Raw genomic sequence first — 143,369 nt, forward strand, 5'->3', positions numbered from 1 at the left:
ATGAGTGTGTGTGTGAGAGAGAGAGACCGAGTACGTGAGTTGGGGTGGCTGGTTCTTGCTTTTGGCATCTGTGTGATCTGAGATGGTGACCCTGACCCTTTATTTTGGAACAATGAATAGTTTTTGATAGGGCTGGGTATCGTCACTGATTTCTAGAATCGATTCGATTCCGATTCACAAGGTCCTGAATCGATTTGATCCACGATTCGATTCAATTCGATTTGAATCTGGGAAATTTTGCCTCAGACAGTCAGAAATATTATAATTCAGATCAGTACATTTACATATTTTTGTATCTATAAAAAGGAAGCTGACACTTTCCAGACTTTATCAAAGGTGTGAGCATCACAGCAGATGTCTTTGTGTCAAAGTAGCTGAAGATAAAACACAGAAAAGCATGAAGGTGGTTTTCCTGGCCTGGGATTTTATAAAAATATTCTGCAGCACATCAAAAACGAAAGAAAACCATTAATCAACTTATGAACGTTAACTCTGAAGTTACAGAGGTTTTATTAGAGACACAGCTAAGCGTTTTGCATTTTGTATAATTTTAAAAAGTTTAAATTTGTTCAGAAGCCTATTGAATGGCAGAAATTAGGTTTTCTTTTTGGAAGTGAGTAAAAGGAAAAAAAAACATCGGCCGACAGCGCTGTAAACACCATAGGCTTGTGCGTAACAAGCAAGCGAATAATGCAGAAAACAGATTTCGGGGATAGACAGGAAACTGTTCTTGAAGTACACTGAGAAAGAGAGAGAGAGAGAGAGAGCTGTGCATGAAGTGTGATTTTATTGTGGTGGAAGCAAAACAGCAAAAGTCAGAGGGAGTCCATGACGATGTTTATGTGAAGCTTAGTTTGGATCTTCTTTTGCTGCTGGTTCGGTCAATATTGTTTGGAGAGAGATAAAACTAACAGCTTTATAATCAGCGCAAAAAGGGCGTAAACACAAAGCGTGGACCCGCCGAAACATCAGAATCAGCGAGCTGTCGGCTTTCAGCCCCGACCGTGTCCGTGCCGTCGGGTGAGAAAGCCACATCTCACCGATTCTGATCCGCGGTCCGTGCTTTGTGTTTACGTCTTTGTGCAGAAGCCGTGTACCTGCTCTCATTTACTGTTTAAAATGTTTGGTGGTTCTCAAAATTTTGAGACGTTTCACCTGAGATTCTGGAATTTTGGGCAAAATACATTTATATAAAAAAATCGATTCAGGATTTTAATGAATCAATATCACGTTATCCAAGCCAGAATCGATTTTAATCGATGAATCGATTATTAAAACCCACCCCTAGTTTTTGATGTATGTCAGCTAAGAATGTGTTTAAAACAAATGTTACATACTCTGATTGTCTATGCTTAGGGTTATTCACAGATGAAAAAAAAAGAAATCAGAGGGTTAAAATATGACAAGAAGGGACCCTAACCAAGTGTCAGTATTTGAAAAGTGGTTAGTTGAGGACAGTGTTGGGAAAGTTACTTTTAAAATGTATTTCATTACAGAATACATGCCCCAAAATGTATTTTGTAACGTATTCCGTTGTGTTACTCAATGAGAGTAACGTATTCTGAACTCTTTGGATTACTTAATATATTATCATGCTTTTTACAACTACATGATTGTACTATTGCTGTGTGATTTATTACTATTACTGAAGGTCTGCGGCTCCTAACCGTAGTAAAGGGACCTCTGACTAATACGTCAGTTTTACTTTGTTGTCTGGGTCAACTTTGCTAGCGAGACACAGAGAGAGGTGTTGAAAGGCTGCTCCAACGTAAATTATTGTTTTGGAGGAAAACACGAACACAGTGTACAGTCGAGTCTTAATAGCTTACTTACAACTGGGCTCGTCAGGCACTCTTCTTGGCTGCAGTGGTTATTATTATATTTACATGCTTCCAGCTCCCATTTCTGCTCGATGACAGCTCGTACTTTTCCACTCTCCTTTTTCTCCCTCCTCACGCTCACAGACACATAACGGGTATGGCGGTCCGTTCTCCCTGCAGCACGGACTACACTGCCCATGAGGTTACATTCTTTAGGGCGATGCCTGTAACACTCTGCCTATTAGCTCAGCACAACAACAACAACAAAAAGGCGCTCTCTCACCCAGGAAGCACAGTCGCAGAGAGAGTGCGTCATCTTGTAACCATGGCAACTGTAACGCTGCCGCCTGGAACAACAGAACATAGCTGTCAAACAAAACCCAAACAGTCCTGACCCGTGACAATATGAAACAGGAAAATACCGCCGTGTAATCCATTTATTCCAACAAAGTAACTGTATTCTAAATACCACCTTTTTAAACGGTAACTGTAACAGAATACAGTTACTCATATTTTGTATTTTAAATACGTAACGGCGGTACATGTATTCCGTTACTCCCCAACACTGGTTGAGGATGTGTGGGTTGACACGTAAAATTTAGCTTTCGGGGATCTGCACGTCCATCTCTTCTTTTCAGTCTGCAAGGATTAGCCTGACCAGTCAAACTATAACACAAAGGCAACAACTGTAACTCTGATGGATCCACTGACTTCAGCATCTTTCATATAATTAGCCGCTAGTGGTGAAATGACCACAGCATTCATTCAGCAAATGGATGCAACATCGACGGCAACGGTCAGTGATGAAACTCGATTTATTCAGTTAAACAAACTGAGGTTTTCATTGGACTGAATTTTTGGTCTGGACTTAGGGTTGCCTGGCACAATCGCTGACAGAGCCAGGATCTCAGATCCTATTTGTCTGAATATGATGTTTGAGCAACACATACAAACAGGACACTATCATCTACAGGCACGTGCTGGGGGGGGGGGGGGCAGTAGGGGCTTGAGCACCAGCCCCAAGTTTCCTTTTCTGGGGTTTGATCAACATATTCCATAAAAAATGCTGGCACCATGATATGTATGGAATGCCAGGACTGCCATAATGAATTAATTAAATACACCATTAAATAATTAATTAAATGTGTCAATAATTTATTAAAATTGGAATTAATTAATTAAATAAATAGTTATGACACATGTAATTAATTAATTATTGACACATTTAATTAATTATTTATGTATTTCACATTTTAATTAATTATTGACACATTTAATTAATTAATTATTGACACATTTAATTAATTATTTATGTATTTCACATTTTAATTAATTATTGACACATTTAATTAATTATTTAATGATATATTTATTTATTTCATTTTGGCAGTCCTGGCGCCTGGCTCTCATCATGAAATAATTTTATCTGTCAGCCTCACCCATCAAACTCAGGGGGCGGGGTTAACGCTGCCCATGCAGCTTCTCTAACATTTGATTGGTTGCCGTGCAAAGTAAGTCAAAACAGGTCGATCCTAGATAATCGATTGCTTGTGTAGACTTGGGGCAGCCAGGTATCCCAGAATGCAGATCAAATCACAGGCAGCAATGGTGGTGGTGTAGTTTTAAAATACCCCGTTTTTCTGTCACCAGCTACACTTTTAACAGTGTTTTAGCTGCGAATGTCGCGACGTATGTCTGGTCAGGTTGTCAACATAGAACATGTTTGCAAAAGTGCTCAGATGTTTTCAGAGATTTCACTAGCTCTGCTAACAATTAGCATGCAGAGTGCGCCGAGGGGGTTACGTTAACCGGTTTGTTTACATATTCCACTCTCCGTGTTCCACATGTTGCATTCGCAGATTCTCATTTTCACCGAACGATCGTCTCTTTCCGCCTGGTCTTGTGTCTCTGTGCTTCTGTAACATAAAGAACGAGCTGACATTTTTCTCACGAAACCAGCGATCAGCTCAACAGACCCTCAGTTTACCTGCATGCATCCTCCTCCTCATCTGTCAGCTGTTTAACACCTGCTGCTAATTCAAGAAACACGCCTAGTTACCTGGTGATAGTCACAGTTTAACTGCACAAGATAAGTAAATATAGTATTTTCCCCGAGCGCAGAGCTGCTGGAGCTTGTTTCCTTACAGAGCACTTTATAGGCGAACCAGCTTCATCAGCGGCTGATGTCCAATCACCGGCACACAGCTTTCAAACCTCAGCTGAGTTTTAGCTCTCAGTGGTTAAACGCTGGACTTCATTCACTCAGGTTCTGTCTGTCGGGTCACGTTTACTTCGCTGTTTTATTCACAACTGAGCAAATCGGTTTGGCTGAGGTTAAAGTTACGTTTCATAACTGCATAGTTTCACAGACGTTTAATGGTTCACTGGCACATGTGTGAGACTGAACTATTCGCTTTTCTTTATCTGGTGTGTTTTGGATTTAACTGTGAATTTTGAGATTAAACTGACTTTTAAAATGTTTTTATACAAAGAGGAAAGAGAAGGCGCATTTCCACCGAGAGGAGCAGAGTTTGCAAAAGCATGTTCATCATGAAGTCTGCAACCTGGACAGAAATATTATATCATCTGTTTTTTAATAGTTATTCAACTGTATTCTAAGCACCAGCTGTCTGTTAGAATGTGATTTTTTTTTTCTCTCTGTTGGCAGAGGTATAAAAATGCGCAGGAAAATCTGACGTGCATGGTGAACTTCACCGACGATATTTAGGGAGGAATAAACACACATCAAACATAAATGAACCATTTTTTTGCTTTTTCGGTCATGTTATGTTTACCTGTCAAAGGCTTGTTACAAACTATGAAACACATCGTGCAGACTTCTGGATGTTAGAAGAAAAGTAATACTGCTCATGAAGGAGACTAAAGGCAGGAAGGTGTCCTTTAAAACTAAACATGTTAGTAGGACCTCCCTATTTATATCATAGTTTATGATATAGCACATGTATTTCAGTAATAGCCTGCTGATTTCAGTGTAGTGGTGAACAGTCGCAAAGCTCACGTGGGCGTTATCTGTGATACTCCTTAACTATAATTTATCCAAGTTAACTTCAGTTAACCATTCAGACAGTTCTTTTGCAATGAAAAACATAAACACCCATGCTGCCGGTAGGTTTTCTCAGTGCCAGCTGTTAACATTATAGCTGCTTATGCAGTAACCATGGTAACCACGGACTCTGAGCGGCTGGATCGACGGAGGTCAGACAACAATTTTACATGTATGATCTTAAAACAGGACACAGCCACTATACGTGCTGGCCTCATATCAAATGTGAAGGCAGACTGAGTCTATGTTTGACGTTTGTTCTTATCTAATCTTCCTTTTCAAACATTTAAACAGCAGCGAGTCTGCAGCTGAGGGAATACAAACTCAAATTGTCGGAACAGGTTTGCTCGTTTCTTGGATTCATTTGGTGATTTATTAAATGTATAACTGTTATTCTAATCTGCTGCTGAGTCTCTTACACTTTTCTTTATGCTGTATATTTTCATGTCTCTGGAATAGTTGGCAGTTAGATAGGATATGCTGACCTCGCTCCGTGGTGTACAGGGCCGTTTACCCTCATGATTAATATTCACAATGAGAATATTAGCCGAACATCATGAAGTCTGTATGTGTTTCATAGTGTCGAACAACCTTTGTACAGTTAAAGCCAGCAGTTACTACATGACGGAAACACCAACGTTATCTCTTTTATGTGTTTATACACAGGTCACGCTGATTACTGAACAAAAACCCAAAGATCAGATGTTAAACAGATTTATTTGCTCTCTCCTCCTTAAACATGTTTTTAATGTTAGTTAGAATTCAGAATTGGCGACTGAAACACGTAGGACACATAAGAACATCAGGAAATAAAACACCGATAAATATAACCTCAGTAAAAGAAGTCAGCGGGGGTTACTACAGCTGTGTACCGGGGCCTGCGCTTTGTCGGTGGGATTGCTTGCGAGGCGAGCGGGTCTATCCCACGCTTTGCCGTGAGACTGGGCAGACATCTCCGAAATCATCGAAGCACTTTTGCAAAGAGGCTGTATCTTGACAAACCGACCAGACACATGAAGATTAAACCACTACATTCTCGGCTAAAAAAAATATATTAAAACGGTATTTGGTAACACACAAACAGGGTTTTTCAAAGTTCAGTTCTGTTAGTTTCCACATGCCGGTTGTTGTGTGCTAGAAACAATGGCCACCAGGCCAAAGCAATGGTTTTGACTCGATCAGCGTTAACCCCGCCCCCTGAGTTTGATGGGTGAGGCTGACAGATAAAATTATTTCAAGATGAGAGCCAGGCGCCATGACTGCCAAAATGAAATAAATAAATATATCATTAAATAATTAATTAAATGTGTCAATAATTAATTAAAATGTGAAATACATAAATAATTAATTAAATGTGTCAATAATTAATTAATTAAATGTGTCAATAATTAATTAATTAAATGTGTCAATAATTAATTAAAATGTGAAATACATAAATAATTAATTAAATGTGTCAATAATTAATTAATTACATGTGTCATAACTATTTATTTAATTAATTAATTCCAATTTTAATAAATTATTGCCACATTTAATTAATTCAATTTCAATTTCTTTATTTAGAATAGAATAGAATTCAACTTTATTGTCATTGCACATGCACAGGTACAGGGCAACGAAATGCAGTTTGCATCCATCCAGAAGTGCTTAGTGATATAGATATATTACAATATATATTAGCAATAATATAGATATGTAAGTATATTACAGAAATGGGTCTATTTCTGTCTATTTGTCTATTTATTTGTCACATGTAGTTATAGCTAGTACAACATACAGTGAAATGTTTTTTTCTGGCTAAAAAATACTCCCCCCGACTGTGAGAAACATACTAGAAAAACTTTTACCTAAACTAAGAGAAAAAAAAAAAAACAGGAGTAAGAATCATATATAAAAATGTAAAAGTGTATAATATTCTGTATAATATATATAAAAAAGTGTAACAGGTGTAACAGCCATGTGTTTGTGCTTATAAGTATATCCATAATCGTGCAAAGTATTGCACTGTAATGATTTGAAAAACTATAAAAATATACATATTTACATAAGTACAAATGTATATAATATGATAAGATAAGATAAGGTTCAGGAAAGAAGAAAGTAAAGTGCGAATTATGTACTATGTGTGAGATTGTTCAGCCTATGTGCCCCTTCAAACATCTCTGCACGGCCCTGATCATCGACAAAATGTCCCCATCTTTCTCTGCAGCAGATGGAATCATTACAACTGTTTCTCCTTTTAAGGAAACACATTGAAATTAATAATGTTAAACTCAGTTAAAATCTCTACTTTCACTGTTTATTATTTCAAAGATTGAAGAGAGATTTTGATAATTTTCTGTTTTTGTGGTCATTTTAAGGAGCTGATAGATGAATTTAAAATCACTGGTTGAATGTTTAAGGCTACTTTAGGCTTATTGAATCAAACATGATGTTTGTTTGAGGAAAATGTGGTCTCATGTGTTGCAAAAACAAACGGAAAATCGTTCCACAACTCTGGAATCTATCTCAACTTGACCAATATGCTTTGTTTGTCCAGCTGTATTTTTTAAGAATAAATCCACCATTGCTTGCTTTTCCACTTTCACCTAACCGTTCCCTTGTGGGTATTTGGGTGCTCTTATCTAGTTAGACCTTTTTTTAAATACACTTTTCAGAGCTTTGGGATCCTTCTCAGCTGGATCGATATGCTTTGTTTGTCAAGCTCTATTTTTTAACCATATACCCACCATTGCTTGCTTTTCTACTTTGATGCAACCCTTCCCTTATGCTGTCCTTTGGGGACCTCTTATCTGAGCCTGGAAATCAACACCATTTGCAACTAAGCATTTTTGGCTATAAAAAGGGAAGCAGCAGCAGTTGTGGACACATTCGGACAAGGAAAAATACCATCATGAGGAGTCTGTTGGTTTTGCTCTTCTTGGCTGTGGCCAACGCCAAAATCTTCGAGCGCTGTGAATGGGCCCGCACGCTCAAGGCTAATGGCATGGACGGCTACTATGGAATCAGCCTTGCCGACTGTGAGTACCAGCATGTCAGCTTAGGAAAATGCAAGATCATTCTTAACTTGTACATTGTTACCAATGCCATGTTAAGGGTAAGGTCATGGTTACCCATATGTGGAATTTTCACCTACTTGCTTTTTAATAATATTGGTGCGCAGAGAGTCCAACTTACCGATCTATCTTCCAATTTGTGTAACCTTAGTTTTTAAAATCTGTCAAGAATGTGATTCTGACCAAGCATTAATATATGAAAAACAGGTCAATTTTAGTTTACCTGACACTTAGCTTTCAAGTTGTCTATACCTCCAGCTCTTTTTTTCTGTCTGCAGGGGTTTGCCTCACCCGATGGGAGTCAAACTATAACACCATGGCCAAAAACACCAACAATGACGGATCCACCGACTTTGGCATCTTTCAAATTAACAGCTACTGGTGGTGCAATGACTACATCATCAACTCGCATAACGGATGCAACATGAACTGCAGTGGTCAGTCATGAGCCTCAATAGGTTTTTAGCTCAGGTCCTCTTGCTGTCTGAGTGATGGCAATCTTTAACCTTGTGAGGTGTTAGTCATCATAGGTCCTAACACTTACCTTATACTTTAAAGAAAAGCTAAATAAATTATTTTGGGGGGAATCAGAATAGTTTCTGATGGGTGTTTCCTGACTGCCAAGGATTAGGAGAACTTGGGAAATTTAATAAAACAAATATTACATTTTCTGCTTGTCTGCATGAGTTAAAGTTGAAAGGGTTTAGGGTTGGGGACCCCATCAATGATGACTTAGACCTAGGGCTGGTCATCACTGATTTCTATAACTGATTAAATTCCAATTCGCAAGGTCCTGATTCGATTCAATCCCCAATTCGATTCAGTTTTGACTCAGTCAGAAATATTATAATTATGATCATTTATCAGTACATATCCATATTGTATATCTATGTATAAAAACAAAGCTGACACTTGTTAGACTTCATTAGAGGTGTAAGCATCACACCAGATGATATCTGAGCATAAAACACAGAAAAACATGAAGAAGATTTTCCTGGCCTGGCTTCTTATAGCAGATAAACCTTAAAAATATTCTGCAACTGATCAAAAACTAAAGAAAACCATGAATAAACATATGAACATTACCTGATGATGCTGAAATGAAGCAGAACAAAGTTACAGAGGTTTTATTAGAGACACAGCTAAGCATTTTGCAATTTGACATAGTTTGTAAAAGTTTAAATTTATTCTATATTGAACATCATACCGGTTTGTAATAAGCGACTCATGCAGAAAGTAGAGCTTTTTGATGGTAAATGGTTTCTGAGTACACTGAGAGAGAGAGATTTTTATCATGGTGGAAGCAAAACAGCCAAAGTAAGAGGGGATTAATGACAATGTTTTTCAAACATGAAGCGTAGTTTTGATCTTCTTTTGCTGTTGGTTCAGTGAATTTTGGTCAGAGAGTGACGAAACCTGAAGCTGCAGAATCTGTGAGATGTCAGCTTTCAGCACCCAATGGGGTGTCTGCGTACGTGCCATCGGGTGAACGATCCACACTTTGTGCTTACATCTTTGTGCGCAATCATTTTACCTGTTCTCATTGCCTGTTTTAGCCGTTTGGCAGCTGTTGAAACAGTTTGCTGAGCTTCAACCTAAGATTCTGACATTTCTGGAAAAATACATTTATATTTAAAAATCGATTCAGGATTTAATGAATCAATATTGCATTATTCGAACTAAAATAAACCCACCCCTACATAGACCTCAGTTTATAAGTTGCGTATCTGGTAGTTTTGTGATGCTTTAAAGATCAGGAGGCAGTCAAGACCCAAACAGAACCAAAACTCCAATGGGATGCTCTGTGTATGCTGGCTACAGAAGTAGACACTTTTGTATACCCTCTATCCCTCCAAAAAAACGCTCTTACTTCTCAAATACTTACCTCTGTGCATGGGAAATTACTCTTAGTAAAAAGCAGCATGTTAAGTGCAACATTGGTACTGTCCATGATTGGTCCTTTCTGTCACTTGTATCTGCCTCTATCCTTATAGCAGCAGATACAGGTGGTTATAAACTGCTGCACAGGAGATAAAAAATGTTTACGTTAATACTCTATTGGTCTGCGAATACTGGTCTTAAGACCACTTTTGCTTTGTGTTAATTTTTATTTTAGATTTGAAGTTTACTACTGCTGTTGGAACAGCTGAGGGCTACAGGCTTTTGCCCTGATTTCTTCAACATTGCTTTTACAAGAACAATAACATCGCAATTAAATTAAAATGAGAAGAGTGTACACTTTTCAGAACAGTTTTGCATTCAAGCTAGTTCAACATTGGTTAATTCTTAAATTCTTGACACAGATTATTAGTTATTTAGGTTGAGAATGTAAATGAAACTGTACATGGACATTTCTAAGTTTGGGGTACTCTCCTTAATGGCAGACCAGTGCAGCATTCACAATACTGCAAGAAACTGCTTCAAACCACCTAAAATCCTGTCTCATTATGTCCTAAGTTGACTAAATTTTAATATTGTCATTTGACTCACTTTTTTCTCAGTTTCAGCAATGCCAGCTACAATTTTGATGTTTTACACTTTTGATTTTTACGTTGCTGTCCTTTTTTCCCCATTTTTGGTCACAGCGTTTTTGAGCGATAATGTCAATGCAGCAATCACCTGTGCCAAACGTGTCGTGCGGGATCCTCAAGGCATCAGTGCCTGGTAAGAACGAATCACATAACTGGCAAAAAGTTTCTGACTGACTGACCTCTTACTTGGTTAATCATACTTTTGTCTGGTTTCAGGTATGGCTGGCAATATAACTGTGAGGGTCGTGACCTCAGCTCCTATGTGAGTGGATGTGGTGTTTAGTCAGCCCACGGCAACAGGAGGGTCTCGTTCACATAATAAGATGTCCCCGTCTTCTTCTGTTTCAGTAATTTTTCAAATTAATAAACTGAATTAAAATCACAGCTTTCATTCTTTTCATCTACCTTTTTTAGGATTTAACCCTGAAAGTTATCATCAGTCATGACCCCAACCCTAAAGCATTCAATTGAAATATATAATAATCACGGCGGGATACGCCGGTGTGTTTTGCTGAATGGACCGAAGAGCAGACACTGAGAGAGAAGTTGCAGGTGAAACAAAAAGCAAGCCTTTATTCGGCTGGTGGCAGTTGATTAAGCATGAAAACTATGACACACTATCAAAACACTATGACAGACTATGGTGGGGATAACAGACGACCTGACAATGACATACAGAAAACAGAGGACATAAATCCACACAGGAGGTGATCAGGGGAAGTGGGAACACATGGGGAAACAGCTGGCTGACATGAACCTAATGACAGGACAGGGGAAGTGAAACTAAATACAATGAACAAAGAACACAAGATTCCTTCAAAATAAAACAGGAAACATGGAGAAAAATACAATCATCAATAAAATAAAACTAAAATACACACAACACTGGGCCGCAGACCCAGTACCATGACAATAATATTGTATTAGATTGTTCTTCCAAGTCCGAAAATCAGAGAAAAAGAAAATAACATAATTAGTATTATTATTATTATTATTACTGGAATAAATAAAAATGATTTAGATATTACAATTCTGCTTTCTCAGGTGGGTAGGATTATCACCAGTGATGACTCAATGATTTCTGTCCATGTTTTAGCTACAACTGGAGACCTGTTCATGACACTAACAAGTGAAGAGGTTTGATGGGTGTCTGTTACTTTCTTTGTTCTCTGACTTCCAGGCATGGGAGAGCTTGACAAATGTAATAATATTCTAATATTTAACCTCCTAGGACCTGGCGTCCACATATGTGGACATCACATTTTGGGTTATTTAGACCAAAATACTCAATTTTGCTCTACAAGGGCCTGATATCCTTTTACGAGGACATTATACTACTACAGTTCTATTGAAATTTTAAACGAATATCCTCACATGTGGCTCTTATTTTTCTTAAAAACAAAAATAAGGTAAAAAAAGATCTGGTAATTCTTTGTTTTTACATTCATATGCCCCAATATGCCCAAATATCAAAGAGAAATTAAAAATGTATGCCGTGGAAGAGTTCGGGTCTTAGGAAGTTAAAGCACACAGTAGTGTTGGTGTCGATACCAATGACGACTAAGATCTCAAAGGGCTAAAGCTGTTATACTCTATGATTCTCTATTCAGAGCAACTTCTTATATACTGGTAGTTTTGACCCTTTTCTCCCTAACTGTGATGCTCTCAGCAGGTTTTGGAGACCCAAACAGAATGTAACCTATGTACAAGAGAATTTACTTTTAATTTATAATTGTATGTTTTAGTACAACATCTGCCACTTTTACCTGCAGTATGCTGCTTATATATGGATAAATATGGTGACATACTTGTGAGTGACAGCAGGATGGATAATTGCATTAATGATGCTGGGCACTGATTGGTGGGTAATTCCTGTGAATAGGGGTGTCAAAACTATGGTCTGACAGCCACAGCCTGATAGATGGTCTAACCTGGCAATCTAAAGGAGCTGGCAAGCTCATTTACACATACAGCCAAGCTAGACTTGGCTGCATGTGTAAATTGCAAAGAAGGATTTCAGGCTTCTAGACCTTGTTGATAGAACAATTGGAGATTATGTATCGGAATTTCAGGAGCAGGACCACGTGTCACGGGTTGCCAGGGCAAGCCGTGTGTGAATTATTTAGGACCCAAGAAGCGGCAGCTCTGGTGCAAGTGAGTTTATTAAACAAATGTAGATACAAACAGAAATGACGAGGGTGAACATGAAACTAAGAAAACCTAAACTGGGAAAAACTAACCAGAAACAGAGATGCAGGGAGGCGCAGGGAACTACACAGGATGAAGATGCAGACAAACCAGCAACGAGGACAAGGGAACACACACTATAAATACACACACGAGCAATCAGGGGATGGGAAACAGGAGGGAAACACACCTGGGAGACATCACAGCTGACGAGGCAGGGGAAACGTAAACAGAACGCACTGACATCAGACACAGACCTTCAAAGTAAAACAGGAAACGCATGCACATAATGACACAGACTCAGAGACGCAGACTAAACACAGAGACCTTACTACACTAAAGGGGATACACAAGCAGGGATGACACCAAACAGAGGGAACACAACTAAACCCTGGGAAACCCAAAACAACAGTCATAATACATAAAACTATTAAAAGTAAAAGTACACAACCAAAAACACTGGGTCACAGACCCAGGACCATGACACCACGCCTCCAAACATGCTCCTTCCGGTTGTCATCTATATAGGTTCCCCCACTTCTGCAAGCTGTTCATTCTCTTTACGTGCCCCGCCCTCCCTCCCTCCTTGTTCTCAATTCTTTAACTTCTTCACTCCTATTTAGTACACGGGGATCTGCCAGGGAGCTGTTGCCAGTCCCCTTCGAGGCCTTCCCCAAACCACAGCTCAATTCATTCACCTTTACCTACTAAAACGCTGTCAAACCTAAAATGAGGACGAGGTGAAATTTTTCATCCTGAAAGTTTTGCCGATGACCTGGTTAAGACAGGATTGTGTCATTAACAGAGGTTGTTAAAATTTCACCCAAAAATAAAGCCTGAAGTGTAATCAGTATTAAAAGCATTTTTACTGATAGGTCTTAACTTATACTGATCCAATCCACTGGGGAATACAATAGGATTTATAAGATAAGATAAGATAAGATAAGATAAGATAACCTTTATTAGTCCCACACGTGGGAAATTTGTTTTGTCACAGCAGGAAGTGGACAGTGCAAAAGTTATGACGCAAAAATTAGAATACAATAAGAATAAATACAGTACACAACTGTACAGAATAGAATAAAATAATATAATATAATATATACAGTAGAATAAAATAGAATAAAAATATACAATAAGATAAAAATAGAATACGAATGCTATATTATATTATCTGGCCGATGAAGTAAAATTAATTTCATTTTTCTGCCATACAGAGTGTCTTAGCCGTCTAATCTTGGCTAGTTGAGTCAAAGTCAAAGTCAAAGTCAACTTTATTTGTCGATTCTGCCATATGTACAGGACATACAGAGAATAGAAATTGCGTTACTCTCAATCCCTAGATAAATAGCAAATGAACATTTAAATATATTTAAATATAAAAGTGATTAAAAATGCAAGTAAAATAATTAAAAAGTAAAAATTTAAATAAATACAATTTTACATATAACAAGAAAGCTATACAATATACAATATAATGGGTAAGTGACATTGAGTGTAAACCAGGCAGAGTAGTGCAAATAGGCAAATAGTGCAAATGGAGATTTAGTAATGTACGGTAAGAGAAAGTGTAACAACAAAGTCTTATGAGGTAATGGCAGTCCAATGCTCCACAAAGTGACTGGTAACTGGTGCAGGCCAGTGAGTGAGTCAGAGAGTGTGTGTGTTTGTGTGTGTGTGACAGAGTTCAGTGAGACCGTGGAGGAGAGAGGGGAGAGGGGGCAGAATCGGGAGGGAGTTAAGCTTCCTGACAGCCTGATGGATGAAGCTGTCCTTCAGCCTGCTGGTCCTGGCCTGGAGACTCCGCAGTCTCCTCCCCGACGGCAGCAGCTTGAAGAAGCTTTGCATTGGGTGCGTGGGATCAGCCGCTATGCAAAGGGCTTTTTTAGTGAGACGGGTGCTGTAAATGTCCTGGAGGGAGGGGAGAGAGACACCAATGATCCTCTCTGCAGCTCTCACTATGTGTTGGAGGGTTCTATGACAGGACGCATTGCAGGCTCCAAACCACACAGTGATGCAGCTCGACAGGATGCTCTCGATGGTGCCTCTGTAGAAAGTGTGCATGATGGGGGCTGGTGCTCCTGCTCTTCTTAGTTTGCGGAGAAAGAAGAGACGCTGCTGTGATTTCTTGGCCAGTGCTGTGGTGTTGTACGTCCAGGAGAGATCCTCTGTGATGTGCACACCCAAGAACTTGGTGCTGCTCACTCTCTCCACAGACGCTCCGTCAATGGTCAGAGGAGCATGTTGGGTGTGCATTCTCCTGAAGTCCACAACAATCTCCTTCGTCTTCTCCACATTCAGAGAGAGATTGTTGTCAGCACACCACGTGGCCAGGCGTCTCACCTCACTTCTGTAGTCGGTCTCATCCCTGTTGCTAATGAGACCCACCACCGTTGTGTCGTCCGCAAACTTGATGAAGAGGTTGGAGCTGTATGATGGAGTGCAGTCATGGGTCAGCAGAGTGAAGAGGAGGGGGCTCAGCACACATCCCTGCGGGGCCCCCGTGTTTAAAATGATGGTGCTGGATGTATTACTGCCGACCCGTACTGCTTGAGGTCTTCCGGTGAGGAAATCCAACAGCCAGTTGCACAGTGAGGTGTTGAGCCCCAGCTGGACCAGTTTTTGAGTGAGCTGTTGGGGGATTATAGTGTTGAATGCTGAACTGAAATCTATGAACAGCATTCGAACATATGAGTCTTTTTTGTCCAGGTGTGTGAGTGCCGAGTGGAGTGCAGTGGAGATGGCATCATCGGTTGAGCGGTTGGGCCGATACGCAAACTGGAAGGGATCCAGGGAGGGGGGCAGGACAGTCTTGATGTGTTGCATGACTAGTCGTTCGAAGCACTTCATCAGGATGTGAGTAAGTGCAACAGGACGGTAGTCATTAAAGCAGGAGGGAGATGACTTTTTTGGAACCGGAATGATTGTGGTGGCTTTAAAACATGTGGGGACGACAGCCTGGATGAGTGATATGTTGAAGATGTCTGTGAAGACATCAGTGAGTTCCACTGCACAGTCTCTCAGTACACGACCAGGAATGTTGTCAGGACCCGGAGCTTTACGTGCATTGATCCTGCTGAGGGATCTCCTCACGCTGTCCGGTGACAGAGAGCAGTGTTAACCCTGTGAACTCTGTGAAGCCATCACTGGTAATGACACCAATTCTATCTATCCATTCATTCATTCACTTCTGCTTATCCTTTTCAGGTTCGCGGGGGGTGCTGGAGCCTATACCAGCTGTCATAGGGCGAGAGGCGGGGTACACCCTGGACAGGTCGCCAGTCTGTCGTAGGGCTAACACACAGAGACAGACAACCATTCGCGCTCACATTCACTCCCGCATTCACACCTATGGGCAATTTGGATTAATCGATTAACCTATCCCCACAAACTGCATGTCTTTGGACAGTGGGAGGAAGCCGGAGTACCCGGAGGGAACCCACACAGAAAGACCCCGGCCTGGAAATTGAACTCAGGACCTTCTTGCTGTGCGGCAACAGTGATGACACCATTTCTAACCCTATGTTTTTGGAGAAATATGTAACTGGAGTTAGAGTTGGGATTTTTTGATAATAAAAAATGCAGGTCATGTGATCATTATTAGTTTCCCTCTGATTGCCAAGACTTCTCATAACAGAGAGAACAGAGGGTTATCACCACAGTTAACTGAGCTCATGTTTCCTGTTGTACTAGCTTAAGCTATGCAACTTCATTCTAATTATTAATTACTGAATGACTACTGTTTACCAAAACTTCATGTCCTGTACTGGGGGCATAAATATGTGTGTTAGTGTTCTTGATTCATTTTATCTTATCTCAAATATCTTGGTTTCTGCATAAAAATGCAGATGTTGACCTCTGTTATTTCCCCAGTGTCCAGGTAAGGGTAAGAATATAGCTCAACCTGTAAATGGACAGTTATCAAATTAAGTTCAGCTCACCATTAGCAGTTTATATGGATTCATTTACAGCAGGGCTGCCCAATCCCGGTCCTCGAGAGCTACTATCCTGCAGCTTTTAGATGCATCCCTACTCCAACACAGCTGAATCAAATGGTTTGATCTCTTCAGCATGCCATCATGTTTGGCAAAGGCCTGATAACAAGCCATTCATTTGATTCAGGTGTGTGGGAACAAGGATGCATCTAAAAGCTGCAGGACGGTAGCTCTCGAGGACCGGGATTGGGCACCCCTGATTTACAGCATCTTCCCTTATTTTTATACTTGTTGTTCTCTCATCTGTACTTTTGAAATTCCTGTCACACTTAACTCTTCCCCAAAGCATCGACCACACATGATGTTCGATTTGGGCAGCAGCCCTTTTATTTGCCCCACACAAACACACTGAGGTTTTGCTTGTTCAGCCTGGGACACAGACACTACCCTGGTGGCTCGTTGCTCCCTTCTGTGTCTCTGCTCCTCACTGTCAACATCAAACACAACTCAACGCACTGCGTCACCCTTCCTCTGCAGCAGGCCACAGACCATGCCCCCGCCATAATTCCCTTCATTTTTTTCTTTGTTTGGACAAAGTGCTTTTGAGAGATGTCAACATGGCAATAAACTGTGCCAAGCAAGTTGTTAGGGATCCTCTAGGCATCAGAGCCTGGTAAGAATGGATCATATGATCATCTGATGTGATGTGATGGTGCTGCTTCACCAGACTGATGATCCTTGTGTCTGGTTCCAGGTTGGATGACGTGATAACTTTGAGGGTCATGATCTCACAAAGTATTTGGCTGGATGTGGTCTTTAACCAGCACATAGAAACAGGAGGGTGTCATCAACATAATAAAATGCCCCTGTCTTCCTCTGAAGCATTTGGGCTGTTTCTGTGTTTTTGAGCTAACTGGAGTGAAACACACTGAGATACTCAAACTAATAAACTGAATTAAAATCTTGATTTTCAGTTTGTGTTATTTATCGTTTCTAAAATATAACCCTCGATGTCATCATTAATTCATCATCAATTAAAATATGTCATTTTTCATCCCTCCATCTTTGACATTTATCCAGTTCAGGGTGACAGTGGGGCTGGGGTCTATCCCACCTCCCAAAGGGCAGAGTACACCTTGGACAGTTCTCCAATCTGTTGCAGTGCCAATACAGAGAGACCATTCACCTCTGTGGGTAAGAGAGAAGCCACACAGACACAGAGAGAGTATGCAAACTGCACAAAGAATAGCCACAGAGTGGATCTGAACCTAGAACCGCCTCGGTCATGGGTCGGTGACCTAGTGTTTTGAGTTTTGTACTTTTACATTTGATTTTATCATGGTTTATGACTGTTTGTGTTTTGGTTTCTGTCCTAGTATTTCTAGCTCCCTAGTTCTGTAGTACTTCCTGAGTTCTAGTTCTTAGGTTTTGTTATTTGGTTTCTCGGTGTTAACTCTGTGTCTTTCTGTCCCACATTTCAGGTCTCTATATTCTGTCTCCCGAGTCTCTGTTAAGTTTACATGTCTAGAGTTCAGTCTGTGTTTCCTGTTTTACTTTGAAGGTCTGTGTCTCATGTCAGTGTTTCTAGTTTGCTTCCTTTGTCTCATCCTGCCTAATTACTCCCAGCTGTGCTCTCCTTTTGTGTCTCATTGCCCTTGTTATCCCTCAGTGTATTTAAGCCCTGTGTTTCTCTTTGTCAGTGTTGTGTTCTCCCTCATGCTGTGTGTTCCCTTGTGTGCTGCTCTGTGATGTTTAATTTATATTTTCCCAGTCTAGTTTAGTTTTGTATAATTTCCTTGAGTCAGTAAATAAAGCTGTATTTTGAGTTTATTCCCGTGTGTTGTGAGTCCTGCATTTTAGGTCCAATCTCCTGCCTGCCACACAGCAATCCTTGACAAGAACCTTCTTGTTATGAGGTGACAGTGCTAACCACCCTGTGTATGTAATTTTTGTTGTATTAAATTATCCAAGTCTTTAGAGTCAGAGTTCCAAGAAAATAATCCTTCAACTGAATTTTTTTTCAAAAAGTTAATTTTCCTTTTCTCCAAACACTTTGGGTTATCACCAGTATGAAAGCCTGTTTCCACCACTTAAAAAAAAAAAAAAAGAATTTTGAAATTTCGAGTTAGCGCTGCCAATCAGTAATCTACGTGAATGACGACGTCATTTCCTTGTTACCCCGGAGCTGAAGCCCTCAGCTACAAATGCTACAGCTAAGCTACCGGTATTACAGCCAGTCATGAACGCACAAATTGCTGAATAATTTCAACATGGCTTCACCAATGCTGAAATCCTTGTGTTATTAGCTGAATCACATGGTGTTACTATCAGCAAACGTACTCTCGAAATCTCCAATTTGTTGCGATGCAGTTTACAGTGAGTGTTCCTCTGCGCCATATCCTTCCTAACAAGAAAATGATGTCATTCACATAGATTACTGATTGGCAGAGCTAACTCGAAATTTCGAGTTACTTTTCTCAAAATTTCGAGTTAATAAGTTGAAATTTTGAGTTATGGATACTTTTTTTCTAGTGGCTTAAACGGGCCTCCATACACCAATGATGACTTAATGATTTCTTTTTTAATTCTTTACATTATTTTTCACTGTTTGAGCTATAACTGGGTAACTACATAAATGCTTGTTATTTTTTGAGAAATATCTGGAAATTAGAATAAAATTTGACTTACATTTGGACTGAAATGTGGCAACTTCAAGTTGTATCCATTATTGTGTTCAATTTTAAAAGCATTTTATATTTTAGTCTTTTTTTAGTGCAATATTATATTCATGGTATGATTCATATGGTCCTGTGGTGTAAAATCAATAACAAAGCTTTGTATGCTTTGTTTCTGCCATTAATTAGAACTGCTTTAAAAAAAAAAAAACTTCCTCAAACATCAGTTTGTCTCACTCTGATTGATCTGCTTTGTTTGTCTGTCTGGAATTTGTAACCATGAACCCACCATTGCTTGCTATTTGCTTTTGCGTGACTCATGCTCAGGTCCTCTTATCTGAACCTAGACAGTTACAACTCAGAAAACTCAGCAACAGCTCTGGACAAATTCAGACCAGCAGAGACACCATGATGAAAAGTCTATTCTTTTTGCTCTTGGTGGCTGTAGCGAACGCTAAACGCTTCCAGCGCTGTGAATGGGCCCACAAGTTGAAGGATAGTGGAATGGACGGCTACCGCGATGTCAGTCTGGCTGACTGTGAGTATGACCTGTCAGACTGCCTGGTCTCACACACAAGAGCTAAATGACTTCACATGTGAATCCCATGCTAGGCACTTTACGATCAGCTTGTTATGATACACACACTATGTGTGTGTGAATGGGTGGATGACTGGATGTGTAAAGCGCTTTGGGGTCCTTAGGGACTAGTAAAGGGCTATACAAATACAGGCCATTTTTACCATACTTGTTACAGCTTGTTACTTTACGTTACGTTCAGTCTGTTGCAAAAACACATCATTTGTTCCCATTTCTTTGGTCGAATTTACAAAAATGCCAGAAATGACCCAATTAGACAGGCATAAAGAAGTGAAAACAAGTCTTATGGATCAGTGTTAATGTAGCTGACCATTAATTTCCATCACAGTTTTCCTCAACAAACTTTTTTCCTAAAAAAATAAATAAAACAATAACTAAATATAAACAAACGAAGGAGGACAAAAACTGTGATGAAATGTACTGACACTTTTGTCAATGAATGAAAATGAGATTAAAAAAAATCTTGGAGATGTTAAATCTTGGAGATATTAAGCAGAACTAATTAAGTTGCATAGAAGTGTGGGACAAGCTTGGAAGTGATCCAATCAGAAGCTATTTCCTTGTGCAGCAAGGTTAGACCAGTGACAGTTTAAAAGTATATTCGTTGGGTTAGACGTGAACAATTGAACTGCCCCTGGAAATGGAGCGGGTTTGGAACGGGCATCCGTAAAACATGGTAGAGGCTTTGTCATGTTTGATGGTACTTTTCTGCATTCATGATTCCATCCATGTTGACAAACTCTCCAACACCACTGAGTTTAATCTGCCATTAAATACCATCTGGAAGAACTCTGATTGGTAAGGCTTCAGTTTTCAGCATGATAATAATCCCAAAAAAACTGCCATTGCACTGAAAGTGTACCTAGTTAGAAAAAAACACAGTGGAACACTATTAGTTTGGTCTTCAAATATGATAAAAATGTGATTCTGATGAGAAAAGTGGATAAATGAGAAAGTGTTGGTTTTAATACCTGACGTTTAGATTTCAGGAGTCCATGTCTCCTGTTTTGTCTGCAGGGGTTTGCCTGACCAAATGGGAGTCAGACTACGACACCATGAAGACGCACCACAACAACGATGGATCCACTGATTTTGGCATCTTTCAGATTAATAATCGCTGGTGGTGCAATGACAAAATCATGTCTTTCAGAAATGGATGCCAAATCAATTGCAAGGGTCAGTGATGAGCCAGGTCTTGTTGTGATCTGAATGATACCAAGGTTTAGGATTGGTTCATGGCATGAGGGGTTGTTAGAACTTCATCCAAGCAAAGAACCTAAAGATCTGCATAAAAAGCATTATTACTGAGAAAATCACATCTTCTATCAGTTATTATGCAAAGGTTATACTGGTCCAGCCCACTAGAGATAAAATTTAAGTTTTTCTTTGTACGTCACTGTTTTCCAAGCTTATACAATAAAACGTGTGTCAAAGTGGATGGATTAATACCTTTTCTCCTGTGTTGTACTTGTTTTACCTCAATCACCACATCTTAATTGCCATCATGTATTTACTTTTTTTAATCACAGACCTTTTAAGTGATGATGTCACCGTGGCAATCAACTGCGCCAAACGTGTTGTTACAGACCCCCAAGGCATCGCAGCCTGGTAAGAATGAATGATGTGATTCTAAAAACTGATGGTCCTGCTTTTTCTGGATAGACAGTCATTTGTGAAAGGATTAACTGCATGTCTGGTTTCAGGTATGGATGGCGTAATCACTGTCAAGGTCGTGATCTCACACCCTATTTGGATGGATGCGGTCTTTAATCAACACATAGAAACAGGAGGGTGTCATCGGCATAATAAAATGTCCCCATTATCTTCTAAAACATTCAAACTGTTTCCATATTTGATTTTAAAGAAGTAAAATCTACTTAGTTACTAAAACCAATAAATTCAGTTTAAATCTTGACTTTCAGTTTGTGTGGCTTACCATTAGAAGATTGGAACTATGTTTTGTTTTGTTTTTTACATTTCATTGTTCTCCTAACTCTTTACAATTAGGTTGTCTTATTCTAGGCTAGTAACACAGACTGGAAAATTAGCCTTATGAAAACTTAAGTACAGTAGCTTCAGTAGCTTGAATCATTAATCATTCTCTATCTGAGTCTCAGTCTCTCGCATTGTTGTGGAGAAATTTTGGCCCTCTCTTCTTCACAACAGTGCTTCAGTTTATTTAGTTTGTGGGTATTCGTTTATGCACTTAAGGTCCCGCCTTTGAATCAGGTTGGACTTTATCCTGGGCAGTGTAACATGTCAATTCTTTTCTTTTTCAGTCATTCTGTTATAGACTGGGTCAGAGGAGTTCCTGGTTAATTCCATGACTGTAAGTTGTCCTTGTACTGTGGCTGCAAAACAACCCCAAATCGTTACTCTTGTATCACCTTAATTCACGCTTTGTATTAAGTGTTTGCGCCGATGTGCTGTGTTTGGTTTTCATCAAATGTGGTATTATGCAGTATGGCCAAACATCTCCACATCTAATCTGTCAAAAGAGCATTGTTCCAAAAGTCTCATAGATGGTTCACATGCAGCTTGGCAAGCCTAAGTAGTGCTGCCATGTTCTTTTTAGAGAGAATGGGCTTTTTGCACTGTCTGACCATGGGATGAATTTAGTGGGGTGTCTAGTACTGGGGATGCTACAGACCAGCAATGTGCAAAAACCTTTGCTTTGACAGAGGTGCTCACAAGAGTCTTGTTTAAGGCCACAAAGCATGTTGGGAAATTCTGTGAAATTTGTGTCCAGAAACACAAATCGTTAGATTAACTGTTGAGACTATTTCACACACTGTTGGGTGAGAAGCAGTTGCACCCTGGATGGGTTGGTGGACTGTAGCAGAGCATGTGCTTAAGCAGCACCTATCAGCTAAAATCTTTAATAAACAACAACAGTTTTTTAAAGATGTTTCCCATGGAAAAGATATATATAAATCTTGTAAAGTTTGTATCTGTCTTGTGTGAAACTTGTATGAAAAGCATACAAGAGTGAAAACAGATATAAGATCCCTAGAAAAATCATATAAATGAAACTTGTATGTTTTGGATACTTACTAAAACAATGTATGAAAGTGGGCACTTTCATGAGTAAATCATATAAGCCTTATATGATTCACTATATGAAGTAGGCCACATCTGATGCATCTGATAAGTTTTTTATATTTCTTTTCCATATGGGAAACAATTAGTGGATTTGATTATTTGGACCTTGCTCAATATGATGGTTCAAAATCAGATTTCACAAACCTATAGTGGAATACTTTCTTCTTTTCCGTCTACAGTCTGCAGATGCAGTCAGTAGCGATTTTTGATACGGGCGACACAGGCGGTTGCCCGGGGCAGCATCGTGGTGGGGGCGGCATCACGGGCATCGGCAGAAAAAAAAATTGCTCGTACTCATGCTGCCCCGACGTCATGCCAGCGCATACTAGGGATGGCATAGGCACCGATCAGTTTTCTATCGCTCATTTGCTGGGAGTAAGGGCGCCCTAGTTTGCGAGGTGCGCCTGCTGCTTGCGGCACAGAGAGGAGAGGGCGGGGCGGCGGGGGATTCTCTGGCTGGCTGGAGCAGCGTCTAATAACCAACTCGCAAAATAAAACAAAATAAAAACAAAACAACAAACACGAAAACACCAGACATTATGATACAGACTTATAATTTGTACCAATGTTTTTCCGAAATTTTATACGTGAAAAGTGAGCACGAGAGCCCTCGGTGCGCCTGCTTGCTGGTGAAGTCAAAGTAAACTTTATTCTCATCTATGCTACATACAGTCCAGTATAGGGCTTTGGAGCGTGATGTCACGGGAGGGAGGCCACGCCCCCTCTCGCCATGACAGTAGGCCAGACAAAACACACGGAAGCATCAGCTATGGTTCGTACACACTGTGTTGTCGGTTGCAACGGTAGATCACACGATAGGGAAGGCAAGAAGCTGGAAAATGGGCTCTCTTTTCATTGTTTCCCCTCCTGGAGGCAACGGGAGGGATCTCATGTATCCGATAATACTAAACGAAGACGTCAGGCTTGGATTGCAGCGGTCAGACGAGCGGATATCAAGTTCTCTGCCATCCCCAAACGAGAGCAATTGCCCACCTGAGAATTCATGTTGAGCGAGTAATAGGTAGTTTGCGTAACAAATTCAAAATGCTACACACTACAATGCCAATCCGATTACTCACATCATGTGAGAGTGAAGACAGCACTGATTGATAAGATTGTTAAGGTGTGCTGTGTTTTGGTGAATATGTGCCCCAGTGTGGTTGTCAAACCAGGGCCAAATGAAACTTGCTCTTGTTGAATATTCATAAAACTGCTGTGTTGCATGTACAGTTCATTGTAAAGAATTGTACTTTCTATAAAGTGGTTTCAATGAAACAGAAAGAAAAGTATGTTTATTTTTTTTAAATTCAAGATCTATTCACATGTACTTAGCAAGTACATACACATGAAATGCAAACTATTTACATGGCAACACACAGCTGGCATCAATCATGAATCGTTCATCTAGAGCAAATTTTGGGGCAGCTGCTGAGGAGAAGTCAATGTTATGTGCAACCTCTGGCTGTATCTTGGTCATATGGTGAACGTACTCACAACGTGGAGGCTTAAAAACGGCCAAATCTTGTACCCAACAGTTTGTGAATCAGATGTGCGCCTCCAGGGATTTATAATTACGAAAATGATTTCCCCTATGCGCTGACTCCACAGACAAGGTACGCGAAGATATCGGGATAGGACAACGGTGGTAGGCTGTCTGGGTTTCTACTCCACTGCCTTATTTCATACGGGTCCACATTACCGATGCACGCTATTTTTTCCACGTACCGTCTCTTGGCGTCTGGGCGCAATCGGTCACGATACAGCCCTTTGTCTTTTGCGCTGACTTTAAGCATGGTTTTGGCAGTACAGCTTCCAACACTGTGTTTGTTTTGATTTGTTGCCTTCTGACATGGCACATCCCATCCCACAATGCACTACGGCATGACGTCAACTCCAAAGCCCTATATAGAGAGACGAGACGACGAGGCTCCAGTTACAGCAGTGCAAGTAAACAAACAATAAATATAAGAAGAGTAAGAAAATAAATATACACTTTAGGACCAGGGGTAAAGGGATCAGAGGGACTGTTCACCCAGGGCGCCAAACAGGCTAGGAAACCGCCACTGGATGCAGTCTTGCCATTTCAACCAATCTGCTTTTCAAAAGTTTTTTTAAAGTTGCAGTAAAAGTCATTGAAAAGATGAATCCCTAACAAGAAAATAGCAGTTTCACAGTGCTGAAGACTAAACCCAGAGTATTTTAAACATGTGACAGCCAGTTAGCATGTATTGAAAACACATTGGCTTCACTCATTTCAGAAATGCTTGGCTAACAAATACACATGACACTGAATTTATCATGTTGTTTATGTCAAAGCTCTGTAGCGGAAGGAGATTTAGGCACCTTGAGAAGACTAGTGTTGTGATTGGGCACTATGCAAACAAAACTGAATTGAACTGAATTGGAATGGATGGATAATTGAAAACCATAATAGGCCAAAAGACTTTTGAAATTGTTTTAATGCACTCTGCTGCTGCTCATTTGCTTTCCCATAAAGTACACTTAGGCTGTGTGTGTTGTGATGGAAACAATCAGATGTGACATCCAGAAATAACCAGAACAAACGCCGACTGCACAAACACGCACACACAAGCTTGTGTTTGTATTGATATAATGGATTCTCTAACCCCTAACCCTATATCCTTAAAGCCGCTCTCATGAATATTCATACATTAAAAACACAAACAATTAATTTGTGTATGTGAAAGGGGTCGCTCGTGGTGACAAATACCCTGATAATTATGCTCTGCAGCTCTCCTCGGCACTGGAGCCTTTTTCTTCTGCTTGTTATTAATTTTATCTTTTTGTTGCTTTAATTCCAGAGGAAACAGCTGGTTAAAGACTGAAAATGCTGATGAACCCACTGCACGCTCATAGATTCAGTTTTATGTTCAGATTCATGAAATATGCAACATGAAAGCTGCAACTTCTCTCCTGTTTATCTTACACTTCTGACTGTTAACATGCAAGAGGAGGAGGGTGACATTTTAAAAACAGGACACAATCGAGTACTTTTATCCGCAAACTGTGCAGAATGCTTTTTTTTCCATACATCCATCCATGTATTTTCTTCCACTTATCCGGGGCTGGGTCGCGGGAGCAGCAGCCTAACCAGGGAAGCCCAGACCTCTCTCTCCCCAGCAACTTCCTCCAGCTTGTCTGGGAGAACAACAAGGCGTTCCCAGGCCGGCCGAGAGATATAATCTCTCCAGCATGTCCTGGATCTGCTCCGGGGTCTCCTCCCACCGGGACATGCCTGGAACACCTCACCCAGAGGCATCGTTATCAGATGTCTGAACCACCTCAACTGGCTCCTTTCGGTGTGGAGGAGCAGCAGCTCTTTTCTGGCCAAACTCCTCGTCCTTTGAAGGAAGCCCATTTCCGCCACTTGTATCCACAATCTCGTTCTTTCAGTCACTACCCACAGCTCATGACCACAGGTGAGGGTAGGGATGCAGAATGACCAATAAATTGAGAGCTTTGCTTATACACTCAGCTCTCTCTTCAACGCGATGGACCGGTATAGCGTCCGCATCACTGCAGCCGCAGCATCAATCTGTCGATTTCCCGCTCCCTTCTCCCATCACTCATAAACAAGACCCCGAGATAGTTGAAGTTCTCCACTTAGGGCAGGAATTCGTTCCTGACCTGGAGTGTGCACTCCACCCTTTTTCCGGCTGAGGACCATGGCCTCAGATTTGGAAGTGCTAATTCTCATTCCTATCGCTTCACACTCGGCTGTAAACTGCTCCAGTGCAAGCTGGAGGCCATTACCTGATGAAGCCAACAGAACCACAACTTCCACAAAAAGATGAGATGAGATTCTGAGACAAGAAAGTGACAGCCTTCTGCCACCTGGCTACGCCTAGAAATTCTGTCCATAAAAATTACCAACAGAATCGATGACAAAGGTAACTCCAAACTCCTCCCACACCAGGGTTTTTCCGTCAGCCACTGCCTGAGCCGCGTTCCGCTTGGTCTGTCAGTACCTATCAGCTGCCTCCGAAGTCCCACAGGCTAACCAAGCCCGATAGGGCTCCTTCTTCAACCTGGTAGCTCCCTTCAACTTTGGTGTCCACCATTTGGTTCAGGGGTTATCACCACAACAGGCACCAACCACCTTGCGGCTGCAGCTCAGTGCAACGGCTTTGGCAATGGAGGTGCTGAACATGGTTCATTCAGACTCAATGGCCCCAGTCTCCCTCGGAATGGTGTTAAAGCTCTGCCGAGGGTCTGCATTGAAGATCTCGTGAACCAGGGCCTCTGCCAGGCGTTCCCAGTGCACAGTCACTTTCCAAGTCTGTCCTGCATCTTCCCCCGCTACCTGATCCTGACAGCTCAGTCGCTCTCTTTACACAAGTGTCCAGAAGATATGGCCGCAGGTCTGGCGATACGATTAGAAAATTGATCACTGACCTGCGGCCAGGAATGTCCTAGTGCCACGTGCACTTATGGACTCTCTTATGTTCAAACATGGTATTTGTTATGGACAAACTGTGGTTTGCACAGAAGTCCAACAACAAAACACTGTGGACTTCAGATCCTGGAGGACGTTCCTCCCAATCACGCCCCTCCAGGTCTCACTGTCGTTGCCCACATAAGCATAGAAGTCTCCCAGTAGGATAACAGAGTGTCCAGGTGGAGCACTCTCAAGCACTCCACCCAGGGACTCCAAGAAGACTGGGTACTCTGACCCACCACTTGATGCATAAGCGCAGACGACAGTCAGGACCCGTTCCCCAACCCAAAGGCGCAGGGAACAAAACTCTCGTCCACCAGGAAAAACCCCAACAGGCAGCAAGCCGAGGGAATACTAGGATACCCACTCCCGCCACCTCTCACCAAGGGCAAAGAGTTCATCATTAAGTATTTGCTCTACATTGATTCCATGTATTCAAAGTGAAGATTTTCCACTTTTAAAGAGTAAAAATTTCATATTTGTTATCTGGAAAGGTCAGTGATGGTTTGAATCATTTTGAGGCTCTCACCAGAGACCAGAGTACCTTTATGGAACAGATATTTATACTACTAGGATGTGCTGTAGGTATGAACATGAGACCGGACATTTACAGCACACAGCATTTCCCTCTCAAACATAAAAAAAGCTTAACACATCCTCTTTGGATGTGTTAAGCTTTTTCTATTTATGATATGAAGTTTTCATGCTCTCATATTCTTCAAGAGCCCCCTCAAAGACAGAGACTTTTCACAACCTCTCACTGTGCTGTAAGCATCTCTGACTGAAGTGTTCTTGTGCCTGAATAGAAGCAAAGGTCTGCAGCTAGCTTCCTACACATGTAGGAAGCTTTCACAGCAGCAGCACAGTAATGCTCATGGTTTTAAAGTGGCATGCTCACGGTTGTAAAGTTTGAGCATAAATCCAGATTTATCACCTGAAATCATCATTACTGGTGCTGCTTCCTGCCTCCAGTCAAACCTCAGCTGCTGTTTTCTCATGCGGAGCACGGACGGAGCTGCTGTTACAGGATGGAAGCAGGAATCCCTGAACGAGGCAGAGGGAGAGAGGAGCATCTGGCACAGAAGCAGGATTTTAAATGTGTGGTTGCAGTGATCAGAAACCGGCATCATGGAGCCATTAGCAGATGCAAATGAGGCCAGAACTGGCAGGCTGGTTTGTCTCACTCTGTCTTTAACACACAAACACCACGAACACCAATACAATCACACACAGACTCCAACATCTGGACTGGGAGCAGTTTGTGCCAAATGTCTGACAGAACAAACTACCCGCTGATTACTTAACTTTTCTTTGAGCTCCAACAATGACTTCTCATCCCAGGTTTTTCCTCATAATTTATTTGCAGGAGCCTCCTGGCGGCTGTACCTTGATTTATCTGCCACAGCAATAAGCACCAAGAGATAAAGGCCCCAGATCTGCTAACTCCTTACTGTGAAATTAGAGGGATGGCACTAAAATCTACTTGTATAGGTTTACGCCGTCGGTATACACTGAAAACCGCATACAGCTAAAGTGAAATAAAATTTTTTTAAAAATCAGATTCCACATTGTTAATTCAGTAGTTGATATAAATCCCTTTGGCAGCAATTACAGCTTTCAGTCTTCTTGGGAACGTCTCTGCTGGCTTTGCACAGCGGGATTTACAGAGGTTTATCCCATCCTTCTTTGCAGATCCTTTCAGAGAAGGAGATTTTCATGTGAGACCAGGTGTGTGACCATTCAGGCAAAACAAATGTTTAGATGCTAGGCGAAAATACCACTACATATCAAGAAGGGGGAGGTCTGCACAGTGTTATTAACTATAAACCTTCTTCAGCTCCCTTCAATTCCCGATATCTGACCTATTTAGCCTCATTTTGGGGAAACAGCCTCCATGCTCAGAGAAAAACAAAAAGACAAACATAACTCTGAATATAATTATTTATTCCAGTCCAGTCCAGAAAATGTACACATATGTTCTCAGAAGGTATAAAATTTATCTTTAAATAAGTAATTGTTCTATTTCATATAATTGTAAATTCTCATTATTTCATTAAAACCCCTGAAGCTGACATATGACACCACAAAGGAACCAAAATCATAAAAGAGCAAAAAATGAAAGTTAGTAGAGTTAGCAAAAGCCATCCAGCAGTTTGCAACCTGACTTTGGGTCTTTATGAAGGACTTGCTCTTAAGTACATTCTGTTTTTTTTATTTATTTTTTTATCTACTTTATATTAAAAAGAAAAACTGCAATAAAAGAAATGCTTGTTGTAAAGTTTGCACAGAGAGAGGATTAAAGGCTTTGGTTGCTTCAAGCTGGTTCAGGCTCCACTTATTGCTACTGTAGCCTCCGATGTCAGAGGCATTGTTGCTGGTATTGTGTCATTATTGCTGTGGTTGTTGCTCCCACTGTTGCTACTGTGACTCTGGAAAAAAAAATGTTTCCAGATGTTTAGAAATGTCAAGTGCAAAAAAGGCTCCACAACAGGAAGGTTGAAGCGATCATCCACGGAAACAATGGATCAGAACGGGTGACGTTTGGGCTGTGGGAGGTCTGGTTTTTGGTTTGTTGTCTGGATTAAGATGAAGGCGGTGATAACCCTGAGGCTGGTAAACAGAGGAACTCTAGAGAGACACAAAGAAAGAAGAGGAGTTACTATGACAGTTCACATCTGAGTTTGAAAGATCTTTAAAAGATGGGCTGTTCTGTAAAACAACCTTCAAGTTCAGTTCCTATTTGCTTAAATTAAACTGTAAAAACAAAAAAAAATTAGCACTTCATAAATTCAAGAAGCATTTGGGTTCAAATTAACTCTACCCCAGCCCTACAGCATGCTTGACCTTAAGTGGGCCAGGCCCTTTCTGTTAGGTGCTTTTCTGCCTGAAATAGAGATGATTAGATCATTAGTCTATATGTCATGTTATATGTCTAATATCTTTCTTTTAAATCACACATTTTATAACCTGTAGTGAGCAATGCTCAATCAGTGAACTGACCGATGTGCCTCATTAAATGTTTATGTGAGAGTGACCAGAGACCAGAAGCCTGGATTACATGAAAAAAAGTTACCACTATTGTACTAGCCTGTTTCTGTGACTGGGGCTTTAATGTTTGTTCAGCTAACACAAAGAAAACCCAGCTTTGTTGAACGTGTTGATCAGCACACTCACTGATCCTGAGATTAAAACCTTTGGATCGTGTGTTTCTTAACCTACATTTTTACTTGTGGTTACATGAGATAAGCCTATTTTAGTTTCTATGATAATCAGGCCTCCTTTGTCCATCTTTTTGCATGACAAGACAATGCTCTTGGGAAAAGTGAAGATATTTTAAATCTTGGAATTAATGTTTGAGTTTGGTAGGGATTATTTAGAAAAACTGTCCTAAAAAATATTTACCGGTAAAAAGCTGCCACTTGTGTGTAGGCATTAATGAAGTGCAAGCAAGCACTGATATCTTCCCAACAAATAGATTATGAGGCTCTGTGGAGACCTCTGAATAAAACTCTGCCTCCCACTTCCTTCTCTATAAACCCCAAATTGACTCATTAAGTTCATCTTAATAAAATCCCCCAAACTAACTGCCGTGTGTCTCCCTCCTCCTGCAGAATAATAAACATTCGCCTCTGTACACATTGAAATATCCAATTAATGCACTGAGCTTCCATGTTAATCATTAACTCCTCCATCATTAACCCCACCCCACCTTCTCCTCCTCCTCCTTGGTACAATAACGAGGAGGGTGGAGCTACAATTAGGACAACTAGGACCCTTTTGCTTGTACAGAAAACATTTTAATAATATATCAAACATCAGAGTGAAGCGTTCGCTCAGCAGGAGAGAAGAGGTGATATCACACACATCATATGTTCTACTCCTGCTCCTCCTCCTCAGCCTCCCCGTCTTCCTCAGCCTAACAAAGACGTTTGACCACACTGCTGACCACTAAGTTTCCAATTTTCCCAATGTGCCATTGTGAATCCCCATTTTTTTAATACAGAACAAAATCCATTTTTATTCTCATCCTTGAGCTTTCAAATGTCTAATTAAGCCATTGTTAATCCATCATTGTGGCATTTTCAAATCCTTCCTCCTTCATTTCATTTCCATTTTCCATCATAAATCTCTTTTGAATCAATCATCCTGCCGCTTTGAACCCCTATTGATGCTTTCACTTTGCCACTTTGAGCTCTAACTTTAGTCATCCCTGTTAATTACCATCCTGAATTATTTATTTGCCATTGTAGTCGCCCTCTGTACCTTCTGTTTTAAATATTTAATTGTGCCATTTGATTCCCTCCTTCACGCAATTTGTCATTCATTGAGGCTTGTTTGAGTCCTCCCTTGTTTATATACGGAATCACCCCGTTCTTTCAGTTCTCAGCCCTATACTGGTCTCACTATTCCATTTACCGTATTTTCACGACCATAAGGCGCACTTAAAAGTCTTAGATTTTCTTCAAAAAGTACGGCGCGCCCTATAGCGCAGTGCGCCCTGTGTGTTGTAAGGAGGACGTAGTAGAGAACACCATGAGAACGCTAAAGGGTGAAGTGTGGGCGCAACCCTGAAAATGGCAACGAGACACGCTTATGAAGCACAGTTTAAACTGAAGGCCATCAGCTACGCGGAGGAACATGGAAATCGAGCAGCGGCGAGAGAATTTAAGATTAACGAATCGATGGTTCGCAAATGGAGGAAGCTGGAAAACAAGCTCCGGCAGGTCAAGAAAATGCAGCTGAGTTTCCGCGGACATAAGGCGAGGTGGCCCGAGTTGGAGGAAAGACTCGAGCGGTGGATCATCGAGCAAAGAGCGAGTGGGAGAAGCGTTTCGACGGTCACCATTCGGCTAAAAGCAGTTTCACTAGCTGAAGAGATGAACATTGAACATTTCCAAGGAGGTCGGTCTTGGTGCTTTCGTTTTATGAAACGGTGCCATTTTTCCATCCGGACCAGGACTACGGTAGCGCAGCAACTTCCAGCGGATTATAAGGAAAAGCTGGCCATCTTCCGCTCCTACTGCAGCAAACACATCGGCGACAAAAACATCCAGCCCAGCCACATCACAAACATGGACGAGGTCCCGCTCACTTTTGACATCCCGGTGAGTCACACTGTGGAGAAGAAGGGGACCAGCACGGTAGCGATACGCACAACGGGGCACGAAAAGTCTTCTTTTACTGTTGTGCTTGACTGCCATGCTAATGGACAGAAGCTGCCGCCTATGGTGATTTTTAAGAGAAAGACTTTGCCTAAAGAGAAGTTTCCAGCAGGAATCATCATTAAGGCAAATGAAAAGGGCTGGATGGATGAGGAAATGATGAAAGACTGGCTGAGGGAGGTGTATGTAAGGAGACCAGGTGGTTTTTTCCACGCATCACCATCGCTGTTGATCTGTGACTCTATGCGTGCCCATCTCACAGCCGATGTGAAAAAACTAATGAAACAAATGAACTGTGAGCTTGCTGTCATTCCGGGAGGCCTGACAAAGGAACTCCAACCGCTGGACATCGGTGTGAACCGCCCGTTCAAAGTAAGGCTGCGAGCGGCCTGGGAGCGATGGATGACGGATGGAGACCACAGTTTCACTAAGAGTGGAAGGCAGCGCCGGGCGATTTACGCCACAATTTGCGAATGGATTGTAGATGCTTGGGCTAACATGTCTGCTGGCACTGTTGTTCGAGCTTTCGCAAAAGCCGGCATCGTTTCCGAGGAGCCGCACGGCACGGAAAGTGACTCTGACAGTGAAGAAAGTGAACCTGGCATGTTTGATGGAGATTTAGCGCAGCTGTTCAATTCAGACACAGAGGATGAGGACTTTGATGGGTTTGATTGATGATAAAAATGTGAGTACCAAACTTTGTTTTGCTCCTGCTTTATTGTTAAATACGCACACTTGTATGCTTGTGTGTTGTTGATGATGACGATTACCGGCAATAGAAATGTGAGTAAGGTACCGAACTCAGGTTTGCTCCCGCTTTATTTTTAAATACGCATACGGTACTTGTATGCGCCCTATGGTCCAGTGTGCCTTATGTGTGTGTTAAATACAGTAAGGGCACACATAACTGAGACTGCGCCTTTTAGCACAGTGCGCCTTATGGTCGTGAAAATACGGTAAGCTTACTTTTCCATTTAATTTAATTATTAATTTGATTACAGATGATTACATTTTTCTCTATTTGAACTCGTAATATGCCATTTGGAATCCCACCTTCTTCCCATTTTAGATGTTTCTATTGTATTGAATCCAATTTCTTTCTCCAGTTGGTATTTTCTTTTCACTGTGCAATTTACAATCTTTGGTTTTTAACGATTTTGAATCAGCTGTTTTATGACGAGCCTACTTAAAAAGGTTAATTGTGCCATTCAGAATCATTCCTTCATCTCACTTTGAGTCAATCCATCTGAAGTACTCAACCTCTGTATTTGTATTTTTATTGTGCTGTTTTGAATCCCTACTTTGTATTTCTTTTCAACACTAGTTTATATGTTGACGAATCCTTCATTAGCTTACTTTGAATGTCTCGTCATGACATTTATAATCCCCTCACCTCTTTTTTGATAGGTGTAGTACTGAATTTGCAAACTGTACTCTCTTGCTGCACTCGTTTTAACTCCTCAGTTTGACTCCTGTAACTGTAACTGAGTCTGTAGCCTGTAGTCTCTTACTGCATCTAATCTCCTCCTTTAAATGGTTTTAAATTTTAAACAATCCCATCTCTAATTTTATGTTTTTAATTTTTTGATTACACCATTTTTTTTATTCTTAACTATCCTTTTTTATCCTTCGTTAGCCTAATTTAAATTCAAACTGTACTATTAACCTATGCAGTCCAGTAGGCATTTTTATTTCTATTCATTTACTGAACCATACTGAATCCCAACATCTTTAAATTTTTAATAATTTTGTTATTTCACCTTCCCCTTTCTTCCATTTTTAAATCTTTCTTTCTGAATCACTAGCATCTAAATGGTTTTTGAATCGATGGGTATTCCAAGATGAAATTGGCTTGCTTTAAATCTGTCTTTATACCATTTAGAATCCCTCCTTGAAACTGTTATCCATGTTGCTGTAGTACTGAATATACAAAATCTCATCTGCATTAAAGCTGCATTATTTTGTTGTTGTTTTTTTATTGTCATTTATCTTTTTAGTCTTTTTTTCATCCCCAGTTTCTACTTTTGAATCATTGATTACATGATGACAAATCCATTGAATCACCTAGCAACTCATTCAGACTGCCTCCTTAATTCTGATTTTGGTTCACTTTACCTGTAACTGAACCTACAACCCCACAGTTAAACATTTATTTTTAGACCCTTCCTGTGCCATTGTGCATCCTTCAGATTTGCTAGTGTTTGCCAAATCCAGACTTAATGATGAACTCTTTGTTGTGCTGTGTTAGTGTTTCTTTGTTTTACTGTTTCAGTATTAATGCATGTGAATGTTTTCTTCCTTCACTGTTTCCATGTTTCGGTCTGATAATCCTCAGCTCACTCTTAATTACTCCCTAATAATTAGAAAATCCTGATAATCTGCTGCTTAATCGAGGCAATTCAGCTAACTGACAGCACACGGGCACACACACTCAGCAGTTATCAGCCTCATGAATGACTTTGAAGCAGATAATTCTCTGTGTCTCAACATGCACTAATTACCAGCAGCTGAAAAATGCTGCAGGAGTCTGAATCAGCTCCTCTGGAAATTACAAGATACACAGCCAATATTCACACACACACACACACACACACACACACACACACACACACACACACACACACACACACACACACACACACACACACACACACACACACAGAGAGAGAGAGAGAGAGAGAGAGAGATGCTGGTGTGTGTTTGTATCAGTCACAGTCTTTCCTCAGTCAGCAGTGTGAATCTTTAGTCTCGATCAGATAAAAACGGCAGTCTGCTCATTTTAAAGGAACAGTTCAATGTTTAGAGAAATCCTCTTCCTTCGTGTCTTCCCCACAGTCACACGAGGAGATGGATATCAGCTTTATGTCTGTGGAAGACCTCTGAGTGGAGAAAGGTGGTGCTGAAAAGGAAGCTCTTTTTGGCTCATATTTGCTCAGAAATGGGATTGAAAGGTCGAAATGAGGATGATAATCGCACATTAATAACACAATTTGACAAATTACACTTCAGCTTAAAAGACATTTTTAAAAAATTTAATATAAATATACCAGCTGATGAACATGCATGGTTCTGCAGTTATGTAAAACTTTGATTACAGTCCTACATCAAAACTCAAAATCAAGGCAGTTGACAGACTGCATCATTGGTAGGTGTTTCAGCCACTGTTTACTTTTTTTAAACACCCAAATGAAAAAGTTTTTAACAGAAAAAAACTGTAAAGCCAAAACAAATCTATGACATTTTAAAGGTAACATTTTCTAATGCCTAAAAATGTGCCAGCATGAAGCTAAAATGGACACAGGCCTAATTCAAACCCCAACAAGTGCAGAAATGCCAATGAGAAATGTTTCACCTCACACAGAAACTCTTACACTCTTAAAAGCAGTACACAAAAAGCCCACAAGGCATGAAAAACCAGCGCCGCTTTTCAGTCTTTTCAGGCTATGGACAATAGCTCCTAATGCAATGAGACTGACCTGTTAATATTTGGCCAAATTTGGCTAACAGCTGATCATTGAGCTTAAACATAGAAGCAAGAAGCTATGACCACTGACCAAAGGTTTATTAGCTTTAAAAGGATTGTAGAATAAAGAGTGAGTTAAACCTAAACCCATCTGTTTGCAAAAAAACTGCTTCTTTATTTTGTCACCATCTTTAAATTTCCTGCAGACTAACAGCAGACACCCTCTTTCTCTCTTCGTAGCAGAGATGCCAGAATGCAGGAGAGGGTCTAAAGTGGGCCTCTTCCCACCTGTATTTACTATAATTACTTTTTAAGGCTTTTTAAGGTTTTTTTGTCAATTTCAATTATTCATATAAAATATACATCTCCACCTAAATCATTCACATTACAATAGATTAAACCACACAGTAATGTTTTTCCTGCACATAAATGATTTTGTGTGGTACCAGTACTAACATAACTCACATCAACACTTCTGGTAATGAAAACTGATGCATTCAAAGAAAAGAATACAGCACCGTTAGATGTGTTTGCCCCCATCGTTCATGGCAGCAGTATTGTAATGTGTTATTGCCACCTAGTGTAGCATGTTTCTGAGTAAGCGCAGAATATAAAGGGTCGCATAAAAGATAGAGAATGGCAGAAGCCAACTCAGCCAGAAAACCAACATAAATAAATTAGCAGGATGCTACAAATAAGAGTCAGAGCAGCAGGAAGCAAAGCAAACAATGTGAGAATTCGACAAAGATTTAAAAGGGTTGTTTCAACAGCTCCGAAGCAGAAACACACACATACACACAAAGAGAGAGAGAGAAGCTGCCCACTGCCCCCTCTCTCTGGTCCAGCTATAAAAACCCATTAGTAATCACTCCTCGACTCTCAGTGGCTCTTTTCGCCCAAACGACTTCCATCCAGCCAATCTGCATAAATCTGCATTAATGGACAATTTTCCCTCCACAGAAAACAAATGTGCTTTAAAAAAAGCCTCCTTATCTGTCAGCTTTTAGAGGAAGCATCAGCACACACACTCACACAAAGACACACACACATATACGTAACTGCAGCCTCTATTAACAACAGATAAAACCCAACAGACATATCATGACACGCTTACAAAAGCAATATAACACGAGTGCCGGACAGAAGAGTGCCATGATGCTGATGCTTCAGCTGCTGAATCCTCCCACAGACCGTACGGGAAACATGCATACGGCCACGGGAACTCCACTCCAGCTTTACGCCCTTCGCCATGTTGGTTTGTTTTCTGGAGCCAGAGGAGCCGTTAGAAGGTCAAGTGCTACATTAATGGAAGATGCTAGGAACCTTTGGTTAGTAAGGTGACATTTACAGTTTAGACACATGGACTGCAGTACTGGACTTTTCTAGAGGTGCAGGTGAAAACATGGTGTCAGGTTGGACTTTAGCCGGTCTTTAACCTGCAGCTCCCTCGCAGAAACGTGTGATGTTGGACTGCACCAGTGCAATAATAATCCAGTTAAGAACAGTCTGCAGGGATCGTGGATGGTTTAAAACATGAATGTAGATGCCCTGTCATCACCCACTGGCCTCTGAAGTATGGCTCTGAAGCCACGAGTTGAGCGTTTTCACTGTCACCACATTTGTGCTTTAAAACTAATATAAACGAATATAACGGATGAGTTGTAAAAAAAAAAAAAAGGTAAATGGCCTGTATTTATATAGCGCTTTACTAGTCCCTAAGGACCCCAAAGCGCTTTACATATCCAGTCATCCACACATTCACACACTGGTTGTGGTCATATCCTCCTCATGTGTTTATGACCCAGAACGACTGAGTCCATAAACTCACCAGGAAAGTGTTTAGAGGTCAAATGCGAGATCAGATATACTCAAAGCATAATCTTGAGATAAACAGCATAAAGCAAGACTGTCTGTATTTTGAATATGTTTTACAAGGCCAGCAGGCACCAACAGTTCAAACATGTTCATTAGTCCAAACTAACTGAGGTGACACCTGCCTCCAACACCAGCAACCAACAGTCAATCAAAGCGGAAACATCCCAAACTTTAAGTAGTGGTTCAGGTGGGAGAGAAGGCCATCGACCAATCGGAAGGTTGATGGAATGATTCCCGCTCATGCAGTCCTTGTGTTGAAGCATCCTTGGTATCAGTAAGATACTGATGCCGAGGGCTCAAACTGAGTAGAAAGGCACTGTATAAGTACCGGTCCATTTGATGTACAGAGCAGAAATATGACACAGAGACTCAAACAGGCTGTAACCATTGACACCTCACATCTGTAGCCAGCCTCAAGTGGACATGAAGGAACTGCAGGTTAATTTTTATGCTCCAGAGGTTGCACCCCACATGATCAACTCGTTTAACTCATTTGCTCTTTAGCACCACCCTCAGGACAAACTGCACTTGAGTTTTACCGACTGACTCAAGAAATCACACCAACGTTTAACCAGCCAGGTCTGTTCTCCTCGAGTTTTCTTTGTGGGTAAAACCCCTTCGAGGTCTGAAACTCTGCAGCAAAAACCTTTTCATTCTGAAAACAGCCTCTGGTCTGCTGCGCCGTCCCGTTGCCACGGCGACCTTGACCTGGATAAGCAGCCGGAAAATGGGCGAGATGATGGATGGCTGTGTGAACTTCTGAAAGTAAATGTTTTTTAATCTGGATTTGTTTACGGGCTCCGCAGAGTGAAACATAGGCAATAACCAAACAAACTGTAATACAACACACACATTAGCCACCGAAACACACACACACGCACACAACCCCACAGCCCATCAATCACACACACAGACACACTGCTGCGCTGCTACATAGCTGAGTTTCAATCAGACGCTGAGAATCTCATCAGCATTCACAACAAGTCTCACCAAACACACACACACACACACACGTACACACACACACACACACACGTACACACACACACACACACACACACACACACACACACACACACACACACACACACACATACATAAGGTTCTGCATCATTCAAGACATTTAAAGGTTATATATTATTCTATTTATTCCTTGTTCCTGTTTGATTCATGTTGTTTGCTTTGTTTGCTTTTTGATCCTAGGGGTTTGTTTGCCAGGCAGATCATGTGACTTTTATTTGCCTATCTTGCATCACAGAGTGAGATAACTTTAAAAAGTCTCTAACACTTCTTCACGTGGCCACCAGAGGTTATTAAAACTTAACTACACACTGTAACAAGCTGCTCACAGCAGTGACCTGTGACACTGCTTAAAAATCACTCCACAGAAACTTTATTTCCTGTCTTTCACAGATATTTCACCTCCGGCTCTCCTATTCTGGAAAGCACGTTGAGTTACCATGACTACCGGTTAACGTCATCTGTCCAGTCCTATCGGCAGCTCATGTGCACATTGGAGACGACGTCTTTAACCCGTTCATACTCATTTCCCCCACATCTCACCTGTCTTGTCTTCAGGCCTTCTTCCCCTCGAGCAGCTCTCGGGTGTTTTCGGCGGCCCGCGCCAAACTGTCAGCCATCAGTGCCTTCTCCAGACTCCTCCTGGCCTGGTACACTTTCATTTCCTGCTCCCTGCACGCACGCACGCGCGCACACACACACACACACACACACACACACACACACACACACACACACACACACACACACGTCTTTTTCTATTAAGATGTCTTTACTATTACTCGTAGTCCACAGTCTGCTGGTTTCTCCTGACAGTTTTAATTTCATATAAAGACCATTTTTATAAAATACAAACCTTAAGCAACTTTATTAATCAGAGCAAATGTATCAAAGCCTGCAGACTAATCCTGCACCTCAAGCACTAAATCTTAATACAACGATGATGAACAGAAAACATAAATCATAGAAAGTGACACCTACATTAAAAATGAATAAAATTAGAGTACACAGTTCTGATTTTGTGTGTCCAGTCCTACTGGCTGATTGGATGCATGTATCAGCCTACAAGAATTGGTCGCGTCCATCACAGTGTTTTTGTTTTTGTTTTGTTTTTTCATTTTTTTTGCTATTTCAATAGTTTCATCTTAACCTTGTATTTTGTGTCATGACTGGATATTACAGATGCACATAGCTTTTGGGTATGGAAACTCGAATTATTTTGCCTCAAATATGCATCCTTTTTATCAGCCAGCAGGGGGCGACTCACAGAGCTGCAGCTGTGTAGAAAATGGCTACAGGTTCACTTGATTTATGAGTACTGCAAGCACTTTCCTGCTGAGTTTATGGCCTCAGTCGCTAGGTCAAGTCTTACTGGACATGACACCAAGTTCATTTTGTAAATTGTGGTCCCTGGTGTGGTGTGCTCACATTAAACACGAAGCAGTTACACTCAAAGTCTATGCAGAAAACTGTAGGACTTCTAGTGAAAAACTGAAAGTAAGTCTGTTCCAGTTGTCGGATATTTAAAAGATGCAACGTGCTTCTAAGTTTATGTGCTTGGTTATGCATTATTCATACTGAATAAAATGCTTTATCCACTTTCTACATTTTGATCACTCTGGTTCAAAAACAAGAATTATCCAGGACACTTATCCAGAATACTCACTGGTTGTTGTGTTATTATCCAATGATCTTCACTGAAGAAGACAAACTGAGGACATATTTATCACTTTTATATAAAAATACTGTTGTAATTAAATGTATTTGTGCATGTAAACACCAGACTGTAAAACCCATTCTGATGTAATCAAAATGAAGACATTATGTCGCACATGGTCACGGTGATGAATTTCTGGCTGTCCACATACTTTTGCAGATGAATTCTACTCTTGATTGAGCCATTAATCAGACTGAGTTTAAAATTCAAAGTTACTTTAAAGCAAACGTGTAAGCTTTTCTCTCTGTGCTGAACCATCCTTTACAGAACACAGACTCAGCCTCATGTGTACATCTGAGACTGAATCTGGATCAAGAAAGAAAACACAGTCAAGTCAATCGAAAGATGCTTTTCATGGGATAAATAAGACTCTTAATTAAAAACGGAGATAAAAAAAAAATAGAAATTGTGTCAAACAGCGGGAGAAAGATATGAATAAGCTACCCAAAATGAAAACGTGAGATTTCAAAAACAGAGCTGTGTTGGCCTGATGTGCCACAGGAGGAAGAGGTGGTGGAAAGATGAGGAAGAGGAGGGAGAGGAAAGGAATGAGAGCAATTTAAGATGACAAGCACATTCAACTGGAGAGAGAGAGAGAGAGAGAGAGAGAGAGAGGGAGAAGGAAAGAGAGAAAGAGGAGGTAAGAGGGAGAGAATGGGAAATTAATGGAGGGGAGAGATAAGGAAAGGAATACGAGGAGGAGGGATGGAGGAAAACAGAGGAGGAGGAGGGGTGGAAATGGGATGAAAGATGAAGGTGGGAAAACAAAGGAAGAGGGGGATGAAACATGGGAAGGATGACGCCGATAAAGTAAGAAAGAATGAAACAGTAAAGAAAGGAGAAGTGGATGGAAGAAAAACATCAAGAAATATAAGAAAGGATTACAAGGGGAAAAGGAAAGGAGCACAGAAAAAATAAATGAAAACAAAATAAGATTAGGAAGGAATGAATGGAAAAGAACGAAGGGAAAGGGAGTAAAAGAGGTGAGAAGAAAATAGGAAGAAAAAGGGGGAGGAGAGAAGATGGGAGGGAAGGATCTCGTGAGGTATTCGAGTGATTCTGCTGTAATGGCTTTGGCCAGCTGTTCTCCCCAGTGTTTTCCACTGGACACACACACACACACACACACACACACACACACATATATATATATATATATATATATATATATATATATGTGTGTGTGTCCAGTGTTTTCCACTGGACACACACACACACACACACACACACACACACACATATATATATATATATATATATATATATATATATATGTGTGTGTGTCCAGTGTTTTCCACTGGACACACACACACACACACACACACACACACACACACATATATATATATATATATATGTGTGTGTGTCCAGTGTTTTCCACTGGACACACACACACACACACACACACACACACACACACACATATATATATATATATATACATATACAGCCAGATGTGTGTCCCCACAGTGCCTCCTGCTGTCAGCATGTATTAATTGCATTCGTGCTTTATAGGGACCCTGGTCTGGCAACACAGACAGCAGGAGCAACAGGATGATACTGGAGAATCAGCTGCTTCGCTTTTCAGATAAATTAGACTATATCAAGCCCACAGGCATTCAAAGCAAATAGGAAGTAGGAGCCCTGATGTCCTTATAAATCAAGAAATCCTGGTGTCCTATCTATGGTTTTGTGTAGGATAAATATGTACTGAGCACTCAGTTAGCATTAGCCAAGAAGCTAACTAGAAAGAAAACACATCCAGAAGAGTGTTTTATATAAACAAAAACACTTTTTTCTCCCATATTACAAAGCTGTGACATCACAACTACATGACTGGTCAGTTGTTGTTGTTGATCTTGGACCAACATTATTATGATGATGAGCAACAAACCCAGCACAGGGATATGGGGCGATCGTGGCTCAAGAGTTGGGAGTTCGCCTTGTAATCGGAAGGTTGCCGGTTCGAGCCCTGGCTTGGACAGTCTCGGTCGTTGTGTCCTTGGGCAAGACACTTCACCCGTTGCCTACTGGTGGTGGTCAGAGGGCCCGGTGGCGCCAGTGTCCGGCAGCCTCGCCTCTGTCAGTGCGCCCCAGGGTGGCTGTGGCTACAATGTAGCTGCCATCACCTGTGTGTGAATGTGTGTGTGAATGGGTGGATGACTGGATATGTAAAGCGCTTTGGGGTCCTTAGGGACTAGTAAGGCGCTATATAAATACAGGCCATTTACCATATCACACCGTTCAGAAATCCAGCTCAGCGCCTCAAAATAGCTGAGTTGACAGACACCCAGCAAACAGCTAGCTGACAGCTACAGCCGCCTGTGTTGCTAACTTATCCAGACTAATGAATTTCTAAACACCACCATGTATATAGTTGTGGGAGTACAAACAAAGCTGTAGAGATCAAACCACTTTTCGTATCAGGCTGTAAGCTTCTACCTACATCTTTGGAGTCAACCTGAAGTGGCCATTAAACAGGCTGTAGCTTTTGGCACGTAGAGGAAGAACCACATACTTCCTGGGAATCATAGTAATAATGGAGGTAATCATGACCTGTAGCTAAAATGCCAATGTCTTCAACCTCCCATATGCAGGTCATTCAGAGCAGATAAGAACAGGCTTTGAACATTTTTGGCTCAAAACTTATTTAGCAGTTTGATATTAAATTGAATCACATGTTTCATGTTAATTTCCCAATGTGGCCTCCCCCCCCCACCCCACCCCCCTTCGACTCCCTTCATGCTTCATTTCTCCTCATCTCTCCTTGTCTGTCTCCTATCTCATCACCTTCTCATCCTCCCCTCTCACTACAACTGATTACTCCCCCTACCCAGCATGCATCAGTCATCAACCCTCATCTGTCTCATCCTGGAAAGCGAGAATTTACATTTTTCCATGTCTAACACACAAAACGCAGCTATGCTCATCAAACGCCATAACCGTCTAACAGAGAAAACGCATCACATAATTGTATTCAATCTCACTGGTTAGCTCATACAGTATTAGCCTACTCACCAAGCATTACTGTACTGATACAGTGGATCCAGAAAATATTCTAGAAAAATGATATGCTTTTCAAGCAATCTACAATTAATGAGACATTAAGTGGAAACAGCTGCTTTTCACTTTAATAACTCTTCAGATGTGTCCATAACTGACTGAACACCTGGAGAATCTGCCAAAAACATTGATCAGGCCTATACTGTAGAGAGAGCACACCTGTATCTTCTCAAAGAGCATTAAAAGTAAACTGGGATAAACATCCACTTCACGTTCCAGATAAACAATGTCAAGCCCACGAGCATTTAAAATCATTAAAAAACAATAGAGACTAAATAAATAAATCGGAATCTTTGTTGTCCTGGCTTAAATAAAATTATAAGTACACTAATATTAATACACTGGAGCTTAAACCTGCTTAAACTGGTTTGTGGACATCTCCACCACATGTGCTGAAAGTTGGGATATTTGGACAGGAGATTAGCTGTTAGCTAACACTAGCAGACACAAAGTCACAGACATCTGTTTATTTGTTCAGTATTAGTAATAGACTCGTACAATACTAGAATTTCACTCACCAAAACTGGAGCACAAACTTCTTAGATAGTCTGAAACACGTACTTATAAGACCCACTAATTCCCTTAAAAATGCTTCAAAACATAACAGCACAAACACAGTCGACAGGTCCAGGAAAACAGTCAAAACAGCACATGAACAACTGAAGAACAAGTCTGGTGACCTTGGGAGGCTCGGACAAACCTCAGAACTACCGGAGTGAGATCTGAGGTTGCTCCAGTTCCACTGGAGCTTGAATAGTTATGTCAGGACGAATTGGAAAAAACTGACAAATTCAGGCTTCCAAAGCTTGCCTGAAGAGACACAAAGCTGTAACTACAAAAAAATCCCGTTTTCTCTTTGTTACGCTATCCCTTAAAGTGTGCAAAAAGTAAAGAGGAGTTTCTAAATCTACAAAACCCGCAGAACGTCAACGCCTTATGTCCATCAAAGGACGATGCTTACAAGCTGAATGGACGCAATCTGTTTAAAACTGGTGATGACAACATCTCTTAAGACGAATTTAGCTGCAGATGCAGGAAAGCCCACTTTGAGGCTCCAGTGAGAAAAAGTGACAATCCATTAGGGGTAAAACCAAGAATTAACGAGGTTTAAGTAAGGCTAGCATGAGTCCATGACTGTTGCACATAGACTCTTAGGTTGGAACTCACATGGCGTTAACGTTAGAAGCTTATAGTCTGCATCTTTATCCTACAATAAGGATCTGTAGCTACTGTCATATTTTGAAATATTTTATTCTGAGTGTATTCTGAGCTTTCTGCTGAGCTGTGTGTGATTTGTCACTTCTGTGTGTGATTCAACTGAGGGCACAATTAGCATTTGAAATACTGATAAATGATAAAAGACGGTCTAAAGAGTCATAAATGTCAGTTATGCAGCCACAATAAGCTGCTGGTCATGCTGAGCCGAATGAGAGCGAAGCAGAAAAATCTGACTGCACTAAATAGAGAAAAGAAGAAAAAAACCTTTTTTTAAATTACAGCTTTTCCATTTGTAAGAGGGGAAACATAGTAATAAAAAGAGTGAATCACATAAATCAGCACAAAAGTTACTAGAGAATTTTTAAGAGCACTTGCAGCAATTAAAATTTCTGCAAATATTCACACAAGTACAAAGGTTCAAGGATAACATTTTTTTTTTCAAGTTTTAGTAAATAGAAGTGCAGAATAAATCGCCACTAAAAACAGCTTCATCATTCAGGAGGAAAACCTGCTCAAACACACTGAAGGTGAAGATGAATACAACTTCTCTGAGTCACTGAGTGACAAAAACAAGAAAAGCAGGACTCCTGATTCTTAAACGCAATAATAAAGATCACTTATTTTGGACCAGATGAACAGAACAAGGTCACCAATGTCTTCTTGGATGTTAACCGGCTAAAGAAACATCACCTTTACATATAAATGCAGTGAAAGAGTTAAAGGTGAAAGTCTTTCTTTTGAGTCTATTACGAAGACCTTTACTCGGCTCAGCCATTCTCCAATTCATGTTTACCCACTCAGCTATTTTCTGTTGATCTGAGGTCTGAACCGTACACAGCCATCCAATCTAAAATCGTGTTAGACGCGGTGTCCCAGTTACACCTCAGCGCTGCGTTAAATATGCAAACACGTCTCTTTGCCTTGCTTTCACACATCTGACATTTTATTTGGTTGTGAAACCGTCTGATCACTCAAGCGCACAGACTACCCTATCAGCTGACAACTTTTTAAATATGTTTTTAAAAAAAACATGTTTATATCATTTATGTTACTGGGTCATGGTGCACCGACTTGCACAAGCCTCAGGATAGTCAGTGCTTAATGTTTACACCAGCTTTTGTGTCAATGGCCTTTTTGTACTGATGACCACGAGACGATGAATAAAAACTAATTCACGAGGACAAAAACTATGATGTATGAAATAATAACAACGTGAAAATATTCTGGACAGATGACGAGATCCACTCAGAACTAATTAAGTTGTGCAGAAAAGCAGCACGAGTTTGGAAGCGATCCAATCAGAAGTAATCTGCTTGTGCAGAAATGTGAGACGCACCCATTTGATCCACCCGCTGACAAGTTAAGCTAACTGCCAGGATCCCTGTTTCACCCTGAATGTGATAAAAAGGAGACATTTTGCATTTGATGTCAATTAAAGAGATGCTTTGTGAACCATGTGGAGGAACTCGTTGGTACAGCAGTAAAAGAAGGTCTGGATTTAAATCTGCTGGTTGTCTGAGAAGTTCACCAAGCTGCTCAGATGTCCTTTTGCTTTTAAACCAACTTTATACGTAAATGGATGATTTGATTTAACCCCCTCAGATCTAAGTCATCATGGAAAGCATTTATGCTTATACATTGAGGATATGATTTTTATTGTCTCACTGATGAATCCATAAAGTGCAGCAAAAAAATAGGCAGAAATACACAGGAGCAATTGCTGGTACCGAACAGGTTAATCACCGCAGTTGTTCTACTGAAGTGTACGTCAGGTTAGACCGTGGGTTAGGTCACAGGGCTTCAGAGGACTTTGTGGTTACAATGTAGCTGTGGCACAGAATTTCCACTGAAGCATAAATCCTCTGTTTCTCTAACATGTATGTCTTTTTTCTATTGTTCTCCCAACTCACACCAACCAGGAAAGATCATGATTCTCCCTGACACACATCAAAAACTCCTCACTTTTTCCCAAAAAGGTCAGTTTTCCCAACAAAATCTAAGGTTGAGTTCAGATTTGGATGTGAGGATTTACACTTCAGAGGGTTAAAAGCAAATGACTGGCAGGTCAGATTATGCCCAGAAAACAGGGTCCATGGATATTTGCTGCTTCGAGGTTAGTTTATCTGTTGAATTAACTGCGAATTCAGCTTTTCTCCTTTCAATTTTAAACAAATCTCAGCATTGTTTAGTTGTCTGGATGCAATGTCTTTAAGATCTTTTCAACAGGTTGCTCAAGAGATATGCGAAAGGAGCTTGAACATTCGGAGTAGAGACACTGCTCCTAGGTGTTGAAAGGAGCCAACACAGATGGTTCAGGCAGCTGATCACAATGCCTCCTAGATATCTGCCTTTGGAGGTTTTCTGGGCATACCCAGATGAGTGTAGAGCCCCCCCCAGGGACAGAACCTGAACTTGCTGGAAAGGGTTTAAATATCTAATCTGGCCGGGGAGCACCTCATCTCCCCAAATGGGAACTGAAAAGCTCTGCTGGAGAAGCATGTCTGGAATATTCTTCTGAAAGCCGACATAAGAAAAGTGGAGGAAAATAAACGGACGATACAAGAAGCATGCCAAATTTACTATTTGTTAAAAGGTCTGGCTTACAGTATTTCCACCGAAGCACAGACAGCTACCACTGCATTACTTTGATACTGAAGAAAACTTTTAAACAAGCCCCGGAGCTCTTAGCATGTTTGTGTATGTTTGTTTGCAGTGGACTTCAAAGATAATGATCTCCTTGGAAAGTGTAAGTCACACTGTGTATCATGTCTTTGTACTCTGATTAGTTGTGACTCACAAGAAGCACTAATTACAACTAAAAATGCAGCAACAGGACACTCAAAGCTTTAAAGTACCATAATTGCCTTCTTAAGCTGTGTGTATCTGTGTGTGTGTGTTGATTGTATCTTTCACCTCTCAATATGAAAATCCCTGTTCCAAATTAATCTTTAGAGCTGGGTTCACAGAGAGCTGGCACAAACATTAGCATTTTAGCACGGCTTCAAGTGCTCATGTCAGAGGGAGAAGCATGCACTTCTCCCTCTTTGGTTACAATCAGCCGAATGCCTTGTAGTGACTGAGAGCTGAGGGGGGACAAAGACTGTTTGAGGACTGTGGGTCTTACCGGATGTGCTCGTCGGTGACGGTGAAGGCCTTGCAGAGCGGCTGGGACGTGTTGAGCCAGATTGCCGGATTCTTCTCAGCCGCTACAGACGTCTGTCCCGTAATCGGAGCTGAGCTCATGTGCAGAGCGCTGGCGATGGCCGACAGCAGGGTGTCGTCACTCGCATCTGGACCGACACCTGTCCAATGAGAGAATGAGATCAAGAGATGTGTCAGAGGTCAAGACAGGCTGAAGGACTGGATTCAAGCTGTTGTTGGAGACCTACTCTGCAATCCTTTGGGCAGGTCCATGGTACGCAGGACCTGCTCTGTGACGTCTGATGACCGCAGACCTTTCAACCTCTTCTCCCAAAACAGCTGCAGACAGACAGACAGACAGCTGTTTATCTGATCATCTCACTGGTTTTTGATTAGTTTTGCTTGTTCATTTTCAAGACATTTTCAAATATAATACTTTAAACTCTTAATGTCCATCAGGCCTCATGAAATTGTTCAGGGTAAGGGTTAGAATCAGAAATTCCTGTTTGAAATGCTCAAATGGAAATCTTAGATGAACTACAAAGCAAAGGTAAATCTTTAAAAGATCTTCTAGATTCTCTATATTTGACTCAGCATGCAGCTGAAATCCAACCTAACCCTAAAGGCCATCGCACGCTGGGCGGGTTGTGAAAAAGTGGCGCTGAGTTCATTCAATTATCAAGAGAATTTCCTGGTTTGATCCAGGAGTCGAAGCTGCATGACAGCATATTTTTGGATGTCAGTGGGATCGTTTGAGCTGTTGTTGGCAGAGTTGGGATCATATCTGATGAGGCAGAGAAATCGGTTCAGTAAGCTGACTGACCCAGAGCAGAATCTAACTGTGTGGCAGAGGTAAAATAGTATTATTTACTATTTACATATCACTGTATATTCAGTGCTGCTGCATATTTTGAGCTACAAGCACAAATGCAAAGATCTGAGTGGCCAGATCAGTTTATTCAAATAACAAATTTAAGAAAATCTGCACACCTGAGTCAATGACAAGTGCATAGAAGGAAAGAAATCTGAGAAATATAGCCTAAACTCCACAGACCATCCTGCTTACCAGATCTGTTTATTCACATCTAAAAACTCAAGCCAGCCCAAAAGCATTAATGCTGCACATTCATTCAGAGACTAAGTATATTGAGCTTGGAAAGAAAAGCGTCTGGACTTCTTTAAGTTACTTGAAGACGTTTCACCTCTCATCCGAGAAGCTTCTTTAGTTCTAAGGTCAAATTGTGGAAAGTCCCCGATTTAAGCCGTATGGGAGTGTCCCCCTAGAGGGTCATGAACCCCCTGTTGATCCTCTATCTAATCACATTTGTTAAGGTGTGAAAGCGGGTGTGGGTCACATTCAGCCGATGTTTCGGGTGAACTCACTGTGAAACCTGACCCCACCCTATCATGTGATTTCCTGAGGTCAGATGGCCCAGGATGTGAGTGGGCGTTAAGGCGCCTGGAAATGGATCTCAAAACTGGATTATAGATGGCAGACAGTTGGTGTCGTAAACCACCACCTCTGTTCAAAGATGGTCGTTCACAGTGGACATAGATGGCTTCTTTCACTCCTCTTTCAAACCATCACTCACACATTAATGTTAGCCTCATGGTTTAAGGTTTTAAACAGGGCTGGATGTAGATGGGTCAGCAGGGACCTGGAGGAGGTTAACAGGATAATGGAACCAGGTTCCTTTCCTGCTGCTCTGCTTTAACTGGACAGAGTTAAAAGACAACAGTACTGTTGTTAAAAACTTTTATAGTGAAGAGTTCCAACAAGGAAAAAATTCGATACTGAGGGGTAAGTTGGACTCTAGCTCTAAAGATGTTGCAGGCAGTCTGATGGATGCTAACCTCTTACTGTTCAGTGGCAGAAAAAGAGCTCATTTTCATCTAGTCTGTGAACCCAAATGAATGTCTTAGAATAGAAGAACTGTGGGGCTTAAATGCATATTTTATCACCTTTCATTAACAGTATCATTCTACCCAACATATTTCTCTCCCTCCAATCATCATTCAGTCCTCCGTGTGCTGCTTTTCCCATGATGCTTCAGCACCCTCTAGTGGTTCCAGCTGTCATTACACTCTTCTCCTCACAGCCGTCTCTTATGTAAGAGCCTGACCTCGCCCTCCTGAATTACCTGTATGTGTATTTGTGTGTGTGTGTTTCAGCGTCTCACCTGTTTGGGCTGCTCGATCGCTCGCTGCAGGTCTGTCTTCACCTTGTTTCCGGGGTGACTCGTAACCTTGGTAACGGGCTGTTTAAAGATGGAGGCCGTCTGTCTGATGGGCAGAGCTGTGTTCAGGTCTGGTTTCCCTCCCTGCATAAGACAGACACGAATCTGAATGTTGGTGTTTGGTTTCTTTTGCTCCCTGACTTCCCTCCCACCTTCTTGTCCTTCCTCCCTTTTATCCTTCTTTTACTTTAGCTTTCTCCTGTTCTTTTCTTCCTTACAGGTCACATTTACCTTCCTATACATGAGGCAGAAATATTAAACCTGTGGTTGTTTCTGTGAGTGTTTGATGTAAGCTTAAAGGGTTAACTCTAAGCTGAGACAACAACAGGAAGTGCGTGTTTGTGTGTCTCTGTGCCCATAAGTAATGAAGTGTGAAGAGCAGCAGTACAGGGTTGCGAACCGTGTCCATACAGCACACACACAAACACATACATGCTGAAATTAACACTGAGGATGTGTAGATTATCCGTTTAGCAAGTAAATCTTGCTATGGCTCGCCTCTCTCCGCAGGCGCTATTTTTTTCACCCTACTCCACCTCTGATTGGTCCACACTTTATCCACTTAAACAACCATACACAGTCTATGTTTGATTACAGTCAGTGATCACAGTAAATGTTGAATGGATTGATACTTATAAAGCACTTTTTACTCTAACTGAGCACAATGTGTTTTTGCCCAGACACATTTAAAATACATTTCACACCTTCAATCTACAGTCTCTACAGAGGCCGATCTGGAGGATTTATCTAGTCTGAAGCTGTTTCATACATGCACTGCAGCTCTGAACTCTTCTAGCCAAAACCAGACATTCACCGCCAGCGAGTAGGCGTCATCTCCCAGTCATTTCCAGCAGTAGTCATTTCCAGCAGTTAGAAAACTGACTATTTCCTGCTGTGCTTCATGTATGAAAGGACAACTGTGGGAAAAAATCCCACCCTAATTCTCCTTAACTTCTCCACAGTTTACATGTGAACTTACCAGGTCTGTAGTCAAGACCACCTAAGTGGTTCCCCTATTTGTGTGCCGCAGAGAAAAGGCAAAGAGAGCAGATCTAACACCAACAATTTAAAACGCAGATGACCATGGCACATTTTAGATCATAACACTGACAAGATCAACGAGACAAGAAATAAATGAGACAAACAACCGACACCAGTCAGAGCCAAAATGATGATGCAGATTGGTCTTGAAGAAGAGAAGTCATCCAGAGCAAAACAAATCAAAAGCAGCATGTCGATTCTGGGCGAAAACACCCTGAAGGTGGAGACAAGCTCGGGCCGGGCCCAGCGCAAACTACCATTCAGATTATCCTGAACTAGGACGAGTGTTAATTAAGACACCAGAGTGGAAGTAGACAAGTCGACTTTGAATACATATCTCCTTTTTGTGTTTTCAAAGTATTAGAAGAAAATCAACTTTAAAAAGATCCACTGAGGGAGTCCGATGTTTCCTCAAAGCTCTAGAATCCCTGTAGCCCATAAATTCATTAGGATTCATAATTTATGTGTTTGCTTGTAACGTTTGTCTGTTTATGGACTTTTGAAGAAGCCATTACTAGGTTTTGTGCTTTCATCTAAAGCCACCAACATGCTCCCAGTTGTCTTCATTGTTATCATTATGTTGTTATTTATGGGGCTAAAAACCAAGTTTTAACCTCTTATAACATCTAACAACTCCTTTTATTTGGAATTTTCACCCATTTGACATATCCAGATGGAAATCTGTGAGTCCAAACTGCATGTGAGACAGCTGATTGGTTGATTTATGATGTCATTTCACTCTGTTTGGGTTTCCCTCCTCTTGATTTTCTTCTTTTATTTTTACATCATGGTTTAAGAAGCGTCCGTTTAACTGTACCCCACTTACTTCATCCTTAACTACTGACTAACTATTTTAACTAATCATCCACTTCTCCCACTTTCACAATGCCCAAACAAATCTCAGGCAAGATAAGGAGAAGGCTCAAAGACAGTAATTTATGAATAAAGGGGTTATGACCAGCTTTTTCAGTGTGAACATTAGGCTTGTTCTACATTTCCAGAACTAAAAATCCTTACCTGACTTTAAATTTAGCCCTCCCAGGGTTAAGATCTGAGTCTAAATATCCATGAGATGGAGGTAAAAAAAGACTTAAAATACGCAAAAGGGAAAAATAAAGTGACAACAGTGAGCAAACCAAGGAAGCTCAAGGCTGTAAAACCGAGGAGGGCAAAATACATCCGGGTCAATATACCCAGGCTGTCCCTGATAACAGGACTGCTGGGATTACACTTCCATGTGGACGTGCACACAGTCAGCTTTTGAGTCGACATGGATAATTTGGAGCGTAAATGAAGCCTATGAGGTCTAAGACATCATCCAAGTACCCCACCGGTGTATATTTCAGAAAGGATGCAGGCCCTATTCTCCCCCAATACATAGAAATCATGTATTTGAGCATGTGGAGAAACAGGTCTGAGCTTAACCAGGAATCTGATGTTTGTTATGCACATGTGACCAGGTTACTTCCTCTGTTTGAGGAAGTAACCTGGTCACATGTGCATAAAATCACCCTGCTATCAAACAGAATATCATCTCAATCCGCTCTCACTCTCTCTGACTCTCCAATAACATGAGGTTCAGCTGCTGGGTTTTTATCTATGCAAATAAGTCTGTGTGACTCAGGTATATTCACACGATGGATAAACAAGCACAAAGTTCTTGTTACCCTGTGACCTTTCGACCTGTTGCCGGAAGAGTTTTGTTAATCTGATAATCTGTTAAAGCACAATACACACACAGTCACTCCCACACAGGTGTGATCCATCTGGGTTACCTTGGCCATGCTCAGCGGGTCATGTCGGAATCTCTGTTTGTTTTTCTGCAGTTTTCCGGGCATCATCTTGCCCGTGCGAAAGTCAAAGCATGCCAGATCCACTGTATTTCCAAGGTAACGGGACAGCTGGGGCTTACTCCGGAACTTCTTTCCTGAAGGACTGGAGGATAAAATGGAAAGGACGCTATCATTAAAAAGTCATACTTATAACATCATAAAGAGAACCTATACTACATTACCAATGATGAGTGCCTAACATGGCCTGGGGTCAGTGTGTGTACAGGTAATCCCTGTGAGCTGGAAGCTAAGACTTATTCCTTATTCCACTCTTCGCTCAGTATTATGTCAAATAGAAGGGATATACGTAATATAGTCATCTCAGAAAGTGAGTACAAACTCCCCTCCCACCTGCGGAGTATTTATTTATTGTTTGTTTGTTTGTTTGTTTGTAAGGTAGAGTCAATGAGAGGAAAGCTGAATTAAAGGGATAAAAAAAAATTCAGACAGAACATGAACTGAGAGGCTGTAAACATCTTGATGCATATCCAGGTAAGTAAATCTCCAAAAGGCTGATTCTGTTCATCTGGACGTAGCGTTTTCAGTGGGAGAAACATTTCATCACTCATCCAAGTGACTTCTTCAGTCATTATGCAAATGTACTGTTTATAAGATTGGGGAAACCTGCAGTCAGCTGAGACTGAAGAAGTCACTTGGATGAGTGGTTAAATGTTTCTCCCACTGAAAACGCTACGTCCAGATGAACAGAATCAACTTTTGGAGATGAGAGGCTGTACCATAAATATGGATTATTATGAGCTGTAAATCATGCAAAGCGATGTTTGTAGCTGAGTGAAAAACCCTGTTCCTTTGGTTATAATCCCATTTCCAAACAATCTGAAGTCCTTCATTCTACCGTGAGAAAGCTTATTCACAAGTGGAAAACATTCAAGACAGTCGCCAGTATTGAGTGGACATCCCAGCAAATTCACCTGAAAGTCAAACTGAAAGTGCAAAAAAAAACCCAAGAGCTACATCTCAGACTCCGCAGGCCTCAGTCAGCATGTTAAATGTTAAAGTTCATAACAGCACAATCAGAAAAAAAGAGAACGAGTAGGACTTGTTTGGGATGGGTTGCCAGGGGAGAAGGCTCTTCTCTCTAAAAGAACACAGCAGCACAGTTAAGCTTTGCAAAGCTGCATCTGAACAAACCACCAGACGAGACCAAAGGGGAGCTGGTTGGCCATAGCGCACAACACCATATTTGGAGAAAAGCAAACACAGCATATCAGTACAAACACCTCAGACCAACTGTCAGCACAGCGGCGGAGTGCTGAGGATTTGGGCACCTTACAGTCACTGAGTGGACCATGAACTCCTCTCTATACAAAGGGAATCTAGAGTCAAATGTGTCCATCTATGCGGCTACAGCTTGGCCCCAAACTGGGTCATGCAACAGGCAATGATCCCTAGAACAGCAGCTAATCTATAACTGAATCACTAAAAAGAAAGAAATAGAGGTGCTGCAATGGTCCAGGGAGAATCCTGAACTCAACCTGACTTACATGCTTTAATAGAGGACTTTAAGAGAGCCGTGCATCAATGAATGCCAGCAAACCTCATATACGCATGTGAGTGTGTCCTCAGGGTAATCAAAGGTGTAGAGGTCCAGTGTGTAACAGCACAGACACATTCATTTAGGTGTCACACAGTGGAAATTTGTATTTGTCTTTTATAATTAATTTATAATAATGTTTTGATTTTAGTGTTTATTTGTGAGTGTAGTTTTTATTTGCATGATTTTATTCTAATGTTTGTATTGCATGTTTTAGTGATTTTCTAATAACAACAATAATAATAATACATTTTATTTATAAAGACCCTGTCAAGACACCCAAGGGCACTTAACTATAGAATAGAACACATAATAGGACAATGACAAAATGAAGAACAATAAAAACAAAAGCACAGGATAAAATGAACAAACAGTGGGTTGGTATGAATATGCAGCTTTGAACTGATGGGTTTTGAGTTGAGATTTAAACTGGAGGAGAGAACCAATGTTTCTTATATCTGGGGGTAGAGTTCCATAGCCTGGGAGCAGAGCAGCTAAAAGCTCTGCTTCCCATGGTGCTGAGGCGGAAAGGAGGCACAGCAAGCTGGATAGAAAAAGAGGATCGAAGTGAGCAGCCAGAAGAGGTAGTGCTTAACAGATTAGAAATGTGAGGAGCAAGATTATGGCCTTGAAGGTGAGCAGAACAAGTTTGTTTTTATCTGGAATTTCACTGGGAGCCAGTGAAACATTGGGGAAACATTGTTTAATCCACTGTGGACTGGCTGGCCATGGGATAAAAGTGGTGGCATCGAGCGACAGACTCCAGTGCACAGTGTAAGCTGGGCTGGGACGTGACGAACACAGTGGAGGGAAGAGACAGGGACAGGAGGCGTCTCCTCGTCTGCCTAGGAATAAACCTTTTCTGATTATACCTGTACCATCTCGTACCCTGGGTTTCTGGTGCACCAGCTTTAGTGTCTACATAGGCAGCAGCAACAGAAGCAAGAGTTAGTTTTACTCTTCTTCCAGCATTTCACCGAGTGTCTCTAGTGTTAGTCAGGATAATATTATACGGTCTATAACTGAAAGACTCTGTGTTTCCTTATGGCCTGAAATTATTCCGTGTGGGTGTGGAGGGTAAAAAAAGGGTCCTGATAAACATGAGTTTGTGAAACCGGTAGAGGCCTCAGCAGGGCGTTGCTGCTCTTCCAGTAAACTGACCTGTTGTGACTGGTTTTCTTACTGGAAGTGATGAGTCACTTCAAACCAAACTGAAAGTGAGCCTTCAGGATGTGACGGAGCTCAGACGTCTCTGAGCTGCTACAGTGACAGGCCCAAGCTGTGCAGATCAACAGGAAGTAAAGAACAGCCACCGGCTCTGCGGCAAGGCTACGATGCCGCAGAGCTGCACCAGGAGCAACTTCCTCTGCGATCTGACGCAGAATGCTGAGCAAAAAGGAAAAACGTAACAAGCAGCGCTCCAAACTCAACTTTAATCTGCTCTGGAGAAGAGCTGAGGCAGGAGTATTTCTGAGGCAGAGAGACACAGACGCTGAGGTTTTCCTGCCTGAATGCACATTACTGGATAAGAGAAGCGCGGGGGGCAAGAAAAGTGCAGAAACAGTGAAATAGAAGTGACCCTGCATCTCACTCTCAACTGATTTTTTTTTTCATAATTTACTACAACACAGAGATGTTGTGATTAGGGTGCATGGACATGTCCTCCTTCATATGTCAATCACATGCATTTGCAAAATGATGCCTGATTTGTGTGTTTTGTGACCATATGATTCCAGCTAACATGACCTTTAGCTGTGTTCAAAATCATTCTAAAGATCCAAAAATTCTCAAAGGATATCACTAGAATTTAAAGAAACTGCCACCAAATATTCATAACATCAATACATATGCTGGTATTGATATTGGATCAATATTAGCCCAATACGGTCGATACTTGCTTTCTATCCTCTATGTTCTGTATGCAGCAAATAAAGTATTTTATTTAGGAAATGAATATGTAGTATGAAAAATGTCTGACCTTTTCTTATCGACTGTTACATCTTTATTATTTATAGCCTACAGCACATTAAAACAACTGAAGGTGACCCAAAGTGCTTTAGAGACAGACACTTTTATATCCCAGATGTCCAAAAAACATAGTTTGAAAACAAACGAAAAGCTAAAAAGTGTGTTCTGTTTTGTTTTAGTAACTGATTCCGGTGGAAAGTCAGAATAACAGTGATTTAGTGATCAGATACCTTTTATAGCTTAAAAGTAACACTATCAGTATTGGTATTGGCAAGAACAGCCCTGTGTTTACTTGACAATACAGTAAATACAGCGACAGTAAAATTTGCAGTGTCATAGAGCACTGCTAGTAGTAGTAGCAGTAGTAAAAAGCATGATAGAAATACTTTATGCAACACATTTTTGGTAACTCTTTTATGTCCCACTCATTTATGTGTTGTGCTAAAAGAGATATAAACTCAAGCTGAACTGTGGCTGAACTGTACTTTGATGCAATACAAACTTGTACCACAACATGGTGCAATGAGTCATCCATCTATTCTCTTCTGCTTGGTCAATTTGGGATTGCGGGAGGAGCTGGAGCCTATCTCAGTGGGCCTAAGGCGAGAGGCAGGTCACACCCCGGACAGGTCGCCAGTCTGTCGCACGGCACAAGGATTCGTTTTAACTTCTAATTAACCAGGTAAAAGAGTGCACTCTTGCGTCATGGGAAAAAAGCCAGGCCTCTTGAGGTCTGGCCCCTGGTGGTGAAATATTTACATTTGAATAATTACAGAAAATACCTTTAATGTACGCCCTCTTCAAAATAAATCTACACTAATCAGAGCGAACGAAAAACTAACAACGAAACGAAAACAAAATGTAATATACTGAAATTACAAATTAGGAAAAAAAACTGAAGCCTAAGTGACAGGGGAAATGCAGAGATTTGTGCTCTGTAAGATAACACAGAGCCATTGCCTTTAAATGTATGTGATCCTACTCACCCCTAAAGACCCATTTTGAGCCAGGAAAACCCGAGATCACCTACTGATTTCTTCTAAAGCCCCACTTCACCAGCCTCATTCATTTACATTCAAGTCCTCTGATTTTTCAGATCCACTGGTAAAGATCGCTTACATGTCCCAAGGTCACACCTCAAACAAAACGGTGACAGAGCTTTGGCAGGCACTGCTCCATGTTTGTGGAATCAGTTATTACCTGCTGTAAAAGGTGACCTCCATCTCTGCTTTGAAGTCAGGTCAGAATCCACCTTTACTCCCAGACCTCCCCAGCTCACTGCTGGGTGCTGGTGCTTGATAATTCTGTATTCTGTGTCCATTTTTACTTTTTCATGTAATGACATGAGTGTGTATATGAATGTGCATACTTCATACAACACTATGGTCCATGAAAGCTGTGTTTAAATGTGCTTTACACAAAACACAGAAAGTAAAATTCATCTTGCAGTCTATTATTTGAACAGGACACAGTTCCGTCACAGCTGCTGTGCTTGTCTTCAAGGCTATTTAAAAAGCTATTATAGAAAGTTGAAGTGAAACTTCCACAGTCTCTTCCAGCTAACTCAGGCAACAGCAGCACAAATGGCACACCCAGCTTTACGTTTCCCAGCTTTATGAAGCAGACGGTTGGCTGTCTGGGCACAGGGACAGGATCCTCAGTGTTATGGACATTTCCAACAGTAGTTTGCCTCTGACAACATCAGGAGAGAGGCCTAACCCAGCTAGAATGAGTGGTTATCTTACTGTACAGCATTTGGAGATAATAGCTTTACACGATGCCCGCTGGTATCAGTGCAACATGCTGTTCTTTACCCAGCATATGTCAATAAGGGAGTCATGTGGCTGTCAGGAGACGTTAAATAGATGTACAAGTGGCACTGAAGCGAGACACCATGATACATTTTCAGATTCAGACTCTCCTTAAGGTTGATAAAGAAACAGTTACAAAAACAATTTATACATCGACTGTATATCAAAGGTGACCACTATAGCCCCTTTTCCATTAGTTTCTACTCAAATAGACCTGCTCGGCCGGGGTTCCAAGGCGAACCAAGTAGGTACTGAAATGTGATGTCGTCAAACTGCAGGCCAACGATTGGCTAGTCTGTGCCGACACTCAATGAGTTAGGAGAGTGTCTCATTCACTGAAATCAAAAAGGAAATTTGTAATATAAAAAAAGCCCCAGAAAACACAGCAACAATGGAAATGGCTACAAAATGCAACGCCGTGGTCCCAGAGTCCGACAGAAAGTCAACTACTGAGCACCAGGCATATCGTCCACCTTTGTTGTAACATTCATGATGCATACTAATTCCATCAATCTAAATGTAAATGTTTGACAGAAAGCACTTATATAAAAAACAGCATAGATGTATGGGTGTGAATGGGCAAATGAGGGTCCTCAAGTAGAGTAGAAATGTGCTATATAAGAACAGGTCCATTTACCATTTTGGATGACATATTTTGCAGATTCAGTGTTAGAATTTTGTCCACCGCCATTCGGGTTTTTTGGAGCTAGACATGTCAAGGAGTGGAGTGCTAACTTACCAGCTAATGTTAACTTGGTTACACTGTTTGAACCAAACATTTTCAGTGGGAGAAACTTGTTCTTCCAAGTGACTCCAGGCTCAGCATTCTGCAGGTTTCCCCCAGTTTAAAAACGGTACAACTGCATAACGATCTAAACCAGCACCATTGCATAACAATGAGCAGATCAGATCAGTTTCATGCTCATTCATATGCAAATTGTCACAGCAGTTAATCAATGACCACGAGTACTACTCACTGAGAGTTGGAGAATGGCTGCAATCACAGCACTAAACAATACTGAAAGATGTCCTCTTAGATTCCCTCTTTGGCTCAAAGATTGTCATTCCCCTTTTTTTACTTAAGGAGGTCAAGAAGGCAGCTTATGTGAAAAGGTAACGGCCACCTCTGTGAATAGTACTCAGGGCCATTAACGGTCATGACAATTCATTGTTAAGCAATGGTGGTTATGCAAGTGTATTGTTAATAAAGTCAGACTAAATTAATCAACATTCTGGGATTTAGATAGCAGATGCTTACTATTTCTATTTAACTGACTAAAAGCTACAACGTCACTTGTCAAAACTAGAGTTTGTGTGTATGTGTGTGTGGATGGTCTGTCACTACAATTAACCACACAAAAAGACATTTTATTTGTCATTTACTGGCATTAATGGGATCAAAAGAATAAATAGAGAGGTTCAATTTAAAGAGTCAAATGAGCTGACAAACGTGAGGCCTTGAAACCTATATTTAAGCCCTGATAAAACCCAAATGAGTAAGTTCTAAAAACGAAAACTGTGAACACGTTCAAGTCAGACATTTTAATATTGGAGTCTATGGAAATTGACTTACTCTGAAAGTCTGCCTCAGGTGGACTTTAGAGAAACTGCAGGGTTTCTTTTAGTTTTCGTTATTGGTTTCATTTTTGCTCTTATTGCACATTTATGGAGGTATGAGGTGTGTCCACTGTAATCTCAATATCTGGATGAACTTCCCACCAATGTTCAAGCACTTTGGTTTGGCTTGCTTCGGTCATCCAGCTGTTCTTGGCCCCCTGCTGCCACAACTCTGGTCATACAGACATTGTTACATTGTTGTAATGCTGTTATTAAGAATGAATTCTGATTGGCTACTTTGCTACTGTGCACTACATTGTAACTTCTCAGACTGAAGCCGAGCCTCTGGTTGGTCCACTGAGTGTGAACAGAGGTGAGCTCACAAACAGTCCAGAGTCAGCATTGGTACCACAGCCGAACTGCTGACTGATTATCGGTTTGCTGTGTAACCACTGATCGATTAGTGTGATGGGCTACCTGTAGTAGTAGACGTCGCTCTTTCCGGCGCTCAGCCCGGACTTCCTGATCACTTCTTCTTTCTTCCAACCGGGCGGCAGAGCGGGACAGTCCGTCCTCTTTCTCTCCATCATAGCGCGTGTACCGATCCCACGGTTCAGGCTCCTGTCGGATTAATCGATCACTTGGTAAATCCCGGCGTGGACCCCCCAGACGCGCGGCGTGCTGGTGAAAAACCAGCGGAGCGACGTCACGGACGTTACGTTAACGGTGGCTCTCACACTCCCTCCGCCCTGCTTGTTTATGCTGCTTATTTTGGGTCGAACAGAAACAAACACAGTGTTCCGGTTCGGGCTGTTCCGGGTTAAACCGCCTCCAGGTCCGGGTTTACTTCAGTTTACCTCCTGAGAGAAGCAACGGCTTATCCGGGGATCCGATCTGATCTAAAGTGAACTGAACTGAACTGAACTGAACTGGACCAACGGCAGGCTGTGACGTCTGAGATATCACACACACACACACACACACACACACCGCGATTAAACTCAGACGCGCACGCTCACACGCACAGACACACTCCCCCAGAGATCGTCTTGAGATCAGAACACTCACTCGGTGTTAGTTTAGGTGAAACAGACTCTATCAATCTATAGTCTGAGGTATGAATAAACCTGTAAACGTTTGCATAATAATAATAATAATAATAATAATAATAATAATAATAATAATAATAATAATAATAATAAATTATTGTTTTCAAAATAAAATTGAATATTATTTGAAAGTCATAATTTTTTTTGCAAAAATAGATAAATAAATAAACAACCATGAACTGAATTCGTCATGGAAACATATAACCCAATATTTGCAAGGTCTGATCAACTTAATCGACCATGGCACTATGGGAGTACAATAGACTGCATATTAAAGATGGAGGTAGCCACTGATTTTTGATTCCACATTTTAGACTATAGACATTCACTCCCCAAAAATGAATCACGGACATCTGGAACTGTTTCATGGTCGAGCAGAGAGAGGGGCAGGCTGTCCTCTGGTTGGTCCACTAAGAGGCAAAAAAGTTGGTTATCTACCCTATCCACGTCTTTTGACACCAACCCCGATTGGTGCCAGAACACAATAATCAGATGATTTCTGATGAGTGGTATTTGGCAACAATTAGGGAGGAAGAACTCCTTTTAAGAGGAAAATACCTCTGCTTACACTTGTTTTTTGTCGTGTTGTTTTTTTGTTTGTTTTTTAATTTCCCAGATGGCCTTATATTTTCGTCTATGCGATAAGTTTGTGTCGACATGTTATGCTGGTGCTTTCTGGTGCCTGCAGTTTCAGGGGGAGTGATCCCTCTTTCTGTGTTATTCAACATCCCCACACCTCCTGGCTCACTGACGTCACAAACTCTGGGTTAAAGGGGCCTGCAGCAGAGACAGGAACCCCGGAAAAATACTTGGTCGTCCCAACATGGCTAACCTACAGTTCTCTCTGAGAAAGAAGTGAAAGCGGATTTTTTTGTAAAAACGGTTTTTTACAATGTAACTAAACCAGTAGTGATGAAAAGGAAGACGTGCCCTTCTGCTTATGAAGTTATCACAGGACAGAACAAACAGGGTGTTAAATATGCAGCCTTTTAGTATAAATTAATGGTGCCCCCCGAAATAAATACACAAATAAATAAATAAATAAATTGGTGAATTTCAACAAAATGGTTTTTTTAAACAAAAAATGAGCATGATGTTTTTAAAATGGTTATATGCTAGATGTACTTTAATTAGTCCAGTAAATTAACAACACATTAATAAGTTATCTGAAGGAATTAAGTCCTGCTACCAGTGATATTCGAAAGCTTTATTAGTTTATTATTATTTTTATTACTCTTGTTGTGTCGTGTTAATATTGTCTTTTCAGCTCTTGTGTGTGTGTGTGTGTGGGTGGGTGGTGGTGGGTAGATTATCACAATTATCTCAATTTAATAATTTAATCCCAACATTAAACTGTATATAATCCCCCCCCCCCCCCCCCCCCCCACACACACACACACACACACACACACACACATTTCAACTCTGTGTGGGAGTCTTGACCGCTGTTTTTCCAGTCTCAACAGTGTCTCCTCTCCTTTCCCTGCTCTCACTAACACCTCCTCAGACACCGTGGCGCACTCAGAGACGGAAGAAGGGGAATAATAATAATTCCGGTGACACCAAATCATTATACTGTCGTCAGTGCAATAATTTCTTACAATTGAATTTTAGAAATAAAACAAGACAATTTTTCTCTCTTTTTTGGGGGCATTCACGTGGACTTGTTTTCATAACTCAACGGAGTTCATCTTTAAATTCGGCATATCTTACACACACAAACGATTATGCGTTCTAATATAATGTAAACTTTATTTGCTCTTTCACTCATGTATACCATGTTTCTGCATCACGATAAGCCACTGATGGCGGTAGTTAAACATATTAATCTGTCTGTAACAGACACCGAAACTTTCTTAAGATCATAACACACCTTAACTGTGTAAACCGTACTTATATATGAAGCATGTGTTTACCGATACTATGATTATTATTAATGACCAGATTCTTTTAACAGAGTTTGGTGGCAGCGTCTGCCGGGTACCGGAAGTGGCTTCGGCTAACTGTGAGCTAGCTTTACCCGGGATCCTTTGAATTTGCAAGCGTCAGTGTACGCAAAAGGGTTGGGCACGGAGTACAGTGAAAAGGAGGCATTTCGGAGTAGAAGTATGAGTGTTTTATATTTGTTTTATTTGATAAAGATTCAGGAAGTTTGAGGAAGTGCCTGGTTAAGATTTCCGTTAACACCCTAGCAGCGCTGCTAAGTTGAACTTTAACATCAGTGAGAAAACTTTTGCGACATTTGTGAGTACGTTGAGCCAGAAACATTTGTGTAGCACGTTATAAACTCTGTATAAACACTAAACTGTTGCTGTACGTATGGGGTTTAAATCTGCCATGTAACGGTCTGTTTAGTTTATTTTTTGTTCGATGTTTTTGGGGTTTTTTGCTGCATAGCTCAGAGCTCGGCTAAAGGCAAGCTAGCAAACAAACGCAGTCTAAAGAAAGCCCTTTACTGTCCCGTTTAAAGCGAAAACCGACAAAGCTATCACTGACAACAACCTGACACATACTCCGCAAGGTGGTTAGCTTTCTAACGTCTCAAACAGCTGCTTTTGCACAGGTAGCTCCACGCCTACTTGTGGAAGGTTTAAATCACAGCTGGCATGGCTCTGATTGGGCATGTCAGCTGTGAATAAACAAATGCTGATAACAGTTTTAACACCTCTGTAAACATTTTAACCATTATTCCCTCGACGTTTAGCGATTTAAAATGTACTCTTCTTGTTTTTTGACAGCATGGAGTACAGCGGTCCATTGGGCCACTCTCTGTCACCAGAGTCCACGGTGACCTCCCTACTATCCAGTTCAGGTTACCTGAGGAGCAGCCTGCTGCCTCCTCAACACGACACCAGCTTCAGATACAAAGACAGAGTGGGTGGGATTACTTTCCACAGCAGGAATGGACAGAATGAAGAAATCTCCCTTTGTTATTTTATCTGTTTCTGGGTTCTGTTCTGGGTGTTATCAGGAGAGCTTCTCTCCTGACAAATGATGATGTTCTCTTTTTGATTGTGACAGAGTTTAAAATTGTTTCATTTTCCAGTAAAACATTGAGGAAAAACTGGTAAATTCAGAAAAAAATATGTGAATTTGTTTTAAAAGAAAAGAGTAAATTCATGTGAAGTTCATGAGGAAGTGTGTGAGAGGTGTATGAGAGATAACTCAAACATTTATGTGAGAGGGAAAACATTTTTAAAAAGTCTGAAATTTGTTGTTCTTTTCTTATCAAAAACTTTAGTGATGAGGATTTTAAAACAGGAAGCCTACACTACTGTCTGATTGCAGGAGTATGACTCGGCTTCGGCGGCTCTGGACGCTTACATCAAAGACTTTGAGAGGAGTCGTCAGAACCGCGACTCGTCGTTGACTGGAAAGCTGGTTCTGCCACAGAACCTACCCTCCACTCCGTGCAGGCACAGAGTGGGCACGCTCAGAAACAAAGATGGTAGGTCCTGCTGAGGGTCAGGTATCTTATAACGTTGATATATCTTGGTGCTTTTTATGTCTTCTGTGGTTTTATGTTATCTGAGTGATTCATCTACATTGCATTTTTCTCTTTTTGTTTCAGTTCTTAGGGAGCGTTTGACCGAGAGAGAGCTAGACTTCCTGAACCTCCCCGTGAGCCCCCTCCATCACCGCGTTAACTGGGACAGACACTCCATGACAACAGATGAACTGCTGTCCGTCCCTTTCGACGGCTCGATGCCCATCACCCACACCACCGCCTTCATCCAAGGTTTTTACACATTTCATACTCAACCTTTAAACTCTTAAACACGTGTTTGTACATTTTTTAGTTTTCTTTGATCTGTATGATGTCATTAAGAGTAGGGATCTGTGATTTCGTAGAGTCCAAGACTGAAAATGTGGAGCTGGAAGTAAATGCATCCCTCACCATTTTTCTCAGTCTGAAGTTTTTAAATGTGACAATCAAGAATCTGCTCTTATACCAGTTCATTAAAAACATCTACAATGTAGTCTTCATTCATGTCATTAAATCCACCACTTTTACCTAAAAACATCCTGGCATCTGCCTTTAAACGCATAACTTCTGCAGCTCAGACTCTATAATCAACATTAAATAATCCATAGATGATTCAGTAATAACAGAAGTGATGACTTTTGCCTCACTCCTCTCCTCTGCTGGTCCAGACCTCCTGTCCTGGCCTGCAGCCTCCCAGACCTGCCCCTCATCTACCTGTAGACTCCTCCACCATCACTCTCTTCCACCGACGACGTCCAGGAGCTCCAGGTTTGAACTGCTTCCTTTCTCGTTCAGATCGACCAGGCATATTTCCTGGTCGATCTGAGTTATAGGTTATTACTTTCCCCTCCTCCCTAGGTGCAGAGACAGGCCGAGGGCCGCCACTTTTAAACCAGGTGCTCACATCAGCAGTTTTAAGGTGACCCTCACTGTCTTTTCTGGATTATTCTGAGACTGTAGCAGTGTCATAAACACAGTTGCTTCCCCTTTTCAGAGATCAGAGCAGGCCCCGGTATCCTCGTCGCTCCACCTCCCTCACTGGTTCACCAGTAACAAGGCTGACTTGGACTGTTCGGGAATCACCAGTGTGCCCGACCTGAAGTACCCAGCATGGCTCCAGGGGTGTGACCTCAGCGAGCCGCCTGCACAGTCAGATCTGTGGGACGACCACGGTAGCTTCCTCGACTACATATGCACAAACCTTCCAAGATGTCATAGTATTTCATCATCATTTAACAGATTGTGATTATTAATGTTAAAGATAAATCTATTAATAGGTTATTCTTTATTATTTTATATTAAGCAGCCCATCAGTGGGTAGAGTCATAAATATGAGCTTTTAAAACTGATCTAGTGAGGGGAAATGTTGAATTTGATATTGGACTGGGTGGGTGGAGTCTATCCCAGGGAAGTAATTTCACCATTAAACTATGACTATTTTCTGTTTATTTGAAAGGGTCATATTTGTTTTTTCCAGACGTTCTCCCACCTGGATCTCCCAGAACCAGAGCTCCATCCTGGGTAGCAGACCTGGAGAAAGATGAAGATCCTGACCAGACACCTGCAGAGGTGAGAGAAGCAGCTGCAGCGCAACTGTCAGTTGTATGGTCCTGCTGCTCTCGTTGTTCATGAAGACTGTAGAGCTTCTGTGGAACTGTGCTTTCCTCTGGACTCTTTGTGTGTTAAAGAACGCCTTATGATGTGGTCAAGTGCTCTAAATAAACCACATTCTGTCACATGTGTGTCCCAAAGGCAGAAAAAGAGCTTCATCGGTCAGTTGATGAAGTAATAGGTTTTCTCTGTGTGTGCTTAGGTTGGCAGCCAGCAGGCGCTCAGAGACCTGAGGCTTCAGTTTGCTGAACAGATTTCTTTGCTCACTACAGAGAGGAAGAGCTCAGACGTTGTGATGAACATGTACCAAGGTAAAAACACAAGTCTTTGAGTATGTAATGTTAAAAATTCGAGGTGTAAACAAAATAGGTCCGGAATTGTTCTCTGTAAATCACCACAAACATAACTTTCCGATCTCTATTCGTGTGACTTTCAGAAAATATAAATTAAAGTTAAAGTACAGTTAAAGGTTTACTGCTTTGACGCACAAAAGAGACCCAGTGACCATCACAGAGGCAAATCAGGGTTCCTGCAGGTCATTAAAAAGTTTAAAATCATGTAAAGCAAAGAGTTAAAATGACTGGGCTTCTTTGCTTGGGCTGATGGATAGATGGACTAATAACAGACAATACTCAGCTCTGAAAAACAAACTAATCCTAGAGTCGACGAAAAAAATACATTACATTGGATTATTGCACTGTTGAATATTGTTTAGTCATTCTTTACTCATTGATTGCATATCACGGAAGGCCATAATCACAATGACATCACTAACTGGGTTTGGATTCTGTATTCTGAAGGTGTTATTGCTTCAGATGCCAACATATTGTCTTTAGAGCCTGAAGTCACCACATTTCAGATATCAGTGTATGAGTGCATCACACACACTGACGGAGATGGCTGCTAATTAGTGCCAAGTAACACCCAAATTCAATTCTTCACTCACCTTCACTAGACCCCAGTGTTCTTAGACAATCTGTTCATACAATTAACTGCACAGCAGCCATATTAGATGCTCCAAAAGGCTCCAGCAGCACAAACAGGGTTCAGATGTTCAGGTCAGAGAACTGTTGGGGACTGACTCAATTCTGGAACTTGGGACTAAACAGAGATCTAAAACTAGCAGCTGTACAGAACGTGGTCAAGAGGTACAAGAGAAGATCCTCTTGAACATGAGACTGGCCAAATTCAATTCATATAGTCTTATTTTCTTATTTTTCCCCTTTCAACCACACCTCCTATGACAACCTTTCACTCTTTTAAACTTTTCTCTTTTTTGTTGTTGTTTTTGTTCTTTGCTAAACTTGTTTCTGATGTGTGTTCCCACCTGTCAGACAACAGGATCGAGTCTCTGATCCAGAAGGCGGACCAGGTGTTAAACTCTCTGTCTCGGAGTTCTGGACAAGCAGAGAGTCCTGCAGATCCAGGTAAAACCGGGATTCATTCAAAGGAGCAGGAAGTCTTTTACACTGAATAACACTTATACCAAAGTTTTTGTTGTTGTTGTTTTTTAAAGCACAGCTGTGTCTGGTTCTCGTTGTGACTGTTTAAGCAGACTTTAACTTATTACCAACAAGCTAGAAATGAAGCAGGTATCCGATCAGTTCTTTGTTTCTGTTGTTGTCAGTGAGTCCTGTGAAAACTGAGGAGCTGCTGCACCATTCTCCCTCACACTGTCCTCTGTGAGTAAGACTCATTTACACTTCTGGTGTGTTATGATCTGCTGCAACTCCACGCAGACTCATATATGTGGTGGCATTTTAACCCTGCAGAGACTCAGCAACAGGAGGCTGCACAGAGGAGCTGACTGACAGGGGAGCAGAGGTAGGTTTACTGTCATGTTCTACAATGTCAGCTAATTGTGTGATTTTCATTTATTCTCGTCTCCTGAGTGATGCCCAGATGTGAAACACATTAACCTTTCAGGTCAGTGGACAAGGCCTCCTACTGCAGTGAGCCTGTTTGACTCACTACAGTAGTTTTTCTTTGTATTCACATTAGACTGGTTGAATTTAAAGGCTTTTTAGGCAATATTAGTTTTTTCTTTTTAAACACAATAATTTACCTATTAAATATACGTTTAGCACTGGGGGTCTTATAAAGTAAATTCTGAATTTCTGTTTTGGATGGGTTGTAAATATTTTTCGTCACATAACTATGAGAACTTATTCATATTCCATCATTGGCACAATTTGTGTCTCTAAATATGTGATTTTTTTCTACCAAATGAAACTGTAATATTTCAAAAGTTGTGGCCCTTCTCATGTAAAAAGTAGTTGTGTTGATTGCTTCGGTTTTATTGTAATAACTTGAGCTAACTTGTGTAATTTTGTAATAAACAAGTATCACATAATCTGTATACAGTATTAGCTTGTGCTCATTGTGTCCCACTGTTATTCAGTTGATTCGCTGGTGTGATCATACATGTGTTGCAGAATGTTTGTGATAGCCTATTGGGTTTTTACAAACCAGATCAGCCCAGTTGTCAGGTTTTTTTTTCCTAAGGCTGAACAAATGAGTGCTAGTCAACTCAGTTGAAGGCCTTCTCTACATCTACTGGCAAAACAGTTGTTTCTGAAGCTAGTGTTGTTTGTAATATCCCCCTTTTGTTTGTGCTCTCCCAGGATTTGAGTCATGAAAACAGCATCTGGAAGCAGCCTGGTCCGGTGGAGGCTCTGAAACAGATGCTGTTCAGACTGCAGGCTGTGGAGGCGGAGCTTCAGCGACAACAGCAGCCACCAGCAGCTCTGACTCTCTCAGAGTGGCTGCTGACATCAGCAACACAGGTACAAGGAGCCAGGCTGGCTTGATACAGATCTTTAGAAAAAGTGGATAATAAAATGCTAATCTGTGTCTGAGTTTAACGTTTAAGGAAACAAGATTTAAATTATTAAGAGTCTGTTTGTGTTGCAGTGGTCTGTTGGTAACGCAGAGCTGCAGGAGCTGCAAGAGCTTCAGAGTTTTCCTGGTAGACCATCACTAGAGAGGTAACTGACTCCGATCAAGTTATTTATCCCTTTAGAAAGAATGTGGAGACTGGACTGATAACCTGTGCTTACAGTTTAAAGACAACTGCATCAAAGACACCACTTTTGCTTCAGGCAAAAATTAAAAGCATTATTTTACTCAAAACGTCACTAGAAACTATGTCAAGAAATCAAATGCCATCCTGTCTTGTAAGGCAAAGGGGGGTCCACACAGGAAACAACTAGCAATGATGTGGCAGCCAGCAACTAGAAACTCAGTGACATTTAGTAACTCATAGTGAGTATGGGCCGAATAACCACTGGTGATGCAAAGCAATACTACTACTACTGATGTTGATGATGATGATGATGATGATGATGATGATAATAATAATAAATTAAAATGTATTTTTGAAAACTCCAAGATAAGTCCTTTTGTTCTACTTTCAGATTTTAGATAAAAGACAGTCAGCTTCTGGGTGTGAATCCTGCGTTTTTCCGATGGCCAGCAGGGGGCAACATCTATGGCTGTTGAAACAAGTCAGAGTCTGTAGAAGTCTATGAGAAAGTGACCCAACATCTTACTTGACCTGTTACCTTAAGCTGGGCAAACACTGTGGGATTTTGCGTTATTCAGCTCCTGCTCAAACTGCACGACTGACTCGCAGGGGTTAGAAGTTCGTAGGTCACGTTGCAGGGTCTCTATGCTCTATGCTCTGATGCGACCTGAGTGCTTACACTGTGCGTCCATAATATGAAGGTTATAACAGAAAATCTGTCGCTCACTCTCCCTCTCTGTCTTTCACTCACTCACACAGACACGCACACCACCACCGTCAACTTTGCTAAATTGCTAATGAAAAACATTGATAAGGCAGCTGGGATTGATCAGCAATGTCCATCCAATTATTTTCACGGTTGTTGTGGTCGTGATAATTTTGTGAGGCCACATCGAAAAGGCTCGGATGAGCTTTCCAAAGTTCTACAAGTTGTGCCTCCATCGCTTGTGTCCAGATCACACGCTGCACTGCTGTGCTACTCTGTCTTTTCACTTTCATTTCTGTGTTTGTGCGTGCGCAGTGTGAGAGGCTGCGGTGACACCCTCACGACGGCCGACAGGATTTCAAACAGGTTTGATTTTCTTACGACCAAGCGATTGATTATTTGGGAGCTGGTCGTGAGGTGTTAATCGCTTCTGTTACCCCACGTATACTACGCGATGCACGACACACGATGAAGGCGAAACTCGGGCCGATCCCCAAAACGGTTGCACGACTGAAAAATCGGCTCAAAATGAGCCAAAAATCGCACCGTGTCTGCCCAGCATTAGTAAACACTTTCACGATGAGTTTATGGTCTCTGTTGCTAGTTTAAAGTCTTACTGAGTCAAATGTGATTATTAGGGCTGTGTGATATGACCAAAATCTCATATCCCGATATAAGACATCTATCATTCCGATAACGATATAAATCACAAAAATGTAACATTTTCTGTAAATTCTGTGAATCTCGGGCAGCTCGACTTGCATGAAGTGTTTTCAGCTGGGCGTCATGTACCTGGAGTTATGACTTTTAGCCGATGCATGAATTTATACATTTTTAGACATAAGTTGTAACGGCCGCGTTTTCTTTGTGAGTATTTATTACACGGCGTGCTGCGGGGAAAAGCCTGTTCTAACGTTTGAGTCTAAGGTTTATTTTTTAGCACCTGGCGGCTCTTTTTTGCTTCTCATCCGTAAACACTCCATACTCTTTCATGGGATTTAGTTTATTTTGAAAAGTCTCAACAGGATCTTGAGCTTTATTGTGGAAAGGTTAATATGCAAAACAAACAAGCGGATGGCGGAGCCACGCCATTGTTTTACCGTCGTGGTTGCTAACGACAACGTGTAAAAACAGTCGCTTGTCCGTCCGTAGTGTGGTTATATTAAATATAAGGGAAAGAGAGAACTTTAACAAATTAATATAACCACTACAATGACCATCAAAACGATGAAAAAATATTGCCGTAAACATTATATTTTTCCGCAATATGAAACGATAGACGTTTTTATATCGTCACCTGATATATATCGTTATATCGAACAGCCCTAGTGATTATTACATTTGAAGTAAAAGAAGGATCATAAAACAGGATGTAAGTTAGTGACTGACAAGTCATCCGGTGTCCTTCAGAGCCCTCAGTTCTCATGTTGGCATTCAGAAAGCTGAGGTGGTGGTGGCTCACAGTCCCGAGAAACAGAGTCCTCATCCATGGAGAACACACCTGCACTTTCATTCCCATAGGGTCTCCTCTTCCTCATCCTCACCCTCTTCTTCTAAGCCCAATAGTTCAAAAACAAGATTTCAAAAACTTGGGTGACATTAAACGCATCTTCATCCACCACCACAGTATGTACATCAGTTTGACTCCAGTTTAGGGTGAGTAAAGCATGCATGTTTTTCCTCCTCAGAGCTCTGCATCATCTGAACCGCCTGAAGATGCTGGTGGAAGAACCCAGACAGAAACACAGAGCGACAGAGGAAGAGAAGGACGACGACGAGGGGCGCTACTCGTCCTCATCTGTCGACAGACTGGTCTGTTCTCAGCAGGAACCCTCCAGAAACTGAACATTCAAAGGAAGCTCGCTGTGCCAAAAGCCTCAATAGTATCTGCACTGTGTTTGTGTATTTTTTTTATAAGAAAGTGCAATTTTTTAAACACTAATACAACTCAGTTTAAACTATACCCTAAACCTTTAGAGTCAGGAAGTTTCCTGGACTGTTCTCTTTCTCAGACTCTGAGGAAGAGTCAGAACACAGCGATAATTTAAAAGAAGAGAAGAAAACGTGAAGGACAGACTCCGAGACGAGAAAAACATGCCACATCTTTTATATTTTGAATGTGTCTCAGGGGTTTGTGAATGCAACAGTATGGATGGATGGGCTTGATGCTTGTTGGTGCACAGACCGTTTTGTATTGATGGGTTTCATTCTGTTTGTAGACAGACTGTTGGTGCCATAAAGATTTACACACACTCATTCCTGTTGAAAATGAAGAGGTTACCGGGCAGTGTTCAGCCAGAGGGAAGAAAGATCATCAGTGCTGTTGTCAGTGATAGCTTTTCAGTTCCTTGCAGGTAAAACTACAATAAATTGCTTTTGCTGTAGAAAAGATGTACACGTGGAAGCACAACGTGTACTACTGTGACAATCCAGTCCGATTTTCTGAAGACTCAAGACTCGTGGATTGAAAATTGAAGTATTGAGCCATGGGTTGGGGGGACCAGGGTGTTCAGATGTCTATCTTTATCTGGGACTGCACAGCATTTTTTATCAGGGAACGTTAAAAGTCACCAAAATTAACAACCTTTGCTGATTTTGTCGAATATCATAGAAACTAACAAAAAAAGAAGCAGAAAGATTTGAAGAAATGTTTTTTGTCTCTTTTGCTTGAGTTGTTGTTTTTTTGTTGGGTTTTTTTTGCAGAGGGAGGAAAAAGTTTGTGACACGGTAAATGTGTGTCGTAACTGAATAAAAATTACAATTGTCAGATATGGCTTTTTTTTTAAAAAGGATGCCAATTTGTAGCTCCACCCAAATGGAAACCCAAAAACTGTTAGCAGACAGAAGAAGAGCTGGGAAAAAAGCATAAATGAAGACTGTCACATGAGACCATGAGACTTACTCTCTCTATATATATATACATGCTAAATGATACTCTGATAACATTCAATTGATTGTATTTGTAAGTCAGATAAAGACCATTTCACTCAGAGTTGTTCTTCATACATCTTCAGGTTCAGGTTACCATAAGTAGATTTGTTCTGCAGCTGTGAGTCATCCGTCCTCACATGCACACTCAATACAGCCATAACAGACAAAAAATGTACATAATACAAAAAAAAAAAAAAAAAGATCAGCACATTTGAATCTGACAGTAAAACTAGGGGACGATCATTTAGAAAATTATCATTTTTCAACTAAAGGATGAAACCATCAGGAAAGACGCAAAGGTCAGAGCAGGAGTAATGCAATTTTCCCATGGACTAACAATCAGACTTTATTTATTGATCAGAGGAGTTGCCCCCTGCTAGGTCATTAGAAAGAATGCAGGTTCATAGTACTGCATCAGTTTCACTTTTCAAACATCAAAGACATGAAACCAGATGGTGTTTCCTCCATCCTCAGGATGACAGGACTCATACTGGCACAGAGGAACTTTAACCCTCTGATGCAGGAAGTATTTTTATTCACCTCGGGGTGAAGAAGACACTTGATGTTAAATGTTTAATGTGTGCTTCTAGCTGCTTGTCTTTGCACAGCTCTCATTAAACATGTTTTGGTTTACAACCTCCATGGTGTCACTTCTTTGATTAATACAACTAAAAGTTCACGTCAATCTCAGATATCGATCACTACTCAATCAGAAATCTTATGTTACGACCAGATGTTAACCCTCCCATCACTCCCTGCCGAGATCACAGTCTCCCCCTTGTGGTCAAAGGTCACACTCTGCACACTGTCCCTGTGGCCCTCCAAGCTGCTCACACTGCCAGAGTCTACCTCCACCAGTTTCACCAAACCGTCGCTGCTGGCAACCGCCAGCATCTTCCCTGAGTGGTTAAACGCCACTTGGTTGGCACTAAGCGGCCCGGTGTCTCCAGCGGCCATCGGCGATGTGGGTTTTCTTCATGTCCCACGTGTTGACGATGCCAGAAGAGTCACAGGAGGCCACCATGCTGGTCGCTGAGCTGAAGGCAGCATGGTTGCAGGGGTGATAATGTCCAAGAAAGGTGGTGGTGCAGACACCTAGCCTGGCATCCCACAGGGCGATGGTTTTGTCAGCGGAACAGGTGAGGAGGAGGTTGGAGGAAGGTAGGAAGCAGACGCTGTTGACGGAGGCGGTGTGTTGGCGCAGTGTGAGGCGACAGCGCTGGCTGTTCAGGTCCCACAGCTTGGCGGTTCTGTCAGCAGAGCAGGAGGCCAGGAAGTGACCACATGAGTGAAAGGAGCATGCCCAGGTGGGCTGGGCATGGCCAGAGAGCATCAGTACACAGCAGCCACGAGAGAAGTCCCAGAGCCGCACCTGCAGGAAGAAGTACACATCTGTAACCAATGAGGTGGGTTTATTCTGTGTTGTCATCAGGACCAACTTACTGTCATGTCTCCGCTGGTTGTCGCTAATTTTGATCCATCAGGGTGAAAGCTACAACCGGACAGCCAATCAGAGTGACCCTCACCAGTCAGCAGCATCTCACCCACCTGGCAACACAGTAGGTGACATCACACGTCAGTGCATCATCCAATCAGAGTGACCCTCACATGTCACCTCCCCACCTCCTCTTAGAGCTTTCACCTCCTCTCACCTTTTCTCTTTCTTCTGGGAGAACCCACAATCTCCAGGTGCTGTCATCACTGGCCGAGACAAGGATCAGTTTTCTTGGATGCAGGTCGATGCAGCTGATTGGCTGCTGATGCGCTCTTATAGAGCATGCGAGGCTGAAAGATGCGAAGCTTTTGTGAGAGTTCATTTGTTCCAGGTAGGCCCTTGGGAGCCCACTGCAGGGGGGGAACTCCGAGTCCTTCAGGCGTGCAGTGGTCTTTGCTGGTGGTTTCTCCTTCCTCCTCTCCTCCTTCACCTGCGCTGGTGTAGGGTCTGTGGTGCTTTGCAGTCTCTCTCTGTGGAAGCTGAGGAGCATCTTCTGCCTGACAGCTGTTTGGTATTTCTCCTCCAGCTGCCTGAGCACGGGGTCGTACGACTGCAGATGTTTCTTCAGTTGTTTGAAGTCCTCTGTGAGCCTCCTTTTGTCCTCGGAGACTCGCCGGTGCTGCAGCCGGTGAAAGTCCCGCTCCCTCTGTATCCTCACTAGGCTCGCTCCTGCACCCAGCACCTCCTCCCTGAGCAGCTCCGTCTCTGCGCGCACCGCCTCCAGCTCGCTCTGGAGGAGGCGTCGGTGTGTGAGAGCATCGGGGATGAAGTAGACCCCCGGGGCCGCCGTGGCTACGGTGTTCAGGGTGTCTGTGAGGCGCCTGAGCGCCGAGCCGTACCACTCCACCTCGAAGCGGCTCAGAGTCCGCGTCAGGCCGGCTCTGCGCAAGAAGTTCCTCAGGAAGTCGTCCACCGCCTCGGGGATGTTAGACAGAGTTTGCGCTTGTGGCGGTTCAGAATTTCTCTTGGGAGCTGCTGAGGAGGAGAGAGCCTCCTCAGACTTCTCCTCCTCTTCGTCCTCCTCAGCACTGCTCCTCTCCTCCACTTCCTCCGCTCCTCGTCTTGTGTCTGACATTTTCTCCCCTTCGCCTCAGAGCTTATTGTTTACGCGTTGCTATGGTATTAGCTCTGCGTTGCTTAGCGTGTTACCACGGTAACCGCGTGACCCCCTGCGTATGCGTTTGCTTAATAGGTTTTGTGGTTATTAAAATGCATACATATTTTACATTTTAAATGTTTTTAATTATTTGTTTTCATGCTTTCGTTTTTATTTCCTGTTTTTCCTTCAAGTGTTCTCCCTCTCTCTCGCATTCTCTCTCTCTCTCTCTCTCTCTCTCTCTCTCTCTCTCTCTCTATCTATCTATATATTTTTAAAATATATATATTTTTAAATATTGTAAAATATTGATTATACAAATATTACTTTCTCATCATAACGGTGTACATTTAAGAGGAAAAAAATGTAACTTACAGAGGTTATAAAGAAAAAGTCCTAAATTTTCACTTTAAAGTCATACGTTTGTAGTAATTTTCGGATATTAAAGACACATATATACAAGACGAAATAACTGTGATTTTATTTTTCAGTTGCTTTTAACACTTTTAACAGCTGTCTTTTTACTCCAGCACGTACACCACTTTTAACTACTAGAAGGGGTGAGATTTAGAGAGGAAAACACACACAAAAATGCTACATTCTTTGTAACATTTTTGCAGGTAACAGCTGGTATATCCGGCACAGGTGTATTGAGACGTGCTGACCGATAGAGGGCGCGCAGGATGCGCAGTGTGTGGCTGCGTTATACGTTAGCTCATCACATGACTGTCAGGAGGAAAAATAGAGCAGGAAGAGAGTTTTCTTTCTCTTTGTTGTTGTAAACATTTAGTTTTCACAATAAGACGGAAGAGCAGCTTTGTGCTCTGAAGATTCATGGATCTAAAAAAGTGCAATTCTGTTTCTGGGTGGTGACGGTTCACTTTCATGGTGCTGAAACCAAAGAAAAGACCAAGCCAAACTTCGCCTTAAATTTGCTTCATTTAAAATAATCTGGATTCTCCTCCGAGGTACGTAAATGTTAAGACGTGATTTTATGACTTATTATGTTATAGCATAATGAATGTTAATTCTGCCTGCATTTGGCCTGTTTAATGTGAGAGATTTTGTGTAATAGTGATTGTAACGTGTTCCAGTCGATTGTTCTGGTGGCACACTTGATGCTAAAATGAAGCTAACTGCAGTTCCTGTGTCTCTTCAGATTTACAATAATACATTTTCTGAAATCAGTCAATGTTGACATCGTTTGATGTTTGCTGGGATGGATTGTGAATCTGAGTTTAAACTTACATTTGCCGTGTGTACCAATTAAAGAGATGTTCAAATAGAGTCTGGCCGAAGTGTTTTTAGCAACAAAAAGCGGTGGAGGAAATCCAAATAAAACGGTTACATTTACAAAAATGATACTTTATATTTTGCTTCAGACTTTTAAGGATCTAAAGTACACTTTCTTTTTTCTTTTTTATAACTGTCGACGTCCCGCTGTGGATGCATAACGGTGATCTAATGTTGTTTTAAGTTAGCGGTCAGTGCATGAAGAGGAAGTGTTTTAGGTGAATTATTGCTAATGGAGTGAACGCTACTGAAGTTTAAAAAGAAATTGAGCAATATTACCTTTTACCTTCTTCATCCTTTAGTTGAGAAAAGTGACATTAAGTGGGTTAGATTGTCATGTTAATATTGTGATGTCAGTGTTTTGAAGTCTGTTAAATAATCGCTGACATACAGTAACTAAATACATTTACTCAAGTAGCTCTGCCTGTTTCACAGCTCAAAATAATCCTTTTTTAATTTTACTGTCTACTGTTTCATGTCACTTGTCTCAAACAACCTGCTTTAGCTCCTCCTACTTTAAGCCACCTTTCTTCTGATTGGCTGTCTTCTGTAAACAGAAATTCTGTGGCGAGATGACTAGAAATAAGGAAAATAGGTCCGCTTAATCTACTAAAATGTGTAGGAACTTTATACTGAGTAGCGGTGAAAAAGAGAACATTCTGTCTGCTTAAAATAATGTGCGGAAACTTTAAGGTGGTCTGAATCCTTTCTTCATCTACCTTATTTCTAAACATTTTCATGCAGTGATGTTTATAGACTTTTATTCTGAAGAAAATGTATCTGCACACTTAGTAACCTCAGTATTAGCAGAGGTTGTAAACTAATGTACCAAAAATAGCCCCCTTCAGGCACCCCCCCCCCCCCCCCCCCTGCAAAAAAAAAAAAAAGAAATCCCTGTGCACCTGTGCAGGTGCATGATCAGTTTCCTGGCTGGCTGACAGGCCACAAATGGTTCCTTCCTCTCACCCTCAGCACTGGAGCTCCATAAAATTATGTGCCGAGAGCAGGACTGTTCTCAAATAATAATGCATCTGCCCACTGGTATGAAATCAACCACCTTTCACCTGGTATAAGGAGAGCAACTTTGAGCTGAACTCAGGAAACCGAGGGGACCATGAAAAAACAGCAGAGTATTATTCTACCCTCTCAGTATAAATCAGGCCTAGGTAGAGAAAGTGGATAACTTCAAGTAACACCCTGCTGAAGAAATCCCATCAAGGCTTCTACAACCTCATGCGATTAAAGTACTTCAAACTCCTGCTCAGGGCGCTTAGGAATCTCTGCACTTCTGGGAAGGGTGCATCATTCCCTGGGCATGACCACTTATCCATCAGGAGGGTAGTTGATTCAGCTGAGAGAAGAGGATGTGTACTTCAGATGATGCAGATCTAGAGCCGAGAGGATCGCAGGAGATTCTTCCAGCCACCCTAACAGCTGACTGCCATTGGGGAGACACTACTGTGTGCTGTTTATATGCTGCCAGCACAGAAACAATATGGAGAAGCTTTGATCTTCATGCCATCAGACTGCTAAAGCCCACACCACCCACTACCTACACATTACTCAGCTACTCGGTGAGATCAATGGTTTGAATGTCTGTCAGCTAATATTAAAAGAAAAAGTTGATTGGAATTCTTGTGTTTATGTCTTCTTCTTTATTTGTGTACAGCCAGAGTGCTGGATATTATACTTGTATAAATGTGTATGTAAGAAATAATCTTAAAACCTGAAGTTAAATGTCTCTGTCTTTATACTTTCAAAGAACCAAATGACTACAGTAGACACAAACTGAATAATCATAATAAACGCTGACTTGTTCCCTGTAGGGTCAGAGGTCACCATGGGCTCTGCAGTGGAAAGGACAGATGAGCATGTGAGGGAGTATCTGATCTACCGTGGCTTCACCAACACTCTGAAACATCTGGACAACGACATAAAAGCTGACAAGGAGAAAGGCTTCAGGGTATGGCTGGCAGAAACGTTGTTTGATGTATTTCTGTTTCCTCACAGCCTCACAGTAAAATAGTCACATCATCTGGAAGTTGGAGAAAGGAGCTTGCAATGGTGTGAAGGGTTAACGAAAAAAGCTGCTATTTCAGGTTTTTGAAGACGTTTCTTCTTTCAGCAGAAAAAGGACACTGAATAACTTTTCATTATTTTTGTGCTGTGCAGGTGGATAAAATCATCGATCAGCTGCAGCAGTTTGTCCAGAGCTTTGACCTGGCTGGTCTGAAGGAATATTGGCTCTACCTGGATAAACGTCTGTTCAGCAGACTCGAGGATGTTTACAGATCCACCGTCAACAAGCTGAGGATCAGCCTGTACAGATACTACATCATCAACACCGTGCAGGTATCACCTCATGGAGAAATCAGACATCCTGCTGCGTGTTTCTGAAACAAAGATTTAAAAATCTATCTCGTCCTTCCAGAAAGGAAACCTGGAGAAGACTCAGGAGTTTTTCCAGAAGCAGGCGTCAGAGCTGCAGGGTCAGGCTGAGTGGCGTGATTGGTTCATCCTGCCATTTATCTCCTCCCCTGAGCAGAACTCCGCCTTCTGTCAGTACTTCTCCCGCCAGTGGTCTGACACCTTCCTGGTTTCACTGCATAACTTCCTGTCGGTGCTCTTCCAGTGTATGCATATCCTTGAGTTTGAAACACACAGCCAGCCTTAATATTCAACATGCTCTGACAATTTAGAGGCGGCCGCACTGATCTGCTGGAATTCAGTTTTCAGTCCTTAACTTGTTTCCCACCTCAGCCTGTCCTCCTCAGCTTCGATGCTGAAGTCCAGAAGATGACCTGCCTGATGGAGGAGAACGAACAGCTCCGTCAGCTGGTGAGAGAGTGCATTTCATTTTAAATTAAATCAATTTTGCATGAATAATGCAAATGTAGATTTGTTCAAAAAAGCTACAACTGATCCCGTCGTTTACTTTTAATCACCCGCCATGCAAATTAAGTCTCATTATTTAGCTTAAAAATTAATTTCAATGGGTTTCCAAAAGTTCTGTTTACTAATTAAAATCAAATCAAATCCTATTAATTCTCACTGTATTAATCCCATGATTTGGCCACCACTCCGTGCCACTTTATTAGGTACACCGTACTCCATTGAACCCCCTTTTGCCTTCAGAATCACTTAAATTCTTCATGGAATATTTGACAAATGTCCTCTGTTAGGTGGATATCAAGTGACTGTGGAGGCCATTTAGTATAGTGAACTCATTGTCCTGTTAAAGAAATCAGTTTGAGATGATTTGAACTTTGGAACATAGCAAATTGTCCCAAAACATCAATTGTAAAATGTTACATTGTGCTTGCGGAAATGGTTGACAGCAATGCTCAGGTAGGCTGTGACATTTAGTTGTTACTCATTGGGCCAAAAGTGTGCCTAGAAAATAATCTCCACACCTTCCTATCGGCTTGATGTAGCTGAGGCACTGACCTAAGCAAGACATTTCGATTGAGAAAAGCCACTCAGAGGATATTTTCTACTCTTCATCCCATTCTCTGTAAACCCTAGAGATAGAGGTTGCGTGGGAAAATCGCAGTAGATCAACCTGGCACCACCAACCACTCCACATTCAGAGTCAGTTAAATCCCATTTGTTCCTGATTCCGATGCTTTGTTTGAACTTCTGCCGGTCGTCTTGACCGTGTCCGTGTCTACGTGCTTAATTGCACTGAGTCGCTGCCATGTGATTGGTTTATTCCATTTTTGAACTAACAAAAAGTTGGACACTAGTACTTAAAAACATAGACTAAGTGTAAAAGTTTTTTCATGAAACAAAGTTTTAAAATGTGATGTGCTCCATGCTAAGCTGTAGTCAGGGTAGACGTCTGACCTGTCTGCTGTATCTTCGCCAGCTGTTCGCCCTGCAGACGGAGAGCCGGGATCAGAGGGATAGAGATGAGATGATCCACCACAAGCTGCCGACATACGTCCAGAACATGGACCGACTGGGAGACACTGAGCTGTGAGAGACTAACATCACTGTCTTTACTGATGACTAACCACAGCAAAGATGGCTGCCATTCTGTCCATTTTTAAACACTGCCAACATCATGATGCTTTTAACCATCAATAGTCAGCTCATTTCTAAAATTAATGCCATGCTTTAGTATTTTTATGGAAAAACTGGCGTATTGTGCTTGTATTTATCACTTTGAAACTCTTAATGTGTTTTGTGCTGTGAGTTGCAGATGGCAGCCATCTTAAACCTTAAAATATTAATCAAGATTTTTATCCATTGCAGCTTTGTGGTTTCGTTTGTTTTTATTTTGTTTTCTTAAGTTACATTTTAACACAAAGCACAGAATGAACATGGACTGATGTTAGCATGGTTCAGGCCTAAATGACAACTAAGGTTGTTGCACTTTTTGTGACAGTATTTATTTAATAAATGACGTAACCTCATATTTTCATATTCAGGCACTTTAAATCAAACAAAACTGAGTTATTTTATATTTATCCATATAAAAAAAACTATTTAAAACCATATTTTAGCTAACGTATTGTTGCCAAAAATGCCAAAATATTTATGCTGTTGCAGTATTTAAACTGTGTGCTGTAATGCGGTTGATGTTTCACAATAAACAATTCACCTGATGAATTGTTCCATTGAGCCATTTTTTTTTTTTTTTTTTTTTTTTTTTTGTTAAACTTCCAGGCGATCGATAGACCGGGCCAGCAAATACACTTCCCCAATAAACTTTAAAATACTCTAAAAAAATGTGATTGACAGAAGTATCTTTTAAGAAGTTAGTTAAAGCTCCTCATCTGGATCGTTGACGGGGCTTGAATCGATGTTGGACCCGATCTGAAATGGACCCAGAAAAAACCCAAACTCAACACACTTTTTATTTTAATGGATGCTAAGAGGTTAGTTGGCTGATGATGGCTGATGATAAGGCAACCTAACTTTTGCAGTAAGTGTTGTTAGACAATTACACATTCATTATTTCCTCTTCAAATGAATAATTCAATGCATGATGGTGATAAACCACACCCACCAAGTATTATACACAAAAATGGTCTTGACAACAAACACATGGTGACCCATTTGGTTCTGAAGTGGACTGAAGAAGACCTCTAACAAGAAGCCCTTGGATCCATTCATTTTCTTCTGCTTATCCAGTTCAAGGTCGTGGCTGTGCTAAAGCCTGTCCCAGCTGCCATAGTGCCACAGGGCAAGAGGTGGGGTTAACTCTGGAAAGGCAGCCAGACTGTCCCAGGACCAACACAGAGAGACGGACAACAATTCATACTCACATTCATACCTAAGGTTTTTGCATTACCAATTAACCTAATTCCATGCATGTTTTTGGACTCCAGGAGGAAGCCAGAATTCCTGGAGAAAACCCACGCAGATACTGGAAGAACATATAAACTGGAACTCCGCACAGAAAGCCTGCAACCAGATGGTGGATTTGAACCCAGGGCGTTCTTGCTGTGAGGCAGCAGTGCTAACCGGTGAAGCAAAATCCTCGTGGTTCTGAAGTGGATTTATGAAGACTTTTACCAGGGAGCACTGACTTGATTTTCTACTTTTTTGGAGTAACTAAAATACAGTAGACCCAAAAAGATCTTGACCAGAGATCACTGATAACAAAGCCACGATACCCCACTTGATTCTGAGTAACTGAGAAGCCTGGGGACCAATAAAGATCTCTACCAGGAAGCAAAGGAGCCCTGGCAACAAAGACTATGTCTCCCACCTATTCACAGGAAGAAGCAACACATCTTTGGCTGAGGATCTCAGACTGCACATAGGTTTTTGGGCCAACCCCCCCTTCCTCAAAAAAAGCTACTTTCGTCTGTGCCCTTGTCAGAAGAGGTCACCACAGCTCTGCATCTTTGATTTGGCAGTTTTATGTTGGATTCCCTTACTGAAACAAGGGGATTTGTGTCTCAATACACTAAAATCTCACGCACGGTTATGAAGAGAATTAGAAAAATTCTTCAAAATTGAAAAACCAACTGGTAAGCATAGTAGTAAGGGTAGAAAAAAAGAAGTTTTTTAGGCAGTCAAAAGTCTAACCTTATTTTTTACTTACTGAAAATATAAAAGTTTTAATGACCTAAGTATCTTTGATAGTGATTGGTCCATTTATAGAGGTCTCTTTTGGAAAGTCATAGCAAGACTGGACAGAAATGGCCTGTCACACCTTTGTTTTGATATGGTGCAAACAGTGTTGTTGCTTCATAGTGAGAACTGCTCTATAAGTCCAATGAACAGCAACCGGCGAACCAGCAGCACGGTCATTGAAACCCCACGAACTATTGATGCTCATGGGGTCGAAAGGCTTGCTGGCAAAGAGCTACAAATCATTGAAGACCTTGATGCTACTTTTTGTCAGAAAGTGTCAGAACACACATAGTGCAGCTCTACTTGTTGAAAATGGACGTGTATAGCTGTAGACCAGTCAGTTTACACATGTGGACACCTGTCCACCAGCGAATGTTCACCCAACTGGACAAGTGAGCAGTGCAAAAGGATAAATGCCAGATGCATGTTCATCATGTGCTTAAAAAGGAAGAGATGGCAATTATGTGATCAAGACAAGTCGGCATAGCCAGTATGATATCTTGGGTTCTGGTGTTTATTGTGCTCACTTTAACTATCCAAAAATTGTCGCAAAACTCATACCCTTTCATGGCAATGGCATTTGCTGATAGCTGTGGTCTCTTTGCTTGGATTCACTGTAGTAGTATGCTGTTTTAAAACTTCCTTTCTTTTATTCTCTTTGTAGGGACTTAGTGACGAGCCAGCGAGCTGTCAGCACTGCCACCACCCCTACCAGAAACTTCTTCTCAACATTCCTACCACAAGGCAGACGAGCCCCAGGGAAACCAATGCAAGCCATCTCTGGGTCCTCACCAAGCCAGGCAGCAATGGGCAGGAAGGACCCACTGAGTAATCAGGTGAGCACAAGGAATTGCCAAATTCACAGATTTAAAAAAAGACCTTGACTCACAGACTGGATGGTTGTTTTTTTAACAAAATTGGGTTTTTTGCAACTAGTGAGTCAGAGACAGGTCATCTTATGTTCAAAAGCTGATGATTGTATATGGAAAGTGAAAGACCCTTCACTTTAGAAATTTGGTACTTGGGACAGTATACCTTCTTCTGAGTTACCATCTCATCAGGAAGATGATAAAGACTAACAAACCCTAATAAAGAAATGTCTCCAACTAGTTGGACTTTGATGCTAGTTTCTAATGTTGGCCTAGCAGTCTACATAGTCAAATGTATGGGGTATCTGGTTGTTGTTATGGGCTATTTGGCAACATGTACAACTGTTGTAAGAGCTTGGATTGTATTGTCAGTAACAAGTCAGACTTGTTCCTGTTGGAACTTAGTTGGGGAGATTTGGACACCTCTTATGTGAGGTGTGTCAGGCACACACAGGAGACTCCCAACACAGATCCAGGACACACCAGAGAGGTCAAGTCTTTTAATTGGCTTGGGAAGATACAAAAAAAGCTGAAGTCAGGAGTAAGGGAGGCCTAGGCATCTTTGCTTATACTACCAATGTGATCTGGACCCAGATTAGTGATAGAAAATGGATAGGAAATGGCAAAGATTCATGATGTACAATGGGCGGTAACCAACCTGTCCAATAAGAGATGTCTGTTAAGGACTCTGCAGCAGACTAAACTTCACACTGATTCAGGATCGAGGCTTGATTGGGTTCATTGGGTGTGTCCATTAGTATAATAAATATTGGGTAATGAATTTGATATTTTAATTATTTTCTACCACAAAGTTTGAAAATCATTCCCTCAGAGAGTAATAGCAAGCTGCACTCGTGTTCCAGTTTTCTACATCTACGGTTGTAATCATTTCCATCTTTTTTAGCCTGTGAAATCTAAAGAAGCAGGCCAAGTTAAGGAGGTGAAGCCAGCATCTACCCAGTCATCAACCAGTGAACCAGTGAGCTCCCAGTCCCAGCTGTCTACAAACCAGTCAGGGAACCAGAATTCGAGACACAAAAGAATCCAAGATCATGAGAAGGAGAGGAAGGAGCTTTTCTCCAAACCACCACCACAGGTATAGTTGCATCCTTTAGATATGCAACAAATGCGATGCCCTTAGTCTTACCTTACCTGTGGAGGTAAAGGTCAGCTATGTTCAAACAGTTTTGCGAGTGGTCAACCTGCACTTTGAATTAGTATGCTGGAAGACAATAATTTTTTGGTCTGGTGAGCCCTTTCATGTGTTATCTTCAGACATCAGAGAAGAAAGGGGAGCTGGGGGAGGTGGAGCCTCCCATTGAGTCCTCAAGTGAACCTACCGATTCCTCAAACAGCAGAAGCTGCGGTGCAAGCCAAGAGGAACCTCCCTTCATTAAACTCAGCCAGGAGGAGTACGGAGAACACCACTCATCCATCATGCACTGCAGGTCTGTCTGTCACAATTCACCCACTTTAAGGATAAAAACAAAAACTCAGCCTTAATTAGTTTTTTTTTCTTTCTGTTGCCCTTCGCTTGTTTTCAAGGGTTGACTGTTCTGGTCGCCGTGTCGCTAGCTTGGATGTTGACGGAGTCATCAAGGTAAACCTGCATTTCATAGTCTTCAAGCTACGGTATTCTAACAGCATATACTGACAGGAAAACTCATGAAAGACTTCTTCCTCTGCCCCTCCTACTCCGTCAGGTGTGGTCGTTCAACCCCATCATGCAGACCAAAGCCACCATCATGTCCAAATCTCCTCTAATGTCTCTGGAGTGGGCCACCAAACCAGACCGACTGGTAGCAGTGTTTACTTTCAGATACATTGATTTTATAAATATTCTGATAAGGTAACATTTTACCATGCACTAGGTCACCAATGATCCACCTAACGTTACGGTTAGGATTTCGTTACTTGTTTTCAGACAGTTGTCTCTAGTGCAATGCATACAGAACAATTGCACTGCCAAAATTAATTTGCAAGACTTAATTTGAAAGGTAAAATCTCTTAGTTCCTTGATATTTGCCTATTTAGCACTAGTCAAAACAAAAACCCAACCCTAAGCCTAAACCCCAAGGTTGCTTGTGACCTAGTTGATACACCAAACACATCTGTCCAACAGTAAAATGTATGTTTGCATGTGTGTGTGATCAGTTGTTATTAGGCAGCGGCGTTGGCACAGTACGGTTGTATGATACGGAAGCCAAGAAGAATCTCTATGAGATGAACATCGACGAGGCTCATCCACGGTAAACCTGCACCCTGGAGCTCCTCACTAACATAATTAGGACCAATTTCTGCCTCTTTGTTGGCTTTGTATTGCATGAAAGTGCCTCCTTGCTGAGACAAAAAAAGTGTCTAAAAGCTGCAGCTCAGGAACTCAGAAGTTTTTATGGAGCGCTAAACTGAAAATCTGATCCAAACGTGGTTATGTTTCAGTATCAGTAATGTTGTTATGTGCCAAAATTAATGTTAACCCATCCGATAGTGATGGAGCTAAAATGGGCGGTGCTCTTTTATTTTATTACATTATAATTACATTACAAATTGAATGGAACTACGTCCATAAACTAGATTTACTGTGTCTTCAACAGTCGAGGTCATCTCCATATGAGAATGTATTTTTCTGCCTTTCAGTATCTTGTCTTTAGCCTGCAGCCCCAGCGGTTCATCATTCGTCTGTTCAGCTGCAGCTCACAGTCGATCTGGAAGTGGCGAGTCTGCTCCTCGACTTCCCATAACGGTGTCTGGTCAGCTGCTGCTATGGGACACCAAGACTGTCAAACAGCAGGTGGTTAACTGATCATTTAGCTAATATGTCTGCACATCAGTCCAAGACCAGGAACAGGAACCACTGGGTTTAAAGAATGTGTATTTAAAACCCCAGCTGTAGCAGAAAACTGGAGCAATATAAACTCCAACTGCACAGACTGAGTCAAGGCGTCCAGTTCAGGTAGCTGACGTGAAGCCTCAGGGAGCTAGCAGCTCAGAGGGCAACCATGTGTTAATCAAAGTGGCCACACCCTTAATTTTAAGCTGCAATGGGGGTCAAAATGGTTTATGTATAAACACATTCATACACAGTAGTGTTATGACCTTTAGAGGCAAAACTGCTTTTTAGCAGGCTGTAAATGTATTTATTTCTCCTGTAAAGCTGGACGTTTTACGCCAAAAAGGTTCTATGGCAGGGGTGGCAAACTCCAGGCCTCGAGAGCCGGTGTCCTGCAGGTTTTAGATGTGTCCTTGATCCATCACAGCTGATTTAAATCGCTAAATTACCTCCCCAACATGTCTTGAAGTTCTCCAGAAGCTCGGTAATTAACTAATCATTTGATTCAGGTGTGTTGACCCAGGGTGTTATCTAAAACCTGCAGGACATTGGCTCTCGAGGCCTGGAGTTTGCTACCCCTGGTCTATGGGACTGATTCACTGCTAGAGTGAGCCTCCAGTGGACATGATTAGAGCTGCAGTTTTTGGCACTTCAGCCCTATAGGTGCTGCTTAAACTGTGTTTGCACATTTTAAACAGGCTACCTGACTGCTCTGGCAAACCTGAAACCTGTTTCCAAGAAAGGTTTGGGTATTAACTCAACTTTTCCTCTGTTATGTGCCTGCCTATGAGCTCCAATTCAGTTTCCTTGACAGTTACAGTTAAACTAGTTAAACTGCTCTTTTTATTTCCTGCCTGTAGCATAATGTTCTGACTTTCTGTCTTTCAGCTCCAGTTCTCTTTGGAGCCAGAACCAGTAGCCATAAACTGCACAGCCTTCAATCACAATGGAAACCTGCTGGTGACTGGAGCCGCTGACGGAGTCATCAGACTGTTTGGTCTGCGTTCATACTCGATTCATCCAAAGATTATTTTCAAGGAGGATTAATCTGTGGCCTCTTTGCTGTCACTTACCAAAACCCAAGTAAGTTAAATACATTTCTGTCCTCTGTCTTCTGTAGATATGCAGCGGTATGAGAGCGCGATGAGCTGGAGAGCTCATGATGGGGAAGTTTACAGTGTGGAGTTCAGCTATGATGAAAATACCGTCTTCAGCATCGGAGAAGATGGCAAGGTGCGTGAAAGCCAGAACTAGTGTAGCTCCGTCTGTTCTCCTTATGTTACTCAGGAAAGTCAAGAAAGTGTGTGTGTGTGTGTGTGTGTGTGTGTGTGTGTGTGTGTGTGTGTGTGTGTGTGTGTGTGTGCGCATGCAGTTTATCCAGTGGAACATCCATCGCTGTGGGGTTAAGCAGTCGGAGCAGATTTTACCTCAGGACGCCACCGGGCCCTTCGTCCTGTCGGGGTACAGCGGCTACAAACAAGTAAGCAGACCTGCTGGTTAATTTTCAAGACAGCACTTCATTTGATTTCATGACCAAAGCTCGCTAGAAAACATTGAATTCTACAAAGCAAATTAAACTCTGTTCATAAGAAAAAAAATTTTATAGTTCAAAGAAGTAAAATCACCAAAGTAAACAATTTGGGGTGCTTTTTTCTAACTTGGTGATATAATTCTTGTTCAGGTTCAAGTCCCTCGAGGTCGACTCTTCACGTTTGACTCTGAAGGTCAACACGTCCTGACCTGTTCTAGCTCCGGTGGACTCATATACAGAGTGAGTACACCTTCATGTCTGTCTGTAAGTAAGTAAGCAAGCATTCTTTAATGCTTTAAATGTGTTTTGTATTTTAAAAAATTTCCTGGTCCCCTCTCTTCCAGCTGGCCAGTGGGGAGTCAGCTCTGGAGAGGGTGCTGTCACTGGGGGGGCATAAAGCACCAGTGGTGACCGTCGACTGGTGCTCAGCAGTGGACTGCGGCACCTGCCTGACAGCCTCCATGGACGGGAAAATCAAACTGAGCACGCTTCTAGCACAGAAGTCCTGACTGGGGACCTAACGGAGGTCCTCTGTTCTTGTGTATCTGTGCAGAGATGAAAGGAAGACTCGAGGAATGTTTCATGATACAAACAAACCTGTTTTTAAATCAAATTAGGATTAAAATCTCACTGAAGGTTCCACCGTAGAGCTCGTTTCTTTTGTTAAAGCTGTATTTGTTGGTGTTTTCAGGCCTTTGGGGAGAAGAAAAACTCCTCAGCAGTCTCACAGACACTCAGCAGCATTTGAAGTGTTTGAGTCAACAGCACCTCGACCTCTTTCAGGTACTTGAAGTCGTTTCATGGAGAATTGAATACACCTTTCTAAAATGTCTTCAAGAACCTAAACAAGAAGTCCAGTTGCTTTAATCTCAAGACCTTTAGACTGCAATGATCTGGATGAGTGAGAGACGCCACTTGGATTGATTGGAATAAGAAACGTCCAAGTTTTTCTTATACGAGCCAAAATGTTACAAGTAAATATTTGGAGGATCACTCTGGGTTTTTATTCCCTTAACCTAAACCAAATAAATAAAATAATAATAGAATAAAATAAAAAAGGTAATAAAGTAAAAGAAAAAGACCTATCACAAGAGAAACTGTACACTGAATTTGTTTTATCCTGTATTATGTTTGATTTCATTCTTACAGATGTGTAGTGTAAATAACAGAATCATAACAGTTTTGTACTTTTCTTTTCTTTTTGTTTCCAATCAGTAAATTTTCACTTTAGCTTTTTTATTTTGTTTGTTTTGGGCTTTTTTTTAGTTTCAGTGTTGTTTTTATAATGAGGGCAAAGGCATGTGAACTAGCTACATGTACCAAAAACACCACTTTAAAAAGGTGGTGTCTGAATGACTCACAGTGACATCCGAAACGCTCCCAGCCTTCCAAATGTTTGTGTTTACAAATGTGACCTATATGACTGAAGCCTAATTAATCTCTTATTCAGTTTAGATGTAATGAAATGTGACATTTACAGTTGTGGTCATAGGTTTCCACACAGTCATCATGGGAATGAAAGTCATGGTAATTTTGGGCTTTTAATTAATTCTTTTTCTAGGGTGGAATGATTATACAGCATATATCTTTAATGACTTTAAAAACTCATAGGTGTGAATGAGGGAGTGAAACAAATGGATGGATGGACTTTAAAAAACAAGAACTGGGTGCACACATTTGAACTTATCCCAACAGGGTCAAAAGTAAACATACAGACTCAAATATTTACATACACCCCTACTAATATTTGGTAAAATGTGCTTTAGACTAGAAGGTGGCTTACAACTAACGTGAGGAGTGTATTTAAACACCTGACCACACCTATAAATAAAATTAACATTGATGTTAGCCACAGTCACTTCCTGTAGATTTAGATTTTATTTATTTTCATAGATTCATATTATTATTTTATTAGTATACAATTTTCTTTCCCCAGACTATTTTTTTTTATTTAGTGGAAAGTGTTAGGAGTGCTAGGATAATTTCTGCTCAGTTTGCAGGTGTAGCGCCTGCTCTTCGCCGTAGGGGGCGGTGTGTACGAATGCGTGCTGTAGTTATTTTTAGAGAAGAAGCAGAAGCCACAACAATAACACACAGGCATTTTCAGGGACTGAAAATCCTTTAAATGTGACCTTTTCAGCGCGGATTTTCTCAGTGTAACGTTTGCAAACGGTCCGTTTATGTGAAAAGACTCCAAAATAATTCCGCACGAAGATGAATTCAGGCGCCATGTTGCGTGTTTCAGCGAATAAATAGCATGTCGTTAATGCGAGGCTAGCTGCGCCGTTAGCCTGCGTGCACCGAGCCCGGTTCTGCTGTCGCTTTTCCGTTTCATGTCACTACTGTCCGGTACCGCGTGCAGACATGGAGAGTTTGTACAAGCGGAAAATGTTCGCGTCCATGCGGAAAACCAAAGTAGCCGCATCGAAGAAGCGGCAGATCGGTCTGCCCGCCTCCATCCTGGACGACAGTGACGAAGGGTCCTTCTCGTCGTCCTCCTCCTCCGGATCACAGTCCGACTTCCAGAGCTCTCCTGAGGACGACAGCGAGCATGAGGACCGGGACCGGAGCGAGTCCGGGGGGACCTCCAGCGACGACAGCCGCTCTGTCACCCGCAGGAAGCGCTCCTTCCTGAGAGGCGACGACAGCTCTTCGTCGTCTAGCCGCGGCGACGAGGATGAAGAGGACGACGATGACGACGACGATGAGGAAGATGACGACGGAAGTCACACGAAGAGGATGGTCCAGCCGAGGAAGAGGAGCCGGCTGCAGCGGCAGGACGAGTCGGACTCGGACCGCGCGGAGGAGAAGCGGAAAGAGGACGCGGAGAAGGCGAAGAGGAGGCAGAGACACAACAAGCTGTTGGCGCTGTCCCGGAGGATGAAGGCCCGCATCCCGAGCCGGAGGAGGAGCCGCGTGAAGCAGGTACACCTGAGCGCCTGCGTCATACACAGGAGCGCAGGTACTTCTGTAGAAACACGGAAAGACGAGCAAAAAACAAACAGGGCTACCTCTGGGTAAAAGCGCAGGTATATGAGACAAAGTTGAAAGAATTCATGTAAGAGCGGTGTTGTGCCAAAACGTGACCGCCTGCCAAAAACTAATTTCCAATGTTTCCGTGTGTTTTTTATGTGCAACATCTTTACGTATGTTGGTAAATAGACTTCGGTGAACAAGGTTTACAAAGGGGTTATATATAAAATTTTAAAATTACATTTTTTTAAGTATCTTTATAAATCTTTGTTATTGTACTTACATTATAACCAATCCGGTCCTTTTTGTCCACTTAAAATATGTTTACAGATCTATTATTATATTTGTTGCAATATCTGGTCTCCTCTTGGACAGATTACTCTTACAAAAGACATTTTTAATGTCAACGAGATTTTTTTTTTTACTGGATAAATAAAGAATATATAAAAGTCACTGCCAAAAACTGATTGTAGCTTCTGCCTTGTTACAGGAATGTTGTTAGTGGCTCAGGATGACTTGATATCATTCATTGTGGGATTCATTTGACATATATTTAACATATTATAGACCAGCAAGTTACTTATACGAGCAATCACTTTTTTGGCAAATACCGGAAAAAAATTATTTTTTTTGCAGACGATCATTTTTTGGGACAAATGTATTCACATCAAAGAAAAATGTGCTTTCAAAACTTGAACAGGAAAAATCTGCGCGTTAATCTGCAAGACGGAATAAAAGTTTGCTAAAGCTGGCAAATTTACAGTAAACTACAAACATTTGCCAAAAAAAGAGAGAGAAAATATTTTTAAAAATGTGCAAATTTACAACACAACAAAAGGTAGATTTATGAAAAAAAAACCTTGGTTCATAAAAAAGCTAGAAAATGTATTTAAATTAAAGGACTGGCAAATTTAAGAGGAAAAAAATCACTTATGTGAAGTGTAAAAAAAATGTACAAGATAAAATTATTTATTGTTAATAATAATTAATAACAAATAAATGTTCATTATTAATTTTGTTAGATTTTAGAATAAAAGTTAAATGGCCAATTTATAAGAAAGAAATTACAGAATTTGTACAACAATTAGTAAATGTATTTACGTTAACAAAAACTGGCAAGTCTAATGAAAAAATTCACAAGAGAAAACAGATTTATGAGAAAAAAGGGGTCAAAGTTCCAGGAGAAAATTAGCAAATTTATAATAACCTTAGAATGAATAAAAGTTGAGAAAGAAAATGCAAACAACAAAAAGAAACATGCATTTTACTGAAAAGAAAACTGAGAAGGTTGCAAAGAACACTAATTTATACTAATGGATTGGCTCATTTCCAATAGATTTCCAAGTTTATAAGAATATATTGCACTTCATACCCAATAAACCTTTATACCTCTGTGTGATGAGTAAAATGGGTTTTATTTAAATTGTTTAAGGGCACAGGAGACAAGGAAGAGTCTAAAAAAGCAGAGGATGAGGCAGATGGTGATGGAGATGGAGGAGGTGAAGAAGAAGAGGACGGAAAGAAAGAAGTGTCACGGGGAGACAAAGGAGGAAAAGAGAAAGAGGAGGAGGAAGAAGAAGAGGAGGAGGAGGAGGAGGAGGAGAAGTAAGCCTGAGAGAAATAATAGCATTTAAAAATGATGCAAAAGTGTTTATCTGTACAGGACTCATGGTTATGTTGTTGCTGTGACAACGAACACTTGTAACAAGCAACAAAAAGAAGAAAAGAGGAGGTGGACAGCATCTCTGACCCCAGTGTGAGGTACTTTTTTGCTTTAGATTGAAAATATAAACATTTGCTGATCTGCTGAGCGCTCAGTTTTATTTACATGCTGCAGATGTTTCCATGTTAATCCGCCAACAGCTGGAGGCTCCAAGCACTGCTGACCTGTATGACGTCACAAGCAAAACCATATAATGGTTAAGTTGGATTCAACCAGGTGGCCTGCACTATCAGCGTGACTTACGATTAGAGCAACATCTTTATTATAATTTATTAGCTTTTTTTTGGTTCATTGTTGTAACACTAAAAGGTTTTATCTGGGAGTGGTAGTCACAGCCTTCCTGCAGCTGTCCATCTGAAACTCACAGCCCACCAGTGAAAGGAGCAAAAACAAGTCGCCAGCATTGAATTGTCTGTGGAAAAGTTTATTTTGGTTGTATTCGGGCCATTGAAAGAAAAAAAATGAAAGGGCCTAGTTACGTGATGTAAAATTCAGGAAAAAAACAAACAAATTTACAATAAAAACAGCAATAACACATAAGAAGTGTTAATAGAAAACCGCACTTATTTGCAATCAGACAACAAATTACAAGCTTATTTTCACTGAAATGAGTCCTGGAGTAATGCACAGGCCACTACATGCAGCTGGCTGTGAGGTGTGTGTAACACGTGATTAAAATAAAAACCAAAAACGTACATATTCAATATACACTTTGCTCGCATGAAATTAGCTTTCTTATAAGATGGGTTTTTTTTGTTTGTTTTTTCCTTTTGAACTAAAAAAAATATCAGCTTTTTTCTGGCCCACGTTTGGCCCTCTTGTCGCTCAGTTCTGGCATTTGGCAATCACCAGATGTGGCCCAGAAGTCATAAACACAGCTGGCAGCTGGCACAGGTGGACCTCGGCAGCCACTGAGTCACAGGCACACATCTGGGTTATATTTTGCATATTTGAACCAGCAGATGTTTTGCTACTTTAGCCTTAAAAAATACAGAAATGTGCTCATATCCTGTTGTTTTAGTCAGAGCTCTGCTTGCAAGTCCAACAAAAAGCCAGTAAGCGGTTCTCGAGTTCAGCTAGATGAAATTTGTGGCAGCAGATCAGCTGGTGAAGCTAAAACGAGAGCGAAAGCTTTCCTGGATGTCAAGCACAGAAGCTGCTTTCTTTCCTGCAAAAGGGAAGAGCTGCTTAGTGGGCGGGGCTTCCACATCACATCACTGAGTGTAATCGTTGCATTATGACTGCGTGTGATCTTTAAGACAGAAGCCGACTGAATCTCCCAGAAGGCACTGCTGTGAGTCTTTATTGAATTCTTGATGGCAGTGTTGTGAATATGCAAAAAAACTCTGATTTCACGACCCCGGAGGATTCTGAGTATTGCAGTATTTAGAGACATTCAGTAACCGACAGCACTCTGACTCGTTTCTGTTGCACTTTCCTTCTTTTTCTTTCATTTTTTTTTCCTGAAGTTGAGTTTGATTGTTTGCCAATCTTTTCTAAGTAAGTGTGAAGGCCTCGCAGACAGATTTATTTATTTATTTTTCTTGTACAGCAGCTTTTTAATCTGTTGCTTTATCTTTGAAAAAATATTTACATATTTTGATAGTTTTGTCCGTCTGCTATCTCCAGCCGTCTCTGTTTCTGTTATTACATTGTCAGCTAAATACCTTTGAATGTTGAACCACACAAGATTTTTGAAGACTTCCTGCAAGTTCACTTTGCTGACATAATAATATCGTTATACTTACTTCCTGGTACACTTGCAGTATAGTGGTTGCCCATAATAAATCACAGATAAAACCAAATTATTTGTCAGTAACTGCATTAAAAATGCCTGCATAGGTTCTCAGTTGTGCAGGTCATGGTAGTCTTGAGTGCTTAAAAATAAAGTAGTTGACAGTAGGGCTGCAGGATTTTGCATAAAATGAGAATCACGATTCTCTCACGATTCTCTTTTCCAGTATAAATATTTATTGCACTTATTAGCTGCACATCAACTTCGTAACAGTTGAGACTGAACATAAAAACAATAAATAAACATAAAAACAACAAATGTCTCAGGTTTTGTTGTTGCCGCAAAATGTTGTACTGCTTGAAATTCCGTCTCCACTGTTGCTCGACACTGCGTGTATAGAGCAGGTAGTGCAACAATAGAAAAACAGTTGTGGGACGGCACTGTGTAGCGTTTGTCTAGGGTGTTGATCATTTTCCTAAATCCCTCGTTTTGCACAGTGTTGATGGGAGCCATATCTTTGGTCAGGTGATAAGTGATAGCCTCCGTAATTTCTTTGTGCCTGCGGGAGTTCGACGTGTATAGGGAAGCGCTGTATAAGGTTCCCGTTATTGATGTTTGGGTGGTTGACCGGGACGGATTTTCTCCTGTCACTTTCTCGTCATCCCTGACGTGCTCTCCGTTGTTTTTTCCCTGCTAATTTTAGCATCACACGGCACAGCTTCTGTATCACGTGGTATAAGGCTCCGCCCTTGTCATTTGTTGAGCAGGAAGAGTGAGCGCTTGTTTTCATGCAGATTACGTCCCGGATCAAAATGCGGTACAATCGTCGCCGTCTTTTTTTTTTTTTTTTTTAAATCGTTGTCATTTGGAAATGAGATCGCACATAAGTATGAATCGAGATCGCGATTTTCTAACGATTAATCGTGCAGCCCTAGTTGACAGTACTTGTCTTAGACAGGTGCCACCTTTTGGACTCAGTGACGGTAATGACACATGCCATTTCTCATAATTTGAACTGGAAAAGCCTCCTGGATGAAAAATGAAATGGCTAAAGAAACCTAAAGAAGTCCTGTTGCCCTTTTTTAACCACTCAAATCTGCTTTAAAAAAAGCTCCAGTTAGCTAGGTGATGGTTGTGCATTTGTTATGAAGGTTGAAAAACTCGACAGATACTGAAACAGTTTTCTTGTATCAGACTCCAAAACATGTTTATTTCTACTGTAAAATTGGGCATTTAACATGAGAGATGGGGGAGATTAACTTGCTTTTGAAGCCTCAAGTGGACATTAGAGGAACTGCAATTTTGGCATTTGAGCACTCGCTTCCTGGAGTTACCAGGGGGTCATCACTTGGTATGTCATCATGAATGTTTAAGTTGGCACTCTGTTGTTGTTGTTGTTAGATTACCAGTGTTTAAAAGGCCCAAATATATGAGCTCGTTGTGATGTAAGAAGTCAATGAGGTTGTTCTTATGCTACTTTCTGGTACATCTGGAATTCTTTGATAAATCTCACATACATCTTCTGATGATCGATTGGGCTTATCATCATATTTGTGTGCTAAACTGCCAATTATCAGTTTGGCAGAACTTACTGCATTTAAATCAGAAGTATTATGCGATATTCAGTGGCAGCTGTTTAAACCCAAACAACTTTCAAATGACCAAGACTGGTTGTGATGACATGTTACCTGTACCTCTCAGTGGTCACTTGTTGCTGTGTATTTACTATTTTAAGACTGGTACACTCAACTTTATGGTAGCTTTTTGCCATACAATTCAACACTAAGTAATTAGTAACATGTGCTTAGTCATAGTCATCAAACAGGCTTTTGGCGTCACCTTATGATGGTAGGGGTGCATTATAAAAGTTGTGTAAAATACTTTTTTTTTTTCCTTCCTTTTCTTACAATTTCTCTTAGAGCTGACAGTTGAAAAGTCATGACCTTTAATTTTTAGTGTCCTTGTTTAAAATAGGCTTTTTTGGGCTTTTTGACAGATAGCACATGGTGCTCGTCCAGGATTTTAACCTGTAGTCCAACAGCTACTGGATCACTCCGGTGACCTGTTGATATGTTTGTGCAGTGTTTAAAGAAACATGACGACTGTGGCAGTGAATTTCATACAACTGACAGGAAGTATGGACAGAACTATCAAAATAAGATTCTAACTGTGTAAAATAAAGTAAAACTTCTTTGATTTTTGACTATGTTTGATCTGAAATTATGGACATTTCTCCATCACTAAATTTTGTTTGCAAAAATCAAATGATCCCACCTGGTTCATTTTTTTTGGTGGGGGGTTCCTGTACATAGAAATGTGGGTGAATTATCCCAAAACTATTTTGTATTTTTCTATTTATTTCTTCCTTTGTAAAGTCTTCTAAAGGCCACAGGCATGTGCTAAAACAAAAATGGACAAATGATGAGAAATTTCTCTTTCCATCCTTCTTCTTAAATCCTTGCTTCTCCTGTTTGTAAAGCTGCATTCATGTGCAATCGTAATAATAGGAAAAAACACATGATGTGTCTGAACCTCAGCAGCCTCCGTCAAAGTTGGTGAGAAACTCTGAATGTTTTTAAGTTGAGTTTCCAGCTGCTAAAGTTGAACCCACAGACTGTTTGAGAGCCTTGTGACTCTTGTTTCTTTTGAGATAAGGACTCAGTATGGTATACAGTGTAGTGATAATACACACACATTATAGGTACTTATCAGTGCTGTGTATTTACCTGTTTCCAGTGTATTCCTGGTCTTTTGTTGCTGTATAAAGCTCTTTAGACCAACTCACGGTGTTGAAAATACCTGTTTTTAATAATAAAGTTTCTTCTTTTTTGACCAAGAGATTATGTGTTGAAAGTCTTTATTTATCTAACACATAATGCATGAATCTACAGGTCTGTGCTATGAAATAAAACATTACGTCTTATGGTAATTTCTGCAATAATAAATAAAAGAGGACAAATGCACTATCCTATATTTGTGAAATTCTTTTGTTACAGCAGTTAAAATAATAATGAAAAATTATAATACAAAATTGATATTTAATTTGGTAAAATGTACTTAAATTGTGTTTTTTCTAATATTTTATAGTCCTTCACATTTATTCTATACTGAACAGAAAATAATTGAAATTAGCACTTTGTGTCAGCTTCTTTTATTTCAAAATGTGCTAGTGAAATAAAAAGACTTGATTTGATTTTAAATGTAATATTTAAATTAAGGCTCATAAAAAATAGATAGATAGATGTAAATATAATTTATCTACCTACCTACCTATCTATCTAGTTAATTTTTTAGGGTATGAGTCCTTTTCTGCCACTTTTCAGTTTGGGGGTCCCACAGGGCTCAGTTTTAGGGCCTTTGCTTTTTGCATTATACTTGCAGCCCTTGGGTACCATCCTTAGAAGGCATGGAATAGCCTTCCACTGCTATGCTGACGACTGCCAGATTTATTTGCCTCTGGAACAGAAAGATGCCTCCTCCATTCAACCACTTTTGACATGTCTAGATGATATTAAAACTTGGATGGCCCAAAATTTTCTAAGACTCAATTCAAGCAAAACTGAGGTGATTGTGTTTGGTCCTAGTGGACCTTGTTACCCCTCCACTATTGATTTGGGACCCCTGGCAGAGTATTTTAAACCTGTTGTCACTAACTTGGGTTTTAAGATGGATAGTGATTTTAAATTGAACACTCAAATTAGGGCTACTGTCAAGTCCACTTTTTATCACCTAAGGTGATTGGCAAAGCTAAGACCTATTTTATCTCGGCCACATTTTGAAACAGTAATCCATGCTTTTATTTCATCTCGTTTGGATTACTGTAATGCACTGTATTTTGGAGTTAGTCAGTGTCTTCTCTCTCAACTGCAGCTGGACCAAAATGCTGCTGCATGACTTTTAACCAGAACCCATAAGAGAGAGCATATAACTTCTATCCTGGCTTCACTCCACTGGCTGCCTGTTCATTGTAAAATTTTAATGTTTGTTTTTATATCTTTAAATGGTCTTGCCCCAACTTATCTCTGTGAGCTTCTTCGTGCTTATTCCCCTCCTAGGTCTCTCAGGTCAGCTGACAAGCTGCTCCTGGAGGTACCCAGGTTTAAGAGGAAGCTCAGAGGGAGCAGGGCCTTCTCTATTGTTGCTCCAAACCTCTGGAACAATTTGCCTCAGCACATAAGAGAGGCTCTATCATTGTCCACCTTTAAAGCCCATCTTAATACGTACTTTCACTCCCTGGCTTATGACACAGTCTGATGCGGACTTTTTGTATGTTTTAGTTTAATTAAATTTGCATTTATTTACTTTTTATTGTTTTTTATTTTTTATTTTCTTACATATATTATTTCACTATTGTAATTTATTATGTCATGTGTTTGTTTTCAGCTGAGAGTTGTTTTCAAAGTGCTATATAAATTGCTTGCTTGCTTGCATACATATATATATATATATATATATATATATATATGTATGTGTGTATATATGTGTGTGTGTATATATATATATATATGTGTGTGTGTATATATATATATATATGTGTGTGTGTATATATATATATATATGTGTGTGTGTATATATATATATATATGTGTGTGTGTATATATATATATGTGTGTGTGTGTGTGTATATATGTGTGTATATGTGTGTGTATATATATATATATATATTAGTATTTAAATTAAGGCTCATAAAAAAATAGGGTGCATATATATATATATAATTGATGTTCTTTATCAAATTTGTCTCCCCCTGGTGGACTTCTTGAGATATTATAGGAAAGTAACGACAGAAAGCTCCACCAATTAGAGGCGGGGATGCCGATCAGGTGACTAATTCTTCGCCGCCATCATTGTTAGTGGCAGTGAAGCTTGTGTGGAGGGTGACAAGAAGCACCAGCGGAGCTTCGTGGAGTTCTGGTCCGGCTGTGAGTGAGTGTTGTCTGGATATTCAGCCATGGTTCAGACGTGCTCAGCGTACGGCTGTAAGAACCGCTACCACAAAGACAAAGAGATTTCTTTCCACAAGTAAGTTAAGTGCCAATGTGTGTCTGTGTGTTTCAGCGAGCTGGGTAGCATTAGCAGTCCTGACATGGTGGTTGAGCAACGTCCACCAGCCTGCGTTCACTAATCTGCCTCATTAAAGATTAACTGCTCTTCCTCAACAGTACGAAACATGTGGAGTAGGACACGGAACATTTTACGTGTTTGCAGGTTTCATTGCTAAAATCCGGCTACATAAAAGTCAACAGATGCTATTTTTATTTGATGAAATCAAATGTTTTTATCAAGTCTAAAGTCACAAGTTTCTCTATAGTGGCTATACCGAGGCACAAAAATTTAGATATTACTAGAACTTTACGGCTATTTCGCTTTTTTGCAAGCCGAAGTTATCAGCACGGAACACATTTACTTATAAAGTCTTGCAGTTATATTCTTAAATATGTTTGACTTTCCGTAAATAAGGGGATAGTGAATTCCTCCAAATTTAACTGGAGTTTGGATTAATGTGTTTATGCTTACTGCCGGGAGTTAATGCGCATTTCTTTAGTCCCCAACTTTAGTCTCAAAACAAGTAACAGAAAGGGTTAACGCTTCAGTTTTGTTTTGTTTTTTTTTGTTCTGTTTTTTACCAAAGACATAAAGTGTACTTCATAAGCAACTTAAACTAATTATTACATTAAACTGATAACAGAAAATAATTCCCAAATCATACAGAAGCGTTTTGACGTTTCTGTGTATTATTATTATCACTTGTTTGCCAGGTTTCCTCTGGCCCGTCCAGATATCTGCTGTAAATGGGTGGCTGCGATGAGGAGAAACAACTTCAAGCCAACAAAGTACAGCAACATCTGCTCCCAGCACTTCACCGAAGACTCCTTCAAGAGGGAGTGCAACAACCGTGTGCTGAAGGAGAGCGCTGTGCCGTCGCTGTTCACCTTCAACCTCAGCATCAAGGTGACCTAACTAAAGCCGGCAGGGCTTTATTTTTCCAGGAGTCTCCCAAGAGTTTCCAGTCACATTTCTTTATTTCAAGATAAGAGCACAGATCTGAGAGACAGCTCAAATTAAGCAGATAGTTTAGGTAAGCTAGATAAGTAGATCAGGTTAACTTCAGTTAGGTAGCAATTAGTTAACTCGTGTTTTTCTCTCTAGCAGTCAGAGTCCCTGGAGGATCCCTTCCCATCTGAGAACCTCTTCCCGCTTTCTCTGCCTCTGACCTCTGAACCAGCGGAGGAGGAGGAGCCTGAGAGCAACCCGCTTGACACCTGCAGCGTCGCGATGACAACGACCTCAACGACGACGGCGGTCTCCTGCGACCACAACTACACGGTAGAGGACTCGGCGCAGCAGAAGAGGCGCATCGAGCTGCTGGAGGAGCAGGTGGAACATCTGAGGAAGAAGCTGAAGACGACGCAGCAGAAGTGTCGGCGGCAGGAGAGGCAGCTCAAGAGGCTGAAGACCGCCCGGGAGGCGGCACCCAGGATGGCCCGTCAGTCGGCGCCGGAGCCGGGCTTCAGTGAGGGATATGTGATTTTGCCGAAACACATCTACCACAGTTTGAAAGGCATGGAGTGAGGCGGAGTGGAGAAGTTTCATCTGCTGCTGAACTGAAGGACACAAATATTCACACATCTTTCTGTTTTTGTCTTTGTTTTCTAGAGCTCGGGCTGCACTTAAATGACTTTTTAAAGCTTTAGGTTTTGGTTTGGTTTCAAGAGCCAACAGCTCTTCATACTTGATGCACACAGACTGATGGTTCTTGTCACTCTGAGGAAAACAAAGCACAGTTATGCCCCCCCCCTCTCAGAAAAAAAAAAAGAAAACTGTTGAACTATTCCTTTAAAGAGTGCTTTTTATGTTCTGTCACATATACGAGGTGTTACCACGTAAGCTGAGGTGAGATCGTCATCTCTGGATTTTCTGGAATTTCTCTAGGAGGATCATCCCAGTGAGGAGAGCTGGGTCTGCAGCCACAACTGAGCAGTTTTCATCTGAAGTGCCCACGGTGTCGAAGCTCAAAGGTGAGAGCCGAGGCCGTTATGAACCATGATGTTCAGAGGCATCTGAGGTAGATCGTTAGGAGCATCGATCTGAGCCTTTAGGTTTTGAGTTTTGCAAATGAAAGAGGAAAAAAAGTTGGTAAACCAAATTCATCAGGAAAATAAACCCTTTTTTTGTACTCTTTGATCTGTATGATGTCATAGAGAGATGATATCCTGATATGGTCCTGTTGGGCACAGAAGCAATACCCAGCTAATCAGAAAGAAAGACGGCTCAAAGTCGGAGAGGCTAAAACGCCTCATTTCAGACAGAGGATGAACTGAAAACCCGGTATCAAAAAAAGAGATTATTTTGAACTGTGACTCATGCAAAGCTGCTCTGAGAGTTTATGAATTAAAAACACAATGCTGGAAATGTGCTGGATAGATCCCCATTAAACATTCTGCTGTTTAATATGGAAATACAATTTGACAGTATGAAATTAACTCACTTGAGCTTCTCTGCTTTTGTTTTCAGAGTTTTGTTTTTTACTTAAAGGCTGATTGAAGTACATTTGCTGCAAAAGCAGCTTTACATTTTTCAGTGTTTCTTGAGATGCAAAAACACTGCTTGTTACTGCTGATGTGCAATAAACTGAAGCCATACGAGCAGCTTCTTTGGCTCTTTGTGCTTCCTTCACTGAGGAGGTCATGTGACTGGTTTTGCATGAAATTAGCAGAAGTGAAGCTCGGCCGTTGTTGTGTCATCACCAATGAAATTAAAGTGAATAAAAGAAAAACCAGCAGAGATCGTCTTCATGTTCCCATGAAAATATCAGAAAATGAAACGGATCCAAATCTCCTCCTAGATCCAGGGACTCGGTTCATGTTTGGTGTGGAGGGATTTTCCACCTTTGTAGATGTTTGCAGTCATTCCCATGATGGAAGACTACAAGATCCAAACCCAGAATGTGGTGTTCCTGATGTTTGAAAGTCCTACTTTTTTTTTCCAACATGGAAGACTATCTTTACATTGTTACTGTGGGAGATTTTATTTTCTCCCCTGCCCCTGCTTAGCTCGGCGGGTCAGCCCAGCAGACAGCAGGATTGTCCCGACAGCCGTCTTAATGTCTTGCAGTACAAAAAAATCAAACATAGAAACTACAAAACAAACAAATTCAAGCATCCTTTTTAATAATTAGAAAGTGATTTTGACCCAGAATGGATCAGCCTGGTGGGTAAAATGGAAACCTTTCATATGCTCAAATTTGTTTTGAGCAGTCACCTGTTCCACACTGAGATACGAACCATCAAAGTTTAGCAAAGAGTGTTATTTTGAAGTTTTCTGCAGTGAATCAGATCTGCAAATGTGTACACTTGTAGCTGGAAGCTCACACACATGTCAAGGGTGTGAATATCATGGACTTTTAATGATTTCTTTAAATTGTTCATTTTTCAGGCTGGAATGATCATGCAGCATACATTGTTAATGATTTAAAAAAAACTTCAATAAATTGGAACCGCCAATTAAAATTTCAGCTAGATTGGATGAAATTTCTGTGTCCACTAGGTGGCAACACAAGTGTGACCTAATACTGCCACGTAGATTTCTCCAGACTGGACAATGTACAGCTGAGATACACAATATCCTGTCTTGTGGCGAATATTCGAAAGTTGGCATGCTGCCACGACCGCGCCCTTTAACATAAACTCAAAAGCGTTGCAATTTAACATCACCAAAGATCACACTCACTAAAGATCATGTTGCTCTGATGAAATCCCTGTAGAAAAATAAAACCTGACATTTTCTGTTGCCACTAGGTGGCGCTTTAACTATTGCTGACAATGGGCATACCAGGGTGAGACTCTCATCCTGCCTGTGAAGTTTGGGAGAGACTGAAAAACATGTCTTTGAGTTACATCAATTTGGTGCCTTGTGGGGAAACATTAAAATTCACTGCGGCTTTTGACAAAAACTGACAGTTTTCAAAGCACCCAAAGACCAACTCCTTAAGCCTGTCCTGGACAAATTTGAGGTTGCCTGAGTCAGCCACCTTGAAACTGTAGCCCAAAGTGAAGCCCAAAGGTTAAAACGTGACATTTCATCTGTTCCCACTAGGTGGTGCCGTCACTATTTTAAAATATTACAATTGAAATGTGTTCAGGGGCAGAGCTTTATCACATCTGAGAAGTTTGGTCCAGGTTTGGAGCTCAGGCCCTGACCTAAACTTTTAAACTCAATTATTCTTTCTGAATATTTGAGCCATTGTTTATGGACAGAGATGTTACACAATTTTTTAAAGTGTAACTTTCCAGGTTTGTGACCCCAAAGATTTATATTCATACTCAAAATTATATTGACTTAAAACTAAAACTCTTTCTGTAATTTGAGTGATGATGCATTCAAGCAAAAAATAAAATAAAATAAAGGTAACTTTTTTTGTTACAATTAAGTAATTAGCATAAAATTATTATGACTAAACTTAGACTTTCAAGACTGCTGAGTTTTAAATTCCTAAAATCATTGGTCAGTACCAATACAACATTCAACTTTTATTGTGTCCTATAATAATAATAATAATAATAATAATAAAAAAAAAACAACATAAAAAACTAGTATAAAACTAGTATACGTTTTTCAATGCACATATTAAACAAATATGTAAGACTGCTTTCTTCCATTTGCACAATATCTCTAAAATTAGAAATATCCTGTTTGAGAGTGATACTGAAAAACTAGTTCATGCATTTATTACTTCTAGGCTGGACTACTGTAATTCATTATTATCAGCATGTCCTAAAAACTCCCCGATTCCCATGATGCATTGAGTATTTCTTCTTCAGTCACCTTTCTCACTCACTACGTGTTAACAGACCTCTCTGCACTGAATCATATCTGTTATTAACCTCTGTCTCTCTTCCACAGCATGTCTTTATCATGTCTTCCTTCTCTCACCCCAACCGGTCGCAGCAGATGGCCCCGCCCCTCCCTGAGCCTGGTTCTGCCGGAGGTTTCTTCCTGTGAAAAGGGAGTTTTTCCTTCCCACTGTTGCCACAGTGCTTGCTCATAGGGGGTCATATGATTGTGGGGTTTTTTTTCTCTGTATGTATTATTGTGAGGTCTACCTTACAATATAAAGCTCCTTGAGGCGTCTGTCGTTGTGGTTTGGCGCTATATAAATAAAATTTAATTGAAAAAATTGAACTGGCACACACACACAGAGGGAGGTCTGGGCCTCTTTGCTTAGGCTGCTGCCCCCGCGACCCGGCCTCGGATAAAGCGGATGAAGATGGATGGATGGAAAATTGAACTGAATTTCGTTAATCAATGAAATTCCTCAATTCCTCAATCATGCAGATACTTCACAACCACAGTGTTTTTGTTATTTTTGTTTTTGTTGTTGTTTTGTTCTGTGTTTAATCCTCTCCCCTGCCTTTACCCTAATTATCTTGTATTTATTGTTACCATGAATAGAAATGATAAATAAAATTTTTAGAAAGCCCTAACAAACAATGGCATTCATGCCCACAGTGAGTTTATTTACCCATGTACTCGTCTCACACGTTAGAAAACAGATTTTAATGATTTATAGAGCATTTCCCACCATCAGAGATCCTTGATTTTTTCAAATACATCTTCCATATTCACTTGACTCCGGTTATATTTATGTCGTGTCAAATCACAATAAAAGTCACCTACATCCATTCTCACATAGAGACAAAAAGACCCACTTGCACTCACTCCTATGGCCAATTTTGAATCAACAGCTAACCTAACTCCTCCTTTAAGACCGATTATCTGTATGATCAACTCTGTCACCTATAACATCTCTAAGTTTCTGGCTTCGATCCTCAACCCGTTGGTCGGCAGCTCTGAACACCACATCCAGAACACCTTGAATTGTGTTGAGAATGTGAGATGTCATTATGGAGGCAGATAAAACCATGGTCTCATATGTTACCTCTCTCTTCACTTGCATCCCAGTCACAGAAGCGGTGGAGGTAGTTCGTAAGAGATTACAGGATGATGTTCGCTTTTGGAACGGTGTCTTAATTCCTCCTATTTCACATACAAGGGTCCGTACTACAGGCAGAAACATAGGCGTGCCATGGGTTCCCCAGTTTCACCCATTGTGGCCAACTTGTACTTCTTGGAAGAAGTGGAAAAGAGGGCTTTGCTATCCTACCCTGGAACACCACCAAGTCATTGGTTCAGGTATGTGGATGACACCTGGGTGAAAATCAAATCTCAGAACGTACCACAATTCACGAATCATATTAACTCGGTGGACCAACACATCAAATTCACCAGGGAGGATATGAAAAGTGGCAGGCTAGCCTAGACTGTGGGATTTCTATCAGTAATGGGGGACATCTAAAAGCTGATGTGTACCATAAACCTACACATACGGCTCAGTATTTAAGGTTTGACTCCCATCATCCACTGGAGCACAAACTGGGTGTCATCAGGATGCTATAACCCAGAGCGAACACCATCCCCACAGACACAGCGGCCAGGGAAGCAGAAGAATGGCACATCAAGAAGGCCCTGAGTAAATGTGGTTATCCCAGCTGGACATTTGTCAGCTGGGATAACCAGCTGCCTGGGAAGGCACCTAAAGAAAGCTCCAGCCGATCCAGGAGAGAAGGACAACCGCTGCCCAAGCAAAACAGTTGAGCTGCATTTTTTCTAAACACCGGGTCTCTGTGACTTTTAAACCCCAAAACACGCTGCGCCAAAAGTTGGTCCACCCCAAGAATCGGGTCCCCGACACAAACAGAGTAACACAGTGTACGCTGTGAAGTGCCAGGAGGATTGCCAGGATTTATACATCGGGGAAACCAAACAACCTCTGGCGAAGTGGATGACACAACACAGAAGAGCCACCTCATCAGGCCAGGACACTGCAGTCTATTCACACCTACAGGCCAGTGGACACTCTTTCAGTGATGAGGATGTGCACATCCTGGACAGGGGAAAGACCATCTCTTAATCGAGGAGGGGGCCTAAGAGTACATCTTTCGCCATCTTATAATGCTGTGTTTGCAGCCATTCTCCAACTCTCTCTGAATGTTACTCATGGCCATTGATCAGTGGGCTTTGATAAGTGGTTGCTGATCAATGGTTATGAGAATTTGCATATTAATGATCAAGGAACTGACCTCACAGCCCATTGGTTTCAGTCATTATGCAAATGTACTGTTTATAAGATTGGGGAAACCTGCAGTCAGCTGAGACTGAAGAAGTCACTTGGATGAGTGGTTAAATGTTTCTCCCACTGAAAACACTACGTCCAGATGAACAGAATCAACTTTTGGGGACTAGCTCCACTAACCCACCGCTACAACTCAATTACAGCTAATGTGAGGACGAGTATAATGAAGTATAAGCTAGGTAATATTATTATTAGTATTCTTCTTCTTCTTACATAAATTAAGGTAACAAAACCTTTTCCACTTTGGCCGCAGTGATACTTTTGCCCAGAAGGTGGTGGTACAGAGCTACATGTCCGAGGTCTGAGTAACTCAGTGTCCCATGTGAGGCTGCTGGTTGATGTCATGTGTTTATATTCTTTACGATTGCAGCGAGGCCTAAAGGGGTGATGATGATGTGATGTGTCCAGGATTTCACTACAAGAAGCATGCAAAGTAACACGGGTGCTTCGAGGATTTTTTTCTCTATAGGGTTACAGAGAAGCCTTGAGACATCACATATTCTATCATAAATAAACACCAAAGCAATTTTACTTGTAAAAATGTGGTGTAGACAGACCTCCTGCCTCCATAAAGATGCAGAAGTAAAGATCAAATGTCTCACACATCCTTTGTTTTAAGATTGCAGAGTAATAGAGTCAGGGCATGGCTCACTGTTTTGCTTTGCAAAGTGTGAAAACTGTAAAGAAATCTGTCTCTGTGTGAAGATGGCAGTGCATGTGTGGATAGTTTATAGTTTAGTAAATAGTTGGGATACTTACTGAAATGTATCTGAAGTCTGGCAGGATTATTATTCAGTGACTTTACAGGTGGTTACCATCCTGTTTGCCCCTTGGGGGTAAATAAAGTCTCTCTGATTCTGATTCTGATATGATTCTGTTGTACCCTAAATTGGACTCAGTATGACCACTGACATAGCATGAGTTTGACCCCTGAGTTAGGGAATGGCAAGCAGTGGATCAAACCACTGAAGCATATGGAGGTGAATCTGCTTTCCAAAACTTAAAACTGTTGTTTGGCACTTATATTAGAACAAGAGCTTTCACTTGATGTTATTATATTATATGACATAAAAAAGGATATATTTACTTTTTTTCCACACACACACAAAAAGCTTCCAGTGGGATTCCAACCCTTCATCACTATGATAATTTCAACAGTTTTGGATTTTGGAGTGGGTAGAACGTTAGTGGTTGAATGTTCAAGCTGTGGCCAGCTCCCCAGCCAATAATTGGTGAAAAGCTCACCAATTATTGGCAGATGCAGACCACAGAAGCTATCTGCCATGACATTTCAGGCACTGAAATTATCCCAACTTCTTCTATGCTGGTTTTCAAAAGGTACCGAGACAGAACTGACAGTGTACCCGCAGCTTATCAGTAGAAAAGTGACATTTAAGGGCTGATATCTGTTGCACGGAGGTGCTGCTCTGACAGTGAGACTCCTCCATCAGGCCTCAGGAAACGCTAACAGTTTAGTTTTGCTCTGGTATCAGTTTCTCCTCACGACCTCGACCCTCCTCAGGTGAACAGCCCTCTGCAGGGCTGAATCTGATCCAGGTGGACGTGCTTGGTCTGAAGCTCCGCCCCCAGGCATAGCATCAAGGTCGCCCTGTCTGAACAGTAACGCTCCTCGGGCTGCAGCCTGACCGCTTTCATTAGATAACACCTGGATGACCTGCTGCTCCCAGCATGCTCTGCTCATGGCACTGAAAGCCGGAGGCAGGAACACAAAGACACTTTCCACTAAATTAATAATATGAACTATAGTACAGTGCATTATTCTCGTGAGCACAGGGGCACATTTAGGGCTACATTTAAGGGGTAAAGTTGAGCTCCTACACTCAGAAAAATTATGGTTCTTAAATGGTTCTTCAGATGGCTTCATGGTTCTTTAAAGAACCATCATACGTCAAAGAACCTTTTTATTTTGTGGATGGTTCTTCAGCTATTACAAATGGTTCTTTAAAGAACAAAAGGTTCTTCATCCTTAGCAATCTAAGTTTGATGGTGTAAATGGCATAAATATTTATTCACTATAATGAGGCTGTGAATTATACTGTGTGTTTTCTTTGTGTGCATGTGTGTGCGAAGGGAGAGGACGGGATACCTGGCAATTACCCTTTAAGAGAAGATGGTAGGAAACTGAATATTCAAATAAAAGCTAGAAATATTTGCTAGAAATATACTGGTGGCAGGGGTGGGGGGCCAAAGCCTAAAGACCCTAACCCCCCCCCCCCCACGCACACACACCCCTAACCCCACAAACACATTATGAATATGGTGAGTTAACAAACAGTAGACACAATACACACATTCAAATACTGTACTTTAGTTATAAATTTTGATAAAGCATTACTATAATGGATAATATATAATATGTGATATAATATATCTATATCACTAAAGCACTTCTGGATGGATGCAAACTGCATTTCGTTGCCCTGTACCTGTGCATGTGCAATGACAATAAAGTTGAATTCTATTCTATTCTATTCTATTCTATTCTATTCTATTTTCTACTCCAAGGCATTACTTTTGAGATTATTATATATTTTTGAAAATATAGCATAATGATAATACTAGTTATTGTAAACTTTACAAACCACCCAGCAGTATGTAAAGTCAAATTATGAAATACAAGTAAATAACAATTGCAGAACAGAATGTCAGTGTAATGAACACACACTTCGTTTTGACAAAGCACACTGCTTAGGTAAATGATCTGAGTAGTTGTTCATCACTGAGCAATTTGATAATATGTGTTTCGAGCCAAATAAATGACAGGGAGAGAGACAGTGACGTCAGAACACGTCATACTATAACCTCCCGGGAGCGGACGGAGGGGGTCAGTCGTTGGGATGCGCATGCGCAGACAGAGTGCGCGAGCGGCGGGCCTTGACCTTTCGGGAAAAAAACTCACGGACGGTGACAGCGAAACGGATAACAGTCTTCAGTACCTGCTGGACTTTGAAGCTGTGGATTCTGGGACTGTTAGAAAAGGTAAAACATTTTCATTAAAACCTTATTACTGTTTTGTTTTTGTTACTCGTCATTGTAGCTTGCTGTTGATGTTGTGCTAACAGTAGCGATTAGCTAGATACGTTAGCCGTTGACGTCAGCGCAATTTAGTATCCGGTATACAGAAACTGTTTTCCTAACAAAACCACTGTTATAATTAAGTGAAGCTGCTTCCAGCTAATTTGAACCTTTGGCTTCTAAAATATGTGGTTCAATTGCGTGCTGCGTGCATAACCTAATGTCAGCTAGACCGAAATTAAAATTTAATATATTGTTAAAGTCACTAAAATGGCGCCTGAAGCCTGTTGTGGGCTCTGTGTCTGATCTAGAAACTCTGAAATCCTGTAGCTCTGAGCCGTACATTAAATACTCACATGAACCTGTACTTTGAATTCTGTATGAGCTGTATAAAATGCAGCTATGCATAAGAGTTTTGAATGAATAATTAGATTAGATAACTCTTTATTGTCTAATCGAATTATATAGAAATGAATAGAACGTGGTTCTTTAGACTGATGCCATAGAAGAACCTTTTTTGGTGCCACAAAGAACCTTTCAAACAATGGTTTCAAACATGAGAAGGTGTGTCTTTGACTGTTCCTGCATAACTTAGTTTCGGACTAGTTGACAAGTTATGCTCCGGTCATTTGATGTTTCCAAGATAGATGTTCTTTTGTAATATAGTTAATTTTTTTGTATATTTCATTTATCCACCATCATACATCATACATACAAGCTAAGAAGAGGTCGTTATACTAACAAGAGGTATCAACGCTGGGCCAAAGTTCAGCACATGGTTAAAGTTTGTAATCCAGCCAGGGTGTAAATATCACTCAGCAGCCAGAGCTGAAGCAGGTAGCATCAACACATAAATCTACTCTACCTGGCTTAAATCACAAGAGCACCTCTGACCAAAAAGCTGTAGATTTTTCTTGTTTGCACAAATTAATCCAGATTCACATTAATTGTGTTCACAGCTCCAACAAAATGAGGAAGAGGAGGGGGAGAAACACAATTAGGTTGAATTACAATTGGATGGAAGGCGAGGACAAGAAGAAGGAAGCTTACGATAAGGAGGAAGAGAAGCAGCAGGAGCATCTTTAGGGATCCCTATGATGTCATTGAGGTTTGTTTCATTAATATGGTCCTCTCACAAAGAACGATGACTTGTTTTAGTTCACCTACTTCCTGTATTAAATAGTGATGTGCAAAATGTTGTGAAAAACCATGGAGCAGGTACGTATAGTGCATCTGCAGGTAAATGAACATCAAATCTCTGAGACAGACTGAAATCTGTATATTTATCACCCTTATGATAAAACCCACTTCAGCCATTGGTTTATGGACTTGAAGCCTCAGCATCTGCTTTATTGCTGTTGCTATGTTGGGACCATATTAGGATGAGGGATCAGAATTTGGAGTCGTGCACACTATTGTTTCATTTAGTGTGTATCCATAAGATTTGTACAGCAGATCCAAGTTGTGCCTTGAAAACAGGAAAGTCGTCTGCATAGAGGAGAACTGTAATAGCAGGCTTGTACAAAGTGAGGCTTTGTGCACTCGTTTTACTTCTGTCACCCTGTTTTCATGCAGATTTCACTTGAAATCAGGCAAGAACTGGACTTATTTTTTTATGTGTTCTTGTGAATTGATTGTGTATCGCATATGTTTGATTTGACTTTCTGCAAGACAACAGTCGTCCACTGGCCAAAAAAGTTTTCCAAATACCTCCACGTGATCTAGCCTGGATTTAGAAAAGAATAGCAAAAAAAAATCTGCACCTCCTGCTTCAGATGAAATTTGTGTTTCTGTGTTCAGAGGCAGCGGCGAGAGGGGAGATCTCGGCTCATCCAGCTGGAGAGCCTGACCAGGAGGAGTGGAACATTAACTCAGCTCTTCCAGGGCACCCTGCAGACTCGGCTACTGGCAACAGCAAGGGATGATGTGAACGCCAAACTGGAGTCCATCACAGGTCAACTGCAGGTATGCGAGTCAGACCTTCTGAGGAGGGTTTCACTTTTCTCTCTTCTTCTTAATTGACTCTTTTCTCTCTCTTTCAGCTCCTTGTCTCAGAGTGGGAGGGATTTGAAGCACAAAGGGAGGAACTTGTCGTTTGGTTGGCTGATATGGATGTCCGCCTGAGGTTGACCAGCTGACAGGAAACACCAGTGAAAAACTGAAACAACTGCAGGTGTGGGCTTGTTTTGATATGACATATATTTGATATGAAACATACGTCAGAGACATTATCCTAAACTGGACTAACCAAGGACCATGAGTACAACATGAAACGTACATTACATAGTGTAAGGCTGAAGTTCATTGATCATTTTAATCATAAACTTGTTGTTGAAATATTTTTACTGAACATGCAAACATCTGCTGATAATGTGTTGATTTATTGGTCTGTTATGAAGCTATTGCTATTTCTAATGTATTTTATCACTTTCTGATGTTTTATTAATTAAACAATACATGTATTATTTGTTGTGTTATCTGTAGATATAGTATTTATATATATTTATTTATAGTATAGCCAATATATTTAATTATTACTGTTTAAAACACTAATATATGACATGTATTAGTAGTGATGTTGTGCTGAGGGTTAAAATGCCTTTTTGTCTTTTGGTAACTACAAAATGACAATAAACCATTAATATATGTCTATGCTGTGCTCGTATTTATTTTCCCCTACTCAAATTCAATTTATGATGCATTTTATTTTGAAAGATTTAAAATGGTTTTTTAAAGAACCACTCAAAAAAGGTTCTTTAAAATGGTTCTTTTAAAGAACCATTTGAAGGAGCTTTTTAAAAATGGTTCTTTAAAGAACCATTTTTAAAATGGTTCTTCAATGAACCACTGAAAGAAATGGTTCTTCAAAGAACCATCGTTTGAAAGGTTCTTTGTGGCACCAAAAAAGGTTCTTCTATGGCATCAGTCTAAAGAACCACTTTTGGTTCCAGTTGGCACCTTTATTTTTCTGAGTGTAAGGTGAAAGATGAACAGCATGTGCACGTCATGTCTTCTTCTTCTTCTACCGGCTGTTTTTCTTCTGTTCAGTCTCCTCTCATGTGAATGTGCTGCTGATGAATATGTTCATCCTCTGACCCAGATACAAACTCCCCGGCTTCACTTTTCATTCTCTTCAGTCTGGACTCAGTGAATTCAGCCTGCAGCAGCAAGCCAAACGCTCGGAGTAAATGGAGGTTAGCGGGACGGTGCTGCACCACGATAATGATGTATATAAATATAAAACACTGTCATCATTTTTAAAATCTGCCCGGCAGCATGCATTCGATCTGTACCGCAGTATGATCTCACTGCCAATAATCTGCTCTTTCCTCAAAAACTCTGAAGAGACGCCTGAGGGGAAGAAGCAGAGCGGGGGAGGAAGACAAGGGGAGAGAGGGCTTTAACTGTGAGAGGAGAAGAAAGAGATCAGAGGAGGGAAAGGCTGAACCGAGAGGCTGCTGAGGAGACCGAAAAATAACTAATAAGGCACAAAAGCAGATACACAAATGAATTACTTTTAAAACGAAGCCAAAGGTAATAAATTCACAGACTACAATTACACAAGTCATGCTACAGAAGTCCTTAATTTATGCTCCAAATTACTTAATTAGTTCTTTATAAATGATTAACTTGTGTTCCAGATAAATGCTAATCAGGATCCAGAGTACATGCTCTTAAATGCTAAACTTGCGCTGCATAAACAATGCAGCATAAAGAAATGCATTTAAAAAAAAAAAAAATCTTATACCCTTTAAGCATTACTGTGCTCTCTAGGCTTTAAATAACTATAGAAATGGAAAAATAAACACTACTAGAGGATGAATCCCAGGAAGTTGTTTTATAACATGAATTAAAGAGGTGCAGTGTACAAACGGAGTTTTCTGGGGTAGAGATGGTAGATTTCTTAATGTAATTAAGCTAGTCATCTTGATCAGGGGTGGGCACTTAATTTTCCCAAGGGAATACGAGAGAAACTGGCACTGTTTTGAGGGCCTAACCAACAACCATATAAAGAGATAAATGTATTCATGATGTAGAGTGAGCACCCAGCTTTACAGCAGGAACGATCAGACTCACAGCACAGATAAAGGAAGGCACAAAATGAAATTCAGTAATTATGCCCCAAATAATTTTAGAGCCTGAATTATTTCAAATAAATTAACTTCATGTTTAATTCAGAAGGTATTGAAGGTATTATCAGTTAGCTGAAACACTCTAGAGTTCATGTTTTAGGATTATTTAATTAATAGGAGGATCACACTCCTCAGTTTCCCTGGGAAAGTTCCATCCAGGATACGTTTTCGTTCTGGCTTTGGGACAGTGGACCAGCCTTTTATCATCTCAAGGATATTCAAATGTGCCTCTGACCAGTCTGCATGTGTTTTGTGGACTTGTGGAAGACATTCGACTGCATCCCTCAGGATATCCTGTGGAGGTTGATTTGATAGTATATGATGTGATCCATTTTTACAGGCCATTCAGGCCACTTACAACTGCAGCAAAAGCTTGATCTCTCAACTGGTTTGGAAACAACTTGGTGTTCCCCTGGATGAGCAGGAAGAGGTGGCCCAGTTGGGGGACGTCTGGGCTTCTCTGCTTAGACTGCTGCCCCTGAGATCCGAACCCAGATGGATGGAAACCTTTGCTGTAGAAGCATTAAAACAGATCTACAGTTACTTTAAGCTGTGCTTTGATTGTTTAATCCACGTTTTACATCAAAGTTCATATATTCAAACTAATTCATGCTCTATAATTACTTACTGCTCTAAATTGACAGAATTAATTTTCCACATAAATAGTCTAAACAAATGCTCTGGAAGTTATTTATTTTTTCACTCTAGAATATGTCATGTGTTTACTAGAATGGCTTTACTCATGAGGTAGTTAATGCTGCAGAATTACTTCATTCATGCTTTATATTCTAGGACTGCTTATTTGTACTCTTGAAGTATTTAACATCTGCTCTGTGAGCTTTAATGAATATATTTGCAGTCTTGAGTTGTGTCACAACAGGTTATATTTCATTTTGAAACCACAGTTTCATGGGATTATGAAACGTCATCATTGGTCCACTAGCATTAGTCTGTGAGTCAATGAAAAAAACAATGAACTGTTGATAGTAACAATAATAATAATAAGAAACTACTGCTAATAATAATCATAATAAGATTCATAGTTTTTATTGTTAATGTTTTTTTTTAAATAAATGTTTGTAGTTTTGCTCATTTGTGGGTATAATCTTGCTAATTTGCACTAACATGTTGTGAGCATTATTGCGTGCACTAAAGTAACTTTACTGCATGAATTAATATGTGCAAATAAATAGTTTTGTGCTAATGGATCTGAAGGCAGCGAACAAAAATGACTCAGAGAGGAGAAGCTGTGAGATGGAAAGGAGTGAAGGGAGCAAAAAGGAGGAGGATGATGATGAAAGTGTGACCTGTTGCAGCTGTTTGCGTTTCAGCGGATGGAAATATTTAATTTAAACTCTGAAAAGGTCATCTGAGGTTCAAAATGATTCAACCTGCTGAGAGCTGACCGGAGAGGTGTTTAACACATCATCGGGGAGGCTGTTACAGACTCTCAGCTGCACACATGATGGAAGCACCTTCACCTCAAGACTTGGGGATGTTTATTTTTATGTTGCTGAACTTTAAGGTCTAAATCTTGGAGAAAAGCTCTTTAAAGATATTTATTAATGTCTGTGACACTTATGCAAGCATACTCAGGGAGAACAGCTAAGTGTTTGTAGTGCACCCTGACGCCTCCTCAGACCTGTGATGGCCGGACTTTTTGGACGAGTCAGCAGTGAGTTTTTGATTCTCCGTGGCTCTGACAAACATGAGACAGCCCTGATCTCATACTCACTGATTAAGAGGACATTCTTTATTTACATTCTTATTTCTTGATATTTGACCAATGACTCCTCTTGTTTCCTTTGACAGCATAACTGGTTGAGGACCAATTGCATAGCTTTCCTGTGAGGTATTTGATTTATCTGTTTCTGGCTCAAAGTTTGGGCCTAGTGGTGACCTTTGGGGCTGGCATACTGTATTACAACAAAATCTGCAGTTCTTATAATGTCCACTAGAGGCACCCTCCAAAAGTGAGTCATTCCCCATAGACTCCCATGTTAACATGTCCAGCTTCACACAAAAATAAACATGTTTACATCCTGGTACAGAAAGCAGCTTCAGTCTCTATAGCTAATTTGATCTCTCATGACAGCTGGACAGGTGGTGAATTTTTATACAGCTTTTGATTTTTATTAAGGCTTGAATTGATTACAGTTAGGATTGTGTGTGCTCTGATTGGCAGATGCTAGCTGCCTGTTCTGCCTGTTCTCATTCCTGGAGAATTAATTGATGCCATTTTGTTGGTTTTACCTGGTGACTTTTACCTGGTTACAGCATTACAAAGTCATTTGCACTGTTTCATTTTTAAATGGAGAGGGTTACTGATGCAAAGACGTGTGTTTTAACCCAAACACTAATGAACTCCTGAGCCTAATGAAGTAGTTTTTAGCGTGTAAAACAAAGCGAAAACAGAAAATAGTGAAAACAGAGCTGAACAGGTTACAATTACTTGGGGAAAAATGTGTATTCCTTGGTGGAATGGTGAGTGGTTGCTGGCTGTGTGAAATTGACTGCACAGTGCTGCAAAAAATGCCTCCTTGCAGTTGCTTTGGTCACTAGCAGATTCCTGTGGTCACCAGTAGATTGCATGGAAGACACTGAGCAGGACTCAACAACTACAACTGTACTGACACTCTAACACAACCTGGAAGCTGGAAACCTTCACCTTAAAAGTAAAAGTCATGTTTTAAAGTGCAACCAACATGTTTCAAATGTGCAAATCCCAGTGACTACCAGTGACCAAAGCAATCACGGAGAGGTTTGCTGTGCAGCACCCTGTTTGTGACCTACTTTACAGAGACTGCCAGCAACCTACAGCAACCACTTGGCAACCAGTTGGGAAATATACATTTTTCCTTAGCAGCTGAATGTTGCCAGAGGGTCACTAACTGGTTCACAGACTACTGTGGCTGGAATCTTACATACAGTCAATGGTTTGGGCTCATTATTTCGCTGCACATTGAATTTTGGACCAATCAGATGCTGCCACCTTGGAACTCTGCAACAGGAAGAATCTAAACTGGAATTACAACCCCCTCCGCTACTATTCCAGGAGCAAACTCAGCAGGACTTGAAGCCTAAAACTTTTTCCCTGCTCACTCCTGAACCTGTGCTCACAGATCTGTCAGTCCTGGCTGGACACCACACTGTGTTCTGCTGTAGCAGATGAATGGTGCTCTCCAGTGGGTGTTAAAGTTTATTTATCAGCTCCACAAACAGAAGCCCGTGTGTGTGTGTGTGTGTCTGACTTTGTGTCTGTCAGCGTCACTCTGACGCACAGCAGGGTGGGGACCATGTGACATCACTCCTGTGGGGTTAAAGGGCGTCGCTATGACAAAACAGTAACCATAACGACGTGCTCTCACCTCCTGTGTGTGTGTGTGTGTGTGTGTGTGTGTGTGTGTGTGTGTGTGTATGCGTGTGTGTGTGGTTCGGTTTAACACAGCAGAGGTGTGTTTTCAGCTTGAGTCATGTCTGACAGTTTAATTCCTGCCTGATGTCATGAGAGAGTTTGTAACGTCTGACTTTTGCACTCAAATATTCACCGCTTCAGTGCCCGTCACTCAGCGCTTTCCTTTTTTAATACACCCACATTACAGCTGTATTCACACATTCTACACCTGAAAAAATTTACACTGTAATCTTAAATATTTTCTGTTCTACAATTTCTTAAATCATGTTCTAACAGTAAAAAGTTTCAATGCTGAAAACATGATTAAATATTTTGTTAAGTGAAGTCAAGCTGTAGAATCAATGAATACTTGAAGAAGATTTCGTCAAGTGTAATAGCCCAACATGGGATATTCATTGCAAACCAAATTCAGATGTAAATGCTGTATTGTGAGGTTTACATTAAAACATTAAAATATAATTCTAGAATTAGCCTAGAAACATTTAATTCAGACAACAAATAAAAGTTACTGCTGCAGGATCCGCTTTCTAGTTTCCGAATTTTCACTTGAACCTTTTTAATGTAAAGTCCCTAAAGCCTAACAGGACTTGATTCGTAAACCAGGGGTGATTCTAAGTTCATACTTTTAGGAAGGCTCCGCTCCCAATCATAATGGCATGCATACAGTGGCTTGTAATTAATATTAATGCAATATGCTGTTTGCAAATGTCATCAACCCTTTTCACATTTGCAAACCTCAGTTCAGTTGGATAAACACAACTGGATGATCTAATCTAGTGTCTCAGAATAATTCCGAGCAAAAATAATCAGAGATTTCAGTAATATACACATGTTTTAGGGCGGAGCCTTTAGTTATCAAACCCGAGGCAAAGTCTCAGTCGTTAAAGATGTTAAAAAAAAACATTTGTGGCAAAGCAGATGTGAAATATGCCCAACATTTTTTCACTCTCATAATCAAATAGAAGCAGTCCACCCAATCACTCAGCACTTAAAGCAACATTATCAATACAGACACCAGAAAATCAGCCACTCCAAAGACCTGTACATGAAGCAAACTGCTAATAGAGTTGTTTTATATTAAGGTTTCTTAATTCATACAAACCCTCCCTGTATTCTGCAGACTGCGCACAGAGCATTATGTACCGCAGAACAGATTTGTAGTTCGTCACATCGATGGTAGTGGCAGCCATCCTGGTCAGCCATGTTTCGAGGGAATCCTGTAAAATGATATTGTTCATGGAAATATGCTCTGTTTACGATGTTCACTGGCGTTTTTAAAGTGTGGTGCAGGGAAAAACGCAAACCCTCCATGAAATACATGAAAAACTACTGTTTGAATAGTTTAGAAAATATTTTAACCATTTAAAACAATAAAGCATATCAGAAGGTTAAAATTAGCTAATAATCTCTAGTAATTTAATTCCCATTAGACAATGTTTTTTACACTATTTAGAAAACAAATAAAGATAAGCAGACACTTTAATTATCAGAACAGTTTGAACTTTTCTGTATTTCAGTTCAAGTTAAATCTGCATCACTGATGTGGTGTTAAATTACCTCTTTTATTTTCTTTCTGCCACAGAAACAAAAGTCTGAAGCAGCAACGCCTCTGTGTGAGAGACTGTAACATGATGTCGATAACACTGGACATAAATCCTGTTTTCTTTCTATCCTGTACTGTCATCAATAGACAAGTCAGGAAAATATAACACTTGACAATACCAGAAAGTAATACTAAAATACACTATCATTACTACCATTAATATAGTAGTAATAGTATTTTTAGGAGTGCTCTGATGAAATTTGGGGTACTCTAAACTCGCCTATGTCATGCATGAAACTGACTCTGTAAGTGCTTAATTTAAAGAATGAAAGCATGCTGTAGTTTAAATGAATTTGTGTTCTCAAAATTTCTTCATTTCTGCTCTAAATGGCCAAATTAATTGTTTCCAAATGCTCAATTTGTCTTCAAGAGCAAACGTCATAGAGTAATATTAAACAGAGTCAGAGGGAGGGTTAGTTTCTGTTTTCAGAGCCAGTATCAGTGGTATCAGCTGTAATGCAGACGGACGAGACTGATATTATTAAAATTGACTGAAGGTTCTGCAACTCCATTCTGGACTGTTTAATTCCTCTTTAACCCCCCGATCATAGGTCTCCCCGTCCTGGTGCTGGAGGACAGCACAGTTTCAAGTAATGAGGTCAGTGCATGAACAGACCATCTGTGAGCTAAAAGCTCTAAACGGTCAGTTTATCGCAGTTTTTTCCCCACTCTTGGCTCTGTATGATGTCATAAAGAGAGGATGCCCCTAAAATGGTAATCTCAGAAGCCCCACCCACTTCTGTTTAAAAGAGGCAGCCAGTTAGAAGAAAACTGGGGGAGGAGCTTGACCACTTTGTTTCAGGATGAACTGTGTTGTTGCATTAAGAAGGATTATTTTGAACTGTAAATCAGACAAAGCCACTGTCATGAATTTCAAAACTAAAATGATGGAGACTTAAACACAACCACAAGCTCTGCAAATGACAACATGAAAAAAAGAAGGACTTTTATTTGTTTTTGTTGTCATTTTCTTTTATACTGAATGAATAATACAACAAACAGATGACACATGGACCAAAATTACATAGTTGTCATGTTTGGTCGTGTGTTATTGTGGCAGAAGATCCCGATCACGCTGAGAGGAGAACAGGAATCTGACTCGGCCTGCAGTTTGCCTGTGTGTGAAGCATGGATGTAAATCCATGTGGATACAAATAATGACTCATTAATGTGTCACACTAAGCCTCGTTAATGGTGATCTGAAGGTTCGGAAAAATCAAACCCCACACACACACACACACACACACACACACACACACACACACACACACACACGCACACACACACACACACACACACCAGTCATTTGTTTGGGATTTGTCAGCTTTAATTCGGGAACATTAATCTGAACATATTAAGGCTGCATGAAGCGAGGTGCAGCTTTCTAATCTCCACCTGCAGAGTGCTGTCAGAACAGTAAACAGTTCAGCCACAGCTCCTCGAACGCCGGCTGCACAACAGTCGAAGAAAAGCTGAAGCAGCCGAGTGAGTGAAGAAGAAAACTTCCCTCGTGCTGGTTTTCGTGCAGACCAGACGACTGCAATATGATGTTTTGTCCATTAAAATAATCATATAGCAGACACACACAGTGATATTTGAGAAGTGAAATGCAGTTTATTGGATTTACAGAAAGTGTGCAATAATTGTTTAAACAAAATCAGGCAGGTGCATAAATTTGGGCACTGTTGTCATTCTATTGATTTCAAAGCCTTTGAACTAATTATTGGACCTCAAATTGGCTTGATAAGCTCAGTGACCCCTGACCTACATACACAGGTGAATCCAATAATGAGAAAGAGTATTTAAGGGGGTCAGTTGTAAGTTTCCCTCATTTAATTTACTCTGAAGAGTAGCAACATGGGGGTCTCAAAACAACTCTCAAATGACCTGAAGACAAAGATTGTTCACCATCATGGTTTAGGGGAAGGATACAGAAAGCTGTCTCAGAGATTTAAGCTGTCTGTTTCCACAGTTAGGAACATGTTGAGAAAATGGAAGACCACAGGCTCAGTTAGGTTAAGGCTCGAAGTGGCTGACCAAGAAAAATCTCGGATAGACAGAAGCGACGAATGGTGAGAACAGTTAGAGTCAACCCACAGACCAGCACCAAAGACCTACAACATCATCTTGCAGCAGATGGAGTCGCTGTGCATCGTTCAACCATTCGGCGCACTTTACACAAGGAGATGCTGTATGTGAGAGTGATGGAGAGGAAGCCTTTTCTCCGCCCACAGCACAAACGGAGCCGCTTGAGGTTTGCTAAAGCACATTTGGACAAGCCAGCTTCAATCTGGAATAAGTTGCTGTGGTCTGATGAAACTAAAACCGAGCTATTTGGGCATAACAAAGGACATTATGCATGGAGGAAAAAGAGCACAGCATTCCAAGAAAAACACCTGCTACCTACAGTAAAATATGGTGGTGGTTCCATCATGCTGTGGGGCTGTGTGGCCAGTGCAGGGACTGGGAATCTTTTCAAAGTTGAGGGACACATAGTATCAGCAGATCTTGGAGAATCGGTGACAAAGCTGAAGCTGTGGCAGGGCTGGATCTTTCAACAAGACAATGACCCAAAACACTGTTCAAAATCCACTAAGGCATTCATGCAGAGGAACAAGTACAACGTTCTGGAATCTCAGTCTGCAGACCTGAGATTATTGAAAATCTGTGGTGTGAGTTAAAGAGAGCTGTCCATGCTCGGAAGCCATCAAACCTGAATGAACTAGAGATGTTTTGTAAAGAGGAATGGTCCAAAATACCATCAACCACAATCCCGACTCTCATTGGAACCTACAGGAAGCGTTTAGAGGCTGTGATTTCTGCAAAAGGCGGATCTACTAAATATTGATTTCATTTCTTTTTTTGTGGTGCCCAAATTTATGCACCTGCCTGATTTTGTTTAAACAATTATTTCACACTTTCTGTAAATCCAATAAACTTCATTTCACTTCTCCAATATCACTGTGTGTGTGTCGTATGATGTATTTAACTGACTTTTTTTTTTATTGTAACAACCAACGATTTATACAGGAAAATAATGACTATTAACAAGGTTGCCCAAACTTTTGCATCCCACTGTATGATCTCTCTTCAGGTTTAGGAACACCTCAGCGTCATTCCAGAAGAGCTGCAGAGGAGTGGGTGATGAGAAGGTCTGTAAATCATGCTGAAACAACTTCAGTGACTGAGGCCATGAACAGAAACCGGCAGAAAGCTGTTTACCTGCTGCCATAGCTATCGCCATCTGGTGACCTTCTCATAGAATACAGGTTAAACCCCCACCCTATATTACTTTTTTTTTTTTTAATTTATTTTATTTTTTAATCTTCATCCATGATTTGTACTGTCTATGGAAAAGATTTCGAAATCCACAGGGGCAGGGCCTTGGACCTGCAGTATTTCTAATGGCCTGCAGTGGGCAATGCTTCAGGCTTTGCCCAATGCACTACTAGCTATCTTATTGGCCAGGACACTCAATAGTACAAAATTCAGTCTACTTAAAAAAAAAAAAGCAGAATTCCTGAAATTTTAAACTGGAAAAAATAACCCATATGGGTGTCCCTTGGTTTCTCAGACACATCCACTCCTGGTTTGTCATGTGTGATTTTTAAAATGGACAACATCCATCTCAAGGCTCCAAAGGCATTTCTTCAGTGGCTGTTCCCATCTTTTAAATAGTCTATAGTTAATGCTGAGTTTTGATCTCAGACCTGTTCAGAGGACATAAGTGAGCCAGTTGTTCATTTATTTACCCTGTTTCATGTGTCTGTGGTGAAGATGAGCTGCTGGCTGTTTTCAGGCTTTTTCTTTAAATATCATTTTCAACCTTGACTGACTTTAGACGGCTCAGTGGGCCAAACAGCTGTGTGATGACCTTTGATGTCCAGCCTTTAAACTCTTCTTAATATCGTGCTTAACATAAAAGCACTCAAAAATGCTGGTAACATGTAGAAAAGCACCAAATTTGGGCTTCAAGGGCCTGAAACTGAAAACTTTCTAAATATGAAGGTAAGATTTTGCATTGCATATAAAAATCAGCTGACTGTGAGAAGGTGGGATGAATTTTTTTTAAACTGTAAGTCTGAATGTAGGGTGACGCTGACTTCCAGTTTGAAGATCAACACGAGGCGTTATTATTTTTAGATGAGCTGCGACCATGACTGTGGATGAAATTACTTTATGGCTCTGTGAATGTGCATCGCCCCCCCACCACAGCCGCTCGCACAAAGAGTCAGCCCCGCACCACTGGCCTCATCCTGAACGTGGCTCTGATCAGATCTGATCAGTTTCCGCTCAGCTTGCTCTCCCACAGCGTGAACTAAAGAGGCAGCGGCAGCATAAATTTCCCTTGCCGTGTTTTTCTCTGTAATTTCATGCAGCAGAGCAGCTGCAGGCCCTTTCTCCCACAGCATCCGTCCCTGCCTCCCTCCGCCTGACCGACCAACCACGCCTCCAGTTGCAGCTGAGCAGGTTGCAAGATGAATGACGATGAAGAGGTGTCATTGCAAGATAAATTCTACCATGATGAGAGCGTACCAGAAAGAAAGTACTTCTTCTGAGTCTGAGTCCATAGAAATGAGGAGAAACTGAGTGAATCACTCCTGCAAAGAGGATTCAAAGGCAGCACTTACATGTTGGGTATTTTGGTCTAATCATTATTACTTTATCAGCAGGAAACATCCGATTTGATCATTTAGAAGACCAAAGTGATTAAGCCTGCACTCACTGAGGCTACTTTATTCTGAAAGTTAAACTACGCATGAAAATCAAACATCAGCATTTGGTGATTAAACAGAAAGCCAACATGGAAACACCAAAACCTGCAGTTCCTCTAGTGCAGGGGTGTCAAAATCCAGGCCTCGAGGGCCAATGTCCTGCAGGTTTTAGATATCAGCACACCTGAATCAAATGATCAGTTCAATACCAGGCCTCTGGAGAACTTCAAGACATGTTGAGGAGGTCATTTAGCCATTTGAATCTGCTGTGTTGTATCAAGGGCACATCTAAAACCTTCAGTGCACTGGTCTTTGAGGCCTGGAGTTTCCCCACCACTGTTATAGACGCTCATATTAATTTTTACAGCAGAAATAAACATGTTTATAGTCTAATAGAAAAATTAGCTTCCCTCCATGACTGTGTAGTGGGTGAACTGTTTTGTGTATGACTCACCTGCCTGGTGAGCCAGTGTGTAGTAGCAGTAGCTGCTAGCTGTCTGCTAGGCTTCACCAATCACAGGACTGTGTTTGTGGTGCTGGAGTCTCTAAGAGCATTTCTAATGCAATCAACTGCAATCAATTGTACTGACAAACCATCCAAAAAGTCCGCGCTGCAGTTTTGATGAGTTAAATTTTAGGATTTTACGTATCTGTGCATGTTACTGAACCCTGATCCGCTGCTATCTTCACCGTTACAGTCTGTCACAGTAGCTTTCCAACCAAGCTTAGAGGAGAACTGAGCACTCCACGCTCTCATCCAAATACATTCACTTCTGGCTTCATAAAAACCCTAAGGCACATGACCAAAAATTCGAAGTTGGGAATCAGTCTGTGATACTATCATGGCTACCTCCATCTTCTGTATACAGTATGTGGACAAAGTTCTTACACCTGCTGGAGCTCGATGCTGTGACAATCCCAGATTTCTGTGCTGACTTTTGAACTAATATAGTTTTTGTGCCATCAGAGAGCAACTACATGGCTCGGTCCTTGATGCTGTACACCTGTGATAATGGGACTGAAACCTAAATAGTGGAGATATCATCTGAATTTCAGGAGCGGGACCACTCCTCCTTCACGCCCCCTCCGGCCTCAGGCTATAAAAGCCCCCCTTCTCCAATACCTGCTGTTCTCATCTTCACGCCCTACCCTGCCCCCCACCCTTTTCTTTCCTCTCTTCTCCTCTTCTCCTCTCCTCTCTTCCTTTCCTCCATTTATTTCTCATTAGTACATGGGGATCTGTCCGGCCCGAGAGCCGTCGCCAGTCCCCTTCAAGGCCTTCCCCAAACCGCAGCACTATTCACATTTCCTCATCCCTCATCGCCCTTCGTTACCAAGGATGTGGTCCCTGCTAGTGAATCTAAGATTAAAATGAATATTTTCCAAAAGAGAAAAAATGTAAATGGCAATTTTTTTGGCTCTTAAAAAATACACATAGTTAGACCTAATCCAGGTGTGGTTAACCTGTGGTCTCCAGCTGTTCTGTGTGGTTTTGACAGAATGTAGATAAATATCGTAACCAGGGTTATTTGCACAAACACAGGTTGGGCTCAGAGTGGATTATGCATGTTTCCTCCACGTCATGGCTGATCTTTTGTTATTAAAAATATCTGCATTTGGATTTAGCTCTATAATTTCATAAACACACAAAAACATGCTCTTATTTTAATGAAAATGCAAAGTTTAAAGCACTGATCATAAGTAACCCACAGCAGAGTAGTCACATGTGCTAAAAGGTTTATTATGCACATCTATCAGTAATGTTGTTCAGATTATTTAAATTTAATAGGCTGCTTTAACTCCATTAAAGGTCCTCCTGATAGCCTGCTGGCAGAGAGAGTACACCTGTAGGGACTGAAAAGGACTTTCACTGCAGCTGTTTCTCTGAGAGTGCACTGGCTCATGAATGAGTAGCACATTAATAGTTTTATTTTTTGAATGTCACCTCTTATGCTTGATTAAATGCAGAAATGTTCACTTGAGGAATAATGAAGCTTGTAGAAAGTGTGTGTAACCTCCCTCTGATCCTCCCTCGCCTTGTTTCCCCCTGGTAGGAGGCCCTGCGGTCCTTGCCCCATCCTCCTGGTTCCTAATACACCCCAGCCTGTGCAGGTCGCCTTTGGTGGTTCGCTGCCTTGCTCCGGGATGCTCCGGTTCAACTCCTGTTTCCTTCTCACAGGAGTCGCCAGCCGGTGCTTGGCTCGACTGCGGGGATTTATTTGGTGTCTGCAGATTGATCACACTGGTTTGTATTTAACCTACTTAGGCAGAGAGCGAGCGCGCTAAGCTGAGCCCCCTGCAGGATTTAACATTTCCAACTGTCAGGACGAATTAACCGGCACTAATACCGCTTTCATCCCTCGCTGGGTTCCTTCAGTGCAGTGACTCACGGCTCTGTAACGCCGAGCAGGAGGATGTTGGAGCGTTTCTGAGAGTGATTCTTTTAAACATCCATGTTGATTAGACTCTGATCTGCTCCTGGGGGTTTTGAGAAGAAAAAAAAAGTACGAGGGTTTGATTTGTAAAACAATTATTGAGTAAAAACTATTATTAGCTTGATCTTCGGTACTGAATGCATCCCTGGGTGGAAGCCTCCTGTTTTTAAATGTTCAAGAAGAGGTTTTATATTTTTGTGCATGTAAGATGAATTGCTATTGTGTACAGAACGCATTCGATTGAAGTTCTTCTTATGTATTGTAATTATTTGATCACAGCAGTGCCAAAGCTTTGAAGAAATTAAGTAAGTTTGTCCACTGACTTAACAACTGTTCAAAAAAAGCTTTTAGACTTTAGAACTTTCTGCCAAGCAAAGTATCACATTCAGATCTACAAGAAGACTGCCAAACTCATCCCACAGCAGGACAAAATGTGTGGAAACACACCTTTACATCGTAAACTATCACTCGGTTGAATTTTGTGTACATGGATCCTTGTCAGTATTCTTTTTTTAAAATAATTTCCTCATATTTTGATAATTTTTTCCTTGGAGGCTTGTCACTGCAGGAACACCACAAGAAAGGAGCTGTTGTTTCCATGAAATCGGTTTAACTAGCTGATAAAGGTCGAAACAAACTGCTTTTTAGGTTACATGTGACCATGCTGTGGGAAGAAAAGGCATTTTAAATCAAATTTAAAAAGAGAAAGTCTTGGACTTCTTTGATAGTTTAGATTATTTGCACCTCTTCCAAAGAGAACTTCAGACAAGAAGAGTCTGAATCCAGGATGCACTTCATCTCAAAAACTGTACAACATGCTGGCTGCATGGCTCGCCAATCTTGAAATACCTCAGGGCAGTTGTCCGGGGTGTTCATTTGAAGCGTTAATAAAGTAACATTATTTAAAATGGACATAAAAACTTGCATTCATAGACTCCCTGATTACAAATGCATCTCTGCTGGTTTATGATCAACTTCTCCTTTATTTTTCTTTGGCTTTTAAACCAAGCTGAGTTCTGGGTTCTTTTTACTTACAGTCTTGTGGAAACTCATTGCTTCAATAGAAATTAAGAGAATAAGCATCAGTCAGGTGCTGATAATCAATTCAATTGATTAAATGATCGCCAGCAAGTGTGAGCACCTCTATTTAAAAGCAGTCACTCTGGGATTTTGCAGGTCTAGATATCTCAGCTGTCTGTCAACAGAAGGCCAAGGTAAAATCATCAGCAGACATCAGCAATGTTCTTAATGAAACAATAACTCTGGGAAGGTTTATAAAGGCCATCTCCAAATAATCTGAAGTCTACAGTTAGAAAGATTCACAAGTGAACAACATCAAAGAAAGCTGCCAATCTTGTCCCAGCAAATATGCCCCAAAATATGACTCAAACTCTACAGGCCTCAGTTAGTACGTTAAAAGGTGAAGTGCATGACAGTGCATGACACGTTTGTTTGGAAGGGTTTCCCGTAGAAAGAGCCGGCCAATATTCCTTCACAGTCATGTGAGAGACTGATGCAGTCATACAGGAAACTCTACAAACTGCTGAATGATGGGATGTACTCAGTTTTTTACAGACTCTATACAAACGTATTTTTGTAACTATTAATGATGATGCACGCAGAGGATATAAACTTTGTCCAGGACTACAAGCAGAGAGAAACTCCAACATAATGTTTGTTTTGATGCGTATAATCAGCTGGTCCACATGTTTGGAGGATAAATCATCCAGTTCTCAGTAATTGTGGCGAAGACTTGATTTTCCAGCCATCAGATTGGTGTGAAACGAAGGCTTGTTTTAATTTGAAAAGGCTTTATGATGTTAAATATTTATGAGGACAAATTTAAAAGGATTGAACACTGAGGATTTTAGTCTTTCTGCATCTTTAATCACATTTTGAATCTCACTCTTGTTCTTTGGGTTATTCTGGGTTGCTTTTCACATGTTTATTGTGCTCTGGAGGATTAAAGGTTAACTCGAGTCTCCCCCCACAGGCCAGAGACATGCAGCAGGGGAAAACTTGAAGATTAAAAAACAAAATTAAACATTAAAAGCGTGTTTAATTACAGCCCCCCCCCCCCCCCCCCCACACACACACACACACACACACATACACACCACCACCTTATTTTCCTCAAACTGTTTAAAATTTAAATAAGCCTCTCTCTCTGTTCCAAATCCAAGAAAGGGGGTAAAAAAAAGAAAAAACACCTCCATGAATTATAGATGAGCGTGAAGAGGATTAATTATAGCGCAGTAAAACCTGTAGCTAATGTGCCGCGTTCAGACCGACACTAATGCTAATGACAGAGACAAACCTCACATCTCCCACAGAGGGAAGAGGATCTGCTCGTGTTCCTCTGCAGTCAGTGCACTGACCTTCCCCTCATCCATCACCAAACGCACTATCAGCATTAGTCCACTTTATGTCCTCATATGGAGCGACCCTGAGCCCACAAAATGTCCTGTTAAATATGGCAAACAAAAGGGACGATTCTCATGCTTCAGCTTGAAACCCTTCATAGTATCTTGAGTGTCTTATGACTTGATATAAAAAGAACCCTGTTTATAGGTATCTACATTTAAAATGTCATGGAACAATAGAAAACTTATAGTAAAGGAATGAGGCTTAAAGAAAAAGTGCTTTAAAGTATTTTAAAGTGAACCTTTTCTTCATCTAACTCCTGTTCCAGTGGTGGATGTTCGTATTAGACATGTCCAAAGTTTTAAATAATGAGGTCAAAGTATGAGCAAGTAATCCCTGTGAGCCCAAAGCTCAGGCTTCAGGCAGTCTTTTCAATTCTTGGCTCCGTATGAGATCTCTCAAAGACAGAAGATATACATGACACGGTCATCTTAGGCACATAAGCCCCACCCACATTCTGGTCTTTTACTTTTGTTAAGGAAAGCAGCCAATCACAACAAAATAGCCTGAAAGGGGGAGGAGCTACAACTGTTTGTTTCAGGTTGAGAATGAACTGAGGGGTCACACCAAGGACCAGGATGAGAAAAAGAAGGATCATTTTGAGCTGGGAATCAAGTAGTAGTTCTTCAGAGCTGTAGCTCGTGTTTTAAAGAATGACCTGAAATAAATTAATAAATGATCATTTTTAAATAATTACAATTAATAAATTAATGTTGCATTATCATAGGATCTTTACTTTACAAGATAAAACGCCTTGAGGCAACTGTTGTTGCTCTTTTGCACTATATAAATAAAACTGAACTGAATTGAAATTGAATACAATAATGAGGAAGTACCTGCAAACGAAAACAAAAATCAATGAGAAAAATAATAAAAAGACCAAAGTTTTGTTAAAGAAGACTTGAAACTAGTGACAGAGATCATAAACTCACCAGGGAATGTTTACTGATGTTAAAAATCATGAAGTCACATGACGTTTTTGCTGGCCATGTGAATACGTTTTAAGGCATTTTGACATTGGCATTGTTTTTTTTGTTTTATTTGTTTGTTTGTTTTGTTTAAAAAAAATTGGACAGGTTTGAGACCAAATAACTCTACGCTACACTGGTGAGGGGACAGTCCTCTTTCCACCATCCTACTTTAGTTTCCTCATTTCTTGCAGTGGACTGGTGCTGCTTATTCCCCACAGAAAAAGGGGAATAAGACAAGACTTCGGGCCATCTTTCTTCATCACAGTGACCTCCAACAAAACCCAAAATGTTCACACATAAACTCACAAATATATATATTTTAAATCAGAACTGATCTATCGGTGTGTTTCACAGCGCAGAACTAAGCGTGAGCGTGTGATTAGCCAGCAGCACACTGCCAGCCCACAAACAGCATCCATATGAATGTGTGTGTGTGTTTCTGTAGGCTTCGAGCAGTGTAGCCGCGAGGAAAAGGCAGCTGTCTAAATGCATCGACACACACTGCTGTGAAGAATACACACACACACACACACACACACACACGGCCACACACACACACAGAGCATATTAAATCTTCTTAGTGGTTTAATGAGGGTTAATGAACAGAATAGTTTTGACTGGTTCAGCTGCTTTTGCCATTTTCTCATCTGTTTCCATGGCTTCACTTTAGTTTTAGTTTTCATCTAAATCCAGTATCCATCCATCCATCCATCCATCCATCCATCCATCCATCCATCCATCCATCCATCCATCTATATGCCTGCAATTCTTCAAATATGCACTAGAAAAGTCCACACAAAAGTGATTAAACTCTCATATTATTGAGATTTCAGGTCAAAAGATGGTCAGTTAGCCAAAATGCTAACATTAAAACTAAATTAGGGTAAAAACTGTATTGGGTTATTTCAGGGAAATGTGTCTTCATTTGCATTGCATTGTCACACTGTGCCTAACTTTGGCCAAAACATTAATGTTGATTCCAAAACTGATTGGTTAATGTTCTGGTGACCGTGACATTATTTTGCAGTCTATTGTTGTAGTATGATCACGATCACTGATTTGGGATTTTGTTGTCGATGCTTTGTGATTTTTCTCTTAAATTTAAAACACTAATCTGGACAAGCCTGATTTTTATGTGCCCCTAATGGTCCCTTGTAGATTTGTGCTTACGCCTTGCTATTCTGCACGATCAGCCACCAATAAATTCCCCCCCAAGGAGCTGTTTCCTCATTTGCTTTGCTGCATTTTATCACTCTATTTGGCTCAGCTGCTAAAGAGCGATGTGACCATCTGAGAGTAAACTATATCGATCCACACCACACCCTCCCATTTTATGTTCCACTCTATATTCAGATTTTTTCCCTGTTTTTGCATCAACATGAACTGAAATAGCAGGTGAGCTTGGAGACGCCCACACACAGTCCATGCGGCCAAGACTGACTGCTTTGCACTTGTTGTTGTACTGCGAACAAAGGCCTCAGTATCCATGTTGTCCAGCAAGAAAGTGTCTCAGTTGAAGTGTTTCGGAAATAAATATATAAGGAAAAAAAAGCTTCTTCATATTTAAGAGTTAAAATCCTTTGAAAAATAAAATATCAAATGTAAATGTAATATTGTGCTTTCAGCAGTTTTACTCAAAAGATTCAGAACAGGTAGGAACAAGATATTAAAACTACTGCTCTACATTTTTACTCAAGCTCGCAGAAAGATTTCCTGTCTGTTGAGTTAATCACACCAGCTCAGGACTGCAGGTGAGTCCACTTTAGGTCGCGGTTTTAAATGAGAAGTCAGTTTGTGTCTCATTAATATTTTCAGAGCACCCTCAGGGGCTCTTTCTCCAATGTGGACGCCTGGCTTTTCTGAAGCAGACTGTCTGATGTGAGCTGGAGCCTGGAGGCCAGAGCTAAAACGAGATCAGACCTCAGCATGGTTTAATCCGGACTGACGTTCCAGCAGCCGAATCGGCTGCTCGGAACTGAGAAATGAGCTGCTGTTGTTATTTAGAGAGTAAAATAGATGGAGCGCCTGCAGCAGGATGGAGTGATGGCGAGGAGGAGGAAGAGCAGTCTCTGGTGACCTTCTGACCTGGTGTCTCAGTATGAGGCCGGGACACTCCAAGTCAGATGTTCTTCTTCAGTGGAAGAAACGCTCTCAACATGAATGAACCATGATGCAAATTTAAAAAAATATACCTTCCTTTGTGTATTGATTTGTACATGAAGGATGAAAGTTTCCATGAATAGCACTAGGCTTATACTTCCTGCTAAGTGCCATAGTGCCATTTATCTGCTTCCAGGCTCAACCATGTGCTATGCTAGCCATCGATTTACTTAAAAATAGAGGCTATTAATCATTAAACAATCGTATCCCAACTCAACTCAGACTCAACTCCACATAGAGATAAAAGCGGTCACTAATTTGGTTTCATGTAGAATTTTAATACCAATAACCAAGATTAGTCTGCTAGTGAAAGGAAAGTAAGCTAAGATTAGTCAGAAGAAAGTCAGTTTTATCTAAGTGAATAACATTTAATTCACAGAAGGTTTTGAGATCAAATCAGTTTGAGCTTTCTTTTTCTCTGGCCAACCTTAGCTTAAATTAGCATGCCTGTTGACTCACCGTGAAAAATCACATCATGAGTATTTGAGGTTGGCTAGCTTATCCAAACTCCTGGGGATGATTTGGTAAATTAGCCAACCATTTTCAAATAAATTTATCCGCTGTCTTAACAAACTGTCAGTCACTATATGACTACATATGTAGATTTTTAGATATTTATGTGTTTGTGAAAAAATTACTTTTCTGTAAGTATTTGCAACATCTCAGCACCACTAACAGCTGTAGGGAATCCACTGTTTCGACTCTGGGTTGCTCACGGGGATCATCTGATTGTTGGGATCTTGTCTCCGTTACTGTAGGGTCTTTACCTTAAAAAATAGAGCGGCTTGATGTGACTGTTGTCGTGATTTTGTGCTATGTAAACAGTGTTGCGGAGTAACAGAATACATGTACTGTCGTTACGTATTTAAAATACAAAATATGAGTAACTGTATTCTATTGCATTACCATTTAAAAAGGTAGTATTCAGAATACAGTTACTTTGTTGAAATAAATGGATTACACGTTTTCCTGTTTCATATGTTAGGCTATGCCCTCTCTATTTTTAGCTTCCATGCTGGTGGAAACCAAAACAAAACACGCATTAAGAGGCTCTAATGCCTGTGTCTCCACTTCGCCCGCATAATGACGTGAAGAATTTTTTTTTTTTTAATTATTCACAAAATTTATTTAATATGAAGGCAGAGAGTTTCAGGCATAGCCCTAAAGAATGTAGCCCCATGGGCAGTGTAGTCCGTGCTGCAAGGAGAATGGACTGCCATACCCGTTATGTGTCTTTGAACGCGAGAAGGGAGAAAAAGGGGAGTGGAAAAGTACGAGCTGTCATCGAGCAGAAACGGGAGCTGGAAGCATGTAAATATAATAATAACCACTGCAGCCAAAAAGAGTGCCTGACGAGCCCAGCTGTAAGTAAGCTATTAAGACTCGACTGTACACCGTGTTCATGTTTTCCTCCGAAAACAATAAGTTCAGTTGGAGCAGCCTTTCAACGCCTCACTCTGTCTCAAACTTGACCCAGACAACAAAATAAAGCTAGTTTTCGGCTACGAGTATGGGCTCAAAATGTGGTCATAAATATTTTGTACTTGTAAATCATGATTTGTATGTGTAAAAAGAATTTGTGTGTGCGTAAAAAAGATTTGTATGTGTAAAAAGAATTTGTGTGTGAGTAAAAAAGATTTGTGTGTGGACTTAGCCAAAAAAAACCCCTGCAAGTTACAAGGATGAATTTTGACCCTATTTTTCTTCCTTTCATCTGATTGGTCAATATCATGTCAATCACAAATGTAACAATCCAATCAGAGAACAGATGGGTTTGGCTGTCGGAGGGGTGCTTTACGGAGCATCAGGTCTTTGAAGGGAATAAATGCCCTTTTACATGCCAACCCAGCGTTTTCCTTCATCACCACGAAGGAAAACAGTCTGTGGTCGTCCGAGTTTGGTGATTTTTGTGTCACAGGTCTACGTGTTTAATACAGGGACTTCCACAGCCTTTTCAACAGCGCTGTGGACCGCGGGGTGGGGGCGGGCAGTGTTTTGGAAATGACAGTCTTCATTACAAAGCTTTCTTCGTTATGAATTAGCATACATGTTTTTATTGAACATTTGAAGAACTAGCAAAAAAAACAGAAACTCTTGTAAAGGACATAAAGTCAGAGATAAAAACAACAAGGAGCAGGTGCATCTAGTACAGGTAGAGCTGCTGCAAAAACCCACAGAGCCCAGCAGCCAGCACAACAAATTCTGGATCCTTTGCTTTTAGTTAGCATTAGCAGCACGTCCTGCAACCGATGTGAAAGGACTTTTATGCTGCGCACTGTGACTCACAGCAATGGTCCCGGGTCAGCCCTGAATGTGTTAAAGTTTAACACATTCAGGGCTGACCCGGGTTAGTTTAACACAGTTAAACTAATCCTAAAGTAATAATGGTAAAGTAATAATGGTATTTCTAACCACTGATATACCACAACTTTATCCTTTCAACAGCTGCTGAAAGTTAGGGGACCTAGCTGCTATCGGATATTTATATAGCGATCCTCCAGCTTCAAATTGTATTACCCTTCAAGGACCTGCAGTTCAAAAAAGCGCCCCTCCGACAGCCAAACCCATCTGTTCTCTGATTGGATTGTTACATTTGTGATTGACATGACATTGGCCAATCGGATGAAAGGAAGAAAAATAGTGTCAAAATTCGTACTTGTAACTTGCAGGTTTTTTTTTTTGCCTTTTTACACATACAAATCTTTTTTACACACACACAAATCTTTTTTACACACACAAATTCTTTTTACACATACAAAACTGATTTACAAGTACAAAATATTTAAGACCACATTTTGAGCCCATATACGAGCCCGACACGGAACCCGGCGTATTAGCCAGAGGTTTCTTTACTATGGTTTCAGAGCCGCGGAATAGTTTTCTATACGAGATCGCTGCAAAAAGTGCAGCCTTACCCTAATGTCAACCTACTTTTACTCATTTTATATTAAGAATTAAAATCTAGTTGGTATTGGTATGGCGAGTAACCTTCTGCAATAGTAATAAATCACATTCATGTAGTTGTAAAAAGCATGATAATATATTAAGTAATCCAAAGTATTCAGAATACGTTGCTCTCATTGAGTAACGTATCGGAATACGTTACAAAATACATTTTGGGGCATGTATTCTGTAATCTGTAGTGGAATACATTTTAAAAGTAACCTTCCAACACTGTATATAAATTAATTTTGTTGAATGGACTTCAAGCATGATGTGCTCAGTAGCTGATAATTTTTGAAGGAGTTGCCTGATACACATACATAAGCTTTGATGTTGATTTAACTGCACTCCTAACTATACAAATACATTACTGTGATCTAGTTATCTTTACTTGTGAACTTGTGCTAGAAATCACTAGCAGTCATGTTAATTACAAGGAGCAGAAGAGGAACTCGAGTGATATACAGAGCTGCTTAAGGCCACAGATTCAGAGCTATTAGTACCTCAGGGTTGATGAAGGGTCCATAAAACACTGGAGTTTAAGATAGGACTCTTTCAACTCCCAGTCAAATCCATGATTATTATTGTAACCACGTTGTTTGTATGCTTGAACTTAACAACAGTTTGAGGTTTCAAGATCTAATACTGCTTTTTTTTTTTTTTTTTTAATAAATCAGAGAGCAGGTTTATGTCCAGAGCTCTGGCTGGTGCATAGCAGGTAGAATCTTTGAAGTTAGAGAAGAACTTTCGAAAATGAATCTTTGTACTTTCAGAAAGCTTAACACTGTTATTACAATTACTAATCAAAAAACACATGTTCTAAGGTCACTTTTTTATTGCAGGTACTTTTTTTTTTTTTAAGATTTATATATTTTTTTCTCTCAGTATGTTTAAGAAACTTCCTTATGTGCCCCTTTACTTTCTACAAAACGAATAATGGCATCTCGCTACGGCTCCATCTGACGAGCTGTGACAGGCAAGGAGCATACCTGTCCGGACCCTTCTGCTACAGCCTCACTGAAACAGAAGCTTTATGTAACCTCAGTCTGAGCTCATTAGTCACAAAGAGAAGCAAATGACTACTAAATAAAGACTGGATGGGAGCATAGAGTCATGCGGGTAAAAGTATGGACAAGAGAATGAAAGTTTTCTTAATGCTTTTGCAGTATATGTCCCATAAAATTATCTTAGATCTTTTCCAGCTTTTTGTTATCCTAAACAGACCTAAGATCAGAGCTCTGTGAGCAATAACATCTGTTGTAGGACAAATATTTGTCCAAATGTTTGGGCAGTACACAGCAAGAGCAATATGTGGCAACTTTTGAATTCAGTTGAAACAAATAAACAAACAAAAAAAAAATACGTGAAATTCAAATATCAGACTGCATGTCTACGACCAAGAGGAGTCTTAATAAGGTGACACGGTCGGATGGAAGAGAGTTTAAAAATGATTCACCGATGGTTTGGATTTACTTGTGTTGTATTGTTTTTCATTCATTAGGTGTTAGATGAGCAGCCCATTCTCACTCCCGAGGCGTAACATGTCGACGTTTTGTCACGTCCCGCGGCGTTCCTGAGGAACGCGAAAGGAGACCTTCGGCGTTCTTATGGTACGCGGCGGGCTATGGCTGGAATCCAGTGCAATGACACTCCCGCGGTAATAGACGTTCCAGCCCTGTATTCCAGCCCTAAACCTAACCTTATCCCTAGCCCTGACCATAACCTTATTCCTGACCTTATCCAGGACTTTAATGATGTTAAATAGCGTGTTTCTAAGCAATTTGAAGAAAAAGAGCAAACATGTGTAGATTCAGTCCAGACGGTTCTCATATTTCCTCTTTTTTCTGAGGTCGTCATTTAGGAACGTGGTGGGTAGCCAAAAACGTAATATGGTGACGATTTGTCACCTAGCGTAAAATGTTACGCTTTGGGAGTGAGAACGTGTTGAGATGAGACTGATACTTTGGGGCACCGGTATAGCTCGCTGGGTTAAGCAGGGGATCCATCCTAAAACGGTAATTAGATTACCGTTACTTTCCCGTAGGAACGCTGCGTTACTGCGTTACTAAAACCGTGATTTTTTGCGAGAATGTCTCACGACAGTGACGTAAGCAAGTGCGACGTTTGTGACAACAGCTGTGTTCAGATCAACAATGGATCATATATCGAGTGCGGGAGAGAGTATGAGTGTGCAGCGTTTAAAACGTGGAAGTACTGACCTTACTTTGAGTTTGATTCCATAAAAAGTGACAAAAACATTAGCGTCCATCGTGCGTGGGGAGAAAACTTCTTTTTACAGCGAAAAAAACCCCTAAACTTCCAAGCAAGCACCGAGTAGCTACGACTCGCGGATTCTTCCACACCGCTGCAACACACCTGCACCAGGGTAAACCTCCGCCTACCCAACTCCTGCTTTACAGGTGAAAATAGAGCAACAGGAGCGCTAGTCTTTGACTTTATTTATTTTCTGCTGTGTTTTACTTGCATCTATTTGAAAGACTGAATGTAAAAACAAAAAATATTTTATTTTATGTGCTGGAATGTGCAGAAAATAGGTTTAAATGTTAAACTAATTTCTTCCAGTCAGAGAATGTTGCATATAATTAAATTTTTGCTTGATGCATAAAGTTAAAAGATTAAAACTAATAAAACAAGTTTTAAAAAGAGACTTTTCCATTTGATTACATTTTGTATGATGGATCCTTGGATTACTTTTTTGGGGACGTAATCAGTAATTAGTTACTGATTACTTTTTTCAAGTAACTTGACCAACACTGACTATAAGGCTATTGAAACTATAAAGCTAGTTTCTACTGTTCTGTCATAATAAAAGCTTAGAAAAGCACCTACTAAGTACATAGTAATTACCTAGTAATCACAAATTAAACATATGTACTATGTAAATGTACAATACAGATATGTTTCAGTTCAAGTCCACTTTCAAATACCAGTGGTGCTCCACAGGGATCTATTCTTGGACCTCTTTTATTTACAATGTTGTATCTGCCACTCAGAACTGTCAAGCAACGTTCTCTTTTTTATTGATTCATTTTAAAGGGTTATATTTATATTTATTTGTTGGAAAGACAGTAATAATAATATTAATAATAATGATAATAATGATGAATAAATAGTATTACTTAGAAAGATCATGACAAATATTTACATAATGCACAAAGAAATTCTGACACTATGTCAGCTGGTAATTACAATTTTTTACAATTTATATATATATATATATATATATATATATATATATATTAGGGGTGCAACAATACTCGATATTGAACCGTTCGATACAGTGCTTTCGGTTCGGTACGCATATGTATCAAACGATACAAAATTTTTAATTTATTTTATCAACTTTTCTTTTGGCAATGCTGTCTGTGTTGAGCGTTCAGTGGATCTGCGTTCGCTACTCCGCCTAGGCTGCACTGTCGAGTGCAGATCCACTGAGCGCAGCGCAAGCTAGCAAGACAGAAGCTAAGCTCGTTGCAACATGGCAACTGCCTCAACGCTACCCGAAATTGAACCTCCCCCACCCTCATTCAGATCTGGCGTTTGGAACTATCTTGGTCTTCATGTGAAGTATGACCCTGAAGGTAAGCGTGTTATGGACAAAAGTAAAACAGTATGTCGGATGTGCCACGCAATGCTCAATTGGTAGGAACGAGTGCGTTAGCACAGTTAGCTCGTTAACGTGTTGACGCCGTCCAGCCCCACGCACGGGGCAATCCGCGGTAACTTGTTAACGGAGATTTGCCGCGTTATGGCGTTAATGTCATTTTAACAAGATTAACGCTGACAGCACTAGCCATGATCCTAGTGCAAAGACAAGTGGAAGCAGACAAAAACAACAAGCACACATGCTACAAACTTTACCCGAGTCATTTAGACAGCCGTTAGCACATGATTCTCCTTATGGGGGCCTGATATGTTTAATATGCTGCTGAGAATATAGCCCAGAAGAAGCATATAGTATAGCTTTTATTTTGGAAAGAACCATTTCTCTGTAATAAACACTCTTTTCCAAAGATGAGTGATTTCTCAATCAGATAGATTTATTTATTTTTTATTATTTTGTTGTTTTAGCAACATTAAATTTAAAAACTGTACTTTTGAGTTAAAATATATATTTATAATTTTAATAAATGACAAATTAAAAAGGCATGAACTTTTTTTTGTATCGAAAAAATATCGGACCGTGACACCAAAGTATCGAACCGAACCGTGAATTTTTTGTATCGTTGCACCCCTAATATATATATATATATATATATATATATATATATATATATATATATATATATATATATATGAAGTACCTAGTAATTACATAGTATCTGTTAGGCACCATTTTCTACATGGAAGTGCAGTACCTGTAGCACTGTTAATGAGACTCATGTTGCCAACAGTGCCCATACTCATGCACCACTTAAGTACATGATGTTTAAATAGATATGTTGCATTGAATAGTGCAACAAAGTAAGTACATATCAGTTCCGCTCACAGCACCTGGAACTTTTGATGGAACAGCAAGAAGTCAAACACAGGAATGGCAAAGAGTTTGGTAATTTTCAAAATAAAAGACCCTGCACAGGTTAAATGCTTCAGTTCTGCTTCTGTTGTGATTTAAAGCTGAACACCAAAGAGATTCATGCAGTGCATTCCCATGGTAAGATACAGTGCTTGTTTTTCATGTGGTTAATAATCCTTCACTTCACTTCATTCTTCAGGTCACTCTGGATGGATGTTTTTACTTGTTGCTCTGCTCCAAAATGCTAGGTAAATCAGATGCTAATTATGTCTGCCACTGATTAATTTTCTTTACTATTAACAAACTGATCAATTGGCCAAAGATTTCAGCACAAATTTCCTGCTGCTAGAGACAAGACAGAACAGTAAATATGTCTTTATCCCAATGATTTAAAGCAAATAACCAGCAGGATATGTGGAAACGCAGCCTTAAAAGATACTGGAAACCATCACTCCAGCATGGAGGTAAGAGAGTTTGCTGCTCATTATGTTTGAGAACATTAAAGTGTGTGTTCCACTCAGAGTCACATCTACCAATCAGAAGAAGGAAAAGAAGGAGGAGGAAAAACAGTGAGAAAGAGTCAGCTTCTCACTTTACTGACATTTAAATCAGGTACATTCACACACACAGACTCACGGAGTACTTGGCGGTTCGTGGTGACTCAGCGTGTCTGTGGGCGGAGCATCTGAGTCACCCTCAAGCAACTACAGAGCCAATAATACTTTCTTCCATCCATCCCTGCACACCTCCATCATCCCTCCTTTATCTCTCCATCAGGTTCAGGATAACGCTGCTTCTACAAATGATTCTTTCAGATCTTTGCAGGTTTTCACACGTCAGATCTGATGTTTGCTTTCAAAGGAAAAACAATGTTCTTTTCTCAAGTAAACAAACAAACAAACAAACATGGGTTACATAACACATCAGCTGCAGCAGCCACCAGCAGTTTGTTTTCAGTCACAAAATCATCCAATCATCTGCTTAATATTCACTTCATTAATTCATTCATTTTGTTGAATGAAGATTTCCATGTACTCATTATTACCTGTACTAAAAAAGAGAAATGCTTTCCCAGCATGCATCAGTCACAGGAACATAAACATTCATTGTGTGAAGAAAGAAAGTCCTGTTTATGAATGTTTACAGATGTGTTTCACCGTCTCCTGTCATGCTTTGCCTTTAATTTTCTGCCTGTTTTTGTTTCCAGTCAGTGTCACCATAGCAACATCAAACCCAAACACCAAACAAAGAAACAGCTGAAAACTTCACAGTGTGTGTGTGTGTGTGTGTGTGTGTGTGTGTGTGTGTGTGTGTGTGTGTGGTTATGTAACAGGCAGCAACCCTTTAAGTCAGCCAACAACATCAACAGAAAGTGAAGGGAAAGAGCAACAGGGAGGGAGAGAGGAGAAACAAACCAATCAGATGGTTTTTATCTGCACATCTGCCCAGCTGTGGACTCACATAGAGAAGCTCAACATACAGCTGCGGTTAGAAGTTTACAAACACTTATCTTGGGCATGAATGTTAGGGTGTTTTCTGGCTTTTAATGATTTTGTGGGTCTGCTCTTCTTCCAGGGTGGAATGATTGTACAGCATACATCTTTACTATCACTTTACAAAACAAAAACTGGTTGCACAAGTTTGAGTTTAGGTTTTTCTAATCCACACTGGATGAAAAGTACACATATGTTCTCAAATATATATCCTTAAACCTTTTACCAAGTGGTGCTGAAGATTCTCCAATGTCTTTAAACTTAACAAGGCCAAGGTCTGTGAACTTCTTGTTCGTAATCATGATTGTCTACAGCCAGTAGTTTCTCTTGGCCTCCATAAGAAGGATTTGTTTGACAGCGCCCACTGGATTGACCAATACTCAGAACAATGGGAAAGTTCAAAGAACTCAGTGAAGATCTAAGGAGGGGAATTGTAGATTTACATAAACTGGGAAGGTCTCTTGGAACTATTTACAAATAACTACAAAGTCCAAGATCCGAGATTAAAGAACTGTACATAAGTACAAGTTCAGATGTGTCGCTACTTTGCCATGGAGGACCCAAACCATCAACCCCAGATGAGAGGAAAATGGTTAGGATGTCCAGCATGTCAAACAACAACTGTAACTCACAGCTTTATTCCATCCAAGTATATATATACTCTGTCAGTGCGCCCCAGGGCAGCTGTGGCTACAATGTAGCTTGCCATCACCAGTGTGTGAATGTGTGTGTGAATGTGTGTGTGAATGACTGAATGTAGTGTAAAGCGCTTTGGGGTCCTTAGGGACTGAGTAAAGCGCTATACAAATACAGGCCAGGCCATATTATTGTCTTATGCATGCTGTATAAATATAGATAACCCAATGAAAAATACCACTTAATTATCAAGGTTGGACTTAAGCCCACCAATTCCACTCGTGAAAGAATAACATTGTCTCTCACCTGTATGCACTTCAAGTCTTCCTTTATTGAAGCTTTCAGCATCTCTGATTACTTAATGACAATCCCAAAAAGCTGGAAATACAGAAACCACCAAAATGAGGACATGTCATGAAAACATGTTATTAACTTTATTTATAAAGAACTTTTCTGAACCTGTCACGCAAGGAAAGGACTTCACAATGAGCTGGAATTAGGTTATAATGTTTCCCCATATCATCTGTTAAAGGAGGCAATAAAGGAAGCATTGGTGCACCTTTCCTTAGTATCTGGAGAAATCAAACGGCTCTTAGGGCAGCCACAAGCCCTAAGAGCCGTTAACCTACTTCTAGGTTAAATCATTCAGTTAGAAAACTTCCAAAGCATCTTTTCTGAAGACTAACCTAACTTTTCTGTGGTGAATGTTTTATTATTTCATAAAAGTCTGGGTAACACTGGTGTGTGTGTGGGTAAGTAAACCTACAAATCTCGTCTGTGGGTGTTAGAACTGGTGTCACAGACGTGTTCATTTTATCACTGCGCTTTCTGATGAAGACGTCATGATGAGGATGGATGTTCTTCATCCCTGCGGTGGGCTCAGGTGATGACACTGGTGATCAGTTTTGACGGAGGAGATGAAGCAGACTCGGATCTCCTCTCTCCATCAGATCCTCGCTGACATCCACCATGTTATATCGTTTCTCCCTCCTAAGATGCCCTCGCATGATAGCTGCTGTCACCACGATGTGACACGAGCAATGGGCGGGGCCCAGCAGCGCCTCAGGTGAGTCTCATAAATAGTTAACGAGGCAGAAAGATTGAATTAAAGGAGACGCTTGAGTGGATGGATGCTGACTTTCCTGCAGATGGAGTGAGCGGGGCTTCTAACCGATCCAGCGGTCAGAGCAGGATGCTGAAATGAATCAGATTTACATATCCTACCTCTTCATCGCCATCTGAACACACCCCTGATTCCTGACTTTAAAACTATTATAAATCATTGAAAAAGAAATACCTCTGAAAGACAAAACCTCAGTCGGCCGTTTGAGCCTTTAATAATCCTTTTAATAGCATCATCTTGTAACAGCAATGCCTCCACTGTGATGTCTTCCTCCCATCAGCGAAAGGAAGTGTATCTGTCACTGTCTGTATCTGGCATTTTTGTGCAAATATTTGGATTAAAATTGGCTTTTATTTTAACTTTCATGATAATTAAACCTAGTTAAAAGAGATACTGACTAATTTTTTTGTGGTTTTGTGATTCCGTCTAGCCACCCCAACCTCCTTCTCTGAAACTGCAACTTCTTCATGTGTGTACATTTCAAGTTTTGGAGAGGTCTAGTGTGAAACAGACACAGCGAAACAGCATGTCTATTACACTTTTTGCCCTAAACTGGGTTGGAAAATTTACTTAGGGACTAAGTAAAGCGCTATATAAATACAGGCCATTTATGTTGGATTTTGACCTCTGTTTTGTTGATATTTTGTTCTCATGACGAGACGGAAGGTGCCATGGTATTATGTATATATACCACATTTGTCATCTGTACAAGTTATCCTTAGCACAGAATATTATGATTGCATTCTGTGACTGTGGGGGTTGATAACTTGTTCCTATACATTTTTTCTATGCTTGTTATTATTCTTTGTCAAATACCATACAGACTGCTGCAGTACTTTATGTTGTTCTTGACCCCTACGAAAAATCTCACAAAGACATCTTGTTTGTGTAGATTGATGTATGTCAGATTTATGTAATATTGGTAGTACCTTAATTTCAAAATGAGCTATTAGTCCACTTG

The 143,369-nt window shown here is 40.8% G+C and overlaps 7 protein-coding genes, 2 long non-coding RNA genes and 1 pseudogene across 23 annotated transcripts; 8 read left to right on the forward strand and 2 right to left on the reverse strand.

The window, feature by feature from the left end:
- The first annotated feature begins 7,734 nt into the window (after positions 1-7,734).
- LOC309710800 (lysozyme C-like) lies at positions 7,735-10,853 on the forward strand. Its single transcript, XM_082540573.1, has 4 exons — positions 7,735-7,904; positions 8,219-8,377; positions 10,526-10,604; positions 10,688-10,853. Exons 1-4 carry the CDS (start codon positions 7,778-7,780, stop codon positions 10,752-10,754), a joined length of 432 nt encoding a protein of 143 aa, XP_082396699.1. The 5' UTR covers positions 7,735-7,777; the 3' UTR covers positions 10,755-10,853.
- A 7,656-nt stretch (positions 10,854-18,509) lies between these two features.
- On the forward strand, positions 18,510-21,672 carry LOC309710799 (lysozyme C-like; the record flags this gene model as incomplete). 2 transcript variants are annotated; one of them, XM_082540572.1, is made up of 5 exons in its annotated part: positions 18,510-18,531; positions 19,616-19,806; positions 20,884-21,042; positions 21,396-21,474; positions 21,570-21,672. In XM_082540572.1, the coding sequence occupies 4 exons, from the start codon at positions 19,677-19,679 to the stop codon at positions 21,634-21,636; spliced, it is 435 nt and encodes a 144-aa protein (XP_082396698.1). In that variant the 3' UTR covers positions 21,637-21,672. The 2 variants fall into 2 exon arrangements, with proteins under 2 accessions (XP_082396698.1, XP_082396697.1); XM_082540571.1 differs by lacking the exon at positions 18,510-18,531 and having other exon boundaries at positions 19,548-19,806.
- A 7,682-nt stretch (positions 21,673-29,354) lies between these two features.
- Positions 29,355-61,218, reverse strand: mbd2 (methyl-CpG binding domain protein 2). Its single transcript, XM_082541664.1, has 7 exons — positions 60,565-61,218; positions 53,140-53,299; positions 50,267-50,407; positions 48,335-48,425; positions 48,070-48,247; positions 39,491-39,619; positions 29,355-30,055 (listed from the first exon to the last, which is right to left on the reverse strand). Exons 1-6 carry the CDS (start codon positions 60,675-60,677, stop codon positions 39,502-39,504), a joined length of 801 nt encoding a protein of 266 aa, XP_082397790.1. The 5' UTR covers positions 60,678-61,218; the 3' UTR covers positions 29,355-30,055; positions 39,491-39,501.
- A 389-nt stretch (positions 61,219-61,607) lies between these two features.
- cUnh18orf54 (chromosome Un C18orf54 homolog) lies at positions 61,608-72,792 on the forward strand. 7 transcript variants are annotated; one of them, XM_082541649.1, is made up of 16 exons: positions 61,608-63,444; positions 63,594-63,759; positions 63,935-64,070; positions 64,485-64,644; positions 64,768-64,935; positions 65,352-65,451; positions 65,542-65,602; positions 65,678-65,855; positions 66,161-66,252; positions 66,497-66,605; positions 67,629-67,721; positions 67,922-67,976; positions 68,067-68,118; positions 68,919-69,080; positions 69,208-69,281; positions 71,714-72,792. In XM_082541649.1, the coding sequence occupies exons 3-16, from the start codon at positions 63,936-63,938 to the stop codon at positions 71,868-71,870; spliced, it is 1,596 nt and encodes a 531-aa protein (XP_082397775.1). In that variant the 5' UTR covers positions 61,608-63,444; positions 63,594-63,759; position 63,935; the 3' UTR covers positions 71,871-72,792. The 7 variants fall into 7 exon arrangements, with proteins under 7 accessions (XP_082397775.1, XP_082397778.1, XP_082397776.1 ...); XM_082541652.1 differs by having other exon boundaries at positions 63,594-63,717; XM_082541650.1 differs by having other exon boundaries at positions 63,667-63,759.
- A 107-nt stretch (positions 72,793-72,899) lies between these two features.
- On the reverse strand, positions 72,900-75,920 carry LOC309711371 (annotated as a pseudogene). The gene is made up of 3 exons (XR_014280660.1): positions 74,609-75,920; positions 74,400-74,504; positions 72,900-74,328 (listed from the first exon to the last, which is right to left on the reverse strand). The product of XR_014280660.1 is annotated as an uncharacterized misc_RNA (transcript).
- Positions 75,921-76,191: 271 nt separating this feature from the next.
- wdr91 (WD repeat domain 91) lies at positions 76,192-88,800 on the forward strand. The gene is made up of 18 exons (XM_082541642.1): positions 76,192-76,515; positions 78,667-78,803; positions 79,013-79,192; positions 79,272-79,478; positions 79,595-79,678; positions 80,709-80,818; positions 83,595-83,766; positions 84,704-84,895; positions 85,075-85,247; positions 85,345-85,399; positions 85,503-85,598; positions 85,954-86,048; positions 86,437-86,590; positions 87,518-87,626; positions 87,750-87,862; positions 88,002-88,109; positions 88,311-88,400; positions 88,505-88,800. The coding sequence occupies exons 2-18, from the start codon at positions 78,681-78,683 to the stop codon at positions 88,667-88,669; spliced, it is 2,226 nt and encodes a 741-aa protein (XP_082397768.1). The 5' UTR covers positions 76,192-76,515; positions 78,667-78,680; the 3' UTR covers positions 88,670-88,800.
- Positions 88,801-88,931: 131 nt separating this feature from the next.
- On the forward strand, positions 88,932-97,429 carry LOC309711382 (uncharacterized protein). Of its 3 annotated transcripts, none has more exons than XR_014277955.1 (3): positions 88,932-91,085; positions 92,566-92,894; positions 92,971-97,429. XR_014277955.1 is itself a non-coding variant. In XM_082541666.1 (2 exons), the coding sequence occupies exons 1-2, from the start codon at positions 90,525-90,527 to the stop codon at positions 92,740-92,742; spliced, it is 738 nt and encodes a 245-aa protein (XP_082397792.1). In that variant the 5' UTR covers positions 88,932-90,524; the 3' UTR covers positions 92,743-97,429. The 3 variants fall into 3 exon arrangements, 1 of the variants encoding a protein (XP_082397792.1); XR_014277956.1 differs by having other exon boundaries at positions 92,997-97,429; XM_082541666.1 differs by having other exon boundaries at positions 92,566-97,429.
- A 1,902-nt stretch (positions 97,430-99,331) lies between these two features.
- On the forward strand, positions 99,332-105,066 carry thap1 (THAP domain containing, apoptosis associated protein 1). Of its 4 annotated transcripts, XR_014278050.1 has the most exons (5): positions 99,332-99,613; positions 100,351-100,543; positions 100,742-101,153; positions 101,249-101,610; positions 104,495-105,066. XR_014278050.1 is itself a non-coding variant. In XM_082542070.1 (4 exons), exons 1-4 carry the CDS (start codon positions 99,543-99,545, stop codon positions 101,284-101,286), a joined length of 714 nt encoding a protein of 237 aa, XP_082398196.1. In that variant the 5' UTR covers positions 99,332-99,542; the 3' UTR covers positions 101,287-102,079. The 4 variants fall into 4 exon arrangements, 3 of the variants coding, with proteins under 3 accessions (XP_082398196.1, XP_082398197.1, XP_082398198.1); XM_082542070.1 differs by lacking the exon at positions 104,495-105,066 and having other exon boundaries at positions 101,249-102,079; XM_082542071.1 differs by lacking the exon at positions 104,495-105,066 and having other exon boundaries at positions 99,333-99,613; positions 100,745-101,153; positions 101,249-102,079.
- A 4,499-nt stretch (positions 105,067-109,565) lies between these two features.
- On the forward strand, positions 109,566-112,468 carry LOC309712055. Of its 2 annotated transcripts, XR_014278170.1 has the most exons (5): positions 109,566-109,784; positions 110,539-110,657; positions 110,780-110,928; positions 111,621-111,785; positions 111,863-112,468. It is a non-coding gene; the product is annotated as an uncharacterized lncRNA (long non-coding RNA). The 2 variants fall into 2 exon arrangements; XR_014278171.1 differs by lacking the exon at positions 110,539-110,657.
- Positions 112,469-138,050: 25,582 nt separating this feature from the next.
- On the forward strand, positions 138,051-140,746 carry LOC309711392. Its single transcript, XR_014277963.1, has 4 exons — positions 138,051-138,221; positions 139,356-139,404; positions 139,552-139,620; positions 140,490-140,746. It is a non-coding gene; the product is annotated as an uncharacterized lncRNA (long non-coding RNA).
- The last annotated feature ends 2,623 nt before the right edge of the window (positions 140,747-143,369 follow it).

Source organism: Aulonocara stuartgranti (assembly GCF_965226115.1).
Source record: "Aulonocara stuartgranti genome assembly, chromosome: 7".
Lineage (NCBI taxonomy): Eukaryota > Metazoa > Chordata > Actinopteri > Cichliformes > Cichlidae > Aulonocara > Aulonocara stuartgranti.

Excerpts from the sequence above, each read along its gene's own strand:
- thap1 (XM_082542070.1), top strand. The coding sequence starts at position 99,543 with ATGGTTCAGACGTGCTCAGCGTACGGCTGTAAGAACCGCTACCACAAA. Across the intron at positions 100,544-100,741 it reads CCTTCAACCTCAGCATCAAG|CAGTCAGAGTCCCTGGAGGA; the intron begins GTGACCTAACTA and ends TTTTCTCTCTAG. Across the intron at positions 101,154-101,248 it reads CATCTACCACAGTTTGAAAG|AGCTCGGGCTGCACTTAAAT; the intron begins GCATGGAGTGAG and ends TTTGTTTTCTAG.
- LOC309711382 (XM_082541666.1), top strand. The coding sequence starts at position 90,525 with ATGGAGAGTTTGTACAAGCGGAAAATGTTCGCGTCCATGCGGAAAACC. Across the intron at positions 91,086-92,565 it reads GGAGGAGCCGCGTGAAGCAG|GGCACAGGAGACAAGGAAGA; the intron begins GTACACCTGAGC and ends AAATTGTTTAAG.
- wdr91 (XM_082541642.1), top strand. The coding sequence starts at position 78,681 with ATGGGCTCTGCAGTGGAAAGGACAGATGAGCATGTGAGGGAGTATCTG. Across the intron at positions 79,193-79,271 it reads ACATCATCAACACCGTGCAG|AAAGGAAACCTGGAGAAGAC; the intron begins GTATCACCTCAT and ends TCGTCCTTCCAG. Across the intron at positions 88,110-88,310 it reads GGTACAGCGGCTACAAACAA|GTTCAAGTCCCTCGAGGTCG; the intron begins GTAAGCAGACCT and ends ATTCTTGTTCAG.
- cUnh18orf54 (XM_082541649.1), top strand. The coding sequence starts at position 63,936 with ATGGAGTACAGCGGTCCATTGGGCCACTCTCTGTCACCAGAGTCCACG. Across the intron at positions 68,119-68,918 it reads TGACTGACAGGGGAGCAGAG|GATTTGAGTCATGAAAACAG; the intron begins GTAGGTTTACTG and ends GTGCTCTCCCAG. Across the intron at positions 69,081-69,207 it reads TGCTGACATCAGCAACACAG|TGGTCTGTTGGTAACGCAGA; the intron begins GTACAAGGAGCC and ends TTTGTGTTGCAG.
- LOC309710800 (XM_082540573.1), top strand. The coding sequence starts at position 7,778 with ATGAGGAGTCTGTTGGTTTTGCTCTTCTTGGCTGTGGCCAACGCCAAA. Across the intron at positions 7,905-8,218 it reads TGGAATCAGCCTTGCCGACT|GGGTTTGCCTCACCCGATGG; the intron begins GTGAGTACCAGC and ends TTCTGTCTGCAG. Across the intron at positions 8,378-10,525 it reads ATGCAACATGAACTGCAGTG|CGTTTTTGAGCGATAATGTC; the intron begins GTCAGTCATGAG and ends TTTTGGTCACAG.
- mbd2 (XM_082541664.1), bottom strand. The coding sequence starts at position 60,677 with ATGATGGAGAGAAAGAGGACGGACTGTCCCGCTCTGCCGCCCGGTTGG. Across the intron at positions 48,426-50,266 it reads CGATCGAGCAGCCCAAACAG|CTGTTTTGGGAGAAGAGGTT; the intron begins GTGAGACGCTGA and ends GTCTGTCTGCAG. Across the intron at positions 39,620-48,069 it reads GTCACCGACGAGCACATCCG|GGAGCAGGAAATGAAAGTGT; the intron begins GTAAGACCCACA and ends GCGTGCGTGCAG.